Source organism: Macadamia integrifolia, unplaced genomic scaffold (assembly GCF_013358625.1).
Source record: "Macadamia integrifolia cultivar HAES 741 unplaced genomic scaffold, SCU_Mint_v3 scaffold1508, whole genome shotgun sequence".
NCBI lineage: Eukaryota > Viridiplantae > Streptophyta > Magnoliopsida > Proteales > Proteaceae > Macadamia > Macadamia integrifolia.
Genome location: NW_024868238.1, coordinates 1 through 122,258, shown reverse-complemented (window position 1 = coordinate 122,258; position 122,258 = coordinate 1). Strand labels below are relative to the sequence as shown.

The following is a 122,258-nucleotide window of genomic DNA, read 5'->3' as shown; positions in this document are numbered from 1 at the left end:
CCCATCGGTCCCAGCCCACCTGAGAGGGCAGAAAAATACTTTGTTCCTTGAAACTTTCCCCAACCTTTGGGGAACCAAATGGGGCTTTTCCAATCACATTTTCCACACACTCAAGGTCTTATAAGATGATTCTAACCTAGATCTAAGTTAGATTTAAGGATTGAAGAGCCATCTTACCTTCTTTGCTCAAGAACTCTTTCAAAACCCCAAAATCACTTCTTAGCTCAAGAAATCACCAATGCTTCTCCAATCTTGTAAACACTTCTTCAAATCCTTCAAAATCAACACATAGACCATCTATTAAACCTTAGATTCATCATCTCAAGGGGGATTTATAAGATCTTAAGAAACTCTACCCAAATCAAGGGTTTTACTTGGGTTTAATGAAAGTTTAAGAAGCATAGCCTTTGCTCACCTCCAATCGTAGCTCTCGCGTTGGGGATCACTCTTTTGGTGTTGGAATGGGAAGATCAAACCTTGGCACCACTTAAATCCATTTCTTCTTTCTCTTCCTTCCCCTTTCTTCTTCTCCGTTCTCTTTTCTTCATCCTTTTCTCTCTCCTCTTTACTCTTCTCACCAACTCTTTAATGTAATAATGAGAAAATGAAAAACACAATAAATGTTATTTATACTTTTTAAAACATCTAGTAACCACATGGGTGGATCACTCAGGTGGGCGGATGCGCCCGCCTGTGACCGCCCACCTGAGAGCCAAAAATTTGTCAACAAGTGGGATTTTGATGGAATTCGACTCTCGACGTGTATCTCATTCTCGGCACAAGGTATATTCTACATATGCACTTTAGGATACGGCTACATACAAGTATTACCCGTATATGGCCTTATGATACGTGCATGTGCATGTCTTGGGTACATCCATCTCCTTTGGCACTGACTCGGACTTGTCTGGCCAACCTGTGTTCAAAGTCACCCTTGCCATCATGGTCCACAAGGAACCCGCCTTAACCCACTCTGGTTCGGGTCCTGCATGTTTAAATCGGGTCAACCATGTAATTAGATCGGTTTTAAAAAGTAGGGTATCACATGGATCCTAACCACATGGGTGGATCACTCAGGTGGGCGGATGCGCCCGCCTGTGACCGCCCACCTGAGAGCCAAAAATTTGCCAACAAGTGGGATTTTGATGGAATTCGACTCTCGACGTGTATCTCATTCTCGGCACAAGGTATATTCTACGTATGCACTTTAGGATACGGCTACATACAAGCATTACCCGTACATGGCCTTATGATACGTGCATGTGCATGTCTTGGGTACATCCATCTCCTCTGGCACTGACTCGGACTTGTCTGGCCAACCTGTGTTCAAAGTCACCCTTGCCATCATGGTCCACAAGGAACCCGCCTTAACCCACTCTGGTTCGGGTCCTGCATGTTTAAATCGGGTCAACCATGTAATTAGATCGGTTTTAAAAAGTAGGGTATCACATGGATCCCCGCCCTCTCTCCTCTCTCTCTCTTCACATTCATGTGGAGGGGGGAGGGGGTTTGAGTCGTGTGTGCTTCGCTTGCGGGCCCCGCACCACTGTATTGCCACTTAGAGATATATGGAGGCCATTTCGTAAGGGTGTAAAATTCGTTATTTGAGACGGGGGTTTTGATAATGGTCCAATTCTGGGATCAGGGTCATGCAAATGGGGTTTGGAGTCTCCACCTAGGGTTATGGGCCTAGGACCTGGGGGTGGGCCCGATTCCTAAGAAAAGGACCCAAAATTTGGTCTGGTCCAGAGATTTGGGGTAAGTGTCAGGTTACAGAGTTGGGAAGGTGTTAAGCACCCAATCTGCCCAGTTCAATTGGCCTTCTTGCTAGATGCTTGAGAATGAACATTTACACATATATAGATTAATTGAATTCAAACTATTATATACACTAAAACAAAGCTTATTAGATGTCTACATTATGCTTGAATGAGGAGAGAGATTATACCTGAATTTGACCCCTGTTTCGGGTCAAGAGGGGTAGGCCCCTGATTGGTACTGGCTCAGGCTATTTTTCGAATTCTCCTAGCTTAGGGAAAGGTGGTCTTGACCTCCAACATCCTTTCTTGAGAGATACTGATTGTGATGGTATCTGGATAGGGTTCCGGCTAGGAATGATCACTTCCGAATTTGGATTCGGACAGAGCTTCAGCTAGGGAAGGCTATTTTTGACTTTGGATTCAGATAGAGCTTTGGCTAGGGAAGGCTATTTTTGGGCTTGGGATGAGATGGCACTCCGACAGAGCTTCCGCTGGGGATAGGCTAAGGGAGCACTAGGCTGAGGTGGCACTCCGGTAGAGCTTCTGCTAGGAATGGCTATTCCTGGAAAGATTCCAGGGACACTCGGACAGAGATTCGGCTAGGAAAGGCTATTTTTGAAAAAGAAACGGGTTGTCCTAAAAATGGATTGAAGAACTCCAAAGTCCCAAAGAACACTTTGAAGATCTGAACAGAATTTTAGATCTTAACAAAGATCTCTTCGTAGACCCGAAAAACCTCAAAAAAGGGGGGTTTCTATCTCAAGAGCACTCAAGAATGCTCAAGAACACTCAAAGGAGGTGGCTCAAGGACATATTGTTTTTGGCCCAAAACTGGATCTAACTAAGAATTTGGATTGAAGATCTTCAAGATCCAGAAGAACACTTCGATGATCCGAATGAATTTTTGGATCTTGATGAAGATCGCTCCGAAGATCAGAAGAAAATCAAGAGGGGGGAGGAGAGGAAAATTTCACTCTGAAAAGGGATTTAGGTGTTTTTTGGTGTGTTTTTTCTAAGGGAGAGGGGCTATTTATAGTTTTTTTTCAACCAAGTAGGAGAGGGGAAATCCCTTTATCCAGTGGATGAAAGGGAGGCTCTTGCCTAAAGTGAAGAGATAGGATTTTTGTCCAATGGGTAAAAGGGGGGTTGAAGGCAAAAATGGGTGGGGAGGGCTTTTGTCCAGTGGGTAAAAGGGGTTTTCAAAAAAATGGGAGGAGAGAGAAATTTTAGCTTGGAAAAAGGTAATTTTTGGAAAAGCAAGAGGAGAGAAAGTTTGGAAAAGGCAGTTTTCAAAAAAGTGAGAGGAGAGAGAAAATTTTGCTAAAAAAGGCAATTTTTGAAAAAGCGAGAGGAGAGTGAAAATTTTTCCAGAAGTAGTTTTTGAAAAAGCGAGAGGAGAGAAAATTTACTGGGAGTGCAGGTGAAGTCACGGGTGCGTGAATGCATGGATGTGCGGGCAATGTGCACGGTGTGCTGGCTATGTGCACGGTGTACGGGCCATATGCACGGTGTGCGGGCCATGTGTGCATGGTGTGCGGGCATAGTGTGCATGGTGTGCGGGCCATGTGCACGGTGTGCGGGCCATGTGCACGGTGTGCAGGCCATGTGCACGGTGTGCGGGCCATGTGCATGGTGTGCAGGCCATGTGCACGGTGTGCGGGCCAGGTATGCATGGTGTGCGGGCACAGTGTGCATGGTGTGCAGCTGGGGCCTGCACACTGTGCAGCAGGGCCATGCACAGCATGCGGCGGGGCCACATAAAGTGTGCCGTGGGGCAGCGCACAGCATATGGCAGGCCAGCGCACAGTGTGCGGCAAGCCTGTGCATAGTGTGCAGTAGGCCCATGCACAACGTGCAGTAGGGCCTCGCATAGTGTATGGTAGGCTCGTGCATAGGTGTGCGGCCAGACTGGGCTTGGCTGGGCTGGCTGGCTGGCTTGGCTGGGCCGGCCGGTTGGGTGGCCGAGCTAGGCAAATGTGCGCGACATATTCGTGGAAAAACGTGATTTTCCAGGAATGATTACCAGACATCCGTCGGTCTGATTTTGGCGTACTATATATCATCGGAATCGTATTTCCAAGCACTATCCTTCTGTATGGTCATCTTGACCGGATTCCTTCATATATAAAAAGTTAAAATTGGACCCCTTCCCTCCCGCGTGGGGATTTCTAGGGTTTCAGACCCGGGAGTGTTTCGGGGTTATTTGGGTAGGTAGGGGATGAATTTTAGGGTGTTTGGCTTAGGTGAGGGATTTTTCCAGGTTTCCAGTGGGACTGTCCATGCACGCGGCATATGTGCGGGAAGGCGAGACATGCGCATGAAAAATGTGATTTTTTGAGATGATTGCCAGAGATCCGTCGGTCCGATTTTGGCGTATCGTATATCATTGAAATCGTATTTTCGAGCACTATTCATCTGTATGGTCATCTTGACCAGATTCCTTCATATATAAAAAGTTAAAATTAGACCTTCCTCTCTCCCACATAGGGATTTCCTGGGTTTTGGGTAGGGGAATGTTTCCATCAGCAACCCTATCGGTCGGAAATTGAAAGTCACTTCCAAGATCCATATTTCATCATAGCCAAAGGAGGGTGACAAAATTGGGTGTCTACAATGGTCGATCGACACTGACTGAGCCTGGCGACGTTTGATCAACTGAAAGTCCCAGTCGACCATTGCCTGTCTAGCTGGCTCCAACGGCTAGTTTTTTAAACCAATGGCTCTTGGTAGTCGACCGGTGGACCCAAAATATGACCATTTGAGTGCGATTTACTACCTAAAATGACCACCTAACCTCACCTATAAATACCACTAATGCTCTTAATTAAACATAAATTAATTCTAAGCATTAGAAAACACTTTTGAGAGCATTTAAAGTGAAAAGGCATTCTCCATTACTTGAGCATTTGGTCATCATTCCATCACAAGAAAAAGCTCAAGTCTTTATCAAAAGTCTTCCACACTTTTATTGTTCAAGTCAATGCTTACTGAAGAATTACAAAGGTGCATTCACTTTATCATTATTGCATATCTCATTTGCACCACACTAGAGGTAATCCTCTATTATTCCACTTCTCTTATTTCTCTGTTTTTATATTAATTCTAGACTGTACTTAGATTTGTGTAAAGGATTCTCTTATCCTTAAAAGAGTGTAAGGTGACTCTCTACCTTAAAGGAGAATGTAAGGTGCCTCTCTACCTTAAAGGAGATTGTAAGGTGCCTCTCTACCTTTAAAGAGATTATAAGGTGTCTTTTTACCTTAAAGGGGATTGTAAATGTGCCTCTTTATCTATAAAGGGGATTGTACGGATTCTCTTAGCCTTAAAAGACTATGTAAAGCTTTTTCTCCCTACCTACTGTACTGAAAGGGAAGAACTAGTAAAATACCTTACAAGAGGATCTTGTAGGGAGTGGACTAGACTAAGGTTGAGTCGAACAATTATAAATGTCACACCTCACTTCCAGTAGACCAAACTTACCATCAAGAATACCGACGGTGTGAGTAAGACACATACCTGTCTTACAAACCTACCAGGATCTCTAATAACATTTTCACAATCTCACATCACAAACCCATATAAGCAATGGAATCAGAGTATAGTAGCGGAATCATAAATAAAATGGGGAAACGTCTAATCGTAATATAATAGCAACAACTGAGTTATTCTGTTACATTCATCCATGGGATATAATATAATCCCAAGAAAATATACAATCCACAGTTACACCCAAAAATATCAAAGTATGATATACAATCTCACTGTGCAATGTAAGCACAGTGGTTGCAAGCACAGGCCTAATTGTGCTCTCTGGCTTTTGGCATCCACCAATCACTCACACTATACTCTGACCCAGAAGAAACTGGGTCATGCATCATCGGCACCACAATACCTCCGTCATCATCTAAAAAGGGGTGTATGCGTGGGGTAAGCTTTCCAACTCATTCAGTGAGGGGTGGGGTCAAGCACATCCAAGCAAGACAATAGTAGTAATAATTAATGATGCATAATTGCGGAAATTAAACACAGTCCATAATTCTCATGATGCAGTTGATTTATTTATTATCCACCTAACAATACAAACTAAGTCTGGTAAATGCTACTACGCACATTAGGTTGTATCCTTCATCTCGGAACCACCATCGACTACGTGAGGATACAAACACTAGTTGTGAATAGAAGCCTACGGGTCCCTGTATGCATCCATGGGTCACCCAATAAACCCCTAATAACCCACTCCTGGAAGTCATGGCACTGGTACATCATCGGCCAAGCCAGATAGGTTCTGGCCTCCAGCAACAATCTCATTGTACCATGGGTGTGGCATTCCGGAAAGGCACATCGAATATACCACAATGGGTTATCCAACACCTCAACCCCTATTGACAAGGGTTCATAGCATAGGGAGTGATACCTAACCACTTATATGCTACATGACTTCATAGTGATATAGTTAGTATGTAATACACGATACCGGCAAGACCTCGGCCATAAAGTGTAATCCATCTCCAAATACAGTCCCGGGTACACGATATCAGCGAGACCTTGGCCACAAAGTAGAACCCAAGACCATGTACCTAATCTAGCATACATATCACAGTTGAGTATAGACTACGCGACACCAGTACCAATCATCAACCACGAAGCACATCCATTTCCAAATGCAGTACCTGGGTACACAATACCAGCGAGACATTAGCCACAAAGTGTAACCCATGACTACAACTAACTCTAATGCACATAATCAATGCATGAATGCAACATACATATGGCAATCATGGCATAGATACCACCTCGGCCATACTGGATCCCGTCTCACACACACAATGATCACGGTACCGGTACCACCTCGGCCACATCGAATCCCTTCACACATCTCCATACAAATCATATCATAATCATAAAATGACAAATGTAACATATCATCATCGTATTTGAGCAATTACAATTAAACATGTAATTCTAAGCATGTGAGCAGTTTAATAATAATAAACATTCCAAAAGTAAACATTGTCCATACATACTCAAGTATGGCCACTGGTCAATCAACTCAATTCCGACTTCAGGGTTCATGTGCATCACTCTCCTAGGCCTAAAAGGAACCGAACATCAATACGTGTCGGGAACATCGGGAGGGACCCACATGGGTCACCCCCAAAGGGTACAAACAATATCCATCAGTGACAGTAATGTCTCCAAAAATAGGAAATTTTTACCAGAAATATCAGTCCTATTTCTGGTGGAACTGATAGAGAGCTCCTAAGGCTCAATGATCTATCAGAAATATACCACTGGAAGCAGGCCCAATTGATCCTGTGGGTTGTTTTCGGTGGTGATTCAAAACATTCCACCCACTTTGGGGCTTTTCGACTCAGATCTGATCGTCGGGATTTGTTCCATGGAGTTTGTAGGGGATGTTCCCAGCATCATTCTAAACCAATAAAATCATGATTCCACTAAACCATTTGGGAGATACGTCGATCGAATGATCGAAACCTTAGTTGGTCTTTTGGCAATAGTTGTTGCTGGAGCTCATAAGGGCTTGGTTTGAGCTCGGTAACAACACCGAGAGGGTAGAATATGCATTCTATGACCTTAACATGGTTTATACACCAAGATTCCATCCATACCTAGCCTAACCAAGGTCAAAATGAAGAGAAAGAGTGGCATGAGAGGTTGCACTTACCTCTGGCAGTGATTCCAATGACTAGGCAGCAGCCGGCACCAAGGTAAAACCCTTCCCCCTTCTTCTTCTTCTTCTTTTCTTCCTTCCTCTCCTCTCTCACATTTGGGCAAGGAAGAAATGAGGAATTCATCATTTCTAACTTATAAGTTAAAATGGACCTTAGAGTCCATTTGATTGGACCCTATTCGGACCAATTGGGTTATTATGACTTTCGGAGTCCGAGAACCCGCCCACTTGGGTTTAAAATGCGTTCACATCAAGAGTAAAGTGTGGAGGATGATTTGGGATCATCCGAGACTATTTACGACATGAGTGGCAGGACCCATGGGCATTGACACCATGATAGTAGCCTATTATGCTCACTCGAAATAGCCCACCGGATTCAGGCCCAATGAGTCCAGTGGCATATTTCCTATGGTCAAGCTATCTTGACTGGTTGCTATCCCATAGCTGGTCTTGCACGGGTGGTTGCCCTCAGCCATGCTCAAGGCCTTTTGACAAGACCGATATGGGTTGGGCTTTATATTTGAGGAGTCGAGTTATTTACCATCTTGGATCAAAAGGAACGGATTCCCTCCAATTAGACTGGCATGCGATGTAAGAATATGTGGGGTCATCTCTCCCCCTTCAGCAATGGGTGGCCATGAGCCAAAACCCATCCGTAATTCTGATCTCCAGTCCGAGACTTATCACAACAGTTCAAATTAGACCGAGTCAGGGCACAGGTGTAACATTCCCCCCACCTTATAAGAATTTTGTCCTCGAAATTGAACATACTTGGCAAATCAAACAATCCAGGATACTGCTTCAACATCTTATCTTCCTGCTCCTAAAATGCTTCCTGTTTATGGTGGTTCATCCGTTTCATCCTGACAAAAGAAATGGTACAGTTGTGGAGAACATGCTCTTTCCAGTCAACAATCTTCTCCAGATAGTCCACATATGCAAAATCCTCGTCCAACTCACAAGGTATGTAAGTTAAGACATGAATAGTATCAGGAATGTACTTCCTCAACATAGATACATGGAAGACATCATGTGTACCCTCCAACTCTGGTGGTAGAGCTATCCAGTAAGCTACCAATCCGATCCTGTCCAGTACATCATACGGTCTCATAAACCTTGGACTAAGCTTTCCCTTCTTACCAACCGCATCACCCCTTTAACTGGGGAGATCCACAAGAACACCTTGTCTCCGACACCAAACTCCAGATGTTTCATCCTAACATTTTCATAGCTTTTATACCTGGACTGAGCTGCCTTGATCCTTTCTATGATCACATTCACCTTCTTACTGGTAGCCTGTATCAAGTCTGGACCTAAACCATGCCGTTCACCAACCTCATCCCAATAGAGTGGAGTTCGACACTTCCTGCCGTACTGTGCCTCAAATGGGGACATTTCGATGGTGGCCTGATAAATGTTTTTATAGGAGAAATCAATAAGGGAAATATGTTCATCCCAACTATAACTCATATCCAAGGCACATGCTCGGAATAGGTCCTCCAATGTCTGAATAGTCCTTTCCAACTGACCACGGTTTGAGGGTGAAAGGCTATACTAAAATTCAACTGTGTGCCCATAGCTTTCTACACACATGTCTAGAACTTAGAAGTGAACATGGGATCTTGATTAAAGATGATAGTAACTAGCACACCATGCAATCTAATGATGTTATCAACATACAACTTGGCTAACTTGTCCATAGAAAATGTGGTCTTGATTGGAATAAAGTGAGTTGCCTTGGTCAAGCTATCCACAACTACTCAAATGGCATCCATGCCCTTCTGAGTGCGGGGTAGGCCTGTGATGAATTCCATGGTGATATTCTCCCATTACCACTCTAAAATAGGGAGGGATTGTAATAAACCATGGGGCCTTTGTCTTTCAGCCTTGACCTGCTGGCATGTGAGGCATTTAGACACGTACGTGGTCACATCATTCTTCATTCCTTTCCACCAGTAGAAGCCCTTGAGATCCTTGTACATTTTAGCGCTACCTGGGTGAATGGTGTATGAGAGCTATGTGCCTCTCTCAAAACTGTCTCTCAAATCACCATCACTGGGCACACACAACCTCTCTTTGAACTTGAGAATCCCGCTTTCAGTTACAAAGAAATTTGGGTTCCTTTGGGTTTTTTCCTGGCATTCTGCTATCAGCTTCTATAACTCTGCATCATTACCCTGAGCTGTAGTGATCCTATCCACTAGACTAGGTTGTACCACCAATGCCGATAGTGACAAGGTGACACCTTCTACTAATAGCTCCAAGTCTAGCTTCCTGGCCTCCTCTATAAGATGTTCATTGGTGGTCAATGATGCAAGAGTCAGTGATTAGGATTTCCAACTAAGGGCATTAGCTACCACATTGGCCTTTCCTGGGTGATGATGAATAGTATAATCATAATCCTTCATCAACTCTAACCAACGCCTCTATCTTATGTTGAGCTCTTTTTGGGTGAAAAAGTACTTGAGGCTCTTATGGTCACTGAAGATCTCACTCTTCTCACCATACAGGTAGTGTCTCCAAATTTTCAGTGCAAAAATCATAGCTGCCAACTCCAAATCATGGGTGGGGTAGTTCTTCTCATAATCCTTCAGCTAACGGGATGCATAAGCAATGACCTTCTAGTGCTACATCAATACACAACCCAATCGCAGCTTGGAGGCATCACTATACACAACCATAGCACCTTTACCAGTCGGAATACTCAAAACTAGAGCTGATACCAACCTTTGCCTTAGTTCCTTGAAACTCTTCTCACAAGCTTTGGACCACTCAAACTTTCACCCTTTCGTGTGAGTCGAGTTATCAGGGTAGCAATGTGGGAGAAGTTCTCGATAAACCTCCTGTTGTATCCGGTCAATCACAGAAAACTCGTATGTCTGCTACACTCTTAGGAGTCTCCCATTCTAGAACTGCTTTCACCTTGCCTGGGTCAACCTTTATACCTTGTCTGAAATAATATGGCCGAGGAATGCCACCTGTGACAACCAAAACTCGTACTTGCTGAATTTGACATAGAGTTGCTTCTCCCTCAGCTGTTGCAATACTAACCTTAGGTGAGTTGCATGTTCCTATGCACTCTTGGAGTAGACCAAAATGTCATCAATATATACAATCACAAACTTGTCTAAGACATCCTAGAATACCTGGTTCATCAAATCCATAAATGCAGCCGGTGCATTAGTCAACCCAAATGACATCACCAATAACTCATAATGTTCATACCTTGATCTAAAGGCTGTCTTACTGATATCACTATCCTTGATCCTAAGCTGATTGTAGCCCGATCTAAGGTCGATCTTGGAGAATACCTTGGCACCCTGTAACTGATCAAATAGATCATCTATCCTTGGCAAAGGATACCGGTTCTTGATGGTTAGCTTATTAAGCTCCCGGTAATCAATGCACAACCTCATACTCCCGTCTTTTTTCTTGACGAACAATACCGGTGCTCCCCATGGAGATACACTAGGTCTAATGAATCCCTTCTTCAGAAGGTCCTAAAATTGCACCTGCAATTCCTTTAACTCTGTGGGGGCCATGCGGTAAGGGGCTTTTGACACTGGTGCCAAGCTAGGGAGTAGGTCTATAGAAAACTCTATCTCTCGATCTGGGGGCAAACATGTCAAATCATCCAGAAATACATTGAAAAATTCCCTCACCATATCTAGCTCGGTCAATGGCTAATCTCTATCTTAGTATCTATCACAGATGCTAAGTATCCTTGACATCCCTTATCCAGTAGCTTCTTCATTTGGAGCACAGCTATGATAACCTTCTTGGGTTTCTTAGGCTTATCCCCTTGGAATACAAACTCATCATCATCACGAGATCTAAAAATGATAATCTTCTCTGCACAAGGCACACTGGCTATGTATGCAGATAACTAGTCTATTCCTAAAATCACGTCAAAGTTGGTCATATCCAACTCAATCAAGTGAGCATTTAACTCATATTCACCTATGGTCACTGGACAAGGCTCATACATATAATTCAGACCTACTACACTTCCTATAGGGGTGCTCATAGCTAAACACTGAGCCAATCCATTGGGTGGAATTCTCATCTTCTTCACAAATGCCAATGACACGAAAGAATGCAAGGCTCTTGAGTCAAATAGCACATGTGCAGGCAATAATGATATCAACAATGTACCTATCACTACACCGGGTGCAGCCTCAGCATCCTCTGTGTCATAGTAAATACTCTACCTCGTGGTCTCTGGCTTGGCATGTCCTCGCCATATGGCCCAACTGATCATAATGAAAGCATCTCAGGCTTAATCCCGAAGACTAAGACACAGTACTAGATCAAGAGGACTGGGAAGTCTGACTAGCTTTAGGCTTCCTAAATTGCACTGAAGTTGGGTTGATATAGGGCACTCAAAAAGGTTTGCTACCTTCCCTAGAATTAGTAGATCCCATTGCCCTCTTTCCCATTCCCTGCTGGGCCATGAAGTTGTCTCTATACCGGTCTTTAATAGATTTGGCCACTTAGACCACCTCAGTATAGGTCTACAGTTTCAACCCCACAATGGTTGACCTAATACCTGACCTTAACCCTTTCTCAAACTTCTTCACTTTAGCTCTATCACCTCTGAGATTCTGAGGAGCAAAATAGAATAGCTCTTCGAAGCATTGCTGATACTCGAGCACAGACTAGGAACCTTGAACCAATTGAGAGAACTCACTCTCTCTCCTATCCTATAAGCTTTTCGAAAAATAGTTCTTAAAGAAGGCCCCTTTGAAGTTTGCCCAAGTGGGGTTCGGGTTACTAGCCCTCAGAATAGGCTCGGTGGCACTCCACCAATCATCTGCTTCATTCTGTAATTGATAGCCCGCACACAAAATTTTCTGCTCATCAGTGCAACCCATCAATCTAAAAAATTTCTCCATTCCACCAATCCATCTTGATGGATACAACGGGTCTTGGTCCACCTTGGAGAAGTGCGGGGGCCTAAGCTATTGAAACTTCTCCATCATTTTCGTCAAGTCTGTCCATCCCTCTACATGGGCCTGGGCTTAATCCGGTATCGGGTCTTGCACCTACCAATGCACTTGTGCCCCACCAGATGTTTGAAAGGTAGCCCGATCCAGTGGGTATTGGAATGGGTGCCGGTGGAGTAGGAGGTGCGGGAAGTGCATTATAGGCTTCCATTTCCACTTGGATCCTATTATCGATCCTAGCCATAAACTAGTTTTACCTTTCTTCAACTCCCCGCATCATGTTATTCATGATGGATGCCATATCCTGGGCTATAAGTACCGACAGAGCTAGGAGTGCATTGCAAGGCCTACCCTAATTCCGTGCAAAGGAAGCAGGAGGTGACGGGCGTGATTGTGATTGGGATCAGGATCGAGTGTTCCGGCGTGACATGACTCCTGTGGAGGAATCTGATTAGTGTACATATGTATATAAGGTTGCATGTAATTGAAACACATGCATATATAGTGGGTCCCACATGTATACGATAGGAAAAATTTAGGGTTAGGGCATGCCTAAATGGGGTTCATGCATATTAGGATTCGATCACACACGTATCCCAAAGGGACACACCATTAAAGTAACAAAATAAAAATTTAGATTTGAAAAATAAAATAATTTATTTTCCAAATTAGTCCATCGGAAACAGGGGGACTTCTCATCGGAAATATAGCTTAATCCACCGAAAATATCTGTGTCATTTCCAGTGGACAAAACAGAGAGCAATTTGGGATTTTTCACTTCACCGGAAACAAGCATCGGAAGCATGCCCAGTGTTTTCGGTGGTTCCAAAACGGCTATAAATAGGCTCGGGTTTGGGTTTCATTATACAAAACTCTATTCTAACTTGTGTAAAAGGTATGGAAATGGTCAAGGAGGACCTTTCAACCCATTCCCTACCTTCTTCTTGCTATCTCGCTATTGATCGGCGCCGCATTCGCACCAAAGGTATGTTTTCCTCTCTGTAACCTAGTTTTGTGATTTTCTTCTCTGTGAGCTTTACATTCAGCCATTGAACTAGGTTTTTCATTCTTAATCATTAGGAATCATATTACAATGATGTCTGGACTCCATGTATATACCCGATATGTCGTTGAACAAGAGAAGCAAGATGCCACCGCACAGTTCAACCCAATCTTGTTCTGCTCTGTGACTGAGCGAGACCATTGGGAACTCTTTGAGAGCTGCAATGTGGACTCAGGTTTCTATGTGAGGACCAATGAATTTCATGCATTCCGTCTCCATCAATGGTTTGACGATGTTGGGTGGTACCGCATCCTGAAGCCTAACAAGTACTACTACCCTACACTGGTCAGGTTGTTCTACTCCAACCTGAATTGCATGAACTGGGGTACTAAAGAGATGCAGATCACCTCCTATGTGAAGTGGGTGGAAATCTCCTTTGACATGGGGTAGTTGGCCAATATCCTGATTGTCAGCAATGCTGGTGTCCTAGTGTACTGCCCACCTCGGATTCTAGCATATGAATTCCCGAGTCTTGATACCTTTCAGGAGATAAACGATAAGCTAACTAAGGAGGCCAAGGGATGGAACCATTCAGTCAACTATTTTGCTACTCCAAAGGTCGTCTGTCGTGCGGTTCAGTTGAATGTCCTTCCCACTTGTGGACACTATGATGAGGTATCTGCACTACAAGCCTATGTGACCTACTGTGTGTACATGGGGACGTAGATACATCTCCCTTACCTCCTAATGTGGACCATGGTATTTCGGTCTGAGGGAGTGGATCACCAAGTGGGGAGCCTGTGCTATGGAAGAATATTGACTAACATCTTCTGCCGCTTTGGGGTGGACTTGGAGGGAGAGGCACGCTTGGGTGAAGAGGTCATAGACTTCAACCAAAATTCTCTGAGGAAGATGACCATAGATCTAAGGGAGGTGACACCTATTTCAAGAGAGGGTTAGCAACCTATGGAAGTAGAGGGGGGCAGTGCCGGTGAGGTTGACGGCGATGCCGGTGGTGTTGGTGGTACAGGAGGAGAAGTTGCTAGGGTTGGTGGGGTTCCACTACCTGATCCCCAGGCTATGAGTTTTATGGCTGCTTCTACTTCTTCGAGCACCAGGGGTGCGAAGCCTTATGGTCTCAGTGATGTTATGGCCAGCCTAGACACCACCACATCACTGATGAGGAGCATAAATGGCCGCCTTAACAGCATAAACAGGACCAATTGTCTTATGAACAATAGAGTAGCCTCCCTAGAGGCACAGATGTAGGCGATGGTCTTCCATCTTGGTATTCCAGTGCCTCCTCCAGGAAAGCATGGTCTAAACCAGGCCCAGGGCTAGGGACAGCACCAGCACCAGCAGCAAGAGCAGTAAGAGTAGTGGCATGTTTGCCACTGTAGCTGTTAGGATTTCCATTTCCATGTTTTTCTTTGAGATTTCATGTTCTAGGTTTAGTTGAACTTTTATTTTATGTCATTTGCTTCTGTCATTTGCATTCCTAGTCTTTAGGCTAGTGAGGCTTTCCTGCTTTCTATACTTTAACTTTTATAAAAGTGTAAGCCGTGTAATCAAGTTCTCTATTATAATGAAATAGCTTTTAACACCTATACTTGTCTCCTAATTATGAAAATTTCTATTATTGTTGTCTTGAGATTTTTATTTAATCCTAATTTCCCCAAGTTATGGATCAATCGAGATTGTGAGTTAAGGCAGAGCTTCACGCTCTGATACCATAGTTGTCACACCCCACTTCCAGTAGACCCAACTTATCATTAGGATACCGACGATGTGAGTTAGACACATACTTGTCTTACAAACCTACCAAAATCTCTGATAGCAGTACCTTAACATTTCACAATCTCACATCACAAACCTACATAAGTAGCGGAATCAGAGTATAGTAGCAGAATCATAAATAAAATGGGAAAACGTCTAATGGTAATATAATAGCAATAACCGAGTTATTCTGTTACATTCATCCATGACATATAATATAATCTCAAGAAAATATATAATCCACAGTTATACCCAAAAATATCAAAGTATGATATACAATCTCACGGTGCAGGGTAAGCACAGTGGTCGCAAGCACAGTCCTGATCGTGCTCTCCCGCTTTTGGCATCCACCAGTCACTCACACCATACTCTAACCCAGAAGATACTGGGTCACCCACCATCAGCACCACAGTACCTGCATCATCATCTAAAAAGGGGTGTATGCGTGGGGTGAGCTTTCCAACTCGCTCACTGAGGGGTGGGGTCAAGCACATCCAAGCAAGACAATAGTAGTAATAATTTATGGTGCATGATTGTGGAAATTAAAGATATAGTCCATGATGCTCGTGATGCAGTTCATTTATTTATTATCCATCTAACAATACAAACTAAGTCTGGTAAATGCTACTATGGTGCATTAGGTTGTATCCTTTGTCTCGGAACCGCCATCGACTACACAAAGATACAAACCCTAGCCATGAATGGAAGCCTGTCGGTCCCCGTATGCATCCGTGGGTCACCCAGAAAATCCCTGATAACCACTCCTGGTAGTCACGGTACCGATAAGACCTTGGCCATAAAGTGTAATCCATCTCCAAATATAGTCCCAGGTACACGATACCAGCGAGACCTTGGCCACAAAGTGAAACCCAAGATCGTTTACCTAATCTATCATACATATCACAGTTGAGTATGGACTAAGTGACACTGGTATCAATCATTGGCCATGAAGTGCATCCATTTCCAAATGCAATCCTGGGGTACACGATACCAGGGAGACCTTGGCCACCAAGTGCAACTTGCGACTACAACTAACTCTAATGCACATAATCAATGCATGAATGCAACATAAATACGGCAATCACAGCACCGGTACCACCTCATCCATGCCGGATCTCGTCTCATACACACAACCAAACAAACGATGATCACGGTACCGATACCACCTCGGCCACACCAAATCCCATCACACATCTCCATACAATTCATATCATAATCGTAAAATGAAAAATGTAACATATCATCATCGTATTTGAGAAATTACAATTAAACATGTAATTCTAAGAATGTGAGAAATTTAATAATAATAAACATTCCAAAAGTAAACACAATCCATCCCTCATCTCCTTTTTGTTCGAGTGTGCTAGGGTTTAAGTATGGCCACCAGTCGATCAACTCAATTCCAACTTTAGGGTTGTGAGCATCATTGTTCTAGGCACAAAGGGAACCGAACATCAATACGTGTCAGGAAGATTGGGAGGGGCCCACATGGGTCACCCCCAAAGGGTACATACAATATCCATCAGTGACAGTAATGTCACCGGGAACACCCACCGGAAACAGGGAATTTCCACCAGAAATATTAGTCTTATTTCCCATGGAATTGACAGAGAGCTCCTAAGGCTCAATGATCCATCGAAAATATGCCAGCAGAAGCAGGCCTAGTGGATCTGGTGGGCTATTTCCAAGGGTGGGTCAGAACAGTCCACCCACTTTGGGGCTTTTTGGCTCAGGTCCGATCACCGAGATTTGTTCCATGGAGTTTGTAAGGGATGTTCCCAGCGTCATTTTAAGCTAATAAAATCCTGATTCCATCAAACCATTTGGGAGATACATCGGTCGAATGATCGAAACCCTAGTTGGTCTTTTGGCAATAGTTGTTGTCGAAGCTCATCGGGCTTGGTTTGAGCTCGACAACAACATCGCAAGGGTAGAATACGCATTCTAGGACCTTAACATGGTTTGTACACCAAAATTCCATCCATTCGTAGCCTAACCTAGGTCAAAATGAAGAGAGAGAATGGCATGAGAGGTTCCACTTACCTTCAGCAGCAATTCTGGCGACTAGGCGGCAGCCGGCACCGAGGTAAAACCCTTCCCACTTCTTCTTCTTCTTTTCTTCCTTCCTCTCCTCTCTCACATTTGGGCAAGGAAGAAATGAGAAAATGAATTCCTCATTTTTAACTTATAATTTAAAATGGAGCTTAGGGTCCATTTGGTTGGACCCTATTCAGACCAATATGGTTATTATGACTTTCAGAGTCCGAGAACCGTCCACTTGGGTTCAAAATATGTTCACATCATAAGTAAAGTGTGAGGGATGATTTGGGATCATTCGAGACTGTTTACGATGTGAGTGGCGAAACCCACCGCATCAACACCATGATAGCAGCCTGTTATGGTCACCGAAAATAGCCCACCGGATTTAGGCCTAGTGGATCCGGTGGCATATTTTCGGTGTTCTTGACTGGTTGTTGTCCCATGGCTGGTCTTGCATGGGTGGTTACCCTCGGCCATGCACAAGGCCTTTCAGCAACATCGATATGGGTCGGGCTTCGTATTTGAGGAGTCGGGTTACTTACCATCTGGGATCGGAAGGTACGAATCCCCTCCAGTTAGACTGGCATGCGATCCATGAACATGTGGGGCCATCTCTCCCGCTTCGGCAATGGGTGGCCGCAAGCCAAAACCCGGCCGTGGTTCTGATCTCAAGTCCGAGACCTATCACAACAGGTCAAATTAGACCGAGTCAAGGCACGGGTGTAACAATAAATCTTGGTCTTGTGTGGTTGTGATTCTTTTATTCTGCATTTTATATTTCGCAATCACACTTTGGATATTACTTCAAAAAGATTTAAATTTTCACTAGCATAACATATTCACCCCCTAAGGTTATTTCAGTGCTTACTTTTATAGGATACTAGCAAACTTGCACGTGCAAATGCACGTGTGTACCGATGTGCACTTGCATTTTCAAAATATGAGTCAAACTATACTTGATCCTACATTAAAACTACAACAGAGATTGTAATGAGTAACAGTTCAATTTTGATAGTAAGGAATATAGATATATTAAGAACTCATAGTTTACTATAATAAAAGAATCAATTTTCGTGGTCTAAGTACACAATTCCAGTTGTGGTGAATCTCTCTTGAATCAAAGTAACTCTTTCAATATTGTCAATAATTCTTTTACTATAATAAAAGAATCAATTTTCATGGTTTAAGTACACAATTCCAGTTGTGGTGAATCTCTATTGAATCAAAGTAACTCTTTCAACATTGTCAATAATTTTTCAATGCTAATTTTTTGTAGGACTAATAGTCATTGTCTTAACCACTGGCTAATTCGCAAAGATATATAAATTTAATGAGTACCAATTCAGTTTAGATGCTCAGAGTTTAGAGATATTTAACAAATCCTAGCTTGCTATAACAAAAGAATATTTACACCATACACCTATTCAATACTATACATTTAAATAACTTCTTTAGCACTTTCAACCCAAAAAAAAAAATTCTTTTAACACTCAAAAACCCCACTTTTGGGAAAGAATGTGGAGATGGTCGAGGATTTTTTTTTTGGTTCCCCCATTAGATAACATGGAAGAGTTTGTTTGGATAAGAATTATCACAATGCACAAATTGTTGATCCATTTCAGGGATTCCAACAGAACCCCTTATGATTTAGTGAAAATGGACTTTGTTGGATTGGTGGGCTTTGGAATGATTTCATTCCAAACTAGAAATGAAGTACTTTAATTTATTGTGTCAAAACTATATTTTTAAAATTTGGATTGGATTGATCAAGATCACCCACATTGAAATCGATTGAGATTGTCCCCAATCATGACTGTCCAATATTGATCCATTGGTAAGGGTAAAATGGTTCAAGATACCATTTTTTTTTTTAATAAAAGGGGTAAATGTGTCTAGTCCAGTCTGATCTCAACTAATACCTATCTGATCTGTATTAGTTATGATCGATCCCAAGTTTTAAAACCTTAATAAAAAAAATGAAATTTTAGTCACCCCATTTATCTAGTCATTGAAATATCATAATCTTGGAAAAGGCGTACTCCTGAGACACAAGAAAACTAAATCGATACATAATAAACCACCATTCTACAATGGTAGGAAATTTAGAACTCTAGCCTTACATATCAAGGAGAAGTAATGTTATGTCTTAACCCAAGTTTCAGTCAGAGAAGTGAGTAGCAAGTAGGAAAATATCATCTTATATACACATACAAGGTAGAGGCCTATTTGGCTTATGAAACCTAATATATTTAGGAGAGAGAGAGAGAAGTCCGATACGGTCGTTGGTTTGATTTGCAAGACTCCAAAGAATAAGGAGATAGGGATAGAAGAAAAGTGAAGAGAGAGAATGAAGGAGAAGTGTAGCAGAAAGTTTCGTTTCTACAAATTTCCTAAAAAAAGAAAAAATAACTTCGAATAATACATAATACATTTCTACTAAAAAAATAATAATACATAATACATTCACTCATTTCCATCTTAAGTCGGGCATCTATTATCTAAAATAGTGTATGCAGTTGATCCAGATATGATGGATTAGGATCCTCTCCAATGTTGCAGGTTTATCTACAGGAGAGAATATTTTCATAACCAGATCCTCCTGAAGCTTCTCTAGGGTATTTCCTTTCTTCATCAATAACTTCACATGATAAAGGAAGTTTATGAGAATTCGGTAAAAAGAAAAGGGAAATAATTACAAAAATTAAAAGGAAATGGTAGCCAATGAACAACTTACCTCATCTTTGTTTGAAATAAACAAAAAGAAACAAATGATGAACAAAATAAATTGAGGATTAGAGCGAGATTTCCGATAGACTCTCCATTATGGCAGAGGTTTGTAGTGGCAATCAGTGTCAGTGCAAAGAGGGCAATCTTGTAAAAAGAGAGAAGCAAGGTGGTTGGGGTGGTGTTTTCTGCTGTTCTAGAAGAGACTCAGAGGAGGGAGGTGAGAAGTAGGATAGCTCAAGTGTTTTTAAGGGGGGTTTTTTTTTCTTAAATAGAAGATGATCGGAGAGATATATGTGGTGGGAAGTGAGGCATCGTTTTGTAGAGAGACTCTTGGGGAGGTTGGTGACCATTTAGAAGAGAGAGAGAGAGAGAGAGAGAGAGAGAGAGAGAGAGAGAGAGAGAGAGGGGTTTCAACACGTAGAGTTGTTTCCTTTAAAACTTCCCCTCCCCAAATAATTCCTAGTTATTAGGGATTTATTTAACATAAAATCTGCAATTGTTGTTATTATTTTTTTTTTATCTTCCATTTTGAGGGTTTTTTTTGGTTAATTAGAGAGATTTAAATATGGAGAGAGAGTGTGTGAGAGATTTAAGGAGTAACCACTTTCTCCTCCACGTTTAGAGAGAGAGAGAGAGAATTATAGAGAGTTTATTAATAATTATAAAGATTTAAATATGGAGAGAGAGAGAGAGAGAGAGAGGCTATTATTTTTTTTTTCATCTTCCATTTTGAGGATTTTTTGGTCATTTGAAAATTTCTTTTGGTAGATGTCAATGGTTTTTTTTGTCTTTTTGAAAAAGTATACCAAAGATAGGGAGTACGTACTTTGTAATAGTAGTATGATATATAGATGTAGTAGGAGTCTACAAACAAAAAGATATAATAGGAGTTTTTATTGGTAAGGAAAATTGATCGCTATCGTGAACGAATCAAAATAAACTCTAACTAAACTATGAGATAGTGGTAAGAAAGGGGTCGAACCCACAGAGAACTAGAAGAATAAATTTACTAAGATTGAGATAAATGTTGCTTTGTAAAACAAATTTATAAAATTCATAATTCAAATTAAACTAAGTAAGCCAATTAACAAAGATAAGAATTAATGAGAAGAAACTATCCTTAGGTCTCGAATCCGTTTTGGTATTATTACCAATCTCTGATTCATACTTCGGTTCACTGAAACTACAAGTTCCAATGCAACCACAAAAATTTAATCTCTAGCTACCCTAAGCATAACCTTTCCTATCAAGCACTATCGTCTCTTGTTTTCGCTTAAAACTCTTAGTTTGATTAGTTAAAGGCTATTGTTAGTGTATGCCAAAAATCAACATAAATTACAATTATTTGAATAGAATAATTGATCACAGAGACAAATATTCTAAACCAATTTAACTATTAAAAATCATCTACAATGGGAGAGGGTCTTTAATATCAAACAATTAAGTATGAATTCTAACTAGAAATTAAATAATATTATAAATCAAAACTTCATCTAAAACTAAAGATAGAAAGGGGACTTAACCACTCATGGTGTGAATGGACGAAGGGCAGCAATAATGATGATGGTGGTGATGAAACCTCAGTGCAATGTTGTCTAGGGAAATCCGTCCAGAAGAAGGTGCAATCCAAGAAGAAGGAAGAAACATAAAAAAAAAAAAAAAAAAAAAAAAGAAGAAGAAGAAAAAAAGTAGCTAGGGATAGTGTGTGTGAGGGGTTGATATGGGTAGACTATATCTTAGAGAATGAGTATGAAGTGTCTAGAAAAAGAGAAGGACTAAGAGAGAGATATATAGGGAGAAAAAAGGGGTGTGTGTGATGGGAGAGATGGAATTCAATTAGTAGAGCAAAGGGAAAATGTGAGTGAGAGAAAGATGGGTTGGTGTGGGAGAGAGAGAGAGAGAATCCGTGGGAGATATGAGAAAAATTAGGGAAAAGAGACAGAGAAGGGTGCATGTGTGAGATGTGAGCAAGGAGGAGAGAGAGAGAATGTGAGAAGGAGAAACCGAGAGTGGAAGAGAGAAATTGTAGGTAAGGGGAGATAAAATAGGAGAGATGGATTCGGTGAGAGATGGGAGAGATTCTAGGAGAACAAAAAGAGAGAAAATGGTGTGTGGGTCTTAGAGAATGAGAGTCCAAAAGAGAGATCATGAATGGGAGAAAAGAGAGGGAAAGATTAGAGAAATAGATGAGAGAAGATAGGGGAGAAGTTTTAGGAAAAGTAGGAGAGGGGGGACTCTTATTTTATTTTGGACAAGGAGAGAGAAAAAGATGAGATAAAGTAGGAAAATGGGAGAAAGATGAGAGAAAGTGGGAGAAGGAAGAAGAGTGGGATGTGTGAAAGAGGGAGAGAAGGAGAAACCATGGGGTTTCTCTCTCTTCCTCAATTTCATTTTTTTTTTTTTTTCCTTCTTCTTCTCTTTGAAATTCTAACTCTACCCTTGATCCTTTGCCCTTACTTTTAGATTAAACCACCTCCATCCATTTAACATCAAACCCGTGCAAATCTCTTGAAAACTCTGCAGCATAAAATATCACATTATGTAGCCAAATTAATTATGAAAATCTAATTAACAGTAACAATTAATTAACCATCCCATGAAGAATTACGACCCGATAAAAAATAAACTAGATTGGAAAGCAATTGAGGACAAAGAAAGAAATTATATCACAAAAGATGTTCTAGAAAGAGAGGAAAAAAAAAGGCACGGGATAGAAAGGATAAGAGGATTTTTAAAAAAGGGCGAGTGGTAGCAGGACGTACGTATTGTAATCTTATTTTCACTTTCTTTTAATATTAACTGTCCATTTAAGTTTAGATTAATCTAAACCATCTATTAGTTTTTTATATTGTAACTGATTCCTAGTTTTCAGGGTGGAGAGATGACGGGCGTGGTTACTTAACTTGTCTAATATTTTTTTATATAAATGAATAAATAAAAAATAAAAATCCAATATAAGCGGACTCCTCCTTCGATTTTGTTGGGAAATCTCAATTCTCTCTCTCTCTCTCTCTCTCTCTCTCTCTCTCAAAATAGGATGAGATAATAAAAAAATCAACATAACTATTCTTAGGCACTGAACATATGAGAGACTTGGCCACAATATCCAAATACCATGTTTACATATTAATCATCAGGGAAGGGATTTGGACAGTAAAGTTTGCATGTATGGCAAAAGACAAATTTGAATTTATAAAGTAAACAAAGCTATTAAATATCTAGGATGTTATTATTACTTATTGGGTAGATATTATTAACCTATGAGAATTTACCATGGATGCAAATCTTCACTGAAATTGGTAAACAAAACTTCAACTAGACTGGAGAGCGGTGAAAAAGGAAGAAAAAAGAAGGAATAACCTTGAAGAAGAAGCAAGGAGAGAGAGAAAGAGAGGATCGAGATTTCTAAGCAGAATGAAAGGAGGAGTCTGCTTATATATGGGATTTTTATTATTTATTTATTTAAATATTAATAATATTAAATAGAGTTGTAACTGTTTACAACTCTGTTAGCTGGATTAACATATTTAACATGTGTCAATCATATCACCTACGTGAACATTCACCGAGCTCCGAATGTTCCGCATTCCTATTTTTCTGCATGTACTGCGACCATTTTGCCTTTAAAAAATGTATGGAAAGTGGAAAAAGAGAAAAGGAGAGATAAGGAAGGGACATGAGAGGAAAAAAGAAACTTAATTTTAAAAAACGTACATTTTGCCAAGTTATTCTTACGTTCTTCTATTTGTATCCATAGATTTAATATGTGTGTAGTCACAATCGTCCAAGGAGTTTTCACCCGATGACTGGTTGTTGGATGTCACAGTGAGGACCTCTCATCATCATCATCATCCCATTCACCTATTCCAAAGTCCCGTCTCTGTTTGTCCTTCAAAGACCTAACCAAGCTCTTCTTCTTCTTCGCCACATGGGTCACTTCCACTGATGTGGCTGTATCTCTTTCCCTCTCTCCGGAAGCCAGAGTAACATGATCTGTTTTGCTTAGATTTATTGAATAAAAGCCACATGTTTTAGAGCCTTACTCCACCATGGTGTTTTTCTTTGTTTGAGTGCTTGCAGAGCCTTAATAGAAAAATCAAATATTTGTCCTTTCCTTAATGTCTTGGTTCAACTGTAAGGTACGAATGTTGGGATCTCTCGACATTCTCAGGTTCCATAGCCTTGTGCACCGACTGCCTAAAATGGGTTTCCATGACATCCTTCAAAGGGAGAAAACGACTCCAATATTAGATTTTTTGCTTAGTAGGCTAAGGAAACTAGGAAAGAAACTCCAATGGTTGTGATCTTAGGGAACAAAACTACTCTGTTGTAGAGATTGATGGCCCCCATGAGGGATGTGGGTTGCCCCACACCGTTGCCCCATCAGGGATGAGGGGCCAAAGGATCGTCGTAGGGATTGGAAGAGGAAGTATAGTAGGAAGAGAGGGAGGTAGCACGTGGAGTGGGAAACAAGGTCATATGGGGTGTTGAGCATGAGTTTAAGATAAAAACCGTAATAGTCGCTCAATTGAGAGAAAAATGATCAATAACTGAGATTTAACTAAATCAACGGCTGAATTTGATAACGTCCTATATACTAATTTTCACCCACGTCCTGCGACCTTTTGGCCTTATTTTAAATATTAAAATAGTAAAAAATAAAAAAGGTATCAAAAAAATAAAAAAGATTGACAAAAAAGATAATGAAAAATATAAGGTATTTGAATAAGCTAGAAGGATAGAGTAGTAAAGGGAAAAATTAGCTAGGAAACATGAGTACATACACTTATATAACAATATGATAGTATGATATGCAAAATACTTGAGTACATACATTTATAAACAGTGATAGTATGATATGCAGAATACTTGCAGTTTTGTTGGGGCTTGAAGAAAGAAGAAGAAAGAAATGTTTATTAGGTTTTAAGAAATCAATGTTCAAAAAGACCTTTTAACCCCTAGTTTAAAGTTATGGGTTCTTTATGTTTTTAAAAGACTTCTTGGGCTTTAAACACAACTTGATTTTGAAAAATTGATTCGGTCATTAGTTTTTCAATGGACTCAGTTTTAAATTATGTGTTAAAACTACAAGGACCCATTTGGGCTTTATTTTATTTCTTTTTCTTCCCCTTTCGAGTGGAGGGAATGACATCAAATGTTATGTCATGTTTTTTCTCCAAACGTGGGCTAGCAGCAAATGGTTATGAGAAACCGGTGCTCGGGTAAGGTAGTAATTATTGGGTTGGGGTGCACATATACGTCCTTGATGGAGTTAATTAAAAATGTTTTAAATTATGACCCAAAGGGCCTGAAGGGGTTAAAGGGTTTTTATCTTTTCGAACGGGTCCGGCCATTAGCAGGCCCAATATCTTGCCCAAGCCAGACCACTGGACCAAATTTTGGTCAATTTAGTTTTATATAAACCTTTTTTTTTTTTTTCTTTTTTTCTATATAAAACTTGATATGGGCTTTGATAAGTTACTTAAAATTGTTTTAAGTAAAAGCCTACATGGGGTTTATTCTATTTGGCCAATCCCTTGATTCTAACTCATTTTTTCTGGCCCATTGATAAATTATTTATAATTGTTTTAAGTAAAAGCCTACATGGGATTTATTCTATTTGGCCAATCCCTTGATTCTAACTCATTTTTTCTGGCCCATCTTGAATGACCCAATTGTTGAGGTACCAACTTCTAATAATTAATATTTTTCATATAGTTAAAATCTCTTAATTAGAAATTATTAATTTGAAGCACATTTATATTTACCTAATTCGTGTGCCCATTAGAAAGTCTAGTATGGGCAACAAGCTTATGAAAATATTAGTTTTAGATTTAAAATCCTAGTTTTGACTAAGTGGGTCCCAAATAATATAGTATTATGTGATAATTGAAATTATGGTATTTGAATGAGTTTGCAAGATGGACTAATGTTTTTGGGTTTATTGAAACCCATGAACACTTAAACCCTTATAATTAAACTTAATTTAATATTTTGGGATTGGATGAGGCTATAAATTTTCTTGTACTATGCTATAAGATAACACTTAAGCATTGTCAAATGCTGGTAATTTGAAATGTGGTTTTGTAAATGTTAATTTCCACATAAATGAAATGAAAGGATCAAATACATGCAATGTTTGTTGGTTATGGAAATAAAAGTGAACCATGTGAATAGCATGCATGAATGTGAATTTATTGTTTCTTCACTTATCTCTATCTCTTTGTTTCCTCCCATCCTTTTTATAAAATGATATACTCCTCTTGGGCAACCCAAGTGGTGGGTTGGTTTCCCAAGGTATCTTTAATAAAGAATAAAAGAGAATTATGATTTTATTTTATTATGAGATGATTGAGAGAAAATCAATGGCGATGATTGTGGGACGATTAGAGATATTGATCGTCAAGATCAAGATGAATTTTTTTTTTTTTAATTTCCAATGTAATTGTTGTTTTTTTTATATAACTTGCATTCACATTATCGTTTAACTAGAGTGGGAGTAACTATTGAGGCTATGTTACTCCCCCCATCATAAAATTAAATTGACTCACATGAGATGCAAGATCAATTTGACTCTAAATGTCTTCTTATAATCACTAAAGTTAATTATTTCCATGTGATTCTTATTTTAATTGTAAAAGGTAAAAGTTTGCTTTATTATATGCGATGTAAAGGTAGCTTATTCATACGATGAATCTTTAGTTCAGATACAATCATATAAAAAAGGTATGTTGGTACACTATGTACATTCCCAGATTCCCTCAATTCAAACCAAGTGTGATATAAGAAACCCTAATTGGTGGGATTCCTATGACCTCTCGTAGTCGGTGGGTGTAGAGGGTTCGTAAGCCAATTCTGAAAAATCCGATAGCATAATGCTTGTGATTGGTTGATGAGACAGTTTGCACTCATCTCCTATGTGGTAAGTACAGGAAATGGTTAATGCAAGGTGTACTGTGATAGTAGACATTAGCCCACGATGCCATGATTTAATCTGAGAAAATAGGTATATAATTATCCTAAGTATGTGCTAGCCGATAGGAATGGGCATGATGCTTAGGTGGCCAAAATTATTGGAAGTTTTCGTGACAAACATAAACAATTTAGTCAACCAACAAGTGCACAATGCATCACTTTATCCCAATAAATCATAAACACCTCTCTATTTGTTTATGAATTTATTGATATATTGATTTATTTTAATGAGAAATAGGGTTCATAAATCATACCAAATGTCTCTATTTATGTTTATCTTTTGGATAAATATAAATTTAAACTATACCAAAGAGAGCCTAAAGGGATTCTAATCTCATAGAATGACCTATCATTATCATGACATGGCCAAGAATTGGAGAACCTTTAGTTATCTTGGATAATATGAGAGATTTGTAATTGATGTTCAATAAATATTTTGAATTTTCTCATCAAACATCTCATTTAACATCCTCAACAAATCAATAGCCCTTGCCATTTTCTAAATGGCACCATAGAGTTAATTAGGGAAACTATATAAATTAATTTGTATGATTTTATAACCGGCCTTGTTAACCTAAAATTGTTCACAACTAGGGATGGGATTGAACATCCCGTGTAAATGGTCGTTATATTGTGTGTACCTAGGAATGAGATTTCAGGGCATAAGTACAAGTGTACATTGAACTGGATCATATGAGAATTTCACATGTGTGTTACTATTAGTTAATTTGGAACGAAGTTCTCATGAGTAGTGTACAATCGGTCCTTTGATCTGAAGGGTCCTTATCAATGCAATTATACATTGTGAGTTTTGATGCACCAATAGTTAAATGTTATCTTGATTATATATCGGTATATTAGATTCACAATGTTTGATCATATTTGAAAGAGATGCCTAACATGGAATCCACTGCCATTATTGGGAGAATATCTAGGAGAGAGAAAGTTTGTAATTGATTGGATGCAAATCCGGTACTGTGACATTTTAGTAAATTTTTTGAAATTAATATTATACATCAATATCTATTTTCACAAACAATTTTAGAAAATGTATTCTTTTGTCCTATTGGAATTACATAATATATGAATCTTTTTTCTATAGACTAAGGATATGACAGTATAGACATACATACCCTATAGTCTATAATATGATATTGTTTTGTGGAGGAACTGATGTGTAATAATCTACTAAAATTGGATATTGGTTGTTACATATAATTGGCAACATATTTGTCGGTTAACCTTGTATTATGAATGCAATATAGTCAAGATGCATAACATGCGATGTGGAATCTCAATGGGATCCTATCCCTTTCCTATATTTATAGCGTTTTTAGAGGTCATGAATTCTTTTTTGTGATCTAAGACTTTGGATCCCCATATGAGATCTCATATTAGGATAAAGGAGATTGTTAGGAAAAATAATCTTTTAATATTTATTTCCCTAATAATTTGATATTATCCGTAAGTTTGAGTTGGCAAATATTTTGTTGACTCACCCACAAGAGAGGAATGACTCTACTTTCTCTCCCCCCTCTAGAATTTGTGGTCTCTCTCTCTCTCTCTCTCTCCCCCCCCCCCCCCCTTTGAGTGACAAAGTGCAATGTTTAGGATTTTGTGACAAGTGTGGAGAAGCCTGGATTCAAGAGAACAAAAAGTTGTACATGTGGAAATGACTCATTGTGAAAAGGCTAAGATCGCATGGAGGCCTTGTGATAGCGAGGTTAAAGATAATCTTCTTCTCCCTTCCATTAATTATTTGTTGAATGACCGACCCACCATGTCTCATCATACTTAGTTGTACTCACCCAATGCTGGAACATTATCGAGAAAAAGATTAAGTGAAAGATCACCTAAAAAAGAGTATTTTCCATGCATGTAGTTAAGATCAAAACACTACAATTATGATGAAGAGAGGGAAAAGGGCTACACCTATATTTCAAGCAATACGTACACATCAGCACTCAGTTTCATTCATCCTCCCCCTTCCCCTATATGACATTTGATGGTTTTTGATCACTCACATGCTGATGAAGAACCAATAAGAGAATGATGATTAAAGGTATGCCTATGAATATTAAAAAAAAAAAAAATCTTTATGAACTTAAACAGCCAAAGCCTTAAGAGCAAGAAGATCTGAAATCTTGTTGGTGTAGAAATCTGGTTGTATAGAGTTGTCGGGGCTCTGAAGCTTGGACAGAGTAGTCACACCTGTTAGATGAGAAAAGGATTACATCTTTAAATAATTTTGATCATGAAGGTGAAGATACATCGAGAGGATCGATTTATAATAATCTGGTCACCTGAGAGAACAAGAAGGGTTTGGCAGCCACCATTTTGCCCAAATAAAATATCAGTGTCCAATCTGTCTCCTACCATGCATATTTGTGATTTAGAAATACCAAATCTGCCATTTGTTGAACAAAATAAACAGATGTAAGAGATCAAGTACCAACAATACATTTTAACTTGTTTGATTGCAACCTGCTAAATATTAATCATGTCATGGTTTAGCAACAAGAACACCCAGTATATATAAGAAAAAGATTAGTTCGGTAATGCCACTAAGGAAAGGAAATCAGGTTGGCTGGAGAAATTTTTAAGCAAAAGAAACAAATTGATAATCCTACTTGTTTGATACATAGTCCATCATAAAGGTAGATGGCTTCCCAACAACTAGTGGTTCACGTTGAGTAGATCCACTAAGAGCGCCAACCATGGAACCACCACCTGAAGTAGACAAATATAATACTCTGAATATATCAAACTCCAGTTGAAAAGGACATGAATCTAGAAAATATAAGGTATAGAAATAATGTAATTTGATTTGTTTCCTAATGGATTTCAAAAATTCAAACACTTTAGCTTGTATCCTAATAAATATCAAATATCTGGTCAAAGTTGCACTTCATAAGAGTTCTCCCATACCCTGGAAAAAAGCACTACAGAAAAGAAAGGAAAATCAAAACAAGGAAGAAATGGGAAATGGGCCCTAAATTTTAGTGATCTGGCATCTTAGCAATAATACTGTGTACATGTTCAATGACCTGACCATCCATGTAATTCAAGATGTAAATCACTTTCCTTTCTTTTCCTTTGATAAATAGCTCTGTTAATAAACAGAGAAGAAAAATGAAAGAGGATTCTTGACCTATAGTTCGAATTTACTCCATCATTTTATAAGGATAAAAGGAATATCAATGGACCTTGGGGGGGGGACTAAAATAGAATCTCAATCTTCACTGAAGTTAAGGTCACTTCCCATTATCCTCGAACCGAAGAGGGTGCATTAGATGTAACACCCTCTGCAGAAGAGAGGTCATCAAAGAGGTGCATGACACAATAAATCTTGAATTCAAGAATCTTGGAACTACAATTAGAACAACAAAACATGCCCATTGTTTAGAAACAGTACAAATGGCAAACCATTCTTTCTACTGATGTGTGGTCCAAAATATCAGATTTAAAAAGAAGAAGACAGAGATAAGTAACATAGAATGTAAACGTTACATGATGTATAACATGGATGAGTGACTAAATGCAGAAACAACCCATAGGACCAAAAGCTTAAAGAAACTATTTCATTCAGATATTGTATCCACTACAGTGCACTGGACCTTATTATTGACCTTATTAGAAACGACAAGCCTAATGGAAAATTTTATAACTCGTACACCCGACTTTGATGTATAGAGCGGAATGTTGGGCAGTTAAGAAATGACATATTGATAAGCTATGTGTAGAGATGAGAATGCTATGATAGATGGGACGGAAAACTAGGAAGGATAAGGTGAGTTGGGAGTTGCTCCAATCCATAATAAACTTCGGGAAAGTCGCTTGAGATGGTATGGCCATGTTCAACGGAGACCATCGGTGCACCAGTAAGGAGGAGTGATCTAGGGTAGGCAAAAAATGACTATAGGAGAAGTGGTGAGGAAGGACAAGGTAGCCGAAGGTTTGGTTCCAACACTGTATGCCCAGGGTGTGTGTGAGAGTGTAGTGGAGATTGGGATGTAGGGTAACCGAAGGTAGGGTACTGGCACTGTATGCCCATGGTGTGTGAGTGTGGGGTATAGTGTAACAGAAGGTTTGGTTCTGGCACTATATGCCCACGGGGTGTGTGAGTATGACTGTGATGTGGTATGTGTCATATAGATTGCATCGGTTTAGGAGAACAACCCTGGTGCTACAACCCATACCAATAAGGGTTTACGTATTGGCTAATCCTATCGTTCGATGGACTGAGGTTGGGGACCAAGGTGGGGGTACTGGCATCGTGACAAAAACCTACTCTAAAGTTTGGTTCCGGGGTAGTAGTATACCCTAACTGCGATGTTGGAATCGATGTAGTGGTATTAAGGGGCATTATTAATAAGGGTTTCCTGGGTAACGATGTTTGGTACTAGAATTGGCACGCTCATGTCTCGCAATTATCTTATATCATCGGGGACCGATAACATACATTCATAACCCACCTATGTTGCAGTAGCATTGAAACCCAATATGGACTTAGAATCTATTGATTAGGTTTGTGTGCTAATAAATCGGATCATGACATTGTATCCATCTAACTGCATTCATAATGGTGTGGCTGAGCATTGATATTTTATTTTATGGCATATATTATTGTGATTGCTTGTCTGTCCACCTCTCACTGGGCTTCGTGGAACCTCACCCCCTTTGTTGCATCCTTTTTAGATGGTGATCCAGGGAATCATTCCGAGACTGTGGTCGAGGTGCTGGCCCTCTTCAGAGATGATCTTTGGGTTAAGGAGCTAGCTACGCATGAGGTTGGTTTTGTATGTAATGATTATGCTTTTAGAGCACTTTGAAGATAATAGTATTCACATTCTCTTTTGATTCTTTTGTGTACATATCTGATGTAGCCCTAGGGGCATAATTGTAATTATGATCCGTTTGTGGTAACATTCTTTTGTATAAATATGGTAAATATCAATAGAATCACCACTTGTGTTACATTACTGATTATTAATCTATGTTGATTGTATAATCATTTCATAGTTTTGTGACCTTAAAGTTCTGCATCGGAGATCCTGGATGGATTGTGGACACGTGTGTGTCCAAGTCACCAGCCTTCATGTAAGTGGAGGCAGGGTGTGATAGGAAAATAAGCTCAGATTTCTAATGATTTTGCGCTGTGATGCACATATCCATAATCACTAATGATGTAGATTCTTCACCAAACTATGTTTCTTTTATTAGGAATAATAAGTCTAGGGTTGGGTTGTATATGTGTTGGGCCTTAAGTCCATGTGGTTTGGAGTGTAATAGGTCCCGTTTATGAGCCTAAACTAGGGGTACTATAGTTGCATATAGGATTAGTATTTGGTTTTTTTATTTTGTCTTATTTGGCTTGGTTCAATTTAAGTTATATTTGTTTTCTTAGGAGTCAAGTCATTAGTTTTTAGTTTCCTTTTCGAAAGTTTTCTTTTTTAGTTTTTAGAAACTATTGTATTAGGAGAATATTTGGTTTCCTTTTTTGGAACCTGCTATTAGGATGTAATTTTCTTCCCCATTATCACTATATATATAATTCGAGGCTCCATAGAAGCCAATGATTTGAAGAAAATAACCGTTGCAGCTGTTGGTCACAAGTTCTAAACTTGGAAACAGCCTCTTCTGGGAAGCAGGGGGTAAGGCTGCGTACACATTTGGCCCTCCCAGACCTTGCAGTAGCAGGAGCCTCGTGCACTGGGTTGCTCTTTTTCTCTTTTAATTGTTGTAGCCGTTGCTGCCTTCTCCATGGAGATTTGTCTTGTGTTTGATCAAGGCTGATGGAACTGGTGTTGGATCCAATTAAATCTCTGCGGTGGGAAGCCTAAGAGGTCCTCTCTATTATACTATCTTCTTCTCCAATCTGTCAAGGATCCATTGTTGCTCCTCATTCAAACCAGGTACACAGATTCACAGTTCTGCCCAGAATTTCTATTAGTTTCCTAATTGGTTCTCTGCTCCCTGAAGCACTTCCAGCCATAGGCTTTGGCTGAAATTCTGGTCGAACCTTCATCCCTACCAGATTGAGACTCGACCCTGGTTTGGGCTGTTTCTGACGAGCCAATTTTGAAATATTGAAAATCTCTTATTTTTGTCCTGTAATGACTTTACAGGCCAGAAACCAGAACTGATATAATCTGTTTTCTTCTGTTTCCATGGGTGTTTGTTCATAATTTATGATCTGTTATGACCCGATTCCTGCATCTGATTTATTCCTTTCTTCTGGTTTATATCCTGATCTCATAAACTTCAATTTCTGGATTTGAAACTCTGGTTTACAGATCTGTTTTCTTCCTTAGTTTTGATCTATTTTGTATTGCTGTTCTACCTTGGTTATTGGTTGTTCTTTGATTAAGTATACTGCAGTACTGGGACTTGGTTTGACTTGTCAACCTAGCTCTACATTAACTAATCTATGTTGTGCGGTTAGGTTCTTCGTTGGTCTAACCTTACAATCTTTACATAATAATCTATTGAACCTTCTAGTTAGGAAGAAATCTATTGGGCTACTATGATGCCCACTTTTGAATGTAACTAAATGCTCCTCTCTCTTTCCAAAGTAATTGATTAGAATGGATAAAGTCATAAGCCATTGAAAAGTCTAAAAGTGAGACCCCCTTCTCATTCCCCTCTCCAAAACCAAATCCTCCATGTACGCCTTTATAGCCTCTACGATCCCTCCCAACATGTAAATTCAAATCAACCCTCTAATAATCTTTTTTCGTTGATTAAAACCTTGCACTAATCCATCCACGTGTTCCCAAAATTGTAACTTTCTACTTTCATCCAATCCTACTTGGGGTGCATATGTGCTAATTATATCTTGAGGTTAGTAAAATTACGTACTCTCATAGGCAACACCTTACCTACAAAGTGCCTAAACCTGTAGACAGCCTATACCTCTGATCAAACCTTTGCAAGAATGAAATTTGAGCTTCCACAAAAAATCAGAGTATATTTTTCTAAATTTTAGTCTAAAGAATATAGAATATCCACCATTTAATGTGATGGTCTGTAGGTTGAGGGTGAGAGTCCAGCCATTATCTTTCATCCTTTAATAAGCATAAAAAATGAGGATGTATGCATATTATGAATGAATTTTAGTGACCTTGGCTAATATTTAGAAATGGCCACCTTCCAACAAACTTATCTATATTTGCATAGAAAGAATGAATATTAGTGAATAGTGACCTCGGTTAATATTAATAAATAGGTCATGTTCTAACAAACTTTTTTTTTTTTTTTTTTAAAAATGAATAATTGATTAATTCAAACCAAATGAGAGAAGGATATACAAGGGAAAAAGGGGGGGGGGGAGAACTAAGACTTAAGCATACAGAAGACGCAAGCCAAGCAAGAAAGAAAAACAGCAAAAGCGGAAACACTAACAGGAGCAGCACCATAGGGAACAAGAGGATACATCAAGGGGGGATATAATGTCAGCCGGAAGGCCCCAAGAAGCAACAATCAGCCTGTTCCTTGGGGAATTAGTGACAATGCAGTGGCGGAGAGATCTGAGCTTAGATAAAACATTGAAGTAGATGGCATTCCAAATCTTATCTAAAGAGCGGGAGTTGGAAGTCCATCTAGGAATGCTTCGCTCCAACAAGATGTGGTTTTGATGGTCGCACAAAAAGTTAAATTGCAAATGGTGTTGCATATGGAGGAGCCAGCAAAAGTCATGTCAATCCAGATCCATTCCCTATCCAATAAAAGAATATATCTTCTAGATGGCCAAAAAGAATGGAGGTCTCTCTTCCAGATAGAGGAGGATAGAGTGCAGGCAAAGAAAAGGTGGTTGATGTCTTCATCACCATTCTGGCAAAGGCAACATGATGGGAGGACATGGATGTGATGGCGAAGGAGGAAGGACTGCGTGGGAAGGCAGTTGAGAAAGTATGCCAAGCTGTGAAGATATGACGAGGAATGTGGCCCTTGAACCAGATGATGTTGCGCCAAGGGGTAACAGGGCAGAGGATCAAATGAAGTCCTAAGCAGAGGTTGAAGAGAAAGTGCCAGTGGCAGAGAGGAGCCTGATACATTTATCTTCTCTTCCACGGTGACCAGGGAAAGGGAGGGAGAGAAGACCAAAGATCCTCAAGAAGGGGGGGGGATGGAGGGGGAGACCGCCCAGTGATAGAGATGATGGAGATGACAACGGCAGATCTGTCTAAGCCTGAAGAGTAAATAGCTCTGGGGGTGACCAAGGAGAGGAGAATTGCGGAGGGATGCCAAGGTTCTAACAAGAGGGAGGTAGACTGGCCATTACCAACGGAAAAGGAGATAACATTGAGGGTAATGGGTTTTCCTCCAGATCCAAGTGGCATCAAAGGGAAATTGGAAAGACTAAAGGGAATTGTGCTTGAGGGGGGAGGAGAGGACCCAATCAACCCAGATATTGTTATGTTTATATATAATTTTCCAAACGTGCTTAAGAATACCAACAATATTGGCCTCTTTGATTCTTTTCAGCCCAACGTCTCCCTCGGATTTGGGGAGTCAGATTTTATCCCAGCTTAAGGGGTGAAGGAACTTAGTGGAGTCTATACCTTTCCAAAGGAAGGAGCAAAAGAGGCCTTCAATATATTTGATAATAGAAGCAGGGAAGATGAAAATTCCAGACAAATACAGATACATGGATTAGGGAATTGATCTAATGAGGGTAAGGCAACCAGTATAGTAGAGGACCTTTCTAAAGTTGCAACCTTTTCCTTAGGAGATTAAGCATGGGGAAGCAGTGATGAGCAGAGAGCCTAGAGGTGATCAATGGTAGGCCTAAGAATTTGACCTGGAGGTACCCTATAGAGACTCCAATGAGGCCAAGGAGATGGCATTGGGAGGAATCGGACTCTAAAGAGGAAGAGACTGGATTTAAGAAGGTTGATGCAGAGGCCCGAAAGACTTTTAAAGAGGTGAAGAGAGGATATAATAGAGGAGAAGGAGAGTGGGTCAGCCTTGGAGAAAATCATAAGATTGCCTGAAAAAGCAAGAAGAGTGAGCATGAGAGATTTGCATCAGGGACATGAGAGATGAGATGGTGGTCGATAGAAGATTATATGGATCTGGAAAGAACTTTAAGGGTAAAAGAGAAGAGAAAAGGAGAAAGAGGACAACCTTGCCTAATTCCCACGCTCAACGGAAAGTTTCCAGTTGGGCTACTGTTGACTAGGACTGAAAAGAGTAAGGGGAGGAGATGCACGAGTGAATCCAATGGACAAAGGAAAAGGGGGGGGGGAAGGGCATCTGAAGCAGGACTTTTAGAATGAAGTCCCAGCTAATGGAATCAAAAGCTTTATGGATGTCAATTTTATGAGAGCATCAGAAGAGTGAGATTTCCGATCAAATCTTCTGACAATATCATGACAGAACATGATGTTAGCAGCAATGTTCCTCTTAGCAATGAAGGTAGACTGGTTAGGACTCATAAGGGAGTTAATAAGCTTTTGAGTATGCTTAGCCAAAATCTTAGCAATGAATTTGTAGAGGAGATTGCACAGGGAGATGGGCCTGAAGTTGTTCATTAAGGTAGCCCCTTCCTTTCTGGGGATAAAATAGAGGAAGGTATGGTTGATGCCTTTAATCTAACTACGATTGAAGAAAAATCTTCTGATAGGCAAGATAAGATTATAATAAATGATGTCCTAGGAAGAGGAAAAGAATCCCATGTTAAAGTCGTCGGAATTAGGGAATTTGTTGGCTTTGTAGGCTAGGGAGAAGGTGGTCAGGAATGAATTTATTGAGAAGTTAGGGGGGAGAGGGGGATGAGTGGGGGGTAGGAAGAGGTCTTTAAAGTAGGAGACAACATCAGATTTGATGTCCTCAGGGTTGAGAAGCTCGATGCCATTCCTAGAGATGAGCTTTGCAATGGAGTTAGCATAGGATTTGGCTTTGAGAGACCTGTGAAAATAAGTTGTATCGGAGTCTCCAAGATCGAGCCATTTAATTCTTACCTTTTGACCAAGAAGCTTTCCTCTCGGGACATGAGGGAGGATAAGTCAACATAGAGTAGCTTTTCTTCCTCAGTAAGATCAAGATTAAGGAGATCGGATTGGAGACTGGTTTGAGTGGATTGAAACTTATCACGGCAGGAGGAAACTCGGGTGGTAATGTTACCAAAGGATATAAAGTTCTAATGCTGGAGGATCAATTTCACATTCTTGAGCTTCTTGGAAAAATTAATGAGAGGGGAAGAGATGCTATGCATAGGGATGCTCCAAGCTTCCCTAATAATGGGAAGAAATCCAAATTGACAGTCCACACATAAAAGAATTTGAAAGGTTTGGGATTGAAGGATAAGAAGGGCAGGGCATGGAGGGATATGGGGATATGGTCAAAAATCCCAAGAAGATCAAAGCACGCATGGGAGGATGGATAGGAGTCAATCGAGGCTTTGTTGACAAGGGATCTATCCAATTTATAGGCCACTCTATTTACACCAGCTCTTCTGTTGTGTAATGAAAATTTGACACTAGATCAGCTGAGATTATTGATATTAAGATCATCAATATGGTCATTGAAGGCCTCCACAACTTGAATTTCAACTCATGGCTGAAGCAAATCACATTAAAGTCTCCAGCAACCCCCAGGGGCTAGGACCAATGGTGGGGGGAAAGGAGCGGAGGTCAAACCAAAGAGAAAGCCTACCAAGGGAAAGATTATAAGCATAAATAGAAGAGAAAAAGTAGATGGGGGTGCTGAAGGGGAGGGAGATGAAAGGTGGATGACTTGGGAGGAAGAGGAAAGAGCAAAGGCGTGAAGGTTGGAGGGGTTCCATAGAACCCAGATCCTACCATTGGGGCTGTGGAAATAATTAGAGAAGAATGACCAAGAAGGGGCAATGGAGGAGACAATATGGGAGGCATTTGTCTCCAGGACTTTAGTTTTGAGAAGACATCAGAAGTTGGTGGAGAAGGAATGGATACGGGAACGAATATCAGCTTGTTTGGACGAGGAATTAAGGCCTCGAATGTTCCAAATGGTCAAAGGGATCATTTGGAGGGGGGAAGGCAACAGAGGCTCCTGAGGGAGAGAGGAAGACCTGTTGAGGGAGGGACAAGATTTGGGAGGTCTCATACGGTATTCCTTAAGGCAAAAGTAAGAATAGTGCATATTATCTAGGTGGAATCAGAGACTTTGGATCTAGAGGAAGATTTGACTTTGGTGCCAATGTTTTTCTTTTTCTTTGAAGTTACAGCAATATCCAGCTTGGAGGGAAGGCAAGTAGAATCTTCAGGGAGTTCCGTGGAAGAGGCAGTGGTGGCCGAGTCATGGATGGAAGAGCAGTGACCGGTGGAGAGCATAGTGGGCCGCAAGAGGGGCCTACACAGACCTGAGGGCTAGAGAAGCACCTTCTAAGGTGGCAATGAGGGACGGGTGATGTAGTAGATGACCGGGTAGGATGTCGGGGTTGTTAATACCATAAAGGGAGAGGCCAAGAGGGCTCGGTAAGATGGAGCAGGTTGTTGAATCACTCAAAAGGGGTGTCGGAGGGGCTTACGCTGATTAGAGGGGCGGCGTAGGACCTTCCAAGGTGCCGGTGAGGGGGAAGTTAATAGTAGAACTACCAGGAAGGTGGCCTGGATAAGAAAGACTATTGAAAATGAGGCCAAAGAGGTCAGGGCCAGAGGGGCCAGCAGGGAGAGGGCCGGAGGGGCCCCGAGAGGAGACACAAATGTTGGTAGAAGTAAGAGATTTTACAGAAGGGGTCTGAGTAGGCTAGAGAAGAAAGAAGGAGCCTTTTAAGCCATCATGGGTTGTAGGGGCAGTAGATTAGGGGATGAGGCTAGGTGAGCAAGGTAGAAGCTCTATCGAAGCGATACCACGTAAAAGATGGGAGGTAGCAATAGGAGAGGGGGCCTGATTAGAGGGTGGAGAGGTAACATGGAGGGTTGCAGGTGAAGGAGAAGGGCTTGACAGGTTTAGAGAGGGACCCACAGAAGAGTTATAAATCGGTTGAGTAGGTGGTTTAGGGGAAAAGTAGAAGGGTAGGAGTGTTGGATGGATGGATGGTCCAAAGAAGGTTGATGAGTCATAAGAGTGGATAGGTTAAGATGGGTGAATGGGTGGGAGTTCGGGTCGGGAGAGGGACCCGAAGAATGAGGTATAGTAACTATAGGATAGGGTTGAGCCGAAAGGGGTTGAGAGGGAGGTTGGATGGGTTGGTTGAACCGAGGTGGACAAGTAAGGTCGGTGACGATATAAGAAGGGTTAGGGATAAAGGAGGAGAGATGGATGTGACTGGTTAGGTTAAGAGGGGATAAAATGGAATTAGAAACCTTGAGTCTCACAGAAGGAAGTGGCAGCAGGGGAGGAAGCATGGAGGCAAAACTACAAGGATTAAAGTATCGATATCGGTCGTCGTATCAGTCGACCAAAATTAAGATACATATTGGAGGGTATCATATCGTGTCGGAGATACGCTAAAGATACGCATATAAATGGATATGAAATACCTTTTTAAACACTTTTGCATAAAAAAATTATTAAAAAAAGCTATTGATAACATGTATTATGCATAAACACTAAATTGAGGGTATCGCACTAAGAATTCAAGATTTGTAGTTGTCCCATAAATGTAAAATCCTTGTTCCCAACCTTGATTTCCACTTTAGTTAGAGAGAAATATGGTTGGCAGTAACTTTGGAACAAAAACCCCTCAAAAAATCGTGTTTTATGTAAAAATAGCCGTCTTGGCTATTATATGACCGTAGCGCACTGATACGTATTGATCGATACATACTGATACTCACCGATACGTATTGATACATATCGAAACGTATACTTCACCTTGATTTTATATTTTTCATAGAGTATCAGTACGTATCGATAGTGTATTGGCGTATATCGGTATGTATCGTAGAATATATATCGATACGAAAGGATTTTAAAAATTCCATGTATCATATCGGTGTGTATCGTATCGGTTAGCTAAATTTAAGATACGTATCGGAGGGTATATCGGCTAAATTTAAGATATGTATCGGAGGGTATCGTATCGGTATCGGAGATACTTTAACGTATGGGCAAAAGGGATTCAGAGGACAGCGAATCAGACAGGAGGCAGGTGCCAGCCTGACATATTGAAAAATATTGTGAGTGAAATCTGTTGAGAGCACTTCAGGATCGGTACAAGGAGATATTAGAGGCAGGGATCGAGGCGGCAAGGATGCTGCTTCATTGTTAGAGCCAGAATATGACAACAAAGAGAACCTATTAAACCTAGTGGACAGATCACTTTCTTATGGACCAATGGACCTAGGTCTGGCAGCAACAGAGGGGTTGTCAGTGGGCAACGGCACTGCCATGAGGCTGCGATTCTGTTTCCCACGGCGGTGTGTTTTATGTTCTTGGGCAACGGTAGAGGGGGATCTTTCTCTGGAATTGAAGGCTTCTTTTTGAGGAAGAACATCTTCAGTAGCTTTCTCATTCTTGGCGCAGAGAGATGAAGAATGGCCAAATGTTTTACAAATGGTGCATTGAGGAGGGATCCAATCGTATTTAATATGTTGCTCCAAGGAGAATCCTTCTCCATCAATAATAGTGACAAAGGAAGGGAGAATCTGCTCTGTCATGATTTCAATGCATATCCTGGAGAAGGATAATCTGTCCATGAGTTTAGTGCGCATATCCGCGTAAAGAGGCTTTCTAATGATTGAGCCGACGATGTTGAGGCCCTTGGAACACCAAAGGTGAAGGGGTAAGTTGGGGAGGGCGACCTAGAGGGGAATAGAGGATGGTTCAGTCCTATTGAAGGGGGTGTGCTTATCCCAATGGCACAAGAAAATTGGGTTTTTTCCTCACGTGCCAGGGGCCACCATCCAATGACCTAGTCTTGTCGGCTTCAGTTGAGAAGTTGAAGATGAAGGTGCCTTTTTCTAGCATGAAGGTGGAAAGCATACCGGAGGGTCTCCATTGCTTACCAAGCGAAGTTTTGACAATACTGAAGGGAAGGTGACTTCTAGGAAGTTACAAACAATACAGTTTCTCCATTTCAAAATTTCTGGTTCAAGAAGGCCAGGTAGGCATAGGCCAATAGTCAAGGAGTTGAGGGAGGAGGGCGGATGATAGAAAAGAGAATGACCAGCATTTGAAGGTTGAGAGGAAGAAGAGGAAGGAAAGGATGTTATGACAGAAGTCCCATGGCGAGGGGGGAGGAGTGAGAAGCTAAGGATGCAGGAAGGATAGTTTCAAGGGAGACACCGGTGATGGAATCTGCCGGGCGGGGGGAAGGTCAGGCGCAGACAAGAACAAGATTGGACTATGGACATAGCTATTTTGAATCAAATGAAGGCAATCAGCAAACTTATCTTATTTGAAGTGAAGTCATTATTTAACAAGCTAATGATCTCTTAGACCAATAAAATATGTATAACTAACCATAGCTCATCCAGTTACTATTTTCCTCACTTCAATAAATGAAAATTCCTTCTTTAATGAATTAAAGCATATCATAAGAGAAAAGATAACAAACGAATGGAGCTAGGAGAAGAAGCAAACCTGCCCATTCTTGAGCATCTGTTAGATGAGTGACAGCATCACGATTTGTAGCAATGAAAAGACACCCTGGATTTTCACGAATACAGAGTGTTCCATACCTTCCATTTGAAAAGTATAAACATCAAAAATAAAAGAGCTGATGAACTTCATAAATCTAAGACAAGATGATTGACTTTTAAAGTAAACAAACAACAGAGTTGTTATTATTCTTACGTGAGTTACGTATGTTGATTAATTTAGTGACAGTAGAAGGCTACTATTGATATGTCTCTCCAAAGTCCAGACAATGACAATGATAAAAACCAATTAGGACCAGGGTTGGTAAAAATCATATGTTTAAATATATGATTTCATCTATAGATGCAATGGACTAAAGTGATCATGTAACTATATAAAAGGTGATGAATGTATTAAGACACAAAATCCATACGTGTTGTAGAAAGTAACTACATGCAACGACAATAGCATGAAGATGAGCTATACTAAGAACTCAGAAAACAAGTACCATAGAAATTACCAAAGAAAACAAATATATGCATCAAGACAAAAATCAGAGACCCAAAAGTGTTAGCTCATCCTAAAAATCATGTTTCTTTGAATGGGGGCACAGATTTAACGAGTCTGGTTGGCATAGAAAATGGATCTTCTAGAATTTGAATAGTTTTAATTTTCTGGTAAAAATTTTAGGGAACTCGAGGTGGATACATGAAGGATCTCCAAAACATGAATCTATTTGGCTTTTGGTGCATTTTGGACAAAATGAACAATAAAATATTTCAAGATAAAGTGTGTATGACCCACAAAAAGTAATAGGATTTAGAGGAAATGCAGTGTGGAAATTTTAGAGTTGAGATATTCAACAGATTTCAGTGGATTTTACGGGAAATCAATTGGCTCCATCCATTGACTCAACTTTGAATTTTCATGATTTCTCCACAAGGAAAATCTCTGTGAGAATATTTGCAACATAAGCATTGAAATTATCCATAAAACTGTAATGACTCAAATTTGCACGGTTGGAAAGATCATATTAACATGTCTGGAAAAAGAAGAACTTACTGAACTTTGTAGTAGTTAAAATAACGATCAAATCCAACAACAACAGCCCCAACCTAAACAGCCATGCACAAGAGTTTGGATGAAGACAGGAACAATGTTTTGCCTTTCAAGTCCCAATTAAAGTATATAAAAATTACAATACAATCGAGTAATTGGAGTGTGGAAGTATAGAAACTTACATTTTCGTCATGTTCCATTAGAAAACCAGGCTTTAGCTCTATCTTTTTCTCACCATCTGCCTGTAAAGAAGAGAACATGTTATCCTTATGTTGTACCATTCCTCAAACTCATCCCTGATCTCTCTCTCTCTCTCTCTACAGTCTCTCTTACCCTGTTTGGATAAAACCTCATGAGGTGTTTAAAATGTTCTCGTAAAATCTAAGAGGTGAATGACTTCTAAGTCAATTACAGATAACTTATTTGTTTCATACTCAGTTGATTTGTCTTGCACTTTCATATTGACACATGATTGAATGGTGTAAAAATACCAAATATTGTAATCCCTTTCCTCAAATGCCATTTCTATTAGTAGTACAAAGGTTTTAAACCCCTAATTTGTATGTCATCTCAAGTAGTGTCCAGTAGTGGTCCCTCTAACAAATACCCTGCTGGCTTACTTTCCTCCAATTTCCGTCAATCTGCTGAGATAAGCTTCAAGAAAGATCAATGGACCCATGTTGTTATCAACTAACGGAGGGCTATGATATGAGGTGCAACATTGGAAGCATTCAAGTTGTAGTTTGCTAATATTAGCACAAAACAATTATTCAGCCTGTCAGATTCCAACCCAAAGACTTGTCTACTAGATGGAGGGACTCACAGGTATGTGAAGACACAAAAATCCCATTCCTAACCAATATGGGATCCTAACACTCATGTGTAGGCAGATCAGAACAGGCCCTACATATGGAAGGATCACGGAGGCAGGAACGAAATCTGCTCTGATTCCTTCTCAGATTCCAACTCAAAAGAGTAGTCTCGAAGATATATCTGACATGGAAGGATCACGGAGGCCAATATGGGATCCTAACACTCATGTGTAGGCAGATCAGCACAGGCCCTACATATGGAAGGATCACGGAGGCAGGAACGAAATCTGCTCTGATTCCTTGTCAGATTCCAACTCAAAAGAGTAGTCTCAAAGATATATCTGACATGGAAGGATCACGGAGGCGGAGGGACTCACAGATATATAAAGACATGGAAATTCCAGTCTGAACTGATATGGGATCTTAACACATCCAAATTTATTAGATAGAGTAACCTCAAGGATATATCTACATAGTGACCTCCCTGGCAGTACTTACATAACAATGAAATGTGTCATACTAATAATTGTTCAAATCTGCAATCCATAGAAGATTGAGTAGTAATGTCATATCACAACTGTTAAAGGGCTACTACCCTAGGGTGTATTCTTTAATTTATTTCACTTATGTATGGTGTCATGTGTCTTACTAAATAGTGAGGGTATTATTGTAATTCTGTTCTTTTATCTTTGGTTATAAATATATCTCTTTACTACTGATTAGAGATTAACATTGGACATTAACTCAATCTTTCCAATCAGTAGCACTGTTGCTCCTTCCTTTCTTCTTCTCCCTTGATTCTCTTTTCTATACATTTTCTCACCTCCTCCTTATCACTACTGGTTGATTTTAGATCTAAACAACCAGAAATTGCATCCGTTTTTCCCTTGCTTTGAGAGTTCCATTAGGACCTTCTGTTATTGTGGTTAGCAGCAACCTATATGCTGTTCTAATTTTTGTGAAACCATAGTTGATAGAATATGAAATACTAAAGTTTCTTGTAATGAAGAATTGGATTTACCTTGTGCATTGATATAAACCTCTACATATTGTGCCCATAGAAGATAGTTGGATGCACCATTCAGCTTAATGGCAGGCAGTGATTTGGACACTGACAGAGTCCACAAATGGTTCTGAGTCACCCATTGAATAGATAACAGTGGCACAATAGACAATAAGTGCATAAACAGCAGCAATAAGATAATAGACTCAGATCCACGTGTGAAAAATTTCTCCTTTGGATTCCCATCTCCCCTCCTCCTATGTTCTAACCCCCCCTCCTATGTCCGTCTCCCCTCCGATGGTTCCCACCGCCGGAACTCCTCCCACCTCTAGCCACACTGCTGCTACCCCTCTTTCCCTCTCTTCTCCTCATCCAAAACCATGGACCTCCGTTGTCCAATCCTCCAACCCCTCCCCATCCCTCTCCATTGCTGGACATCCCCTCTTCTTTGTTCCTCCCTCCACCTTTCTTGACAAGCAGATCAGCCTCTGTCCGTCGGGTTTGCTTGAGGCCAAGATACATAAATGGCGAAACTGCATCATTGGTCACTTCCTTGGAGCCCAGCGTCCCTTCCATATCGTGAAGTCCTCCCTTTCCAAGCAGTGGTGGCTTCATGGAACCCTCTCCACTTTTCTTCTTGAGAATGGCCTGTTCATCTTCAACTACTCCGATGAATCAGATAAGATCACCGCTCTCGAAGGAGGTCCCTGGAAAGGAGGAAGGAAACCAATCTTTTTGTGCCACTGGGACCGATTCATGTGCCACTGGGACCGATTCACAACCCTTGCCAAAGTGGGCCTTAAAAAGATTCCCATCTGGGTAGCTCTTCCTAATCTTCCCCTGCACTTTTGTTGTGCTCAAGGGCTGAGTATTGTGGGATCTCTTATGGGGAAGCCCCTCTTCTCAGATCAGAGAACCAAGCTTATGGATTGGCTGGTGTTTGCTAGAATTTGCGTTGAAGCTTCAGCGGACCAAGTTCTCCCTACTTCTGTTACCATCAGGGATGAAGAGGGCTATTCTTTCGATCAGCAGGTGGAGTATGAATGGATTCCCCCTTATTGTTCAATCTGCAAAGTGTTTGGTCCCCCTTCAAAGGGCTGCGCTGCTTCTGTTACCTCTACTTTTAATACTTCCAATGGACCCGTTATGGTTTCCAATGAAGGCCGAAACTTGCTCAACATCTCAGGACCTTGATCCCCAAGCTAATTCCTCTTCCCCTGCTCCTAGGGGAGAAAATATCACCGCCGGCGCCATAGAAGTAGGATGGCTGATCCTCTGCCAAATGAAGGTGCTTCCCATCTGTCAGATCAAAATCTGTTGACCAAAGAGACCTTCAGTCTTTAACTGCTGGACACAATCAGTTCTCCATCCTGTCCCATCAGAGTCCGACAGTGATGTGGAGACCCTGTCAAAGAATTCCTTTTCACTTGTGGGAGATGACCTTGCCGATGGTTCCGCCGATATTGCCTGCCACCTGATGCCGCACCCTATTTCTTCCTCAAGCATCCCTGACAGCAGCTTTGGCCCTTCCTCTGGTTTTGATGATCTCTCTGATCCTTCCACCGCCTCTCCCCCCTCTTTATCCCTTTTCTGCTAATTTCTTGGACTCCTCCACTTTGACAATCTTACCCTTTCCTTCTATCTCTTTCCGTGACTCTTCCTCTGGCCCATGTCTTTCCATCTCTTCTGGGGCCCTCTCCTTTGCCCCTCCCTCCTCACGTCTTCTGGGCTTTTATCTTATGACCCACCTTCCTCCTCCGCCTCTGGGCTCCCCTCCTCTAGCACTCCCCTCTCTTCCTCTTCTGGGCCTCTTCTGGGCCTTCCCCTTCAGGCCCAACTCTATCCCATTCTTCTAGGCTTTACTCCAACAACCCCTCCAACCCTTCTTACCCCCTTCAACCTTACACTCCTGACCACCTATATTCTACTATGACCCATCCATACCACCCCCACTCTGGGCTTTACTCCAATGACCCTCCCAAGCCTTCTTACCTCCTTCAACCTTACACACCTGAAAACCTATCTTTTATTACGACCCATCCATACCATCCCTCACTCGACCTTGCATCAGCCCATTCAAAGTATCCCATCAATCAAACCTGTCCCTTCCTTTATCGGATGACATTTCTGACCCAATGCTCTCTGCCCCTATCCGCGACGACCTTCTTCCTCACCAAACTTCTCATCCGTCTTTGATCTCCTACTTCTCTTCCTTTACCTCATCCTATCATCCTCTCTTCCCTTCCTAGCCTTTCCTTTTTCACCCTGACACCACCCCTAACCCTCTGTCCGCTTCCTATTCTTTGTTTGAGATGTCCCTCCTTGGTAGTGCCTTCCCTGGTCTGGCCGCCATTGACGACTCTCTCACCTTCTTGTGCCGTCCCGCTTCTTCCGCAGTCGGCTCTTCTTTTGTCTCTCACCCCCTTGGCCTGAGACCCTCCACCACCACATTGGGTTCTATTGTTGCTCACTCCCTGGATGGCCTCATGCTATGCCTTTTCACCTTGGAAGGTTCTCCATCAGATCTTCGGTCAGCCCAGGCCCCTCCTCCGTAATCTGATGATGCTCTGGCCTTTTGCCTGTCCCTACAGAAGGAGGCCATGCTACATAGTTTTCCCCTGACAATGCTCCCTCTACTATGTCTTTTTCTGGCCCTTTGCCAGACATTACTCTCTCTCATAAAGTCCCTTGCCCTTGCAAGGCTGTTCAGAACCTCGACAACTTGGAAGGTACTCCTTCATCTCTCTGGTCAGCACCTCCTATGCAACTTGTCACTGCCACAGGCCTTCTACTTGAAGGAGGATCTACTGCCCAATTTACCCCTGCTGAAGCCCCCTCTGCTATGGCTACATCTGGCCCTCTGCTAGACCTGCACTCTTTGATGAAATCCTCTACCCCTGAAGGGTTGTTCAGAAGCTTCACACCCAAGGATTAAAGTATGGGTATTGGTCGCCGTATCGGTGGGCCAAAATTAAGATATGTGTCGGAGGGTATCGCATCATATCAGAGATATGCTAAAACACACAAATAAATGAATAGGGAATAATTTTTTTATACATTTTTGCATAAAAATTTTGTTAAAAAAAGCTATTGATAATATGTATTATGCATAAACACTAAATTGAGGGTATCGCACTAAGAATTCAAAGGTTGTAGTTGTCCCATAAATGTAAAATGCTTGTTCCCATCCTTGATTTCCACTTTAGTTAGAGAGAAATATGGCTGACAGCAACTTTGGAACAAAAACCCCTCAAAAAATCGTGTTTTTTTTAAAATAACCCATTTTGGCCATTATATGGCCGTAGCGTACTGTACCGGTACGTATCGTACTGTATCAGTATGTATCGGTGGATACGCACCGATACACACTGATACGTACTGATATATACCAAAATGTACATTTCACCTCGATTTATATTTTCCATAGAGTATCGGTATGTATCATATCGTATCGGTGGTGTATTGGTGCATATCAGTATGTATCGTAGGATACATATCGATACAAAAGGATTTTAAAATTTTCATATATCGTATAGGTGTGTATCGTATCGGTAAGGGCTGATACAGATACATATCGGCCGATATAGATATGTATCGGCCGATACAATACGATACGTATCGATCGATACAATACGATCCGTATCGACCGATACAATACGATACGTACCGATACTTAAAACCATGTCCCCACCTCGGAAGGTGCCACTCCATCTCCTCAGCTTGCTAGAGCTCTCGAGGCTAGCCCCTCAAACTCTAGAGCCTCTACCCATAAGAAGACCATGTTATATAGGCACATCTCTCTTCTCTCCTCCAAGGGATCTAACTGTTCCATAAAGAAACCTCTGGTCCCCTCTCATTCCCCCCCTCAAGGAATTCCAGCGTAGGCCGAAGGCCAAGTCATGATCGAGCCTTTCCAAGGCTTCTCCCTGATCTCTTGAGCAATTGCAGCCCCGTCCCCCTCTTCCAAATGACCCCTAGGCCATCTGGATGTTCAAGGATTAAATTCCTCGGCCAAGTATACTGCCATCCACTCCAGCTTAAGAGACTCCCACCTCTATCTTATGCTGTCTACTTGAAACCTATGTCCTTGAGCCTAATACCTCTTGCATTCCTGTTTTCATTAGCCTTCTTGGTCTTTTCTCTCTAACTATGCCCACTGCCAAAATGGCCACATCTGGATCCTCTGGAACCCTCTTCTCCTTCATGTTCAATCATTTCTTCCTCCTTCCAAGCCATCCACCTCTCCATCTCTTCCCTTGCTGGCCCCCCTACTTCCTCTTTGCCATCTATGCTCTTAATAGAGCTCAGGACATGACCTCCCTCTGGTCCGATCTCTGTTCCTTTGCCCCCACTACTGGCTCCCTTCCCTAGGGTCTGGCAGGTGATTTTAATGTCATTAGGCACTCCCATAAAAAGTCGGGAGGAGACCCTATGGACCTCTTCTTTGTTAATTCCTTCAATGATTGTATTGATGATATCAGTATCAACGTCTATCGTTGGTCTGGCTATAAATTCACTTAGAACAATCGCAGAGTTGGTCAAGTGTATATTTTGCAAATTGGATAGGGTCTTAATCAATGAATCTTGGTTGGAATATTTTTCCTCCTCCTATGCCTGTTTAGACCTTCCTGCTATCTTTGACCACTCTCCCATTTCTCTCCTCATCCATCCCCAAGCCATTCAAGTTCTTCGATATATGGACCCTCCACTAAGATTTTCTCCCTATTGTCCATAGGGCTTGGATCATCCCTATTCATGCTTCATCCTCTCCTCTCATTGGGCTCACCAGGAAGCTTAGAAATGTTAAATCTGCCCTTAAGACCTAGAACTCCTCCTTTGGTAATATTTACTCAAATGTCTCTTCCTGTAACGACAAGCTGATACTATCTAGGCAAAGCTTTAGCTAGATCCTCTCAACCCGCCCTTGCAGAGGAAGACAACCTCCTTTAAGCTCTCCTTTATTCTTGGTTAAGAGGAAAGCTTCCTCTGTTAGAAATCCAGAATCAAATGGTTTGAGCTTGGAGATTCCAACACCGCCTACTTCCATCGATCCCTCAAGGCTAGGACAAATGCAAATTGCATTCCCAAGCTGATCTCCAGTGATGGCTCCACTCTCTTCAACCATGAGGACATCAAAGCTGAAGCAACCTCTTACTTCTCAAATCTCTTCCATCCCCCTCCCCCCCCCCCTTCCCTTTCCGCCAACCTTGTCAACCAATTCATTCCTTATCATCTTCTCCCCTCCCTTTAAGCCATGCCATCCGATGATAAGATTCTTGCCATTGTCCTCTCCCATAAATCCAAAAAAGCCCCCGGTATGGATGGATTCAGTGTGGGATTCTTTTCTTCCTACTGGCATATCATTAGATCTGATCTAATTCATTCCATCAGAAGCTTCTTCCTCTCCCCCAGCCAAATCAAAGGTGTAAATTGCCTCATCCCTAAGAAAAAGGAGTGATCTCCATGTCGGACTTTAGGCCCATCTCCCTTTGCAATCTTCTGCACAAATTCATAGCAAAATCTTGGATAATTAGATCTAGCTTGTCATTGACTCCCTGGTCAGTGCTAATCAATCTGCCTTCATCGCTGGTAGAAGTATTGCAAACAACATCATTCTCCGTCATGAGATTGTTGGAGGTTTTGAAAGAAAATTCCACTCCTTTTCCATTCTTCTCAAGATTGACATTCACAAAGCTTTTGACTCCATCTATGGGGATTTCATTAATTTTGCTCTTCTCCAGATGTCTTTCCCCTTTATGTTGTCTATTGGATCTACTACTGCATTTCCTCCCCTCATTTCTCTGTCCATGTTAATGGTAGCCCTGCTGGTTACTTTCCTTCCTCTATGGGGATTAGGCAAGGTTGTGCCTATTCTCCCTTCCACTTTTCTCTTGCTTTAGAAGTTCTTTCCCCCTCAATCTAATCCTTTACGATCAACACCTCATCTCCTCAATCCCCAAATGCAAATCCCTCATGCTCACCCATCTTACTTTTGTGGATGACCTTATGATTTTCTCCAAAGCATATCATTCCTCCATCTCCTCTATTTTGTCTTCCCTCCACCTATTTGAGTTCCTCTTGGGTCTCTAAATCAACCTTCTCAATTCCAATCTATTCCTTTCTGGTATTTCTCCCTCTCGCCAAGAGTCACTTCTTGAGCTTATGGGGTTCTCCCTTGGCTCCCATCTTGTTAAATACCTTTTCCTCCTTCTCATCTCCTCCAGACTCTCTACTCATCATTGCACTCCTTTGCTGGATCTTATAAGGAAAATGCTTTAGCTGTGAAAAGGTAAGCTCCTCTCTTACGTTGGTCATCTTGTCCTCATCAGATCAACGTTCTAATCCATGTATCTCTACTGGTGTGGTGTCCTTATTCTCCCTTTTGCCACATCCAAATCTATTGATACCCTCCTATGCTTCTTCCATTGGAAAGGTGTTGACTTGTCTAGGTTTCTTAGGCCTTTCTGCTGGGACAGAGTCTGCCTCCCCAAAGCTGAGGCTAGTCTAGGCATCAGGAGGATTAAAGATGTTAATTTTGCGGGGATTCACAAGCTCATCTGGAAGATTATCTCTAAGAAGAACAACATCTAGGTTTCTTGGATCTACTCCTTTCCCCTCAAACAGGATTCCCTTTGGATTGCCTCACCCTCCTCTGATGCCTTTTGGATTTGGTGAAATATTCTCAACTCTCGTCCTTCTACCCTTGGTGCTATCTCATATACTATTGGAAATGGTTCCTCCACCTCCCTCTGGCCAGACCCTTGGCACCATTCTGGCATCCTCTTGAATTTGATTACGCCCAGAATCATTTACTCTTTGGCTCTTCCTAAATCTGCATCAGTAGCTTCTATTATCTCCTATAGCGACAAGTATCCTCCTCCGCCCCTCCCCCTTGCGGATCTTTGGTCTTCTCTTCCCCACCATTCCTCCTGGGCATCATGGAAGTGAAGACAAGATCATCTGGCTTCCCTTCTCCACTGGTCTCTTCACCTGTGCCATTGCTTAGAACCACATTCGTTCTTCTAGCCCCATTGTTCTTTAGCGTAACATTATCTTGTTCAAAGTCCATATCCCCCGGCACAGCCTTCACTGCCTGGAGAGCTTTTCCAACTACCTTCCTACAAGGTCTTTCCTCAACTTCAAGCACATTTCCCCCTCTTGCTGCCTCTGCTGGAATGGTATTAAAGAGACTGACCACCTCTTTTTCTCCTGCCCCTTTTCCTTAGCGGTGTAGAAAAAGGTTTTGAAATCTTGCTGGCCTTCCCACAGAAGTACTCTCCCTTTGTGTAGAAAATGGATCTAGGTTGACATAACGTTTGGTGGAAGCTCCATTTGTGATACTGTGGGGAAATCTTTCCTTTTGTGCTACCATAAACCACCTTTGGATGGAGCGAAATCTATATAGATGGACTTCAAATTCTCATTCTTTTGATAAGATTTGGAATGCCACATATTTTGATGTGATCTCCAAAATTGGTTGCCTTCGCCATTGATTGGTTAGAGATACCCCAAGGAACAGGCTCATTGTTGTATCCTAGGGTCTCCCACTCTCTCTTATCTTCCCCCTCTATTAGCCTTTTGTTGATTCCCCCCCCCCCACCGGAGTTTGTGAGTCCCCCCTTTGATTGGGATTCCCCCTTTTGTAGGGTTTAGCCTTTGTCTTCAACCCTCTTTCCCCCTATATATCTTCTCCTCCTTGGCTCCTTGGTAATGAATTTATTTATTCATTAAAAAAAAAAAAATGGATAACAGATTAAACTGTGACTAGTGTAGAATCACAAATCTAACCATAAGTGATAAACCACTTGAGCTACCTTGCAAATGGTGTTTACATCAAGTTTCTCAATCCACGTATGCTTGCGGCTTTCTTGTTTTTTGAGTTTTTTTTTCCCTACAACAAAGATTGGGATGTATCTATACCTCTGACTGTTGGTTGCTTGAGATGTTTTGAGGTTTTTCCCTCCATTGATCAAAATTTGGTGTCGATCAGATATGTGTTTAGGTGTTATTTGATAGATTCTAAATTCTGGATTGCTAATGTTTCTATTTTCTGGCTCGTTACTGTAGCCTAGCCACCTATCTAGCCATTGGATTACCCCAAATTTTTGGGGTGTGATCACTCTACATATACCCTATATTCGACCTAATTTTGGGCCTGATCTGTAGTGGTGATTTTCTGGAAATCATTTTCTCCTCTTGGTGTTTCTTCCTCTACCTGTGGTTTTGCTCGCTGGAGTTGTTTATCACTTATGGTTGGATTTGTAACTCTAAACTAGTCACCAGTTTAGTATGTTATCTTATGGCTGCTGTTTATGCAGTTACTGTCTATTGTGCTACTGTTATCTATTCAATGGGTGACTCAAAACCATTTGTAGACCCTGTGAGTGTCCAAATCACTGCCATTAAGCTGAATCGTGCATCCAACTATCTTCTATGGGCACAAAATGTAAAGGTTTATATCAATGCGAAAGGAAATTAAAATACTTAATATCAAAACCTCTCCCTATTGACTAAAGATTATGAGGAGTGGATGCGTGAAAATGGTACACTTATTGTGTGGCCACGGAATAGCATGGAACCATCAGTGGCTACTAATGTCATGCGCCACAATACTGCTAAGGGTGTCTAGGATGACTTAAGGGAGAGTTACTTGCGAAACAAGAAATTTTCGTGCATTTATGTAACACCCCAATTTGATTTAACCCCTAGTCTGTGTTCAGGTAAAGAGGCAGAGGAGAGGAAGGCAGCCCTGGAATGGCTGGCAGCAGTGGAGTGTCTGGAAGGCAAAGACGACCCCACCTGTCGATGCTCAGCCTGCCAACACAACTGGAAAACCTATCAAGAAATATGGGCATACAGGTAATATTTTAACCCACATTGGACTAGGCACCTTGGACAGCTATACATACCTAAATTGGGTTAAAAAGACTGCAACCGGCGGGTCCAACTAGCCAGCCAGTGGGACTGCCAAAATGCAGATTTTTAGGGTTTGGCTTTGTGGGGCCCACATCCCTGCAGAAAAATTTCTGCCCTCTTGCCCATAAGTAGAGGCATGTTTGGGGGCCTCAGTTCACCTTTTACCTCTGAGAGCATAGATGCCTAGATTAAGTAATGAAATAAAAACCTAAACAGGTAGATTGGGTTATTAAAGAAGCTCTACCCAAACAGGCCCTTAGGACTGTTTGGGCTGGACTATAAATAGCATATTAAGGCTTAGGGTGGCAGAATTCACTCACCCTAAACGATTTCCTTACAGTAAGGAGAAGAAGGAGAAGAGAAGAAGAAGAAGGAAGGAGAAGGAAACAAAGGAAGAGGAAGAAATTGGAAGGGAGCTTCTTCAACTAAGACTGCTACTGGACCAGCACTGTCCAGTACAGTAGAGAATCTTTTATGGTTACAGTGAATTGGGTAAGTAGGGTTTAGGGTTTTCTCCAGTTAAGGATTGCCAGGGAATCCCTGTGACTGAACTGCTGCCCAGCAGAGGAAGCCCCAATTTTGGAGGGGATTCTGCGGTCCAATTCACAGGAAAGTCAACCCTGTATACCCTGGAACCTAAGATTTTTACTATTCCAATAGAAATTTAGGAAATTGAGACTGAATTAGTGATGACTAGGTGAAATTCTACCAAAGCCCTAGAACAGGAATTCGTTCCAGGTTTTATTCCTATTAATTCTCTACCTGAATCCTGCAATGAGTTCAATTAGAGTTGGAATACCAATTTTTTTCTTGTAGACAATTGCACCTAACTTAAATTAAGGCATTAGGTGAGGGAAATGATCCAATTCTGCAGAATTGTCCCAATCCCTACCTAAATTCTGGAATTTCTGCAGAAATGGAGACATTAACCCAAGGAACCATCAATTGAGCCCTAGAAATGGGTCAGTAAGAGGCCAAACCTGCAAGGAGGACCCACTGATCCTGTGCTAGGCATCTGGTTATGAATTGGGAACCAATTCAGAACTTGATGTACACAGAACAGTAATGGCAGAATCGGATTCTGCAGAAAAGGGGGCACCGGCAGGTTCGACTGGCCAGCCGGTGGCTGCCCCACCAACCTGCCGGTAAAGGTTCCAGAATGCAGAATAGGGCACTGTGATGGGACAGTAAACCCCTACACACAAGTGAATCTATTAACATCATTTAATAAGATTTGGCTCTCTGTAGTAAGAGATAACTGTGTCTAGGACCACAGTACCCAGAGTGACTGTTGATGAGACTGAGGGTATCCTAACCAAGTGTGGGACCCACTGCTATAGTTTCCTAATGGGTGGTCCTACCAGTAGAAGGTCAGGAACAGAGGACTGCACAGTAGAGGAAATCCAGTTAGAACCCGGAAATTGGGGGTCGCAATTAAAATGGATATATTAGGATAGGATTATCATTGAATATTTTATTTAAATACACTGTGAATTAGGAACCAAAATCGTCGGTGAGGACCTAGCTCTGATTTGGGAATCTATCGCACAAGGATCTGAGAAACAATGTGAGTGGGTGCCTGACTTATTTCACGGAGTGTTTATTTTATTTAAAATTGTGCTTGAACCTCATGCATACTGTCAAGTGCATTTATTTATCTGCTATTGATACCATGGAACTGGAAACTGGAAAGGTAAGTCAGGTAAGATGGGGCATGTTTGAGTGTGCCCGGTATTTATTGTATGTTTATGTGTATAATGATGATGGATGAGCATCATGTAGAAGATTTTTGGGCTAGGACTTATCACCACCCAAGTGCTACAACCCCTTATCAATAGGGGGTGAGGTACTGACTAATCCCAACCCATGGCTGCCTGATCAGAAGTACACTTCTGGTGTACGACGTACTGTATCTGGAGATGGATAGCATAAGGTACGAGGTACTATACACTTGATTGCCTCGAGTTATTAACCTAGGGGTTAGCCGGGGGAATGAGGTTCTTTCCGGGACTAGCTAACTCCTGCCTGCAACTAGCTTGTATCCTTGGAGCCTGACGTACTGGGAAAGGGGATACCACCTACGTTACGTAGCACTACACCATTTTACAGACTAAGTAATGGACTAGGAACTAGTGTAATTTAAATAAATCCATGAGCATCATATAAGGTGTGGAGCATGCATTGCATCATTTGTATTATGTTTACTTGCCTGCCCCCACCCCTTCACTGAGCATGTCGTGCTCACCCCATTCTGTTTACCCTCTAGATGACAAGATTGGTGTCCTCCCGATTACTGGCACTGATCATATGCAAATGGCCATGGACCTTTTGCCCAGTATCCCAGAGGTTGAGACAGAGCATGGACCCGACTGCAGCTATGACGCCTGTGCCTTCAGAAGCCAGATCTTCTGAGTGACATTACAAACTTTACAGGGACATTTTTTGTGTGTATATATTCTGCTGATTTTAGAGATACTTTGATGTCTTTGTAAATACTACTAATTGGATGGACATTATCATACATATTTGTTTTAGAAATGAATTCAAAATCAAATGTAATTGTAAATTATGTCCTATCATGTAGTAGACACTAGAACTATGTATATAAACTGGATTGTTATATAAGTGATTTATAGATTGTGGTGTGTTATGGTTTCCACTCCCTAATCTGTGATCCTGGGGGAAACAGGCTGACTGGATACGATAAGGTGTCTAGTGCCGCATAGCTTTGCTAATAAAAGCAGGGTGTGACAGTTTATGATTTATATGAGAAGATAGTTTATTTCAAGCAGAATGGTAAATCATTAGGTGAATATTATAGTGTCCTTAAGGGTATGTGGGAATAATTAAATGTGTATCCCTTTCTCTGCCTATCTTGAAGTGTTGAAATCTAAACATGACTTAGGTTTTCCTGTTCGAGGTCAAGGTCGAGGTTCAGGGGAGGGAGAGGACATGGTGCTGGTGGTCAAGGAGAAAAACATCCTAATCAGCTTTGATGCCAGTGTTCTCATTTTGGTAACCCCAATCACACTGTTGATAAGTGGTGGGGAAAGAATAGTAAACCTGAGTGGGCACAACAACGGCTAATTCAACAGTACATGATGGGTGTTCTGACATGATGGCATCTAATGACACCGACTCTGCCTCTACATTTGGAGTTGGGTTATCAAGCGTTATGTCTCAAGATAACTATAGCCAGATACTTAAATGACTTCAACAATTTGAGGCTTCCACTTCTTCATCCACTACCACACTAGCCCACATAGGCACTGAGCTCCTTGCCTCCTCTCCTAATCTTGGGTTATTGAATTTGTGCATCCAATCATATGATCGGTAAGTCTAATGTGTTTAGCTCTTTCCATAAAACTAGTCATCCATCCCAGGTGATCCTCGCTAATAGACTCTACTCAGGTTTTTTGTGCATGGTGTTGTTTCTTCTATTATTCATATACCTTAGTTGCCCTTGAATCTTTTATATGTGAATCAATTTATTAAGTCACTAAATTTCTCTCATCTTATGCTTTTTATCATGTCTTTCAAGATCTTCAAACAGGGAAGGAGATTAGTGGAGGGCACGAGAAGGGTAGCTTATATCATCTTGATGGATATGTTTTCTACTACTACGTCTGCCGCTTCTGGTGGTGTTTCAACAAATGGCTCCTAAGTGTAAATCTAGATCCTGTATAGAGTGTGAAGCTTGTGAGTCTGGTAAACATCACCATACTTCCTTTCCTACACAACATGTTTCTAGGATTCAATCTTTGTTTTCATTAGTTCACTCAGATATTTGGGGTCCTTGACGTGTATAGAGTTGGTCCGGTTTTATGTATTTTGTTACCTTTGTGGATAATCATTTATATTTGACTTGGTTGTATTTACTGAAAGATCATTCAAAGTTTCTGTATGCCTTTAGAGCTATTTATAATGAAATAAAAATAGCTTGAAACATCATTCAAAGTTTCTGTATGCCTCCCTCCACCTTTGGCCCTCCATTCCCAAAACCCCCCACAGCTTTACCAAGCGTCCGACGCCCTCTGCCCCCAATTCCTAATGATCCCTTGGACTATATGGAATGTTCGAGGTCTCAATTCGTCGGAAAAAACAAGCTAAGATCAGATCCCAAATCCGCTCCTCTAAGTCCAATCTTTGTTGTCTATTGGAAACCCGTGTCCTAGAGGCCAATGCCCCCCGGATTGTCTCGTCAATAGCCCTCATTGGTCCTTTGAGTCCATCACCTCCATAGCCCTAATAGAAGGATCTAGATCCTTTGGGACCCCTCCTTCTTGTCATCTCCTGTCTCTCCTCCTCTGCTCAAGTCATGCATATCTCCATTTCCCACCAATTTGGTCCCCTCATCTGTCAGCTCTCAGTTGTCCATGCCCATAATAGGCCTTCCCTTAGGCTGCCCCTGTGGTCTAACCTTCTCTCCTTACCCTCCTCAAGATCTAGGCCTTGGGGTTTTGTTGGCGATTTTAAAGTAATCCGGTTTAGCCACGAAAAATATGGGGGAAACCCCATTGATCCCCAGGTAGTTGATGCCTTCAATGATTGCATTGATGATCTTAATCTCACTGACCTTAGATGGTCGAGCGTCAAGCTTACATGGCATAACAGAAGATCTGGCATTCACCATGTGGCTTGTAAGCTTGATAAGTTAATGAAGCCTGACTTGATTCCTTCCCTTCTTCTCATGCATGCTTTGGTCTCCCTAGGATTTCGGACTATTGCCCCATCTCAATTCATGTCCTCCCCTTTCGTTCATTTGGTCCCAAGCCTTTCAAGTTCATTGACATGTGGATTTCCCATCCCAATTTCTAATCTTTAGTCCATCATACTTAGAGCATTCCTACCCCTCGTTCCCTATCCCCCCCTCTTTGCTTTTGCCAAAAAGCTCAAGAATGTCAAAGCCACTCTTAAGCTTTGGAATGCCTCCACCTTTGGGAACATTTCCTTCTGGGTCTCTGAAGGTAGGGAAGGGCTTCACTCCATTCAATCCAGACTCCAATTGAATCTTCTCAACCCTGTCCTGGCTGAGGAAGAAAAAATTGCAGCCTCTGATTTTTCATTGCTTCTGGAACAAGAAGAAAGCTTTCTTCGTCACAAAGCCGGCAATTAAATGGCTTGATCTGGGAGATCCAACTCGGCTTACTTCTGTCGTTCTCTTAATCCAGGAACAATGCTAACACCATTCCCATACTTATCTCCTCTTCCGGGATGGATCTCTACTCCCCTGATCTCATTAAGGCTGAAGCTATCTCTCATTGCCAGAGACTATTCAACCCTACTCCCACCCCTCCCCCTCCCATTCCCTCCAATCTCCACAACAAATTTGGCCCTGATGAGCTACTCCCCTTCCTCCAATCTATTCCTAGTGAGGAAGAAATTCTCTCGGCCATCCTTTCCTATAAGGCCAATAAAGCCCCAGGCCCTGATGGCTTCAGTATGGGCTTCTTTTCTGCCTACTAGAATATCATCCGAACTGACCTTATTGCAGTGGTGCGAAGCTTCTTCTTCAATCTTAACCAAATCAATGGGATAAACCACACCTTCCTCTGCCTCATCCCTAAAAAGGAAGGTGCAATATCTATGAATGACTTCAGACCCATTTCTCTTTGCAATCTTCTCTACAAAGTCATTGCCAAAATTCTTGCAAACAAGATCCATAAAGTCATTGACTCCCTTATCAGTCCAAATCAATCTGCCTTTATTACGGGAATGAGCATTATGGACAACATTATCCTTTGTCACAAGATTGTTCGCGGCTTCGACCGCAAGTCTCACTCCCCTACTGCCCTCCTCAAGATTGATATTCATAAAGCGTTTGACATGATCGGTTGGGACTTTGTTTCCAATGTTTTTCTCCAAATGTCCTTTCCGGCCTCTTTTGTCCATTGGATTAGCACTTGCATCTCCTCCCAACGATTCTTTGTCTTAGTGAATGGAAGCCCGACTGGTTACTTCCCCTCTGGGCATAGTATCCGCCAAGGTTGCCCCCTTTCCCCTCTCCTTTTCTCCTTTGCCCTGGAAGTCCTTTCCCGCTCTATCCAGTGAGCCACCGACCTTCATCTCATCTCTCCCATTCCTAAATGCAAATCTCTTCTCTCCCACTTGGCTTTTTCTGATGATATCATGATCTTCTCTAAGGCTGATGCTTTCTCCATCACCACCATCATGTCCACTCTTCACTCCTTTGAAACTCTATCGGGTCTCAAAATCAACCTCCTCAAGTCCAACATATTCCTCTCTAGTATCTCCCCTGAGACCATGTCAAACCTTTGTGGTATCTCAGCTATCCCTCTGGGTTCCTTGCCTGTCAAATACTTGGGTCTCCCCCTCATCTCCTCCAAGCTCTCTGCCCACCACTGCACACCCCTTCTTGATCTCCTCAGGAAAAAGCTCCGGCTTTGGAAAGGTAAACTCCTTTCTTTTGTCGGTAGTCTTACCTTGATCAGATCGGTCCTTCAGTCCATGTATTTATATTGGTCCGGCACCTTTGTCCTCCTTGCTTTGGTGATCAAGACTTTTGAGGGTCTCCTATGCTCCTTTCTGTGGAAAGGCTTTGATTCCTCCAAATTCCTTAGGCCCCTCAGCTGGAAGAAGGCATGCATTCCCAAATCTGAATGGGGATTGGGGATTGGGAATTAGGAGAAGTAAGGATGCCAATTTAGTTGGTGCCCTCAAGCTTATCTAGAAAATTATGTCCAAACAAAAGAGCATCTGGGCAAATTAGACTCTCTTTGGCCTACTCAAGCACAACTCTCTCTAGACGGTCCCTTCCAACTCGAACCCATCCTGGATCTGGAGAAAGATTCTCGAGCATAGACCCATTGCCATTTCCTACTCCACAGGATATGGTCATTCTACCTCCCTCTGGAAGGATCCCTGGCACCCTTCGGGCATATTATCTCATTTGCTAACCCCTAGAGTGATCTACTCTTCTGGTCTCCCAACTAATGCCTTGGTTTCCTCTATCCTTTCTCCTATTGGCTGGACTCCTCCCCCCTCTACCCCTCCTCTTTCAGATCTCTAGTCCTCTCTTTCCCCTTATCCCCCTAGTCATAGAGGAAGCGAAGCTAAATGTACTTGGCTCCCTTCCTCCAATGTGATCTTCTCCTCTGCCTCTGCTTGGTCATATGTTCGTAACACCCCCCGATTGTCCCCTAGCACAAGTTGGTCTGGTTTAAAGGTCATATTCCCCATCATAGTTTCTGGCGATGCTTGTCCAACTGTCTCCCTACCCAATCCTTTCTTATTAATCATCATATCCATGCCAATCCTTCTTGCTGCCTATACCCCTTGGGTGTAGAAAATACCTCCCATCTCTTTTTTTCTTACCCCTTCTCCTCACCTGTCTGGAAAAATGTTCTTTCCAAATGTTGGCCGACTAGAAGAACCATTCTCCCCTTTAATAGAAAATGGATTTGGGTGGACATGGCTTTCTCGAGCTCTTCCATTTGCAACACCGTTGGTAAATTGGATTTTTGTGCAACTATAAACCACCTTTGGATGGAACGTAACATCCGTAGATGGACCCCAAATCCCGATCTCAGGATAAGATTTGGAAAGTTATCTACTTTTATGTTACTTCCAAAGCCCAAGCCCTCCATGGCCTTCACTCCCGCCCAGTCCTTAACTCTTCATAAAACTCCCACATCATTAACTCTTGGAACCTGTAGGTTGATCTCTTACATCCCTCTTAAAGGAGCTGGCTTCTTCCCCCCCATCACTAGCTGGCTTCTGTGTTTGGCTTTTGCTGGTCTGGTTCTCATTATGTTCTCATCATCCTAGAGCTGGCATCCTCCCCCCTTGATGGTTTTGATGCTTTGATGTTTGTTTCTTTTGCTAGTGCTTTTGTTAGTTCCCTTTGTGTGGATTTCTCTTTGTCGGCTTAAGCCTCCCCCTACTTCCCCCTTTGTATATTCTCTTCTCCTTGGTTAATGAACTACTTATTCATAAAAAAAAAAAAAAAACACAGTTTAATGCTTTTTGTAAATATTTTAGCTCAGATAATGCGTTGGAATATACTCAACACGGAATTTCTTATTTTTTGCTCTGACAATGGTATTTTACATCAAATTAGTTGTTGTTATACCCCTGAAGGGAACGGCGTAGCTGAACAGAAAAACAGATACTTATTGGAAATTGCTCACTTTTATTGTTTCATAAGAATGTTCCTAGAAGGATGTCATTTTAGCCGTTTGTTATTTGATTAATTGCATGTCTTCCTTTGTTCTTAAAAATAAATCTCCCATGCATATTTTTCTTCCTCATTCTTTATTATTTTCTTTACCACCTTTGTGTTTGGTTGCATTTGTTTAATTCATGTTTTACGTCCAGGTATTGATAAATTATCTCCACGAGTAGTCAAATGTGTTTTCTTTGGTATTCGTGCACCCAAAAATATTTATCATTGTTATGACCTTGTTACCCACCAACCATTTGTGGGTGCCAATGCTACCTTCTTTGAGAGTACACTGTATTTTTCTGCCAAGGATCATGATTTGGCAACTGACATTTTCCAGTCTCGTCTTATCCTTACTTTATTTCCTTTTTTCGATTCTCCGACTAGTTCTTGACCAACACCACTGTAAGTTTACTAGCGACACCTTAAACCCTCTCCACTTGTGGCTACCTTCTTCTCCATTACCCCTCTACTCAATCTGATTCTTTAGTTGGAGCTCCTACTTCTTCTCTGTACCTACGTAAAGGTACTTGTTCATGTACCGAACGATCTATTGGTACTTTATTGATAAATTTATTTCTTTGTCCCATTTTCCATCTTCTCTTTATAATTTTTCTTTGTATCTGTCCCCAAAGCCCATCATAAGGTATTATCTCATCCTGGATGGAAGTCCGCTACGGATGTAGAAATGGATGCCCTACTTTCTCATAAGACATGGACTGTAGTTGATCTCCCTTGAGGTAAGGAGTTAGAGCAGTGCTGTTGGGTATATACTATTAAGTACAATCCTAATGGTTCTGTTGAGTAGATCAAGACCAAGTTGGTGGAAAAAGGATATACTCAAACTTATAGGGTCGATTATTTTAAGATTTTTCACCTTTTGCTCAGTTGAATACTTCTTATGTGCTTATTTCCCTCGCTATTAATCTCGGCTGGTTGTATCGGCTCGACATAAAAATTCGTTTTCTCTATGGTGACTTACTTGAGAATGTGTATGTGGAGCAACTTCTTAGGTATGTTGATCAGGGGGAGAGTGCTAGTAAAGTGTGCAAAGTTTATAATGACATTTGTAGCCTGAAGCAGTCTCTAGAGTCTAGTTTGAAAATTCAGTATGATTATTAATCGCTATGGATTTATCCAGTGTTACTCGAGTCATTCCGTGTTTGTCCATCGCCATGATTCCAGGGTGGTAGTGATGGTTGTGCACAATGTTATTACTTTTGGTAACGACTCTTTTGGCATTGAGGAGAGGTTAATTCTTATTTACGACTGTATTTTCATATGAAAGATTTGGTTGCCCTTAGGTATTTTCAGCGATTGCGGTTGTGAGGAGTAAAGGCATAGTCTCTTAGAGGAAGTATGTGTTCAATATTATGTTTGAGACTACGATGTTAGCATCCAAACCTATTGATACGCCTATAGATCTACATCAAAAGTTTGAGACTAATAATGGTGAGGAGTTTATGACTAAGTAGTTGGTAAACTTATTTATCCTATTGTGACTAGGGCAGATATTTCTTTTGTAGTAGAATTTATAGGTTAGTATATGGAAATGCCCAAATCGGCATCAGGAGGCAACTTATTGAATTTTACGGTATCTTAAAGGTGCTCCAGAAAAGGGTCTCATATAAGAACCTAATAGAAATGTTAATCTTGTTGGATACTCTGACAATGACTAGGTTGGTGCTGAAGGGGATACAAGATCTATTACTGGTTATTATACTTGTGTTAGTGGAAATATTGTTATTTGGAGTAAGAAACAAATTATAGTGGCGAAGTCTAGTGTAGAAGCTGAGTATGGAGCTATGACTCATACAAGAGCCGAGTTGATGTAGTTGAAGTCTTTTCTTCAAAAGCTTGGATTTCTAATCACAAAGTCTATTGATATGTATTGAATAATCAGGTAAACATCCATATTTCCAGCAATATATATATTGTTTTCCCAAGAGAGGAGACTAAGCATATTGAAGTTGATTTCCATTTGTGTGGGGCGTTATGACAAAGTTGATTTCTAACCCTTTTCTTAGTTCTAGAGGTCAGGTCGGCAATATGTTTACTAAGGTCTTGCCTCGGTCAATTTTTCTTGAAGGACGTTCCAAGCTAGGCATGGGTGATATTTATGAACCAGCTTAAGGAGTGTTAACAAGTTACTACTGTAAAGGGGTATTCTTGTCTTATTTTCACTTATGTGGGGTGTTAATATGTCTTACTAATGTAGTGGGGTTATTAGTATAATTTTTCTACTTTTATATTTGTTATCAATATATCTCTTACTACCGATTGGACATTAACTCAAATCTCTCCAATTGGTAGCACTGCTGCTACTTCATTTCTTCTGCTTCTTCTCTCTCTATTCTCTATTCTCTTTGCTGGTGTTTTCAGATTGAACTGATAGAACATGTTAGAGTTCATGTAATAAGGGTACTTTGGATACTGGGATATTATGTCGTATTGTATTTTGACTTTTTTACTTCCCTTGGCTACATTATGTTTGCATTGGGGTAGGTATGAAAATGTTCTTCTTATTTTCTCCCTTCTCCTCTTGTTCTTTTGCAACCTTTAGTTTCCAACTTGGTATCAGAGCCCGCGGTTTTGGTTTAAGAGTTCTATTACAAGTTCCACATTTCCATTTCCTCTCTTTGGAATCCTAAAGATACAAAGGGATTCCAAAGGAGAGGCTACCATGTGAAAAGTTTGAAGCAATCATGAGATAGTCTTGGATATATACTATAAAAGCACCAAGAGAAGACCTCATGTGAAGTTATGACTATTTGGAGCTCCAATAAAAATGGGCAGGGTAGACAAGATTATTGCCAGCTCCATACTTCAGCTTCTCTCTCTCTCAACCGGTATTTGTTGGAGCTGGGGTAGGGTTCATTTGGATTTCTCAAGGTCTCCTCCACCTCCCCATGGTCTGAGTCATTGAAGAAAGGAGTTTTTTAACCACAACTCACCTCCCCATGGTTTGACAGGTACCACTAGCATTGGCTTTCTTGTTCTTTTTTGAATTTGAAATTCTACATGTGATGCTTCTAGTTGCGTAGTATTGGTGAAATTCTTTGTATGGATTTTATTAGTTATCATGAGATGATAGTTGCCCCTTGAAGGTTGTATTTGAGATGGGTTTCTTCAAGTTTTTTTTTTTTTTTTTTTTTTCCTGAGTACTGAAACGGGTGTATTTGGGTTGAGTGTGTACTCCTCATTTGGTTTGGGTATCATCTCCACATTTATAAGTGTGTTCTTACATTATGTCTGAGGAAAGTGGACTTGTGGAAGTTTTGGGTTTCGGCTAGTGGTTTGAGTAGTCCCTTCCTACTCAGATTGCCTTTGAGAAGTTGGACAACACCAACTATTTGGATCAGGCCCATCCTGTGAAGCTTTCCCTGCGAAGTCGCGGGAAGTTAGGGTACATTTTTATACGGTGATTCACAGGAGGAGGTTATATAAAGCAACCTCCCGGGTATGTTTCTCAGAGGGAGGATTCACATAGAAGTATATAAAATATACAAGGCTATTTTTGGGTTAGAACAGTCACCTAGAACCTAGTTTGAAAAATTCAGCTCCATTGTTATGAAGTGTGGGTTTTCACAATGCTACTCCGATCACTCAGTCTTTATTCGTTGTCGAGGTTCAAAGGTGGTGGTTTTAGTGGTTTATGTTGATGGCATTATTTTATTGGGTAATGATACATCAGTTAGAATATGTGAATGGAGAGGAACAATGAGATGTGAGATAAGGAAGAAGATGGAGAAGTAGAAGAGGGAGAAGAGAGGGAATCGATGGTATGTTGGAATAGTGTGTAGTGAGAGAAATCTCACATACACCAATATATTCTTTACTAATATATTTACAAGGTATTACACAAACCTCCCAAAGGAGGGAAATTACATACACCTCCCTAAGGAGGAAAAGGAAAATAAAACATAATGAGATAAATTACAATAACACCCTTAGAGTAACATAACTAATATCTCTAATACTCCCCCTCAAGCTGGAGAATAAATATCATGCATTCCTAGCTTGGACAATAGAGAACTGAACTGATGATGAATAAGACCCTTTGTGAAAATATCAACCAGCTGATTTCCAGTCCTCACAAAAGGTGTGCATATGTAACCAGTGTCAATCTTCTCCTTAACGAAGTGTCTGTCCACCTCTATGTGCTTCGTCCTGTCATGCTGCACAGGGTTGTCGGCTATACTTATGGCAGCTTTATTGTCATACTAAAGCCTCATAGGTGCCTCAGTATCAAAACCCAATTCTTGGACAAGTCTTCTCAACTAGAGAAGCTGACACACTCCATGAGCCATGGCTCTATATTCTGCCTCTGCCCTAGACCGAGCCACCACAGATTGCTTCTTGCTCCCCACATAACTAGGTTTCCACCTACAAATGTACAATAGCTTCATGTAGATCTCCTATCAGAGACTGAGCCAGCCCAATCTGCATCAGTGAAGCCTTCTATCCTTATGTGGTTATGCTTGGCAAAAAGTAGTCCTTTTCCTGGAGAAAACTTCAAGTACCGAAGGATGTGAAAAATAGAATCCAAGTGCCCACTCTTGGGAGCATGCATAAACTGACTCACCACCCCCACTGCATAAGTAATGTCTAGACGAGTAAAGGACAAATAAATAAGCTTCCCAACTAGCCTTTGATATTTCTCCACATCAACAAGAGAAGGGCCAGCATCTTCTCCCAGCTTATGATTCTACTTAATAGGAGAACTTGTAGGCTTGCAGCCCAACATTCTTGTTTCTTTCAAGAGATCTAGAGTAAACTTCCTTTGGCATATATTTATGCCCTTCTTGGATCTAGACACTTCAATCCCTAAGAAATACTTTAAGGATCTTAGATCCTTAATCTCAAACTGTTGGGCTAAGTAGTTCTTCAGATTGACTATCTCAGTTCTGTCATCTCCAATTACCATAATGTCATCAACATAGACAATCAAAGATGTGATGGTGCCATTATCACGCTTAGTGAGCAGAGTGTGGTCAACCTGACTTTGGGAATAGCCATTCTTCAGGATGGCCTATCGGAACCTTTCAAACCAGGCCTTCAGGGATTGTTTAAGACCATACAGAGCCTTCTTGAGAAGGCACACCTTTCCTGCAGCTGAAGGGAACTTGAAGCCAGGAGGAGTTTGCATATACATTTCCTCTTCTAAGTCACCATGTAGGAAGGCATTTTCACATCCAATTGATACAATGGCTAATCCTTATTTGCTACCAGAGATGAGAGGACCCTTATGGTGTTATGCTTAGCCACAGGAGCAAATGTCTCCTGATAGTCAATCCTATACACTTGACTGTATCCTTTTGCCACCAGCCTTGCTTTGTACCTCTCAATAGTACCATCTGACCGGTACTTGATTGTGTAGACCCACTTACATCCAACTAGAGTTCTCCCCCTTGGAAGGTCAACCAATTTTCAGGTATAATTTTTTTTAAGGGCCATCATTTCCTCAATCATAGCTTGTTTCCAATTTGGGTTAGACATAGCTTCAGAAACATTCTTGGGAATAGAAGCAGATGAGAGAGCAATAGTAAATGCAACACCTACAGGGGATAGAGAGTCATAGGAAACAAACTGGGCAATAGGGTTAGTACAAACTCTCTTTCCTTTCCTAATAGCAATAGGAAGATCTAACTCAGATGTGGAAGGAAGGATATTACCTGATTGAGGAGGGTGGATCTTAGAGTTGGATTCAAAGAGGACTCTTGGCAGGTCTTCTTATTCCTCCTTATGTACACAATGGTCTCCTTTTCATTACTTGAACTTGAACCACCTCTTGAATGATCACCAACATCAATAATATCCACCTCTTTATGTTTCCCAATGTCAAGCATAAAAGGAGAGATAGGCAATGGGGAAAGAAAAGGGATCTCATCAGTAGTCTTTTCACCTCCATTATGCTCCCCCTGCAAAGGATGCTGAGGAGAGGCAAAAAAAGGTGCAGACTCAAGGAAGGTGACATCTTTAGAGAGAAACTTTTGTCTGGAAGAAGGATGATAGTAGCCAAAAAAGATACATTTAAGTGCCTTGGGGTCCAGTTTAGTCTATGAAGACTTATTAACATGGACATAACAAATACACCCAAACACTTTGGGTGGAAGAGAGAAAGAAGAAGATGAGGAGATAAGATGTCCAAGGGAGTTTTGGAGCCAAGGAGTTGTGTTGGCATACGGTTGATCAAATAAGCAGTAGTAAGAAGAGCATCAGACCAAAAAGTTTTAGGAACATGCATGCCAAAGAGAAGACTCCTACTAACCTCCAACAAATGGTAGTTTTTCCTCTCAGTTACCCCATTTTGTTGGGGTGTGTCAACACAAGCTAGCTGATGGATAATGCCATGGTTAGTAAAAAAGTCTTGAAGACCACTATATATATACTCCCCCGTTTGTCAGAACGAACAATTTTAATTTTGGTGTCAAATTGTGTACATACCATATGATAAAAAATTTTAAAGGCATCATACACATCACTCTTGTGCTTCATCAGAACAGTCCAAGTAGCACGGGAAAAATAATCAACAAAAGAAACAAAGTAACGAAAACCAAGTAAAGAAGTAGTAGTAGAAGGCCCCTAAACATCAGAGTACACAATATGAAAAGAAACAGTCGATCTATTACTATGATAAGGATACGAGGAATGACAATGTTTAGCAAAAATACACAGTTCACAATGAAAGACATGGGAACTAAGAAAAGAAGTAAATAAATGAGGTAATTGTTTTCTCATAACAATAAAAGATGGATGCCCCAAACGTTGGTGCCACAACATCACAGAATCCATAGAACTGCTATTAGTACATCCACACACATAAGACTAAGTTGTAGCCAAAAAAGGTGATTGAGGTTCAAGTAGGTAGAGTCCTTTCTCCTCATGCTTACTGCCAATAATCCTCTTTGTCACCAAGTCCTGAAAGAGAAAATGAGAAGGAAAAAAAGTGACACAACAGTTTAAGGATTTTGTCAGATGGCTCACAAATAAGAGATTACGGGTAAGGTCAGAAACATGAAGAACAGAATCAAGTGCAATGGAAGAAGTAACAGGAATGCTACCTTTACCAGAAATGGAGGAAAGGGAGCCATCGGCAACCCTGACCTTATCTCTACCGGAACAAATAGAGTACTATCATAATAATGGGATGTACCAGTCATATGATCCGTAGCAACCGAATCAATAACCTAAGATGGAGCTGTGGAAGGGGTAGACGAGGAAACCTGCAAAGCAGAAGATGAGGACTCTGGCACTGTAAGGGAAGAAGATGATGAGCCTCCCAGTTGAGAAATAACCCTACGGAATGCTGCAATATCCTCCCTAGTAAGAGAACTGTGCTCTGGCTGTGGGCTGGAATTAGTCCCTGTAGTAACATGCTCAGTCTCAACACTGTGGGCTCTAGCTCCCCTACTATGTCCACCATGAGCACCACTAAAACCACTACGCATGCTAGGAGGTTGACCATGAAGAACCCAGCATCTCTCTTTAGTATGCCCAGACTTCCCATAATGATCACATCATCTGTCATCTCCACAAGGTGGGCCTTGGCCTCGGCCACCACCACGCCAATCCTTCTGAGAGCTAGTAGTAAGAGCTGACCGCTCAAGAGAAGGGGTATGTTCCATGGCCACACACCTGGTCTCCTCACTCTATAAATAACTACACACTTCATCAAGGGATGGAAGAGGAGACCGACTTAAAATTTGGATCCGGATTAGCTCATTCTCGAGGTTCATCCCACCAAGCAAAATAAGAACGTTCCTTCTCAAGTGTTCGATAAACCTTTGCTTCATCCTTGGGATTGGACAGTTGGAGGTCCCTATAGTGATCATACTCCTCCCGGAGACTAATAACAGTGTTGTAGTACTCAGAAATGGTCCTAGTAACTTGCCTCATGCCAATGACCTTCTGAAGTAGTTGATAAACCTTGGCCGAGTCATCCACACGATCAAAAGTCTTAGTAACACTATCCCAAATATCCTTGGCCATTTCTTTCTTCATAAACCTTCTTCCAATCTCAGGTTTCACGGAAAAAATCAGCCATGTCATAACAGTGGAGTTCTCAGTCTCCTACTTTGGATATGTCGGGTCTTCTGGGTTAGGAGCCTTAATGGTACTTGTAACATAACCTAGCTTTCCTCTACTTCACAAGGAAAGCTTCACAAAATGAGCCCAATCCAAATAGTTGGTGTGGTCCAACTTCACAATAGAGATCTAGGTATGTGGGTTATCAAAAACAATAGGAGGAGGAGCACCACTCGATATACTGGCTGAAACATCACCAAAGAGGGCTCCAAGGCCACTATACTCAGACATATTGCAGATAAAAGGTCACACACAAGGTGGAGTACAAACTCTACCCAAAAAATTACTTTCCCTGAACCAAAAAAAAACCAGCCACCAATCCAAGTATACACTTCAAAGGAATTCACAACATTTACCTCCTTCAAGGTATAGGATCATAATATAGGAGCTAAATACCCCTAAACATCATACCTCACAAGCAAATAGCATTCGGAAGCATCACAGACAATTTTTTAGAAGTAAAAATACTAAAAACAGGGCAGGCGGTACCCTATATGGACTGATATTTTTGAGTTGTGGCTGCCCAACTCAAGGAGGCTTGTAGTGAGACCAAGAGGGTTAATACTACACCCTAAGACATGGTTTTAAGTATTGGTTCGTATCGTTCCGTATCGGCTGATACGTATCGGTATCTGTAGGTATCGGCATGATACATACCGATACGCTACAGGGAATTTTTTGACCCTCTTTGTGTATTGGTGTATCTGTAGCATCGTATCGTGCCGTACCATATTGGTCCGATACGTACGATACTCCACGATACAAAATTTTGGAAAACATAAAAATTCCTGTGAGTATCGATACGTATCGGTGAGTATTAGTACATATCGCACTGTATCGTACAGTATCGTACCGACACGGTATGATACGGCTACTTAAGTGTGGAATGTGTTTTTTTTGTTTGAAACAAGCACTTTAAACTCTCTTACCATTTACCAACAGTTTGCTACATTTCTCTTCTTTCTTCCCCTTTGATTTACTCACCTTTTTGGAGACCCAAATGCTAGATTGAAGGAAACATTGTGGAAGTGAATGGTTCAAACAAGGAGTAAAGCATAGTCCAAGAAGAACCTTGAACTTGAAAGTCAAAAGTTTTGAATAGTAAGTTCTTGAATCTTTACTCACTTTTTCAACTTTAACCTTAGATTTTTAAGTTTTTTACAAATCTAAGATTCATCATACTTAGAATCACATTTTGTGCATCATTATTACATGAAATCATTGGATTTATAAGGATTCACACACTTTTTTCAAAAGAAAATGAGGGTTTCAATTTTTTTCAAATTTCTTAGATCTACTCATGTTCAATGGTTAAAAATGTTTAGATTTTTTATATGTTATGTAAAAACAAGTGTTCTACAACTTCAATGGAAAATTTTGATTTTTCTCAAAAAATTGTATTTTCTTAAATTTTTTTTATTCCGAAATTAATTAAAAATATATATATATATAAAAAAAATTTTTAGAAAATTTAGTTCATTCTACTCTTAAAAATAATGTCATAACTTATAATTACTAAATACATGATTTCAAATAAAATCCAGACTTTTTTCTCCAAAAAAGTGAGGGTTTCAATTTTTTTTTTTTATTTCTTAGATCTACTCAAATATATTGGTCCACACTATGTTGATTTTTTATATGTTCTTTAAAAACAATTAATCTACAACTTCTATAAAAAAAATCTAATTTTTCTAAATAGTTTGTATTTTTTATTTTTTTTATTTCAAAAATTAATTAAAAATTAAGAAAAATAATAAAAAAATATAATTTTTTTAGATAATTCAGTTCATTTTCGTTTAAAAAAAAATTATAATTTACTTGGCCAATGACCATGATGTGAAATTAGATGCACAATTTTTTTTCCAAAAAAAGTGTGCATTTCAAGTTTATGTAAATTTGAAAAAATACAAAAAATTCTTTTTTTTTTTCCTTTGGATGCCTCTCATTTTAGTTTATAAAAAAATGCTATTATTTACTAAATACTAACTCAATAAATATGCATATTACGTTTCATTATGTATCTTTGTAGGAAGATGACGCCTAAAAAACGGTCTAGGGATATTGGATAGGCTACAGCCGAGAAAGTACAAGGCAATAGGTTGTGTACAAAATGCAATTCCTATGATACTATCTACCTAGGAGGTGGAATTACCAGACATAAACAACATTTGACTGGAGGATTTTCTAATGTTCCAAATGTACCAAGTGCCCAGATGAAATAAGCAAAGCAATGAGGAAGCACTTAAGGGGAAGTAGAGATAAAGCAAAAAAAGCTGTTGAAGAAGATGATAGATTGGTTGAGAATCTAAGGGATCATGAGGATTATGAAGGATCCGATATGGAGGCAGAGGATGAAGATCAACAGCTTGCACGAGCGATGCATATTTCAAGGGAGGAAGCAAAAGAAAAACAATGGATAGTAGAACAGCTGAGAAGAAGTCAATCTGTAGGACCTAAGCGTGGTGGCCCGATGATTTATGAATAAGGTTTTGGCTCTAGAAGTCGTCCAAGTGTAGATATTGGAGGCACTGTGAAGGGCAAGTTTGACAAATTTGCCTCCAGTGGTAGAGATAAGGGGAAAAGAAGCCCAGAAATTAGAGATATGAGAGATGCACCATATGAACATCATGATGAAGGGAAACAAAGGATTGAAGAGGCTTTCCAACCAAAAATATTGAGTAAGAAAATTAGGAAAGCAATCTCTAGGTGGTTCCACATTTCTATGATTGCACCTCACAAAGCTAAAGATCCGTACTTCAAGTCTATGGTCAAGGAGATTCAGACATGTGGGAAAAATGTGAAGCCACCCACACCCCATGAAATTGCAGGGCCATACTTAGATGCCATTGTGAAAGAGGTCGATGAATACATTGAAGAGTTTAAATACAAGTGGCCTGAATATGGAGTGACCATCATGTGTGATGGGTGGAGTGGACCGACGAGGATGTCCATCTCAATTTTTCTGATACATTGTGATGGGAAAACAATATTCCATAAATCTTTCAACGCATCCTCAGATATCAAGGACTTAATGTATTTGTTCAAATTAATGGATGAAGTTGTAAAGGAAGTGACTGATAATGCCTCCAATTTCAAAAAGGCTGGTACTTTACCTATAGTGAAGTATCCCACCTTATACTGGACACCTTGAGCAGCCCATTGTATTGATTTGATGTTCAAGGACATTGATGAAATGAACAAAGCGCACACATTGGTTTCTGATGCTAAAATGATCACCAACTTCATCTACAATCACAGCTGGGTGATGGCATTGATAAGAAAGTACACAAAAGGTGACTTGGTGAGGCCCGTAGCAACAAGGTTTGCAACAAATTATATTGCACTTGATAGTATTCAAAAACGGAAGGAAGGGCTAGTTAAGTAATTCACCTCTAATGAGTGGTTTAGTAGTAGATATGCAACCACTGAAATTGGAAAAACTATTCAAGACCTAATCACTCAACAAAGTTTTGGGAGAGGATATACCAATTTACTAAGATTTTGCAACTACTATTTGTGTTACTTAAAGTAGTTGATGGTGATAAAGCACAGACGATGGGAAATATAGTGCATTGTATAGAAGTTGTCAAACAAAAGATAGAAGAGGATAACCCAAAGTCATTTAAGGCATTTTTGAAGATTATAAATCGTCGATGGGAAAATAATTTGGTTCAAGACCTTCAACGGGTAGGTATTTTCTCAATTAAATTTATAAGTGACTTTATTAGTAATTTAATATACTTAATTGTTAACAATAAGTATTATGTAACAATGTCAATGTGTAGCCTATTATTTGAATCCGGATTTGCACTACAAGAACAATTTAAGGTTTAGGAAAGATTTGATGGAATCTTTGAAGGATGTTATCAACAAGTTAACTCCTAATATTGACTCTGCCAAAGATGCAGTTGAAGAGGTTAGTAGTCTACTAAACTTACATATTGAATCATTGATTAATATTTAATACATTGAGTTACATGTATTAATATGTTAATACATGTATAGGTGAAGTACTTCCGGGAGGCCACTCAAAGGTTTGCTGATCATTTAGCTATCCGTGCTAGAGGAACACAACGCCCTGGTAATTTAGGCTTAACCAGCTATCCTTGTATTTCAAATTTATTTCAAACTCCTAATGTTGCAATTATCTTTGTACAACTGATTAATGGATGAACTGTGGATGGAGCGCTCCAAATTTGAGGCCAATCACAATGAAAATATTATCATGCATGGCATCCTCAAGTGGCTGCGAACGTAATTAGAGTACGTTCGGATTGATACACACCAAACCTCGGAATCGTCTGAGTTATGAGAAGCTAGAGAAGCTAGTGTATGTGCACTACAACATGAAATTGAAGATGAAATATTTAGAATTGAAGAAATCAGGGGATGATATTAATGTCAACCAAATTGACATCACCCACATACTCGACGAGGAAGATCCAGTTAGGGGATGGATTGAGGAGACTAAAAATGTTTTAATGTTGGACAAATTATCAGAAGATCAACAAAAAACCACACCTGATCCCATTATAGAGGACCTCATTAGAGATATAAATGAAGATTTTAAAAATATTGTTGATGATGAAACCCAAACACCATCAGCTAAGGAAGAGGATGATGATAGCTCCAATGATGGCGATATTAGGAGGACGAGGTCAGGTGCTACATATAGTGTAACTCAACCAGATAGTGATGATGATGATCACGGCAAGGATGGTGCTGATGATGATGATGATTATGATGATGATGATGATGATGATGATGATGATTGATGATGACGATGGTGGTGGTGGTGGTGGTGGTGGTGGTGGTGGTGATGGTGGTAGTAGTGGTGGTGGTGGCCAAACTTATGTACCAGTACATTTCACAAAGGAGGTTGCATTTACACATGTAACCCAAGATAGTCATCATGGTGCTCGAACACAACCAAAGTCTTATAGTCAGAGGGGTAGGCGATCCCACAATCCGAGTGCTACTGATGCATTGATGAGTAGCATGGAGTCAATGAGCATTAGTTCAGATCCCGTTGGTTCCTCAACTGGACATGGACACCATATATCTTTAGATGCATCTTCAGGCTATGGATATGGGACTTATGTAGGATAATCATTTTCTAATCTAGTGCATTACAGAAGTTTAGATCACGTTGGTTCCTCATCCGGACATGGACACCATGTATCTTTAGGTGCTTCTTCAGGCTATGGATATAGGACTTATGCAAGACCAACATTGGCCACTCTTGAGCAGTACAGAAGATTCTATAATAAATGGGAGACCCACTACCATAAATATTTCGACTGGGGTAAATATTGTGCCTATATTCGACAACTTCAGAACATCATCTTAGTTGCTCCTATTGAAGAAGAAGGTCTTAGCTAAGGATTTGAACCACCACGACACTCTTCATGGCACTCATCACAGTGGCAATGGCAATGAGGAAAGAAAAAACTGTAAGAAACCTCATCATTTTGAACATTTTCAAGTCAATATATTTGTCTATCAATACGATACCCTCTACTTAAGTATTTATGCATTCTACATGTTATATATAGCTTTTTTTAACTATTTTTTTATGCAAAAGTGTATAAAAATGTGTTCCCTATCCATTTATGTGCGTATCTTTAGCGTATCTTAGTGTATCTCCGATACGATACGATACCCTCTGATACGTATCTTAATTTTGACCGACCGATATGGCAATCGATACCGATACTTTAATCCTTGCCCTAGAATGATCCAAATGGGCTTAGTTTCAGCTCCAAAGCTGACCAGATGAGAGAGAAAAGGGAAAAATACTCCAGGGCTGGTGGTAACCTTACCTAAGCCTGGTTTTGGTTCTTGCAACCTGCAAGTGTCCCTTTCTTCAAAGAAAAACTCCCCTTGTGTCTCCATGGTCTCCTTACATGCCTCCCTCAAGGTTTCTTCAATCTTCTTACATAAAAGTCCCTTTTCTTGGAACCCTTTTGTAACCTAGGGTTACAAAGAGAAGAGAAGAAGGAAGAACACAAGTAGTTCGACTCTCAAACCAACCTTACAAGAAGTTGCTCTGATACCAAGTTAGAATATGTGAATGGAGAGGAACAATGAGATGTGAGATGAGGAAGAAGATGGAGAAATAGAAGCGGGAGAAGCCAGGGAATCGATGGTATGTTGGAATAGTGTGTAGTGAGAGAAATCTCACATACACCAATATATCCTTTACTAACATATTTACAAGGTATTACACAAACCTCCCTAAGAAGGGAAATTACACATACCTCCCTAAAGAGGAAAAGGAAAATAAAACATAATGAGATAAATTACAATACTGCCCTTAGAGTAACATAACTAATATCTCTAACAACATCTGGTATTGCAGAGGTCAATTCCTTTCTACTTCAGCACTTTCAGATGAAAGCCTTGGGTTCTCTCAGCTATTTTCTTAGTATGGAACTTCTACAAAAAAAGAAAAGGTTTAGTTTGTTTCAATGGAAATATATATTGGATCTTTTATTTTAATGTGGTGCGCTTAGATGTAAACCAATAGATACTCCCATGGATCCTCATTAGAAGTTTGACTCAGAGGATGGTGAAGTGTTTGATGATCAACATTATTACAGGAGAGTAGTTGGGACTTGGGAAGCTTATTATCTAACTGTTATTTGTCCTAACATTTCCTTTGTTGTGGTTGAGATTAGTCAATTTATGTAGTCACCAAACGACTAGGAGGTGGCTTGTCGTATCTTTAGGTACCTGAAGGGAGCTTCAGGGAAGGGGAATATTTATCGATCGCATCAAAGCGTTGATTTGTTAGATTTTCTGAAGCTGATTGGGCCGGTGTTGATGCCAACCTGATGGTGATATAAGATCTATCATAAGTTATTACATATTTATTGGTGGAAATCTTGTCTCATAGTGTAGCAAGAAGCAAACAACTGTGGCTTGGTCTAGTGTGGAAGCTAAGTATAGAGCTAGGGCTCATACTACAGTTGAGTTGATGTGGTTGAAGTTTCTTCTTCAAGAGTTGGGTTTTCAAATTACTCAACCTATGAAGATGTTTTGTGATAATTAGGCTGCCATCTACATTGCCAGAAACCCGGTGTTTCACGGAAGGACCAAATATATTGAGGTTGACTACCACTTTGTATATGATGCGGTTATAAAGAAGCTGACTGTTACTCCATCCGTTTCATCTGGTGACCAGTTGGAGGATGTGTTTACTAAGTCTATTTTTGGTCCTAGTTTCTATTAGTGTTTTTCCAAGCTAGGCATGGGTGATTTATATGCTCCACCTTGAGGGGGAGTGTTAACTTATAATTCTAGTCAATGGGGGTGTTGTTTGTACTCCCATTGGACCTATTGCACTTAGACTTATATGGTTACTCATGATAGAGGGAGTGTCCCTATCTGAGCAAGGCTTGTTAAGTGATTAGTTTGGTTAGTAGTTGCTGTAAGTAGATAGTTTCCTATTCTATTTGTGTTTCCTATTAAATTTATGATTGTAACTTTAGTTATTATAAATATAACACATTGTCCAGCAAGAGGATTTACTCCAAGTCTCTTGCTGACTCAGTCATCTCGCTTCTGTCTTCTTCTCTCTCGCTTTCTGTGTTCTCTCTTTTATTCTGATTGACAATAGGTGTTGAATGTTGAGTTCTCTGAAGTCACAGTATTATTGCTGAGACTGTTGGTATTTCTTACATTGGTTATTGATGGTTGATACCAATATTTGCCATTTCACAATAATTATTTTTAGTTCATTTTGGTAGTTATGATTTTTAATAACTTTACAAAATTACATTTTCTCTTTTAATAAATCCCAAATTTACCATGTGTATCAATTCGAAAAATGATTATCTATAGGAAATACGAATTCCAAAGTTTAATATTTATTGGACTCAGGCTATTTAATAAGTCATCATTAACAATGCACTACGTAAACAAGTCTCTCTCTCTCTCTCATTCAAAATTAGAAATTACAGTTATAGGTGAATAACAGAAGAAGAAATGAGTCAAATGCTTAAAAAGCAATTATTATTTGAGATCTACAGTCGGATAGTTATTGAAAATATCTACTATTTGTTTTCTTGAAAATCAAAGGTATCAAAACTTTGAGATATGGCCCTGAGATATCTCATATTTTCTTTGCTGATGATACCTTCATCTTTTGCAGAGCTACCCTGAGGATTTTTCTACCATCAGATGTATTCTTGATCTTTTCTCTGACCTATCAGGTTTGACTATCAACCTTGATAAAAGTAATATTGCCTTCTGTTCTAATATGACCAAGGAGACCAAGATCTGAATATGCCAAACCATTGGAATCAAAGAAATGACCCATGATTCAACCTATCTTGGTATTGCTCTTTTTCACCACCATGGCACTGTGCCAAAAACTGTTCCTTTAGGTCAATCATCTCTAGAGTTGAAAAAAATCTAGGTTCATGGAAAGCCAACCTACTTTAGTTTGCTGGTCATACTATTCTGGTCCAATCTGCCCTTTCCTCCATCCCTTCATATTTGATGTCATGTTTTGCTCTCCCCAAGTGATCTGCAGGAAATTAGACTCCTCCTACTAGCACCTTTGGAATGATGACTTGGATAAATCCAGGAAATTACACCATATTTGATGGTACAAAATCTGCTCCCCAAATCCCATGGTGGCCTTGGGATCCGTAACTCTAGACTCACAACAAAGCACTACTTCTTAAGCTTGGATGACGCCTCTTTACTAATGTGTCAATCTTTATGGGCCCAAATCCTTAAAGCCAAGTATTTCCATAATAAATCAGTTTTTGATCAAAAGACCTTGAGCAAGAGAGGGTCTATTTCCTGGAACAGCACGGTAAGTATTCTCTCTTCCATAGTTGTCACGGCGCCAAGGCGAACCAAAGAGGTGGAGGGTTGTCTAAGCGCTTAGGCGAGAAGGCGCACGCCTTGAGGCGAACAAGGCGACCAATTTTTATTTTTTATTTTTCCTATTTTCTAACATTATTTAGTAAGCTATATATACATTGTATCATAAAAAATCAAGATTAAGCAACATCAAGTCATTAAAAATCAACATTTAGCCATATTAAATCATAAAAGATTAACATTAAGTCATATTAAGTTATAAAAAATCAAAATTTAGAGAAATGCTCTGGTTCTATAACAAGTTTGACTGGTCAAATGATATTATTTTTACATGAGATTTTTTGTATCAGTTATAATATAAAACCAGCTTTCCAACAAGTCTAAGATTACTTAAATCTAAGTTGTAATGACAAAGTTATGTTCCGGTCAAACTTATTTTTAAGTGCGCGAATGCTGTCAAAATGGCCTGAATGAAAATAATTTTATGGATATCAAAACAAAAAATTATTTTACCGGACTTTTGGTTTTTAGCAATGTTTTAACATGATAGAATTTATAAAATTTTCATAATTGAGAAAAACTCCAGCATTTAAAAGTTGAAAATCGCTCCTATGACCAAAATCCAGTTTTTCTTCTTGGACTGGGGGGTTGACTTTTTATCCTTTTGGAATTTGATTTTTAAACTATTTTTATTGGATTCAAATAGGGGGTATTTGCTTATTTATGAATAATATCTTAAGTAAATGAAATAACAAATACAAAAAGCAATGAAATAACAAATACAAAAAGCAATGAAATAACAAATACAAAAAGCAATGAAATAACAAATATAAAAAGCAATGAAATAACAAATATAAAAAGCATTTACTTAAATGATATTTGGCATAAATAAGTGCCAAAACACAAGGCAGTATGCAGTGCAATAAGGCGACGCTCTCTTCTTCAAAAAATGATCTCCAAAAAAATAGGTAATGGAAATGATACTCACTTTTGGACTGACCTTGGATAATGTCTACTCCACTTTTGTCTAATATCGTTCCTCTTGCAGCTCATTATTCCCGCCAATTCTAACAAAGGTAAATGATTTCTTTCTAGGAAACAATTGGAATACTGGTCTCTTAAATTCTGTACTCCCTCTTTATGGTACTAATAAGATTTTACAGATCCCTATTTCCAATTGCGTTGATAGATGGTGGTGCCACCTCTCAAAGGAAGGCTCCCTATCTACTAAGATGCTGCCTCTTTTCTCAGAACTGATTTATTTACTAACAATAATGGATGCTCAAACATGTGTACTTGCTTGTCTCCATGCTCACAATGGTGGCGTTATTTTTGAAAACTCAAAATCCACCAAATTTAAGCTCTTCTTTTGGATATTTGTCCATGATGGAATTCCTACAAAGGACATCCTATGAAAATGGGTGGACATTGGCCCCATCTGTGGTTTGTGCCACAATAATATTTGTCATTTGTTTCTCACATGCAAGTTTACAAGGAGAATTTGGGCTGCTGGACCCTGGGTCTCAAAACTGATCTTCTAAACTTGTCCACTTTCACATCAGTAATTATGTACTTCTTTAATTCTAATAAAAATCCCAAAAAATAATTTGAATTACTTCTTCAGTGTGTTTATTGTTATGTGCTACTACATCTGGCAACATAGGTACTAGGTAATTTTTGGAGATCAAAAGCCCAACCCATACTATATCCTTAAATAGGTAGACTTCTGGACCTCTATTTACAACTTTAACTTCCATGAAGAACAACAGGTTAAATTCCTACACCAGAAGCCCACCCGGTCAACAACACTACCTGTTCACTCCAATGTTATTCTATTTTGTATAGGGATGACTAATTACAAAAACAATGTTTCAGGCTAGGCAACAACCCTTATAACAAAAGGGAAATGTTTCTTACTCCAGCTAACTACATGTTGATAGGAAACGGTACAGAAGCAACAGTAAGAAGTTCCTTATACGGGATGAAAAAAGAAAAGGAAGATGAATGGAAGGTGGGGATTTGGAGTGATGCAGGGGAGCTAAGGGCTCTTTTAAATACTAATGATATTAACCGACGGCCTTGGACAGCAATTCCTCTTTTTTTGGAAACTGAAATTTTTTTGTGTAAACCCAATCTGTGTATAAAGGCTGACAACGAAATCATAAACATTTTGAAGTATATAGCCCTTGAGACTATGGTAAGAAAAACTATGATCATGGACCCTGATTACCTGTTAAACTCTTTAGTTACCATCTGATAATATTTGGACTTTTTTCCATCAAAAAAAAAATATATATATATATATATTAGGAACCTAGACAAGTGTTCTGTTCTGGACTATAAAAATAATAGCTCGAAGATCAACAATAGTATAGGCACCCTCTCATCAGGAAACATGATTCAGGTCACAAAGGTTTGTGAGATGTCTCATGTCACCACTATGACATTAGCAAGCATGGGTGGCTCCATGTAATAGAGTATGCCACATCCATCTCATTGGTCAAATTAGTAGGGGATGTGTTAAAATTGAATTCAAAGTGATGATAAAATTATAAAAATGCCACTAGGTTTCAAAATAGTGAAATGGCAACCTTGCAATATATGAAACTTTTAAATCCCTTCCCATGCTTATTTTAGGCTCAAATTTCATGGATGAGATGGCATGGGGTCAGCTATCACTAGGACCCACTTGTATGCATTCGAACTATACCACATGGAAAAAATGATGTGAAGATTCCTCCCCCATGCCACCCTCCCCCCCCCCCAAAAAAAAAGGATCTTATCATGAACAATCTCTTTGGATCTCATATTAATATTCTATAATCTTACCGGCCCACCGAGGTATTGAAATCCAGCAAGCTCGAGCTCCTTCAATATGCCATCTTCGCCAATTACATAAATCTGAATTAGGAAAAATGTCAGCATTGATAAGTGAACTGATTTTCTTACCTTGCTTTTGTGAACATTTTCATTCTAGAAATTATCATAGCGTAGTTGATTATAAATCTACAGCAGTCATTTTTGGTGAGCTTCAGATTGCTTGAACTGTGGAACACCTAAACAAAAAATTAAAACAAAAAGGAAAAAAGAAAAGAATAGTGCTAGGGCATTGGATTAAATCAAAAGCAGAAATGACTGTTTTATCACATTTTCCTCTACTTGACCACCGGGAGAGAGCGCTCCTAGATCAGCTTACTTAAAGGGGAGAAAGAGTTTATTAGGGAATTAGGAACCTAGCCTAAAGTGAGCTTTGTTATACCCGTACCCAAAATCCTAGTCTAATTTCAAATTTGGTTAAGGGTGATGCCCCCGAGATAGGATCCATCAGTGACCTATGGATTGCTATGGTCTACCACTCGGAAGGAAAGAATGACCCTTCTTGTCGGTGCAGTTAGTGTCGATTGAACTGGAGAATGTTATGTTTGTCTCGAATTCTTGACCTGTTTTGAAGATTGACCCGCTTCGACTTTTTTTTTTTTGTGGCAACCTAAATGAGATTTTTTCTGAGATCTGTGATGGTAACACAGGGGTTGGGCTGATAAACCCAACCCCAGAGCCTAGCATTGATCTTGTATGTGGGTGCGGGATACGGTACAACCCAACCGACCGCGATCCAATGGATCGACCTGATTTGGAGGAGTATATATATGTATCATCGTCTTGTTGAACAAGTATTATGAGATATGGGGTTTTTTTGTGTCAGGGTTTTTGGGCGAGATTTTTTTCCCCAATTTGGGTATTCGAAAGAGAGAGATCCGTTGTAAATTTTCTTCCAACATAGTGAATCATCTTCTTCTTCGCTCGAGGATGTAGCACACCACATCGGTGTGTGAACCTCGTTAAATCTCTATGTCTTGGTGAATCTATGTTTGTTTTCTTCGTATTTGTTGGTGTTTGTTCCAACAGAGAAGGTTCAAGCTGTACAAGCCTTAATGGTAACGTGTTCATGAGTTCATACACCTATTTGCATGCATGAACACACCATAGTACAGAACACTAAGGAAGTCATTCCCCATCTGAACCGAGGCACCAAAATGAAACAGGAAGAATTGGCACAGTATGATTCACTGGTCAATACCCACTGGTGATCCACAAGTGACATCCATCAATGGTACTGTACTGCTAGAATCAGATTATTTGCTTGTGGGGCCTAGGGCTTCATACCCGTGTACTCCAAAACACCTCCGAGGTTTGGTTTATCAATCATGATAATTAATTAACCTATAAAACCCTACGAAGGTGGTCCACACGGGTCAAATAACGTATTAATTCATTTCTTGGAAAATGACTTAGTTAGACAAACAAGCTTTAGTATAAATAGTCTATCTATAAAATGTGTAAACTAATTTCATTTCTTCATTCACCAACTGAAGAAAAGAGGAGAGAAGAAGAACAAGAAAAGACAATGAGAAGGAGTAGAGAGCTAAGGAATTAGGGAAATTCTACAACCTACAGACACTCACACCCAAGATAGGTGGTCTACCTCTCTCTCTCTCTCCTATTCTCACCCTTGAGTTCAGATTGGTAAACCTAAGATAAGGCTTGACTAGGTTTTGTTGAGAGAGGGAGCTAATCCCGATATCGGGATTAGCATCAGCCACTGGACCGGATAGGGGCAGTTCTGTCCTATCCGGTCCCTATATGTGCTTTAGGGTTATTCTCTTGTAATGGGGGGCATTCTAGTCCTTGTACTTCTTACTTTTGATCCTTACATACTAATGATTCTTGCAATCAGCCTAATTCTAGACTGATCGCAAGCTGCTCTCTCATTGAGGTTCTCTGCGGTTTGTCCTCTCTCTTTTCTTTCTCTCTATTTCTGGTTTTACTGATTTGGTTGCAGGAATCTGGGATTGTAACATGGTATCAGAGCTTCTGTAATCAAATCAAGGATTGACATCATCATTCTTTGCTGATCTCAACCCTATGCTACTCCTCTTTGGTGCGCAGCCACCTATTGCTACTCCTACCTTAATTCTTTGACCTGATTATAATGATATAAACACAATCAGGCCTTCCTACCACTGCTACATGGATTCATCCCTTGTTCTCTAGAATCGCTGAAGCCAATATACAATTCTGCAGATTTTTAATGGCTGCCGCCCCTATGTGTGACTTGTTTTTAGCTGCTGCCCTATGTGTGAAGCTCTACTACTTCACGGTTTAATGTGCTGCTGTTTTACTACCTCTCTACATACTCTACTAGGCTTTTGAAGCCTCCCTTACTGCTCCCATCAAGGTCAACATTACCCTACCAGAAGCACCTATTGGCTGGAATTTTTTTTCGGTTCCTTGGGGTCCGATTGCTCTTTGGCTGCTGTTTCTCAAATCTCGTTGGTGAGTTCTTCTTATTTGGTTGTCTTTGCAAAACATACATGTCATTAATTCTTGCTCTCATGGCTGAGACCAAGACTACTGCTACTCCTACTACTACCTCCTTTGCATCGGACAATGTGAATGTCCAGATTCCTTCTATCAAGCTTAAGGGAAACTCGAATTACCTTCTTTGGACTCAGTCAGTCAAGGTTTATCTGATGGCGAAGGATAAGCTTGATTACACTACCTCTGACCCTCCCAAAGAATCTGACACTGGTTATGCTCAATGGCAGAAAGAGAATGCATTAATCTTAATTTGGTTATGGAATAGTATGGAACCAGATGTGGCTGCCAATGACATGTTTCACTCTACTGCCAAGTATGGAATGACTTAAAGGAGACCTACTCTCAGGAGAAGAACATGAACCGTATTTATGATATCTATGAAAAACTGTTTCAGTTTCACCATTCGGACAAGCCACTTTCCGAATATTATAGCACTGTCAGAGGTATGGTCGAAGAACTCAATGTCTTCCAACCCTTGACCACTGACATTGACAAGTTAAAGGCTCAGCGTAACGAGTTCTTCGTCTCTGAATTCCTGGCTGGTTTGAACAATGACTTAAAGGCAGTGAAGGGTCACTTACTTGCAGGGGATACTATACCTACTTTGAATGATACCTACTCACATCTGCAGCAAATTACTTCCTCCACTAAACCTGATCAGTCTACTAAAGACAGTTCTGCCTTCCATGCCAACTGTGTACATGGTCACGGTCGTGGGGGAGGTCGTGGTCGGCTTGTTGAGGATCTGGTGGACAACCCTCTGATCTTTCAGCTCGTTAGTGCACTTTTTGTGGAAAGCGCAACCATATTGTTGAGACGTTTTGGGTAAAGCATGGCAAACCATAGTGGGCAAGACAATTAGCTAATCATGCAGTGTCTGACGATGGTACTGACACAATGGCTCCAGTTGATCCTAAACCAACACCTTCAGGAGATTCAGCTACCGGTCTGCACGATGACATCAATCAGTTGCTCCGGCGCTTGCACACTCTTAAGGCATCCTCTAATACATCTAATGGTGCATCTACATCCACTACTACTCTAGCCCACACAGGTACTTCAGCCCTTCTTATGACTACATCTACTCCTTGGATCATTAATTCAGGTGCCTCTACCCATATGACCGGAAAGTCATCACTTTTTAAGAATTTTTCTACTAATGCCAGTTCCAATTCTGTTATCCTTGCTAATAGCACTTCCACACCAGTCCTTGGACATGGTACTATTTCACCTACCCCATCCATTAATTTATCTTCTGTCTTACATGTTCCTCAATTTCCATTAAGTCTTCTCTCTGTAAGTCAATTAACCAGTTCTTTAAATTGCTCAGTAATCTTCTTTCCTTCCTACTGTGTATTTCAGGATCTTCACACGAGGAAGACGATTGGTGGAGGGCGTGAAAAGGATGGATTACACTACCTTAATAGTGGTTGTCCTCCTTCTACTGCTGTTGCTATGGCTGTTAGGGACGTGACTCCTTTCCAATGGCACAGTCGTTTAGGTCATTTGTCGCTTTCTAGGTTACAGCTTTTATTTCCTAGTTTTAAGTCTGCCCCCAGGTTAGAGTGTGAGGTATGTGAGTTGGGTAAACATCATCGTGTGTCTTTCCCATCTCGCTCTGTGTCTCGTAGTCCGTCTTTATTTTTTTTAGTCCATTCTGATGTATGGGGTCCTTGCAAAGTCAGTAAAAGATTTAGTTTCCGATATTTTGTGACTTTTGTGATGACCATTCTCGCCTTACATGGTTGTACATGTTAAAGGAAAAATTTTAATTTTTACATATGTTTCACAAATTTTATAATTTAAAAAAAGACTCAGTTTGGCATTCCTATTAAAATTTTTCATTCTGATAATGCTTTAGAATATGCTCAAACTGATATATCTGAGTTTTCTGATACCCATAGGATGATACACCAAACTAGTTGTGCCTATACCCCACAGCAAAATGGGGTAGTAGAGCGCAAGAATCGGCATCTCCTTGAGGTTGACCATGCCATTATGCTTCACATGCATGTTCCAAAACATTTTTAGTGTGATGGTGTTTTAACCGCATGTTATTTAATTAATCGCATGCCATCCTCTGTCCTGGTGGATAAGTCTCCATTTTCTGCTATGTTTCCTAATTTACCTAGTTTTACTACACCACCCCGTGTCTTTGGGTGTGTATGTCTTGTCCATAATCTGTATATACAGGTTGACAAGTTATCCCCGAGGTCTACTAAGTACATCTTTCTAGGTTACTCTCGTACCGAGAAAGGATATAAGTGTTATGACCCCATTACTCATCGGAATTTTGTCAGTGCTGATGTGACCTTTTTTGTGTCCCAGTCTAGTCCGGAGTGGTCTTCTCCTTCTTCTCCACCCTTACCCTCTCTTATACCCCTACCTGATGCTCTTAGTACCAGTGACTCACCTCCCCTATAGGTTTATCAGCGCAGGAAGAAGACTGGATAGCTAGGTGGCAAGGTCATTAATCCTGAAGATTCACTCCTTCCACTGCCATATTCCGTTAGTGAAGCTCCTCTTCCTCCTTCGCCTAATGACTTACCGATTGCACATCGTAAAGGTACACATTCCTACACTCAGAAATCCATGGTTGTGTACCCTATTGATAACTTTGTTATTATCTCATCTTCCCTCTCCCATCCATGGTCTTGCACTATCCCTTTCCACTAACCCCATTCCCTATTCCATAACGATGCCCTCCGTATTCTTGGATAGAAGGCTGCCATAGATGTAGAAATGGATGCCCTTGTGAGTAGTGGTACTTGGAGCCTGGTAGATTTACCTCCTGGTAAGGATCTGGTTAAGTGTCACTGGGTGTACACTGTTAAGTATCATTCTGATGGCTTTGTTGAAAGGTTAAAGGCCCGTCTGGTTGCTAAAGGGTATACTCAGACTTATAGTGTGGATTACTTTGAGACATTCTCTTCAGTTGTCAGACTGAACTCTGTTTGCCTTCTTATATCTCTTACTGTCAACTTTGATTGGCCGCTATTTCAGTTGGACATCAAGAATGCTTTTCTATATGGTGATCTCCAGGAGGAGGTGTATATGGAGCAACATCCTGGTTATGTTGCTCATGAGGAGAATAGAATACAGGTCGTGTGCGTCGCTTGCACAAGGCTACTATGGGCTTAAACAGTCCCCTCGAGCATGGTTTGACAAGTCCAGTGCCACCATTGTCACGTGTGGTTTTTCGCAGTGCTATTCTGATCATTCAATATTTTTTCGTCGCAGAGGTGACAAGTTGGTGGTCTTGGTGGTATATGTTAATGACATTGTTTTTATTGGCAATGATGAGGCAGGTAATTCTAAAGTAAAGGCTCATCTCCATTTTTAGACCAAGGATCTTGGTCATCTCCATTATTTTCTAGGGATTGAGGTGATCCACTACAAGAAAGGGATTAATCTGTCTCAAAGAAAGTATATTGTGGATCTTCTATCTGATGCTGGGATGCTTGCATCCAGACCTATTGATATTCCTATGGATCCTCACCAAAAGTTCGGTGTTGATGATGGTGAACCATTTCAGAATGTGCATCAGTACAGGAATTTGATTGGCAAGTTGATTTACCTGACTGTGACTCGTGTTGACATTTCTTATGTTGTTGGAGTTCTTAGTCAGTTCATGCAGTCTCCTTAGAAAGCACATTGGGATGCTGCTGTCCGTGTTCTTCGTTATCTGAAAGGTGCTCCTGGAAAAGGGTTGATTTACCGTCCTAATCGGCATAGGGGTCTCGTTGGCTACTCTGATGCTGATTGGGCTGGCTCTGCTAATGATCGGAGATCTACCACTGGATACTGTACCTTTGTTGGAGGGAAGCTTATTCATGGTGTAGTAAGAAGCGGACTACTATTGCCCGGTCCAGTGCAGAGGCAAAGTACAGAGCTATAGCTCATACCATGGATGAGTTGATGTGGCTGCGGTCGCTACTATTGGAGTTGGGATTTCCAATGACTAAGCCTATGAAGATGTATTGTGACAACCAAGCTGCAGTTTACATTGCTAGTAACCCGGTCTTCCATGAGAAGAACAAACACATAGAGGTGGACTATCATTTTGTTCATGATGCTGTACTGAAGAAGCTGATTGACACTCCGTTTGTTCCTTCAACGGCTCAATTAGCTGACATGTTTACTAAGTCTTTGTTTATTCCTAGCTTTCGCAGGGTTATACCAAGTTGAGCATAGGTGATGTGTATGCTCCAGCTTGAGGGGGAGTGTTGAGAGAGGGAGCTAATCCCGATATCGAGATTAACGTCAGCCGCTGGACCCGATAGGGGCAGTTCTGTCCTATCGGGTCCCTATATGTGCTTTAGGGTTATTCTCTTGTAATGGGGGCATTCTAGTCCTTGTACTTCTTACTTTTGATCCTTATATACTAATGATTCCTGCGATCAGCCTAATTCTGGACTGATCGTAGGCTGCTCTCTCATTGAGGTTCTCTACGGTTTCTCCTCTCTCTCTTTTCTTCCCCTTTCTCTTTTCTTTCTCTCTATTTCTGGTTTTACTGATTTGGTTGTAGGAATCTGGGATTGTAACAGGTTTCAACTAACACGTAGGTGTTGGTTGGGACTTTGGTAGGAAAAACCCTTCCAAGGCTTGTATGATAGCATGTACCTATTTCTACAACCAAAATTAGTGATTTCCTCATCACATTCTCTCTCTCTTCCAATTTTCCAAATCAAGTAAAAACCTAAACAAGGATTTGGAGTAATGGTAGTTGAAACCTAGTTTCTCTTTACATGCATGTCTCTGATTAGAGTCCTTAAATATAGATGCATGCAGCCAAATACTAAGTTCTAAATTAAAAGTGGTAAAACTGACCTAAATGAATTCAAGTTGAAGATAGGGCTAACCCCACTTAATTGGATAGTAATTTTTCCATGATAGAAAACCCAATGAAGGTAATATGCATTGAGGATGAAATCTTGCCAGAGAACTCATTCTCAGGGTCTTACTGGTTGATCACCACTGGTTGATCCCACATCCATCGGAGGGACCAACCGGTGAATAAATTCTCAGAACCTGAGCTATTGTCCCATCCTCCAGTGGTACCTACTGGTGGTACATCATCCACTGGTGGTACCTACTGAACCTATATCAAAATTGGACTTAGGGGTCTTTTAGGACTTCAATGGGACTTCTTCTATTAAATTCTCAATATAATCACACCCACTTGGCTAGGTCAGAACTAAGTCTCGTGGTGAGGCCAATGCGGTGTGGGGATAGTTGATTCAACGAGTCTATCGACAAGATGAGTGGGTGGCTTGACTTAATTTATGGAGTTTTTCTACTTTAATTTATTTATGTATAAACATGATTTTTGTTGAATTATGTTATGTTATTTAATTGTAATATGTTGTACACGAGATTGGATGGAAATGGATTTCTTATGTTATTTAACTATACCACTTCTATATGAGATTGGATTGAGAAGGAAGTTGGTATGTGAGACATTGGGTGAGGACCACGGTGTGGCTGAAGGAGGATTCCGATACTATGGTCCTTCATTTTTCCTTTATATGATGTTATGTGCATTACATATAGAAAGCATATGGTTAAGGATCATTAACCCAATGCTACTACCCCTTGCCAACTGGGGATAAGGTGTTGGATAACCCATTGGGGTAGGTCCGATGAACCTTTCCGGGATACCACGTCCGCGGTACGATGTGATTGTTGCCGAAGGCAGACAGAGCCCGATGACCGATCTGTGATTTCTATGACCATAGTGCTAGGAAGAGGTTTATCAAGGGTTTACTGGGAGACCGAAGGTTGCATTCCGGGACCAGCAAACTTCTAATCGCAACTAGGGTATTTATCACTAGGTGATCGATGGCGTATTCTGAGACCAAGAATACTACCTAATGTGTTGCAGTAGCAGTTATACCATTACAGACTTCGTATTATGGTTTAGATTATGTATCTAAATTAAATGAACTCATGCCCCGCATCATATTGTAATGATTGATTCATGTATTGCCTCATTTCTGACTGTGTATGCTTACATGCTCCCCATCCCTCACTGGGCTTAGTGAAGCTCAACCCACGTTTGTGTTTCCTTTTCAGATGGTGACACAGGTACTCTAATGGCAGCAAGTGGTGAGACACCTACTTTAGTGGCTGATGATTAGTGGGTGCCAGAGTTTGAGGAACATGATTTAGACTGTGTCTGTGATGATTGTGCATATGGTGCACCCCGAAGAAGATGACGAGGATCATGATATTCTTTTAGATATTTTGTGTATTTTGTTATGTATTCCTCTGACAAGGATATGTATGTAATGTGGATCATATGTACAAAATAACTTTGTATATAAATTCTATAATATAGAATCACCAATTTACAATCAACAATTATGGTTATATCTCCTTTCCGCTGATTCTTATAATATGTTCTTGTATTTAATTAGGTCATAAAAGTACTGCACTATGATCCTCGATGGTTGGTTAGGATATGGTTATGTGTCCTAGTCACATATCAACACCTTAGTGAAGGTGGGGTGCGACAAGTGTGGTACTGGAGCAACGATGCTCTACTTTGACTCACAATTAGGTAGGATTTTTGGATACTAGTAGTGGTGATTAGGATCGAGATAAAAGCTTTAAGAAACAAACAAAATTTATAGTACACAAGTAGGAGACTAGTTAGGTGTCAAAGCCGTTCATTGACAATTCAAGATTACATAAGCTTTACACTAGGGAAAGTTAAAGACATTTATAAGATAAGACAAAACGTAAAAAGTTCATAACATACCATAGGAATTACAACTGAACAGAACAAGTAACTAAAAGACAACTAAACATATTAGAAACCCTAAACTAGACCAACTAATCACTGCTCTTCCGGAGGTGGAGTTGGTGTTGTAGGATCCACAAATAACCATCCATCTCTTAATAGATCACACATTCATTGAGAGTTTCAATCCTCGTCTCCAGACAGGAGAATCCCCGCTCTATGGCATTCATCATGCCAGTCCAACTTGGCTCCTCTAAAGGTCCTATGGAAGTAGAGGCTCTAGGCTCTACCACCATAGTAAGATGGTGGGAAAGGAAGCTTTGAATGCGCAAATGGCGGTGGAGGTGGAATTCTATGGGTCGTGGTGGTGAAACATCAGTTCCCAGTATAGGAAAATCCTCCTCATTATCCTGGCCCTCATTCTCTTGGCCTCCCTCCACATCTATGGATTGTGGCTCCAACTCATCCCCACTACCAGCCAAGGTTCAAAAACTCACTAAAATCTTGGAAATTTCGGTACTTTTTTTATTGAGACTAAATGGCATATAAAATATAAAAGTACATAATTTTAGTCATATTTCAGTAATTTCGGTCACATTTCGATCATTTCAGTTATTTTATTTAAAATTTCACTCATTTCGGCAAAAAAAAATGCACTATTTCGTCGAAATTTCGGCCATCTCGGTCATTTCGTTTCACTCATTTCGGCTACTTCAGCCATTAGCCCCCTAAAATGGTAAGTGAAACACATGAAAAAGTACACCATTTCGATGGTTTTAAAACCACCGAAACGAGTTCTTGAATCTTTTTTTTTTTTGGTGAATGAACAATTCATTAACAGAGAAGTAGAGAAAGCATACAACCCCTAAAGAGGGGGGAGAAGGAGAAATACAGCAAAATCCACCCTCAAAGAGTGGTGGTCCTAATGACAGAGCTAGGAAGCTCCCAGGAAGCAACAATGTGACAATTACATGGGGAGTAGACATTAGAAATCCTGGACTAAACATCAAAGAAGATGGAGCCCCAAATCTTCCCAAGTGGTCTAGATTTGGAGATCTGTTTCCTATGATTTCTTTCCATCCATATTTGGGTTAGGTTGCACAGAAAACAAACTTGCCCACCAAATCACATATGGTCTTTCCCTGAAACATCATATCCACCCAAATCCACTCCATTTGAAAGGGGAGGATAAGCCTGCTAGAGGGCCAACATTTGGACAGTGCCAAATTCCGGATGGAGGCTGAGACAAAGTAGTTAAAGAAGATGTGATCATTATCTTCTAGGTAGGCACTACATAGATGGCACAAGGAGGGGGGCTGGAATTCTTCTCTGGATGAGGAAAGCTTGCTTGGGCAGGCAATTAGTGAAAACCCTCCAAGCCGTAGAGCTTGGGGAGGGATTGATGCTTAAACCAAATGATTCTATGCCAAAGGGAGGAGAAGCCATGGGCTCTAACAAAGTTCCAAGCCGACTTGGCACTAAAAATACCGGAGTTGGATGGGTTCTAAAAAATAAAATCCTGATTCCTCTGAATTATCCTGGGGAGGGTCGGTAAGGAGTTCCAGACATCAGCAAGCCAGGTATCATCAGGAATCGGGGGAGAACAAGTACCAGAGGATAAAATATCTGCAACAAGAGCATGCTTTGGTAGTTTGGAGTTCTATCTGACTCTAGCACTGATAATATGGGAAAGAACTCCTATAGGATGCTAAGGGCCAAGCCACAGGAAAGTAGAGGATCCATCCACAATCTGAGAGGAGATAGATCCAGACGCAAGAGATTTGGAAGAGAACATTTTGCACCACACCCAAGAAGCATCCAAGGGAATTCGCAATGACCAAAAAGTGTCAAATCTAACAATAGAAGAGTATGCCCAATGAACCCAGATATGTTTCCTTCTAGAAACAGTTTCCATCTTAGCTTGAGAATCTCCACAGAGTTGACATTCTTGATATGTCTCAAACCTAATGCTCCTTCAAATTTTGGAAGGCAAACAGAAGCCCAATTAATCGGTCTAAGAAATTTGAAGCATTTGGTTCCTTTCCAAAGGAAGGAAGCAAAGATGGATTCAAACTTAGAGGTGATGGATTTAGGCAATCATATATTCCAGACCAGTAGATGTAAGAAGAGGCTTGAAGAACAGATCAAATAAGCTCCAATCGACCTGCATAGGATAGAAATTTTCCTTTCCAAAGTTGGAGGTGCTTTCTAATGAGATCCCGGCATTCGGGTGCAGTGATGGGCAGTGAGCCTTGCAGGGATCTGGGGCAGTGAGTTCTTGAACCTTGCTGCCAGCTGCTAATGATATCATCATCTTCCGCAATGTAACATGGTCAAATAGATATAACCTGTGTCCATCCTCTACCATCGTTGGTGAAATGTACCCCTAAATGATTGAATACAAGGAGGCAGCCATAAAAGCGATTTCCCTTGAGCGGATTATCTGCTCGGTAAGCCATGTTCCTCATCATAGAATATGTCATACAAATTTGGCACTCCACATAAAGGCAGAAAGACACATAAGCCTGTAATACAAAGACCTCATTATAGTGCCCTCCAGTGGGTACGATGTTGAACTGCACTATACAACTTAAAACTTTTGGGAGATGGGTGATAATTTTTTGACTTGGATCAACCCCCATCTTGCCCCATCAAGGCACAACACATCTCAAGTAATTCCTGGTCGTGTATGAATTGAGCAGTCACCGTTCTCGGCGCATAATAAACCCAATCCCCCGGATTTGATAGGCCTAGAATTTGTGCGAATTCAGCCGTGGAAATATCTACCACTTTTACCCTGCTTGTGCTGTGGAAGTCGTTACAGTCTATGTGTCCCCCTCTCAGATTATAGTAGAAGTGCTTGACTAGTCATTGGTAACACTCTCTGCCCATAAGCAAAAGAGGGACCCATCCAAAGAGAGGCAAATCTTCTATGAATGCTAAAGGAATTGAGCAAGGATCATACCACGTGTTTGCTCGGATCAACATTTTTCTTGGCAAAAAAAGGCCAATTTCGTGCATCCGTTTTTGAATGGAACCACAAGTGGTCAAATCTTCAATGGGTGGAGGAGATTATGGTGGTTACTCGGTCGGGGTCCTGTGACGCGGTTACCGGCTAGTAGACATGATAATAAATCTGTATAGGGTGAAAAAATTTAGCATGCAAAGATTAAATCTTGGGATTTTAGAAATGAAACTTAAGGTTTGTGAAATCCTAAAATCTAGGGTTTTCAATGGCTAAAACTTCAAAATTTACCATAGAAAGGATGAAAAATCATAGCATGAGTGTGGACGAGATGTGAATCAAGGTCTTAATACACTGGACAATGGACGATGATGCTTTGGAAGTCTCTCCGATTCTGTCAAGCTAAAGTCTGTTTTGAACCTTTGAGAGTGACTTACAGATTTACTGTTTTAAAACATATTTTTATCCCACTGGTTGGCCGGTCCTGATGCCTGCATCTACCGGTGGCATCAACTGGTGGAAAAATGATGATTTGTGCAACTTCTATTTCATCCACCGGTAGCATCAACCGGTGGTAAGTGATCCACCCACCAATGGACAAATCTAATTATGGGGGCTATTGCGTGATCCACCAGTGGCATCCACCGGTGAGATGTGATCAATCAATGTCATCTACCGGTGGGAGTGAACAGTGAGATAACCGATTCCCTTGACTTTACACTGCTACCATGTAATTCTGTATGTGTATGATTTTCTGCAGTGGTGGCAATTAACTATTTGCTTTTGTAACAGAAATTGCAGATGCCGCCTAAGCAAAGCCCGTACACGTGTGGGACGGCCGCCTAAAAGCAGCACTGTGTCACTAGGGCTAGTGCAAACCGATCACCCTCTCCCGAATCTGAAAGAGAGAAAGTGACCGAGATGGCTGTACCTAGTGCTCCTCTTCCTGCCCCGCCTGTCCTCACGGCACAGGATGTGGCATCGATCATGAGTAACATAATGCAGGGACTATAACAGTGGGAGTTCATGGCTGATGTGGACACCTAGATCAATGCTGCCGTTCAAGCTTGGGAAACTCAATCAGTACCTCCACAAGTACAACCAAATCCTCCAACAGTGCAATCAATACCTCCTAACGCACAATTGGCACCTCAACCAGCACAATCGACACCACCAAGGCAGGTCACACAGTAGAGTCAAGTTACAGTACCTTTTCTGACTGACACATCAAAGTTGATGGAGAGATTTCAGAAGCTCCGACCCCCTTACTTCAGTGGGATCGCCAAGATCCATTATTACCGGCTAAATGGATTGAAGTCATGGAGAAGGTTTTCACAGTGCTCAATTGTACAGCCGAGCAGAAGCTTATTTGTGCCAATTACCAGCTTCAGGATGAGGCCTAATGCTTGGTGGAAGGCTACAAGGCTGATACTGATAGATATACATCCCAATCTCATCTGGGAACATTTCACAAAAGCATTCTTTGAGAACTACTTTCCAAAGAGTGTAAAGGACCAAAAGGAGGCAGAGTTTATGGGTTTGACACAAGGACCTAGATCAGTGTTAAAGTATCAACAGAAGTTTGAAGAGTTATTCTATTTTGCACCTGAGCATGAAAAAGTGGACAAAGGCAAGGCCAAGAAATTCGAGAAAGGTCTAAGACCTGGGATCAGTGCAGTGTTAGTAGCACACCATTTACAAAGCTATGCCCAAGTTGTACAAGAAAATAAGCCTATTGAAGATAGGCGACGGAATAGCTATTTTTCTCAGCAACTCAGCAAGGGAAAAGACCAGTAGTATTTCAAGATAATAGAGGATCTAGGTGGCCAGGGACCTTATCCTAATCCAACCTCAACACAGTTTAGAAGATCTGAAGTAGGTAAAGTATCTCAACAGTATAGGCCTGTAGCTGCATCTCAACAAGTGGGACTTTTTCGGTGTTTTATTTGCTAGAAACGGGGCATATTGCTAGAACTTGTCCGCAATGGAAGCCTGGCAACACATCATATGTGGTAGCTCCTAGACCATCTCAGTCTCAACCTACCAATAGATCTACTCAAGTACAATAAGGTACTAGACCTCATGGACGTGTATTTTCCATGACAACAGAAGATACTGAGGCTACCTTAGGAGTTGTGACAAGTACTCTATTGATATCATTGAAGCCTGCACATGTATTTTTTGATTCTAGTGCATCACACTCCTTTGTATAACTAGTTTTTGCTGCCAAGATGGGCATTAAGATGAAGAGTTTAACACACAAACTAGTGGTTAGTACACCTACTGGAAGTACAGTAGGATTGGATGAAGTATGTGAACCTTGTCCAGTACAAGTCTGTGGATGAGACATGATAGCTCATCTAATCAAGTTAGATATGACTGAATTTGATATCGTCTTAGGCATGGATTGGTTATCTTCCTATAGAGCCTATGTGTTGTGTGCAGAAAAGACGGTTGTGTTAAAACCAGGGGATGGGGATGAATTTGTCTTCAAAGGAAATAAGGTGAAGAGCCCTAAGAGGATCATCATATCCACACTTCAAATAAAGAAGTTGCTGGAACAAGGATGTTAGGGATATCTTCCATCTGTGTTCGGCACAATAACAAATATTAAACCTTTAGAAGAGATAGATGTTGTGAAGGATTTTCCAGATGCATTCCCAGATGATTTGACAGGATGCCCCCAAACCAGGAAACCGAGTTCATCATTGACTTGCTTCCAGGATCGACACCAATATTAAAAGCATCATACCGAATGGCACCTTCAGAATTGAAGGAACTACAAGTACAATTACAAGATCTACTAAAGAAAGGATTTATAAGACCAAGTGTGTCTCCATAGGGTGCACTAATGTTGTTTGTCAAGAAGAAAGATGGAAGTAAGAGGATGTGCATTGATTACCAGGAGCTTAATATGCTAAACATTAAGAACCAGTATCCATTACCCAGAATCGATAATCTATTTAATTAGTTGCAGGGTGCAATGACTTCCTCTAAGATTGATCTCAAATCTGGATATCATCAGCTAAAGATTAGGGAAAGTGATATAAATAAGACAACTTTCAAGACTCGGACACTACGAGGTTTTAGTTATGTTCTTTGGGTTGACCAATGCTCAGCTGCATTTATGAAGTTGATAAATAGGGTATTTCAAGACATGTTGGACAAACTTGTCATTGTGTTAATTGATGACATTTTGGTCAATTCCAAGAGTAGGGAAGAGCATGTTAATCACCTTAGATTGGTGCTATAGTGGTTGAGAGAGAAACAATTGTATGCAAAGTTTAGCTAGTGTGATTTCTGGTTCTCTCAAGTGACATTTCTGGGGCATGTTATCTCAGAAAAGGGTATCAAAGTTGATCTTGGAAAGGTGAAGGTAGTGCTTGATTGGGACACGCCAAAGAATTTTGGTGATATTTATAGTTTCCATAGATTAACAGGTTACTACAGAAGATTTATTGAGAACTTCTCACGTATTGCTGCCCTAATGATCCGCCTGACACGAAAAAGTGTAAAATTTGAATGGTCATATGAATATGAGAAAAGTTTTCAGGAGTTGAAACAAAAGTTAGTGACAGCTCCAATACTTACTATTCCTAATGGTACAGCTGCTATGATAATATACAGTGATTCGTCCAAGCTGATACTAAGGTGTGTATTGATGCAGAATGGTAAAGTGGTGGATTATCCTTCACGACAATTGAAGGATTAAGAGAAGAACAACCCAACTCATAATTTGGAACTAGCACTTATGATCTTTGCCTTGAAGATCGGGCGGTATTACATTAATGGAGAAAAGAGTGAGATCTACAGTGATTATTAAAGTTTGAAATACTTTTTCACTCAGAAAGATCTTAATATGAGACAGAGCCGGTGGTTGGAAGTAACGAAAGATTATGATTGCACCATTCATTACCATCCAGGAAAGACCAGTGTTTGATGCATTAAGTAGAAGGTCACAAACTTTATCGCTCATGTCACTCACAGTGAAGAAGCAACTCATTGACGAAGCTAGAAAGTTGCATTTGGAATTTCTAGTGGAAGGTATCACCATATCACTAGCTGCATCGGTGGTACAAGTGTACAACCATCTCATGTAGAGGACTATCTACAGAAGGTGGTCACTGACATAAAGGAAGGGAAACAGAAAGATCTGAACTTCACATTAACTAAGAATGAAGTTCTCAAGTTCAGAAGTAGAATATGTGTACCAGAAGGTGATGATTTGCGAGAAGTAATATTGAGAGAAGCACACAGTTCTCCATATTCAGTGCACCTCGATAGCACAAAGATGTATAAGGAACTAAAGAAATCTTATTGATGGAGTGGCATAAAGAATGAAATGGCTACTTATGTGTCTAAGTGCTTAACTTGTTAATAGGTTAAGGCTGAGAGATAAAGGCCTAATGGGTTGCTACAACCATTACCAGTTCTGGAATGGAAATAGGAGACCATTACCATGGATTTTGTTACCGGCTTACCTCGCACTAATAAGGGAAATGATACAATTTGGTAGTTGTGGACCTCTTAACCAAGGCATCACATTTTATTCCCATGAAGTTTAGATTTTCCACGGATAAGCTGGCCCAACTATAAGTTGATAACAAAGTTCGATTGCATCTATTAGTATTATCTCCGATCGAGATCCAAGGTTTACATCTACATTCTGGGGATGTGTACAAAAGGCTATGGGGACACAATTGAATTTCTAGACAATTTTTCATCCACAAATAGATGGATAATCTAAGAGAACCATTCAGACGCTATATGCTTAGAGCTTGTGTTTTGGATATGAGTTATAGCTAGGATGAACATCTTTCTCTCATTGAGTTCTCTTACAATAACAGCTACCAAGCTCCAATTGGTATGGCACCATTTACAGCATAGTATGGTAGAAGATGTCTACACCTCTTTTTTGGGACAAAGTTGGAGAACGACGCATTTTGGGCCCAGAGCTGATACAATCTACAAGTGAAAAGGTGGATGTAATTAGAGAACAGATTAAAGCAGCTTAGTCCAGACAGAAAAGTTATATAGACATGAGACAAAACCTGGAATTTGATGTGAGAGACAAGGTATTTCTTAAGGTTTCTCCAGCCAAGGGGGTGACACAGTTTGGAAAGAAAAGGAAACTAAGCCCAGATACATTTGTTAGGGATATGCCACACTCCTATAGTTGGTTTTGATGATAACAAACATATAAAAGTATTTCACAATTTGCCTTCAAGTATTGTTTTGTAGAGACTTCATATCAAAGATCGAATTTGATGAATGAAAGGAAGAAATGAAGAAATGAAGATTGAAGTCATCAAGTGAGGAGTATCAACAAGTTGGTATCAATACTTGAAGAAGGTATTAGAAGAATTCAAGCTTCAAGATGTCAAGACATGAAGCTCGAAGACTTGGAATTGCAAACAAAAATAAAAGAAGATGAAGTGCCAAAGAGTGGAAGGTTCAAGTGAAGAAGACCACTAGGATAGATTGGTCATTTTTAATGTAATTTGTAACTTCCACATATATATGTGCACTCACCACATGTATGTGCATTGCATCATACTACAATGATCATAGAGCATACCTTTATCAAGTATGGAAAGTCTCTAAGTGGTGAGGAACATATTAGGAAAAATGTGTTCGAGTGAAATTCTGTGAAAACCACATTAACCTGACTCAAGGGCATTTTGGGCAATCTTAGAGTCAGTATCAGGAGATGAAACCTTCATGGAAGTCGTAGGAAATCGAGTCACGATTCCAACGCAACTGATTTCAGGTCAATCCGTGGTCGGACCGAAAAGTTATGGTCAAAATACTGACGACTGGTCAATATGACAGCATTCTGTCAAAACAGAGTGTCATGTTGGCGGTCGACCGGCTGAAAGCTCCGGTTGACCAGAATTATCCGAGACCATATCCAGTCGACCGGTGGAAAGTCCCGGTTGACCGATGACTGCCTGGAAGTGCCCCAACTGCTATATTTTGCTATAACGGCTCTTTCCAGCCGACTGGCTACCGATGGCGGTCGACCAGTGGACCCAGAATATGACTATTTAAGTGAGATTTACTGCCTAAAATGCTCTCCTAAGCTCACCTATAAATACCTCTAATGCTACTCATTAATTAACAATTAATCTCAACTTTGGAGAAGCATTATTTGAGCATTAGAAGTGAGAATTGGTCTACACCATCTCTTGAGTTCAAATTCTTCATTTTACATTCAAGAGGAACTCAAGACCATCGACAAGTCTTCATCTACATCTTGGCATTTATATTACAAGCATCAAGAAGACTTCAAAAGGTACATTCATTCTATCATCATTGTATATTTCATTTGCACCACACCGGAGGTAATCCTCTTTTATTCCACTTCTCCATTTTCTATTTTACATTAAGTCTAGACTGTACTTAGGCTTGTGTAAGGACCCTCTCATCCTTAAGAGATTGTAAGGATCCTCTTATCCTTAAAAGAGTGTAAGGTGCCTCTCTACCTACAAAGGAGATTGTAAAGGTGCCTCTCTGCCTGTAAAGGGGATTTGTAAGGATATTCTTATCCGTGAAAAAGATTGTAAAGGTTTTCTTCCCTACCTACCGTACTGAAAGGGAGAACTAGTGGAATACCTTATAAGAGGATTCTTGTAGGGAGTGGACTAGACTCGGATTGAGTCGAACCACTATAATTCTCAGTGTTGTGTGATTGTGCTAGTTTCATATTCATTCTGTATTTTATTTACAATCACATTTGGACCTATACATCGAAAAGAATTTAATTTCCACTAATGTAACCTATTCACCTTCCCTCTAAGTTATTTTAATTCGTATCAGAGTGAGAGCTCAATATAGAAGACTAATTTGTCTTAAAGTGAGTCAAAGACCATGACCACATTTAATTGACCACCTGAAGGAATGGATGCATCTAGGCCTCCATACTTCAATGGAGAAAACTTCTCCTTTTGGAAATGTAGATTTAAGAATTTTATTTGTGGATATAATTTTCTTGTTTGGAGAACTATAAAAAGAGGATCATATGTCATCTCCAAAATTGTAAATGGAAAGACGATGCCAAAGGATGAATCAAAATTGACAGCCGATGATCTAATACTTCTTCAATACAACTTCAGGGTTCTCACCTATCTTCGATGTGCTTTAAATGAGGAAGAATTCAACAGATTAAGTATGTGTGAAAACGCCAAAGAAATTTGGGACACACTTGTAGTAACACATGAAGGTACTACAAAGGTAAGAGAAAGAAAAGTTGACATGTTTATACAAGAATATGAATTATTTCAAATGCACGAATATGAAAATATTTCTGACATGTTTACTAGATTTATTAATATTGTAAATTCCTTGAAAGGACTTGATAAGACTTACACCAACTCTGATATGGCCAGGAAAATTCTTAGGTCACTACCTACCAAGTGGAAACCAAAGACGATTGCTATCAATGAAGCCCGAGACTTGAACGAGATAAGTTTATATGAATTAATGGGCTCACTTCTTACCCATGAAAAGGATCTCTATGAAGAATTTAAGAAAGCACATCCCAAATTCATTGCTTTCAAAGCATCTAAAGAATTGGATGAAGAAAGTGAAGAAGAAAATGATGAGAAAGTTTCATCGGATGAAGATGAAAGTGACTCCAATGAAGAAATCACAGACCTTGCCTTAATGGCTCATGGAGACAAAGAACAAGAGGTAAGTTCTCAATCTCATAATTTAGATACTTCAAATAATGAATCTAATGATGATGATCTTCAACAAGCTTTTGAAGCTTTATATAAAGAAGGCTTGAAACTAGAGACTGAAAAGTCTAATTTAGAAAAAGGAGGTTCTTTCCCTCAACAAGAGGATAGAATCCTTGACATCTAAAATGTATGAACTTGAGGAGAATAACTCAAAGTTAACTACCATATTTCATACATTTACTAAAGGTCAAAAGACTTTGGATATATTATTAGAATCCCAATGCAAAAGTCCTCAAGACAAAGAAGGACTTGGCTATGATGGTGGAACCTCACCTCAAGGGAAAGAAAAAGAAAATGTAGTTTCTCCAAAAAGAAGAAATCCCCATTATGACCAAAGGCAAGTTCCAAAAAGGAATAACATCCATTATGCATATTATTACACTCCCTCCACAACAATCATATGCACCACAAAGGCCTTATCCACTTTATAGACCATATAAGACTCAAAGAGATGTTAAATCTTATTAGCCACCTGCACATTATGAAATATATGATTCACAAAGGGCATACACACCATTTAGACCTCACACATCAAAAAGGGTTTGGAAACCGAAGGGATATTTTGATTGTAACATGGATGGACCCATGAGATTATGGGGACCAATATATGCTTGATTCTATTGGCTTAAAAAGCCAAAGTAAAAGATGGATGATGCATTGATGGTTGTTTTGGTATCATTAGAGACAGGATAAAATATCCTATTCCAAAAGGTTCTCTGATAGATATTTTTGCTAGAAAATTTGAAGCACTAGAATGTTTGTCAAAATTAGCAATGATTGGCATCATCAACCATATTAGAATTTTTAATGGTCTATCTTGCTTGAATGTGTGTTAGCTTCATTGGCATCTATTGCATATGCTTAGGAGAAGCATGTCTTAGTCTTGACTACATGCTTATTTTTTTTTCCTCTTAAGCATACCCTTGGGGGGGCTATTTTCCCCACACTCCTTTTCAAGGTTAAAACGGGGGAAAGACAATATAGAGATTTTTAATACCCCACTTTTTGTTATTGACAAAGGGGGAGAAATTGTGAAATGATTCTCCAATTTATTGATAATTGATTATTTATTTTATTTGAGAATCATCTGTTTGTCATCATAAAAAAGGGGGAGATTGTTAGGGATATGCCCACACTCCTATAGTTGATTTTGATGATAAACAAACATATAAAAGTATTTCACAATTTGCCTTCAAGTATTGTTTTGTAGAGACTTCATATCAAAGATCGAATTTGATGAATGAAAGGAAGAAATGAAGATTGAAGTCATCAAGTGAGGAGTATCAACAAGTTGGTATCAATACTTGAAGAAGGTATTAGAAGAATTCAAGCTTCAAGATGTCAAGATATGAAGCTCGAAGACTTGGAATTGCAAACAAAAAGAAAAGAAGATGAAGTGCCAAAGAGTGAAAGGTTTAAGTGAAGAAGACCACTAGGATAGATTGGTCATTTTTAATGTAATTTGTACCTTCCACATATATATGTGCACTCACCACATGCATGTGCATTGCATCATACTAGAATGACCATAGAGCATAACTTGATCAAGTATGGAAAGTCTCTAAGTGGTGAGGAACATATTAGGAAAAATGTGTTCTACTAAAATTCTGTGAAAACCACATTAACCTGACTCAAGGGCATTTTGGGCAATCTTAGAGTCAATGTCAGGAGATGAAACCTTCATGAAAGTTGTAGGAAATCGAGTCACGATCCCAACGCAACTGATTTCAGGTCAATCCATGGTCGGACGAAAAGTTATGGTCAAAATACTAACGACTGGTCAATATGACAGTATTATGTCAAAATAGAGTCTGTCATGTTGGCGGTCGACCGACTGGAAGCCCCGGTCGACCGGAACTATCCGAGACCAAATTCGATCGACCGGTGGAAAGTCCCGATCGACCGGTGACTACCTGGAAGTGCCCCAACTGCTATATTTTTCTATAATGACTCTTTCCGGTCGACCAGCTACCGATGGTGGTCGACCGGTGGACCCAAAATATAACTATTTAAGTGAGATTTACTGCCTAAAATGCTCTCCTAAGCTCACCTATAAATACCTCTAATGCTACTCATTAATTAACAATTAATCTCAACTTTGGAGAAACATTATTTGAGCATTAGAAGTGAGAATTGGTCTACACCATCTCTTGAGTTCAAATTCTTCATTTTACATTCAAAAGGAACTCAAGACCATCTACAAGCCTTCATCTACATCTTGACATTTATATTACAAGCATCAAGAAGACTTCAAAAGGTGCATTCATTCTATCATCATTGTATATTTCATTTGCACCACACCAGAGTTAATCCTCTTTTATTCCACTTCTCTATTTTCTATTTTACATTAAGTCTAGACTGTACTTAGGCTTGTGTAAGGACCCTCTCATCCTTAAGAGATTGTAAGGATCCTCTTATCCTTAAAAGAGTGTAAGGTGCCTCTCTACCTACAAAGGAGATTGTAAAGGCGCATCTCTGCCTGTAAAGGGGATTTATAAGGATACTCTTATCCATGAAAAAGATTGTAAAGGTTTTCTTCCCTACCTACCGTACTGAAAGGGAGAACTAGTGGAATACCTTACAAGAGGATTCTTGTAGGGAGTGGACTAGACTCGGATTGAGTCGAACCACTATAATTCTCGGTGTTGTGTGATTGTGCTAGTTTTATATTCATTCCGTATTTTATTTACAATCACATTTGGACCTATACATCGAAAAGAATTTAATTTCCACTAGTGTAACCTATTCACCCCCTCTAGGTTATTTCAACATTGACCAATATAAAGTGTTTAAGAGGATTGGATTTGTAATATATAGATTGGGATTGACTCTAAAAATGGTTGAACTTTATGATGTGTTTTATATGTCGATGCTCCACAAATACATTCCTGATCCAACATATGTATAAGCTGACTTACCACATAAGTTGTATAATGACTTCGGTTACATAGAGTTACCTAAGGAGATCCTTGATCAAAAGGACCACAATCTCCGTAACCATACTATCTCCTATATCAAGGTCAAGTGGAGAAATCATACTGAACAGGAAGCATCCTGGGAGCGAGACGATGAAATGCAGAAGAGATACCCTTAGTTGTTTGGGTTACCAAGCATGCCAAATTTTGGAATGAAATTTCTTATAGGGGGGATGTTACAGTTGTACCCAAAATCCTGGTCTAAATTTAACTTTTGGTTACTAAGTGATGCACCCAAGATAGAAATCACTACTGACCTATAGATTGCTATGGTCTACTGCTTGGAAGGGAAGAATGACCCTTCTTATCTGTGCAGGTAGTGTCGATTGAATTAGAGAAGGTTCAAACTATACAAGCCTTAGTGATAAGTGTTCATGAGTTTATATACCTAAATTGCATAAACACACCATAGTACAGAACATTGTGGAAGTCGTTCCCATCTGAACAGAGTCACAAAAGAAGACAGGCAGAATTGACATAGTAGGATTCACCGGTCCATACCCACCGGTAACATCCACTGGTAGTAGGCTTCGTAACCATGTACTCCAAAACACCCAGAGTTTGGTTTATAACATATAATGTTTAATTAACCTATACACAACCTATGAAGGTGGGTCTACACGGGTCAAATAACGTATTAATACTTTTTCTGAAAAATGACTTAGTTAGGCAAAAAGGTTTAGTAGAAATAGTCTACGTATATAATGTGTAAACCTATTTCATTTCTTCATTCATCAACTGAAAAAAAGAGGAAAGAAAGAAGAAGAAGAAAGGAGTAGAGAGCAAAGGACTTGGTGATTTTCTACAACCTCCATTTACACACACTTAAGGCAGGTGGTTCACCTCTCTCTCCTATTTCTCAACCTTAAGTTCAGATTTGGTAAAACCTAAGCTAAGGCTTGACTAGGTTTCAACTGAGACCCAGGTTTTGGTTGGGACTTTGGTAGGAAAAACCCTTCCAAGGCTTGCATGATAACATGTACCTACAACCAAAATTTGTGATTTCCACATCACATTCTCTCTTTCTATTCCAATTTTCCAACTCAAGTAAAAATCTAAACAAGGAGTAATGGTAGCTGAAACCTAGTTTCTCTCTACATGCATGTCTCTAATTGGTGTCCTTAAATATGGATGCATGCAGCCCAATACTAAGCTCTAAATCAAAACTGGTAAAACCGACCTAAATGAGTTCAAGTTGAAGATTGGGTTAATCCCACTTAAATGGAAAGTAATTTCACCATAATAGGGAACCTAATAAAGGTAATATGCATTGAGATGAAATCTGGACGGAGAACTCATTCTCAGGGCTTCACTGGTCAATCACCATTGGTGCAGAGATAGTTGATTCACCGATCTACCACCAAGGTGAGTGGGTGGTTTGACTTAATTTATGGAGTATTTCTACTTAATTTATTTCTATTGAACGTGATTATTGTTGAATTATTTTATTTTATTTAATTGTAATATGTTGTACATCAGATTGGATGGAAATGGATTGCATTTGTTATTTAATTGTACCATGTTCTATATAAGATTGGATTGATAAGTTTGTTGGTATGTGAGATGTTGGGTGAGGAACACGGTGTGGCAGAGGGAGGATTCCGGTACCGTGTTCCCACATTTTCTCTTTATATGATGTTATGTGCATTACATGTAGAAAGCATATGGTTAGGGATCATTGACCCAGTTCTTGGCAAGGGGTAAGGTGTTAGATAACCCATAGTGGTAGGTCCGACGAACCTTTTCGGAATATCACGTCCACGGGATGATGTGATTGTTGTCGGAGGCAGGCAGAGCCTAGGTGACCGATGTGTTAATTCTGGGATCATGGCGTTAAAAAGGGGTTTATCAGGTATTTGCTGGGAGACCAAAGGTCGCATTCTAGGACCGACAGGCTTCTAATCACAGCTATGGTTTGTATCGCTGGGTGACTGATGGTGCATTCTAGGACCGTGGATACTACCTAATGTGTTGTAGTACTACTTATACCATTACAAACTTAGTTTTGTTATTTAGGTTATGTATCTAAATTAAATAATCTCATGCACCGCATCATATTGTTATGATTGATTCATGCAATACATCATTTCTGATTGTGTATGCTTACATGCTTCCCATCCCTCACTACGCTTAATGAAGCTCACCCCATGTTTGCGTTTCCTTTTTAGATGGTGACACAGGTAGTCTGACGGCAACGAGTGGTGAGACACCTACTTCAGTGGCTGATAACTGGTGGGTGCCAAAGTTTGAGGAGTATGATCCAGACTGTGTCTGTGATGATTGTGCATATGGTGCACCTTGAAAAAGATGATGAGGATCATAATCTATTTTTAGATATTTTGTATATTTTGTTATGTATTTTTATGACAAGGATATATATGTAATGTGGATCATGTGTACAGAATAACTTTGTATATAAATCCTATAATGTAGAATCACCAGTTTATTATCTACAATTATGGTTATATCTACTCTCCACTAATTCTTATAAAATGTTCTTATATTTAATTGTCGTAAAAGTACTGCATTGTGATCCTGGAATAGTTGGTTAGGACATGGTTATGTGTCCTAGACACATATCAACACTGACAAGCTTCGCTACCTTCTTAAGTCAACTCAGATAAGCAAGTAAATAGGTATTTTCACTACTAGCAGACCATGACAAAAAATCTTGAATGTAACCATTTTTAACTTCTCAGAATTGTTCGGCAACATTGGCAACATCTTTATGCCTTGGCATGAAAAGGATGACTTTGAAATGGAAATTGTGGATGGACACATATGGATCGACTATAACAACAAAAAATTCAACCTTGTTCCAACTAAATGGGGTAGGCTACATGGATCCAAGAAAAAAAAAAAAGGAGAAATAAAAGTAAAATTAAAGTAAAAAGGCAGTAAAGAAATGAAGCCCAACGCCAGCAGGACAAGAAAATCTCAGCTAAATGGGGTCGGCTACATGGATCCTTGCCCTCCAATCAGTTCTATCTGAGGTCATAATCGTTACAAGACCTAGGCACTGTATGTCATTCCTCACAACTTCTCTTATAATCATTTTAGGTCTGCCCCTATCTCTTTTTGCACCTTCAATTGGAATCAGGTCACTCTTCCTTATTGGGGCATCCTCGGACCTCCACTGAATATGGCCATACCACCTCAAATGTTCTGATGTAGTGGCTCCCAGTATCTTGAGTAGCAATAATGGTCAGGTTGTTGTGTTGGATAAGTTGGCACCAGGTGCTCGAAAAAAATGCATCAATCAAGTCCAGGTCTTCCTTAGAGCTTGTTATTGATCAGGACAACCCAAATCAGCTATAACATCCAAATCTCAGCTACATATAGCTTCTCGATATGACACTTCCTAATTGCCCAACATTTCACCCAATATATTGTTTATTTTGTTTCTTGTAATGTGAGATGGCCTTGTTTACAGGAGTAAAAGAAATGGCTTTAAAGATTTCATTAGTTGGGGCAATCAGACATTGCTTGCCTTGAGAATTGGAGCTACAAAGGGCTGATAGTTGTAAATAATAAGAAAGAGGTAAAGATAAGAGAACCAGAGATAGTTGTAACTCGGGAGTCAAAACCATGTGATTAGGACTTCCCCATTCATTTAATATATAGATTAACTATTCATTTAATATATAGATTAGCTATTACAAAGCCATAACACAAATAGGAAACTAGAAGGCATAACCAAAAAGGAACCTAACTCAAACTTATTTAAGAACTACCCTAAACCCAATAGGAAACTAACAAAGATATGCTTCTTAATATTTCTTATATATTCTTTTTCTTATTAATAAATTATTTATTCATCCAAAAAAAAAAAAGATATGCTTATATCCAATATAATCCCATAGTATAGAGGTCTACCGTCACCTATAGCCCTCCAACTGACACATGCTCTCTCATATACTTTAGCACTCCTCAAGTTGGAATATGCACATAACAAAAGAAAGCTTCAGCTTGGACCAACAAGAACTCCAACAAGCACAAAGAGAATTCCAATCAACCATCATAAATCCATCAGCAACACCAATAGAAACGAAAGCACTTCCAAAGAAGGCACTCCAATAGCAATGAAAACCCTTCCCAAAGAGGGTACTGCCACATAATCTCAAAATAGAAATGTAGCATCCAGCATAAAAAGACCTTCCTAAAGAAGGCACTACAACAAAATTATAGCTCCCAATAGCTACATCAAAAGCACTCACGAGCCTCAAACAAAGATCACAGACATCTCATAGGTCCACAGATAAATAGGCAGCATCAGGTTGGTGGGGACCAAGCATCAGGTTGCTGAATATACCAAACAGTATCAGATCCCTGAATATACCCTCTTTAAAAGATAAAATAGTTGCTGAGGACAGACACAAACATATCGTCTTCAAACAAAATAATATTGAGCAGACATAATCTTAATCAGACAACAAATCAAACCGAGCAGAAAATAATTTGAATATCCTCCTCAAATATAGCAGTACACAAAGACAAATAATTTCCAACAACCAACATCACAAAGAATCCCATAACCAAGAGCACCACAATAAATAATTTCCAATCTCCCCCTTACCGTAGCAAATCTGAACAAATAACTCCAATTACAATGCATGCAAGTACCAATTTTCCAAAAAAAGTTCAAATTCCAAATTAAAGTGATCCTAGGCCCACCAAAATAATAATTTGACACATATACATGCCCAATTGCAATTCTATAATTACTTTATATAATTCCCAATTGATGCGGGACCCCGGGTCAAAATACGCAATTGGATTCAGTATGGACTATGGACCCACTTCAAACAATAGAACAAAATTAATCCAAAGTTGATGGAAATTTTGTAATTAATTCACCACTTAACACGGATCCGGTTCCAAAACCAGAATCGGATCGCTTATGGGCCCACTTGAGCACTAGGTAGTTCACACACAAAATAATGGCACATTTGTAAATATATATGAGCTTAGAAGGGGTAATGGAAAATGGTAATTAAAGGATTTCAATTTAGCAAGGAAACAACTCACAAGTAGGATGTCACGTTGAAGAAGAAAGAGTGTACTTGGAAGCAAAAGAAAAATTGGGACATAAGGTTATTAAAGGTAAAGAGAGGTATTAATGGAAAACTAATTTAAAAGAAAAGGGGTGAAGGGAACGATTTAATGAAAAAAACAAACCAAATTGGGTTGTCTTCAACCTTCATTTCCAAGCAGGAATAGAAGCAGCAGAAACCCAGGAATAAACACATTTCAACCCTTCGACCAAGAGATCACAGCCGAGAAACAAGCAAATCAGTTACAAAATTTTCCAAACCCTTGAGAAACATATCAGTTGTTAACTTCGCAAGGAACAATGAGTGGTCTCAGCAAGGCAACACCAGAAAATCAGCAGTGACATGCAACCAGAAAGAAACCAGGTTGTCTCAACCTTTGATAGCAGAAAATTAGAAATCTTCAACTTCTTCTTCAGAGCCCATAGCAGTAGATTTGTAGCAGAAAATCATAAGAACTCAGTGCTGTAACCATGTAGAAAATCAACACTATCAATCAATAGCACATAGCAAATGACCAACAAAAAGTTCGATCAGAAGAACCTTGTCTTCAACTTGAGAGGAAGTAATGGCAGAGCAATCGATGGGAGATCAACCCTAATAGCAACAATTGATTTAGGACAAATTCAGAAGTAGAAAGACACGAACAAAATCAGGTATCGTTTGCATCAAAACTTCACTGAGCCAACAACTTTTGGGTTGCTTATCATAAATTTTTGAAAAGGCTATGATGTTTGGACGTTAAGACTGGACGCAATTTTTTCATGTTATCCAGCGAAGATGTTCTGTTCATTTTGTAAAGATACTCTGAGTGTCCCCATATTGTATACCAAGGAAGCCTTGTTCCCTGTTTATGAACTTATGTAGAAAAAATAAGGAGCAGATCTTTAAACATAATCCATCCAATAAACTGCATAAACAGGCACTTAGTGTCATGTTTCTGTCATGATGCAAATGTTTTGTTAACTCCAGATCATAAATTTTACTTCATAAGCCACATACCATACTAGCTGTGCAAGTTCCAGTGTCATAAGAGTCATTGACATCTAGGGAATCTGAGGTCCATTAGTTAGTATGAAATACTGGTGTAAGTTTTACTCTTCAAACAGCAGTGTTAAAAAGCCCTTGAAAGAATCAGAAATTAAAACCGTAGTTCTTTTCCTTTCAATGGAACTTGGAAAGTTAGTAATTTTAGTTTTTGGCAAGATGGAAATCACAATTGGTTGAATGAGCGAGGAAGAATATGAGAGCTTATGATTTAACGGAAGATATGGTCCTAGGGTAGAGTGGTCAAGATTCCCATAGCTGCCCCAAGTAATTGGGATAACACTTGCTTGAGTTAACTTGGTCGTATAGAAACACAATGCCAAGTGATGCTAAGAAAGCAGAAATGGTTCAGCTTTAAGTCTTACGATGTAAAGGTGAACTTGGAGGCATTGTCTAGAGCATCCCAGCTTACTTTATGGGGAAGTGTAGGGTATCTCACAGCATACCTTTTTATCTTTAGGAAAATTAATGGACTTAAGATAAGCAGCAGCAGCAAAAGATGATGCAAATATCTCCTCCTGAAAAAATAAAATTTACAATTAACCTTATTGTGATAAAATTTGACTCAAAAAACGAATTTTTGTGAAACTAACCTCACTGACACTAAGACCGAGTGTTTCAAACTTTTTCCCATACTGTTTTCTGGATTTGGTTGAGTTGTTTGTGACAAAAATTAATCTCTTGCCCTGAAGAAAAAGAAACAAATAAATGCATCACAGCCACCAAACAATCCACATATCTTTTTTCCTCTCTACCTCAACAAAGGGTTCTTAATGATGGGAAATCATTGAAAAATGGATATTCACACATGGCCAGACAAATTATGCACTTACATAGCTGCATATGAGAATTTACCCTTTGCAAAAAAAAAAAATACACATACACATACAAGTATAGTTATAAATAATGGATTTCTATAATATACAAACCCTTGAGCGAAGCATATCCAGAGTTTCTGGGACGCCATCAATCAAACTATCTCCTTTCCATATAACTCCTGCAAATAAGAGGGAAAAAAAAAACAAAGAAAGAGTATAAAACTGAACAATTCGAAGTATAATTGTTGGTTTCAATAGGAATGCGTACCCATTTATCAAACTAATCACAACGGTAGTCTATCGACAGAAACTATAATCCAAATCATTCCAAAGGACTCTTGAGAGCAGTCTCAGCTTCAACCAAACTAATCATAACTATACCCCGAGGACAAAGACTGTTATCTAATTCAATTAGAAAGGGCTCGTGAATCTCGAGATTAAGAGCAATCTGCTTCAGTTGATCAGATTCCGTGATCACAAACTAAATGTCGAATATCACTATCACAAACTCACACAATTGCAATTAACCTAATCAACAGAATCCAATAAACGAATCATAATTAATCAGAGAACAAATATTGCAATTTAAATCAATCAAAAAGGATTCGTGAGTCTCGAGCTTAAGAGCAATCTCAGCTTCAGTTAATTGAATTCAGTCAGTACGAACTCACCATCGCAATCAAGGATGAATGTTTGGACAGAATTGATGAGTTCCTCTGCGTTCTTGAGAGGGAGAGGCCGAGCCGAAGCCCGGATCGTGAGATTGGAAGCTCGGGAAACCTGCATTCTAGAGTTCCATTTAATGGGATTAGAAAGGTAATATATCTTCTTTTTTTGCCCCAGAAAGCGAGAACAGAGGATTTGGGGGTGAAAACGATTTGGGCTTGGAAGGTTGAGAGTTGCAGTGGCTACTGAAAGAGAGACTCTGCTGCTGCTAATCAGCATTTCTTCTTTTAGTCTTTCTTGGCCTCTCCTTTTATTTCGGGCTGAGACTTTAATCTTTCTATAACTATCTGTCTGAAATAAAAAGCCGTCACCTTTTATGTGGTTGTTGGTCCTGACGTGGCGGTTTGAGTGGATGCAAGTCCATCTGGTTTATCCAATTTATAGAAATCCTGGGAACGGTTTGGTTGGAATCTGTTGTTGGTTTGGGATTTATGGGATAACTTTTCACGTTAACTGCATGGAGGAATATGGGGACGTGTAAGAACGGCAATATTATTTGGACAGATGTTTCCAGGATACAAGAAAGATGAGAGATTGGGTCCATTGGGAGCAGTTACTCAACCCATTTCTTATATTTGAAATTGAAGGCCAGGAGGAAAGAAATTCTGGCAGAGGGACAATCAACTCAACAAACAACACCAAAATCCAACCCTTTTCAAATTTATCTCTTTCTTAGTCATAAATTTTACTTGGGACTATTATTTCACTTTAGTTGTAATTTCAACGAGTTTCCATATAGTGAAACTCTTGTACTTAGAATTTATCTCAATGCAATGATTAATGTTCTTTGGGATTCAAAATCTTTTGTTTGTCCTTGAGTTTGGTTTTTCACTGATATTTTGGATCTCCATTAATTTCCAATCTTAAGGTCTTAAGTCCCTTGAGCAATTGGGGCATGAGAGGACTCAACTCACCTTGATCAAAGTCAGAATTACTTTGAATCCATCCAAAAAGGATTCTGGCACGCCTGAGCAAAAAGAATATGGTAACCATATCATAGGAGATTAAAAGGGAACTGCCAACATTTTTTGACACACCTGGTGGGACACTTTCAAACATTAGTCCAAAGAAGGGGAAGTTCTAGAAGTTCTAATGAGTGACAAATACCTAATTCTCCCAAGGTATCTAGCCCTAGTCTGGAAACTAATATCATTCCTTCTGGAGATCAATCCAATGTAGTAGCTGAGGATGTAACCAGGCAGTTGGCTACAACCATGCGAGGAGTGATTTGGCCCATAGCTGAAGACATCCATCGGATGGTGATAATGGCTGCACAATCTAGCATAAGCCAGCAGTCGAAGTTGGATCAAAATTTTAATCAACTAATGACCCTTCTAGTACCGCAAAGTCATTCTTCAAGTTAGGCTAATCCAAGTGTACCTTGTTCTTCAAGTAACCCTCCGGGTTTTGGCAATCTTGGCGAGCAAACTAGGGATACAATATTTCCAATGCAACAAGGCATTAATTCAACGACCAATCAGAGTCAGATTCCATAGGTAACTTATAATAATCCGATGTACCAACATGGATCATGGTACACTCTAGCAAATACCATCGTAACAGGGGCAAATACTGCGCCATTAAGTGGTTCATGGTATGATCCATTGAATATGGTCGCAATAGGGGCAAATAATGCACCATTGGGTGGTTACCCAACTCAAACCCACCATAACAGCCTCAATGGTCGTAGGAATGGAGGGAATGGAAATAGAGCAACATTTCCAGTCAAGATGTACCAGACGCTAAAGGTGAAGGTTGGAATGAGTACAACGGAGTTGGCCGCATAATGGTCAAAGGTATCCGACTCCCACTATACCGACAGCATTACTTGCATAAGGAAATCCAATGATTTTAGATCGTGAAGAAATGATTAGGGTTATTCACAACTAAATAAATCATGATTTTTGCCCAACCATGAGACCGGTCTATAGAATACCATATTCCGAGGATCTGGATTTGGTTGATTTCGGTAGGAATATGAAGATTCTTGAGTTCTTCAAGTTTACTGGAGAAGTTAATATGTCAATAGTAGAGCATATCGCTCGATTTACTGTTAAATGTGGAACAGTTGGGGCTAATGATGTGTTGAAACTGAGACTATTTCCCAATTTAACTAGAGCGGCTTTCACCTAGTATTGCAATTTACCTATCAACTCCATACAAAATTGGGGAGAAATGGAGGGTAAGTTCCATTTACAATTCTACCAAATCAAACCTACAATATCGATCTCTGATTTAGAAAGAATGCACCAAGGCTCTGATGAATCCATTGATAACTTTGTCTATAGATTTAAAATTGCCAAGCGTAGATGTGTTACAACATTACAAGATAGTGAGTTCATGACGATGGTCTTAGTGGCATGTCTTTAGAATTGTAAAAGAGGTTCTCCGACTAAGAGTTCTCGGACCTCGGCTAGTTGGTTGCACAAACTTCTTATGAGCAAATCCTAAAAGAGGAGGAACATATTCATTCTTCTTCTTTTGCTTGAAACTTTTATAAGGGTCAAGTTGAACCTATAGTTTCGCACTGCTGGGTGCCAATCAATCAAAAGCGGCTAATGATGTTGACTGTGAAGTCGATTTAGCCGAGATTGTAGAGGTGAAGAATTACGTTTGTAAATTTTTACCAGACCATCGGATTCATCAAAGTCGGTCATGCCAAAAACTTTCCATCCAGAAGTTATTACTCGAGAATAAGATATTCCTTTGACATCACAAAGGCTGAGATCATTTTTTACCAGCTACTAAAAGATAAATAGATGAAGTTGTTTGATGGTCACCAAATACCATTGGCAATAGAGATCAAGGATAGGAGATATTGTAAATGGTATAATTCGGAATCCCATTATACTAATAGTTGTGTGTTGTGTAATGTTTTGCAGAAGGCTATCAATGATGAGCATCTTAGGTTCCCAGAGAAAGATAAGCGGGTTATAATGGTTAACGAAAACCCATTTCCTGCGGTCAATATGGTGAACGTTGATATGGCAAAATTACTGACCATGCCATGACCTGTTCCTAAGAAGGAAAAGTTAGTTCCTTGACCATGGTTTTCTCATCTGACTTTGGCTAAATCTGGAGATGTCATTGAGTTCAAGCCACCGAAGAGCAGTTCGGAGTGCAGTTCGGAGTGTGACCGAGGCAAGAAACCTGAAACTTCAAAAAAGAGTGATTAGTCAAGAAAGCCACTTGCAGCCTTGAAAGATTTGCATAAGCTAAGTTAAAAGAGAATGGGATGCCAGAAAGTTCTGAGGAATAAAAAGGAGAAAAGTTGCAATGGGGCGCTTGTTGCCATTATAAATGTCACATCCCAATCCCCATTATAGGATTCCACGACGTGAGTGAGATGCTTACCCGTCTTACACCTCTATCAGGATCTCTGATAGTAGTACCTTAACATTCACAATCACACAACACCGAACCACTAGAACAAATGTAGTGGAATTAGAGAATAACATAGCATAATAAAGTTCAAATGGGGAAATGTCTAATGATAACATATATCCATAACCAAGTTATTTAAGTAAATATATCCATGACTTACATATATGAAGTCCAATAAGAATACCATAATTAAGTTCGGTATCAAAATATCAAAAAGACTCTGAGCCTCTCAAGGTGCCGAGTAGGCACAGGTGTCACAGGCACAATCTTGGTCATGCTCTTCTGCTTCTGGCATCCACTAGTTAGTCACTCCGTACTCAGGTGCGGAGGTAGAGTCACATCCCATCGGTACCACGATACTTGCATCGTCATCTAAAAATAATATCCATGAGGGGTGAGCTCCAACTAGCTCAGTGAGGGGTGGGGTTCATGCATAATCAAGCACAACAATTATAACATAATATTCCATGATGTCATAAGTACTGAAAGTAAACACATAGTCCATGATGTGAATGATGTAATTCATTTGATTATTAATCCACCTAGCATACAACTAAGTCTGGTAATGCTACTACGACACACATTAGGTTGTATTCCTACTCCCGAAACTCGCACATTGGTCACCCAGTGTTACAAACCCTAGTCGTGATTAGGACCCTGCCGATGCCGGAATGGGACCATCAGTCACCCAGAAAAACCCTGATAACCCACTCCTAGAAGTCATGGCACCGGAATCACCATCAACCACGCCGGACTATTTTTCACCTCCGACAACAATCACATCGTACCACGGATGTGGCATTTTGGAAAGGTTCATTGAATATACCACTATTGGGTTATCCAACACCTTATCCCCCTGTTGGCAAGGGAACATAGCATAGGGAATGTCACCTAACCTCAAATGTTCTACATGCCTTGCATAATGATATAGTTAGTATAGACTATGCAATACCGAAATCACCGTCAGCCACAAAAGCGTATCCATTTCCAAGTATAGTCCTAGGGTACAAGATACCGGAATCACCATCGGCCACAAAGTGTACCCATTTCTAAGTATAGTCCTAGAGTGCATGATACCAGAATCATCATCGGCCACAAGGTGCATTTCGCGACTATATCTAATCTAATGCACATAATCAATGGATGAATGTAACATCCGCATAGAGATCACGATTTCAAAACCACCTTGGCTACATTGGATCCCGTTACACATCTCAACATACATCACACATCATATCTCCAATCACATATCATAATATTTCAGCATAATTAACATATCATGAGATTTAATATTCAATTCATAATTAAAGAAACAATGATGATTTCTAACACATGTGAGTAACTCTATAATAATTAGATATTCTGAAAACAAAATTCAACCATCCCTCACCTCGGTTGTACTTGGAGGAATGAGGTTTCTGAGTATGTCACCGGGTGTTCAACTTACTTTCGATCTTATTGTATATGTGCATATCTATCCTAGGTACAAAGGTAATTGAATGTTAACAGGTGTCAGAAACACCGGAGGGGACCCATAGGGCTTACCCCCAAAGGATACAAGCACTGTCAAATTCGGATAGCACTAGGGAGTCATTGGAAATATGCACCGAAAACAGGCTGAAATCCACCAAAAATGTCAGTCCTATTTCCGGTGAACTAAACAGAGAGCTCCTTAGAGCCTAGGCTCCATCGAAAATATGCCACCGGATCCTACCCAGGTTGTTTCTAGTGGATGTTTCCGGTGGATTCCCAGAAATGAGCCTAAGGATTCAGGGCTTTCCGACTCGGGCCTGATTGTTGAGATTTGTTCTATTAAGTTTGTAGGGGATCTCCCCACCTCCATTTTGAGCAAAAGAAGTTTCGATTCCACAGATCCAATTGGGAGATATGGCAATCAAATAGTGGAAACCCTAACTCAACATTTGGTCACAAGTGTTGCCGAAGCTCACCCAGCTTGGTTTGAGCTCGACAACCACACCGGGGGAGTGAAATGACATCCACCCGAGGTCTGGGAGGTGCCAAGGTCATGGTTCACCCCCTTGCTCAACTACACTAGGTCTAAATGAAGTGAAAGAGTGTAGTAGAGGGTGTAGCACCTACCTCTGGTAAGGTTCCGGTAGCGAGATGCGAAGCTGGGAGTCAAGGTGAGCTTCTCCCTTCTCTTCCCTCTTCTTCTCCTTCCTTCTCTTCATTTCTCTCTTCTTCTCTCTCCCTTCCACGTTTTTAGACAAGTGAGAGGTGAGAAATAAACCCACCTCTCCCATTTATAGTAAGTCATGTCCTTAGGGCCTGTTTGGTTGGTCCTTGTTTAGTCTCAGTAGGTTATTCCGCAATTCGGGACACATTGGCCTACCTCTTTAGACTCATATGGAGTACAAGTCATGAGGAAAGATGTGGGAGAGTGTGATCATCCAGGGTTTCTCATAATAAGGGTGGAGGGGCCCACGAATATTGGGACCTAGCCAGTAGCCTGTTAGGCCACCGGATTTAGCCCAGGCTATTTTCGGTGGTTAAGGTAGTGTTGTTACACCCGTGACCTGACTCAGTCTAATTTGAACTGTTGTGATAGGTCTCGGACCGGAGATCGAAAGCACAGCTGGATTTTGGCACACATGCCACCCATTGTCAAAGGGGGAGAGATGACCCCACATGTTCGTGCATCATGTGCTAGTCTAACTAGAGGGGATTCATACCTTCTGATCCCAGATGGTAAGCGACCTAACTCCTCACACAAATACCAACACATATCGAAGTTGCTGAAATCACGAGCATGGCTGAGGGCAACCATTTATGAAAGAGCAGCTATTGGACAACAAGCAATCAAGACAGAAAGCTATCTTGACCGCCAAAAATAAGCCATCAGAAACACTGGGCCTGAATCCTGTGGGCTGTTTTCGGTGAGCCTAACAGGTTGCTGTCATGGTGTTGATGCCCATGGGTCTTGGCACTCACGTTGTAAACAATATCGGATGATCCCAAATCTTCCCCGACATTTTTCTCATGACATGAACATGTTTCGGACCTAAGTGGTCGGGTTCTCGGGCTCCAAAAGTCGTAATAACCCGATCGGTCCGAATAGGGTCCAACCAAACAGAACCTAAGATCCCATTTAACACTTAACAAAGAAATGAGGATTTCATTTCCTCATTTATATTGTGTCCAACGTAAGGAAGGAGAGAAGGAGAGGAAGGAAGAAGAAGAAGAAGAGGAAGAAGAAGGGAGAAGGCTTACCTTAGGGCCGACCGTCGCTTAGCTACCGAAATCGTTGCCAGAGGTAAGTACACTCAATTTCACCACTCTCTCCCTTCATTTTGACCTAGGTTAAGCTATGTTTGGATGGAATCTTAGTGTACAAATCGTGTGGAGGTCATGGAATGCATGTTCTACACTCCCGGTGCTGTTGCTGAGCTCGAACCAAACCCAGAGAGCCCCGATAGCAAGTAATGCCAAATGACCAACTAGAGTTTTGATCATTCGATCAACGTATCTCCCAAATGGCTCTGTGGAATCAGAATTTTATTGGCTTAGAATGATTCTAGGACCATTCCCTATAAACTCCATGGAATAAATCCCGGCGATTGGGCCTGAGTTGGAAAGCACCAATTCGAATGACAGTCCTGTTCTGCCACCAGAAGCAAGCCACCGGAAACACTAGACATGCTTCTGGTGGCATATTTCCGGTGAACCTTAGAGCCTTAAGAGCTCTTTGTTAGTTCCACCAGAAATATGACTGATATTTTCAGTGGAATTTCCTTGTTTCTGATAGGTGTCTCTGGTGACATTACTGTCACTAATGGATGTTGTATGTACCATTTGGGGGTGACCCATGTGGGTCCCTCCCAGTGTTCCCGACACATATTGATGTTCGGTTCCCTTTGTTCCTAGGACAGTGACACACACGAACCCTGAAGTCAGAATTGAGTTGATCGACCGGTGGCCATACTTGAACTCTAACACACTCGAACATAAACCAGGTGAGGGTTGGACTGTGTTTATTTTTAGAATGTTCATTATTATTAAATTGCTCACATGCTTAGAATTATATGTTCAATTGTAATTGTTCAAATACAATGATGATATGTTGTATGTTACATTTGTCATTTTACGATTATGATATGATTTGTATGGAGATGTATGATGGGATCCGATGTGGCCGAGGTGGTACCGGTACCGTGATCACCGTGTGTTTGGTTGTATATGGGAGATAGAATCTAGCGTGGCTGAGGTGGTACCGATGCCATGATTGCCGTATGTATGTTGCATTCAAGCATTGATTATGTGCATTAGAGTTAGTTGTAGTCGTGGGTTACACTTTGTGGCTAAGGTCTCGCTGGTATCGTGTACCCTGGGACTACATTTGGAAATTGATACGCTTCGTGGTTAACGATTAGTACCGATGTTGTATAGTCTATACTCAACTATGATATGCATGCTAGATTAGGTAAACGGTCTCAGGTTTCACTTTATGGCCTATGTGTTACCGGTATCGTGTTCCCAGGATTGTATTTGGAGATGGATTATACTTTGTGGCCGAGGTCTCACCGGTATCGTGTAATCCATACTAACTATATCATTATGAAGGTATGTAGCATATATGTGGTTAGGGATCACTCCCTATGCTACGAATCCTTGCCAACAGGGGTTAAGGTGTTGGATAATCCATTGTGGTATGTTCGATGTGCCTTTCTGGAATGCCATACTTGCTGTATGATATGATTGTTGTCAGAGGCGGGAACCTATCCTACATGGCCGATGTGTTACCGATGACATGACTGTCAAGAGGGGGTTATCATAGGTTTGTTGGGTGACCCATGGATGCATACGGGGATCGATAGGCTTTTATTCATGGCTAGGGTTTGTGTCCTTGAGTAGTCGATGGTGGTTCCGCGATAAAAGATATAGCCTAATATGCCATAGTAGCATTTACCAGACTTAGTTGTATTGTTAGGTGGATAATAAAATAAATGAATTGCATCACGTGCATCATGGACTGTATGTTTAATTTCCACTATCATGCATCATGAATTATTATTATTATTGTCTTACTTAGATGTGCTTGACCCCACCCCTCACTGAGTGAGTTGAAAAGCTCACCCCATGTATACACACTTTTTAGATGATGATGTAGGTATGGTAGTGCCCATGGCTAGTGATTCTCTATCATCCAGACCCAAGTATGGAGTGAGTGATTGGTAAATGCTGGATGTGGAGGAGCATAGCCAGAATTGTGCTTGTGATTTCTATGAATACGCGGCACCATGAGGTGTTCGGTATAATTTTGGTGATTTTGATAGGAGTTGTGGATGGTACACTTCTTTTAAACTTATTAGTTATACGTCATGGATTATTGTTAAAGAATAATTCAGTTTTTGATAATATTTTATCACTAGATGATTTCTCCATTTTATTTATGATTCTGCTACTATACTCTAATTCCACTGCTTATGGTTGGTTTGTGATGTGAGATTGTGAAATGTTAAGGTACTGTTATCAGAGATCCTAGTAGGTTCATAAGACAGGTAGGTCTCTTACTCACACCGTTGGTATTCCTAATGGTAAGTTGGGTTTGCTGGAATTGGGGTGTGACAGCTATGGTATCAGAGCGTGAAGCTCTGCCTTAACTCACAATCCCGACCAAACCACGACTTGGGAATATTAGGATTTAAATAAAAAATTTCAAGACAACAATAATAGAAATTGCACAATTAGGAGACAAGTATAGGTGTTAAAGTTGTTTCATTATAATAGAGAACTTGATTACACAACTTACATTTTTATAAAATTAAAGTACGAAAAGCAAGAAATCCTAACTAGCCTAAAGACTAGGAATGTAAATGAGCCTAAAGACTAGGAATGTAAATAACAGAAAATGAAAGTTCAACTAAACCTAAAACATCAAACTTAAATAAAACATGGAAAAGGAAATCCTAAAAGCTACAGTGACAAACATGCCACTACTCCTACTGCTCTTATTGGTTCTGTCCCTGGCCTTGAGCCTAGTTCAGACTATGCGTTCCTAGAGGAGGCAGCGGAATACCAAGATGGAAGACCATCGCCTGCATCTATGCCCCTAGGGAGGCCACTCTATTGTCCATAAGATAATAGGTCCTGTCTATGTTGTTGAGGCTATCTATGCTCCTCGTCATTGAGATTGTAAGGCCTCGCACCCCTAGTGCTCTGAGAAGTAGAAACAACCATAGAACCCATAGCCTGGGGATTAGGTGGTGGAACCCCACCAACCCCAGTAGCTTCTCCTCCTACACCACCAACACCTTCACCAACATCACCGATATTGCCGCCAACATCATCGGCACCGCTACCCTCTACCTCTATAGGCTGCTGACCCTCCCCTGGAATAGGTGTCACCTCCCTCATATCTAGGGTCATCTTCCTTAGGGAGTCTTAGTTGAAGTCCGTGACCTCTTCACCCAAGCGTGCCTCTCCCTCCAAATCCACCCCAAAGTGACGAAAGATGACCGTCAGTATCCTCCCATAGCACAGGTTCCCAACACGGTGATCCACTCCCTCAGACTGAATTACCATGGTCCACATCAGGAGGTAAGGAAGATGTATTTGTGCCCCCATGTATACACAATAAGTCACATAGGCGTGTAAGGCGGATACCTCATCATAGTGTCCATAAGTGGGGAGAACATTCAGCTGGACCGCATGACATACAACCTTTGGGATAGAAAAATAGTTGACTGAGCGGTTCCATCCCATGGCCTCCTCAGTCAACATGTCGTTTATCTCCTGAAAGGTGTCAGGACTCTGGAAGTCATAGGCTGGAGTCCGAGGTGGGTAGTGCACCAGGTCACCGACATTATTGACCATCAGAATATTAGCCAACTGCCTCATGTCAAAGGGGATCTCCACCCCCTTCACATAGGAGGTGATCCACATCCCTTTGGTACCACAGTTCACGCATTGCAGGTTGGAGTAGAACAACCTAACCAGTGTAGGGTAATAGTACTTGTTGGGTTTAAAGATGTGGTACCACCCGACATCATCAAACTATTGATGGAGACGGAATGCATAGAAGTCATTAGTCCTCACATAGACTCCCGGGTCCACATTGCGGTGTTTAGGGGTGTCAATTCC

General features: G+C 40.3%; 1 protein-coding gene across 2 annotated transcripts; it reads right to left on the bottom strand.

Annotated features, from left to right (window-relative positions):
* Positions 1–28,756: 28,756 nt before the first annotated feature.
* On the bottom strand, positions 28,757–112,067 carry LOC122063984 (phosphoglycolate phosphatase 1A, chloroplastic-like). Of its 2 annotated transcripts, XM_042627678.1 has the most exons (11): positions 111,719–112,066; positions 111,159–111,226; positions 110,823–110,915; positions 110,676–110,747; positions 81,155–81,226; positions 42,669–42,728; positions 42,490–42,542; positions 41,431–41,528; positions 29,550–29,649; positions 29,223–29,326; positions 28,757–29,130 (listed from the first exon to the last, which is right to left on the bottom strand). In XM_042627678.1, the coding sequence occupies exons 1-11, from the start codon at positions 111,990–111,992 to the stop codon at positions 29,024–29,026; spliced, it is 1,101 nt and encodes a 366-aa protein (XP_042483612.1). In that variant the 5' UTR covers positions 111,993–112,066; the 3' UTR covers positions 28,757–29,023. The 2 variants fall into 2 exon arrangements, with proteins under 2 accessions (XP_042483612.1, XP_042483613.1); XM_042627679.1 differs by lacking the exon at positions 81,155–81,226 and having other exon boundaries at positions 111,719–112,067.
* Between the last annotated feature and the right edge of the window lie 10,191 nt (positions 112,068–122,258).

Coding starts and splice junctions, on each gene's coding strand:
- LOC122063984 (XM_042627678.1), bottom strand. CDS start 111,992: ATGCTGATTAGCAGCAGCAGAGTCTCTCTTTCAGTAGCCACTGCAACT. Junction 81,227..110,675: donor ATTTTCCTAAAGATAAAAAG/GTATGCTGTGAG, acceptor TTCCTAATTCAG/ATTTATGTAATTGGCGAAGA. Junction 29,650..41,430: donor AGATGCTCAAGAATGGGCAG/GTTTGCTTCTTC, acceptor TGTCTACTTCAG/GTGGTGGTTCCATGGTTGGC.